At 36.5% G+C, this 144,179-nt stretch overlaps 1 long non-coding RNA gene across 2 annotated transcripts; it reads left to right on the top strand.

Moving 5' to 3' along the window:
- Window positions 1-42,806: 42,806 nt before the first annotated feature.
- Window positions 42,807-103,834, top strand: LOC116958906. 2 transcript variants are annotated; one of them, XR_004405541.1, is made up of 3 exons: window positions 42,807-42,919; window positions 62,065-62,245; window positions 103,711-103,834. It is a non-coding gene; the product is annotated as an uncharacterized LOC116958906 (long non-coding RNA). The 2 variants fall into 2 exon arrangements; XR_004405540.1 differs by lacking the exon at window positions 103,711-103,834 and adding an exon at window positions 71,070-71,188.
- The last annotated feature ends 40,345 nt before the right edge of the window (window positions 103,835-144,179 follow it).

Here is a 144,179-nt window from a genome sequence, read left to right as displayed (position 1 = left end):
AAACCAACCCAGAATACTGTAAGCCCATGGTGCTACAGGTGACCACTTGAAATTTTATAATGATTATTTAGTATTGATCAGTGAGTGTTGTGATAGCGGCTTTCACTGTTATTTCTAAAGACTCTTAATAGAGTGATGAGTAATAATTTTCTAGGTCACACTTACTGTGCAGTAACCTACCAATACTGTATGCTCTTTCACTGGGAAAGTATTACAGATCCACGACCTTAAACAATTGAAAATTAACATTATATGATCAGTACAGTTAAAAAAACCTGTTTTTCACAAGAATGTGAAGGGTTTACTCTTTGACTCACTGGTTGCTGAGTTAGGAAAGCTGTTGGAAAGCCATAAGATCCAACAATTCCGTGTTATCTGATTTATACTTTCTAAATGTAAAAATTCTTCCAGAAATGAATTAAGGCTTTTTTTTTTAGATGTTATTTAATTTTATCTCAAAACATTCCAAGTCATGTTGACTTTTCATGGTTAGCTGTTTCTCTGTTCAATTCCCCTCACAGATAGAAAATTATGCGTTATTTTAAAACTGGATGTATCTAACTTCACTACCCAGACATTGATTCTTATTTCACCATAGGCAGCAAGGTTAAAATAGCTTCCCAGCATCAATTATCGTTTACTTTTCTGAGTTCCTACACACAGTGATCAAGACACTTGGTCCATATTCTGTGACCTGAATAAATTGAGATGTTCTAAGCTTCACATCATAGCATTTGTCTTCCTTTAGTCCTTCTTCAAATTTCCTAACATATTCCCTATATTTTTGGCATTGTGAATAGTATAACAGGATGAAGAAATGGAACCAGATTTAGAACTTGGACCCAAAAATGCAGCTGCAGTCATATTGTTAACCCTATGTGTTAGCAACAAGTTACTCTTCTGAACAGTGAAGTCATGATATCTGCCAAAGAAAGCTGAAAGAGTGGTACCGCTGAATTTGCTGGTGAACTAAGGAACATGTTTACACTTCTTCAAGTACTCTTGTTAGTGGACCAATATCCAGATGTTAAAAAGCAGGGCTAGTATTTCACATGCCCAAAGCTTCAAAGTCTTCCCTTGCCAGCGAACCCAGAAATGCTTTTATAAATTGAGTGAAATGTTGAATGCTGTGGCTATTAAAGGTTAATCAAATTGATGTGTAATTAGTACCTTGGCATATCTTTGTACTTAACATATTACAAAATATGTTAAGTATACAAAGTAGGTAATGTATATAGAAATAACACCTCTTGATGTCCTTGACTGGTTACTCAATGTTGGTAATTGTTTTGCACCATGGTCACCATTGTATTATTTCATATTATAAAAATATAGCATCATCTAAACTGATGCTTTTATGCTGGGCTATGGAAATAGTAAAGCAGAAGTTGCTTACAACCTGAATACTAAACAAATTTGAGCAGATTTTATATCTGTAAATTCATAAGAATTTTAAAATGAGAATTCTAGATATAAATGATTTTTAACCCCATTATTTGTGTGCTGAGAACAGCCATGGTAAAAAAAAAAAAGAAAAAATCAAAAACTATCACCAGTGGCTTATTGTATGGCATTTCTTTTCCCCCCTTGGCAATTAAAAATAAAGAATACAAATGGACTTACATACAGACATGTTTTATGCTACTTTATATGTAAACTCTTTAATGTGTAGGAGGGAAATCAAAAAGATTAAGCAGTATTAAAGGTCAGTATTATTTAACCCACTTAAAATTAGTTTGATCCTGTGGAGAAATGTTGATGACAAGCGTCAAATCAACTTAGGCATTTCTTTTGATGTTGAAGCCCCCTTATGGGGTTTTAGGATAAAGGCAAATTCACTGGTTTCCTACTTTAGTGTAATCCTGAGCTAGTCGTACTTGGATTTGTGTGTTACAAGAAAATATAATCATGAATTTAAAGCAAAAGCCTTATTCTGAAATTAGCAGCTACTGAAGTAAACTACACTGAATGGATATTTCATTGTCATGAGGCAAGTCACATTCCACTCAGACTATAAATTTGTTCCTGAGAATTGGGTATATAGGATGAGCTGTAAGGAAATTAGGATTTACTGAAATGCATAGAGCAGTCTGACTGTATAGTCTCTATATGAAACAAGGTTCAAGATTATTTTAGGCCACAGGAACTGGTTTACCCTTAAGGAATTGTAACTGATAGAATAGAGAGGATTAACACTATACAACTGTTGTGTGTTTTTTTTTTTTTTCTCAGTATATTACTATCGATAGAAGCTCCAGAGTGGAAATAGTTGTTGAGGCATGAAAGTGCCGTTGCTGGTTTAGTTTTTTCTAGTTCTCCAAACTGTCATAGGGTCTCTACTCTTTATCTACATTATGGCTGGTTTAGTAACAAAGTACACCTGGGTATGCCTCTTCTGTAAAGTAAACATTAGTAACATTCTCTGTTGCACGTTTTGTCTTTAGCACTGTTTCTTGATAGATTTTTCCTTTTCTTATATCTGTCTTTTTAAACTATTTCAGTAAGATGATAAAGATGAGGTGTAGGGAAAGGGAGGAATGGTCATAAAAGGTAGATTTTGAACGTATGTTTAGACCCAGCCTGGATGTTCAGCTACATACTTGTGTTAGCTCAAACATAATAGACTGAGAGTAATGAGACATATTGTACAATCACAGCTGTTTCAGCCAGCCCTAGAATAGGAGCTACATGTAGCCAGATATAACAGACTTTTGGGAGAGGGAGACTAAACATGAAAAGTAACTGGTTGAGAAAATATATCTGTAGTGCAGCAGTATCTTTCTCTTCCATTCCTGTGCTGCTACCCCTCAGGGATGATGTTTTTCTGTTGCCTCAGTGCCCTATCCCATCCCTGTCTTTGCATTCCTAAACTTTGGGCACTGTATTTGGGAGGTCACTGGAATTACATGACTGTATAATGATTAAGATCACTTGATAATATACATGATGCCAAACAATAACATAAATTGAAATGTCTTTATTAATACTAGGCCTGTTATTTTAGTAAACAGATGTTGTATTATTAGTATTAATGTGCTGTTTCAAAATGAATGTGACAGTAAACCAAGTTATTAGTCTACTGAAATGAAAGAAATTGCTTGCAGTTCTTGTCAGAATCTATTTATTTCCCTATAAGGATGTTTATGAGTCAGGACCCCAGTATGCACAGCTTCTTACTGTCCTGTCCCCTTACATATGGAGCTGCCAGTATTTATCCATGTATTGTGTACCTTGCTGTATCTTTTAAGAATAAAGTACATAAAACTGTACTTTTTAAAACTTCAGCCCTTACGGTGCACTCTAAGAATGATGAGGAGATTTTTTAGTATTAAAAAAAAAAACAACCAACCAACCAAACAAACAAAAATCAACATGAAAATAAAACATCTTCATTACTTAAAGAAAAGTCATAAAGTTAGGCCAAAGTGCTGTCTTGTATGACCATGTATCAAAATTAGACTTTCTCTCCCTCTCTTTCTCACTAAGTATTCTTTCACGAATTCTCAGTTTTGTAATTTACTGTAAGTATGAAGAGAGGAAATGAAAATTAGGAAATACTAGTAAGACCAAATGAATAATTCTCCCTCTAATTTCCTTCAAATTTAAGGCCACTGTAATTTATTCTTACCCAACACTTAGCAAAAAGCAGCTCCTATTTAATCTTTGTAATCCTGGCTTTGAAGCTGCTGCTGCTTTGTAATTTTCTGTACAAGTAGCAATCACAGCAGTGTTTTTGATTAAATGATTACCCATAGGCCTGCTCTTGAATGAAATGACAGATGTACTGTGCTAAGATGCAAGTAAATGCTGTGAACTCGGTAACTTTCTCCAGAGTAAGTTGGTTCCAAATATTGTTATGTACTATTACTATGAATTACTTGTGACACAAAACATAATATATTACTTTCTTTAACTAGCTTTCTTTGAATGGTGGAGAGGGAAAAAAAAAAAAAAAACAGCCTGACAAAGGTCATACCCCTCTACAGTGTTTGTTGCAAGTATGTGTGAATAGATGGAAAGTGAGTGCTTGTGTCAGCAAGTGCTACTTCAGAAAGAGGTTGAGGAGTCTGAAGATCTTTCTGACTTTCTCTGTTGTGCTTTAAAGTGTTCATTTCCTCTTTGACAGGTTTTCCAAAACTGTGTGAATCATGTCAAATCTTCTTGTAATAAGAGGCTGACAGCCTGCTTTCTGAAAGGAAATTCTACCAGATATCAGCATAGAGATATTTAACATGATGTTTGCTCTTAGGTTTTCTCCATTTGTTTGCAAGCACTTTAGTGGGCTGAGGTATTATGTTCAGTGGCACCCACAAAAATAGCAGCATAAAGTGAAATATTTGCAGCTCCAGGAAAATTAGTGTGAAAATTTAACAGACTCACTGACTTTATGTCCTATGTCATTTTTTTGCAACTTTTTGTGAAATTACTCTCTATTTTTCTTGAATTCCCAAAGCAACTTTTTTTTTTCCCCCAGATGTTAAAAAAGAAAATCCATACTTGAATGTGATAGCTGTTGTTTATGAGTTACTCTTTGTGGAAAGGAACAAAGGTAAATGGTTTCCCACAGCAGTATCTAATACCCAGTGGTACTGACATAACTCTTCCTGGTATTGTGCTATATGGGAACTTTTCAGTTTCATTAAAATTTGCAGTTGACCAGACAGCCCAGAGCTTGCATTTGGATTTATGGATATATTATTTGTCTAGGGAGAAAAAAAAAAAAACCCTAACTTCCCAAATACTATTTAACAGCCTATCTTCATTTCTCCAAAGAAAGCAATAGTAATTTTTCATCTGTGGCATGGAAAATTTATTTCCTCATCTTGTAATACCACATAAGGACAGAACTGTGCATTCTGCATGCTTCCTTGTGGCCTTTGCTACTTTGCTTTTGCTTGCTGGCTCCTTGCTGTTGTGTAGAAATCAACTGGCCTTTAGTAAGAGTGTGACTTCTTACTAAATGGAATGGGAGAAAGCAAAAGATCAGAGAGAGTTTGAGAGAAAGGAGTTGTTAAAGGGAATGGTCAAAGGAGGGAAAGGTAAGAAGTTGAGAGACAACTTCCTCCCCTAAAAAAAAACCAAAAAAAACCAAAACCCAAACCCAAGCAAAACCCCAAACAAATAAGAAAGGTATATCAATAAAATATTAGATAAAAAAAGAGGATACTAAAAAAGAGCTCATATTTTATCATTGTCAACATTATTAACAATAGGGTAATGTTTACATCATGGTAAAACTCATAGGTCCCAGTTGTGCTGTGCACTTTCCATAGAGATGCTACATTATTGTCTCTGCATCTCCCACTTGCCCCTGTGCCTCCTCAGACCTTCCAGTTGTCCTTTCCTCTTTCCATCCCTTTCTTCTTTCATGAAACTTCAGAAGGAATTCCTCATTTCACCCATGGCTTACAATAACAAAGCTGTATTGTCTTTGAAACGCTGGCAGGTGTGTTTTTTTGTGAACAGGAGAAGAAGTGATGAAAAGGAGAAAACAGGATATAAGCCTATGTAATGAAGAAGAAGATGCAGACTGAAAGGTTGAGGTTACTCCCTATGAACCTCCTTACTGGACCTGCTGGCATAACTTTCTGTGAAGTCACTCCTTCTCTTTATTGTATCAGTATGGTCTAAGTTAGTTTAAACACTTAAAATAATTGTATTTTTTAAATCTGGGTTATTTTGACAGAGGCTGTCTAGAAAGACTTTTTTATATGTAATTATTCAATAGATCTAAGGAAACAGCATCCTTCACATGTGGTTATAGGCAGTGACCACTAATCAAGCTTCTCAGCAATGAAATCAACATTTTTTTACATAGATTAGCTTTTAACATTTTTAGTATTTTACTGGAAAGCTGCAAGCCTAGTGTAGAATAATTGCAAAAGGTACTCCTACATACTTTTGAAAATAGCTGAAAGCTAGTGTTTTAGACAAACATAGTACATACAGCATAGTGTGGTGTTACTTAAAATACACGTATCAATCTCAAGGTCCTTGTTGATTTATGACTTTAGAAAGTGATAGAAAGATGACATTTTTTAGTGGACATTTGTCAAGCTCACTTGACATACTGCTGTACTGGATAATCTTCTAAATGTTAGAAGAATGGGAGCTCATCTCATACTGTAAATAATAAAAGCTTTCTGATGTTTATGAAGATTGACCTGATCTCAGTGGATTGGGACACTGGGACACTTTTTATCTTGGTTAGCACCTTCTTGATAGTTAGGTCTTTTCACAAAATCTGTGCATTACTCCTGTTTCCTTATCTACTAAGTTAAACTTATCAGTTAAATACCTCTTGTAGTCTCTCCTTACTACAGAAACGTATCATGGGGAGCTGCTCCTTAAGAAATTTCTTACTTAGATGGTAACACTGTTAAAAGACCATGCTGTACTTACATGAGAGGGAAAGAAACAAGAAATACATGAACCTTTCTCAACATTTTATGCACATGAAACCAGAATCTATGTGATTTGAGCCTCATGTATAGCTTGGCTATAGGCATGTATAGATTACTTGCAGAACTATCTGTTTGTCTTGGTAGGTTGGTTCTAGTGTAGCAAAAAAGGACCAAAATGTGCGAGGGTGTACAATATGGCTGACTTAATTAAAAAATATGCTGTCAATTGAATGTGTTCATAGCAGAACTTTTGAAACCTCATTTTAGATATGAGGAGTTCTAGGTTTTATTTTTCTTGTTCAATCACTACTCTTCATCTGCACTGCTGACTGAAGATATTTGCAACCTATATAATCTGTTTAAAACATTAATATTTTGAATACTGTCTAACAACTTGACAACATTAAATTGTTTTGGATTGGGTTGATGGATTCAAATGTGTTTATATGTGACCAGAAACATTTCTTCTATATTATTTAATATGTCATTGTACTGCAAATATTTGTGTAAAGTATAGATTCCATATTATGATATTTCTCACATTCTTGGAACTGTTTTGCAAAGCCATAAATTTGCTCTATAAAAATAAAAGTAAACATGCTGATTTGTGGCAAGTCCATGTGGTGATAGAAGGCAGGCAGCATGATTAAGTTTGTTTTCCTTTTTAAATATACAAACAGTGATTTAAACCACTAGAAACATCTCTAGGCAGCTATGTTTTTGGACTGATCTCTCTATCCCACAGTTTCCACTCCTTATCCAATAAGCCAAGTCATAAGACTGGCAAATGTCTCGATGCATGTATTTAAGGGTAGACACATAACCACAGCCTTGTGTGAATCACATCTGACAAACATCATTGCATGGAAATAGCTCAAATAATTCAAGACCTGCACTGAAATGCCAAAAATACCGAAGCAGATTCTGTATGGTCATTATCGCCCATGTGGTTTTCAGCATTCTCCTCATATTATGTTCAGATTCAGCAGCCACAGCTTCAGCTCCAGCCTGTTGAAGGCCATATTACCTTGGTACCTAGTGGTTCTTGGTGGAAATCAGGGATATAGTTCATACCTTTTTTTTTTTTTTTTTTTTGTGGTTGTGATTGAGAATACTCAGAAAATAAATGGTAAGTTACTGCTTTATTTTTGCTGTTTTCCCAATAGGTGATCGAGGAAAAGTTAAATATTAAAACAAAAAATTAAACACAACTTTTCATTATATCCTAAAATAAAGTATTCTTGTAGTTATTAAGAAATCTTGTTACTGACAGATCTCATTTATGAAAGTCATTAATGTAAATCCTTTGTAAAATAAAAAAATAAAAGCATTTGAACAAATAGGGCTGTGTTTCTGGAATTGCAGGTTATGTAAACTGCTATTACTCTTGATGGAAACTCTGACATCTGTATTTTTATTTATATTCCTTGATCAAGACACAGAACTACAGAAAAATCTATTGAATCATTAGGCCCTGCTTGAATAACCTGTGCCAATTTGTGATTTTCAGGCACACTAGCAGGAAGAAAGAAACCAATCCTCACTGACAGTAAGTAGGCAACCTAGGAAGACTTGGTGGGGTAAAAAGCTACTTTGTTTTTTCACATTTGTCTGGAACTGGGATACTGAGTGATCTACCTGTAGTGAATTAATAATAAACGCAAAAATAACTCATGACACAACTACCCACATACCGCTGCCCAGTCTTTCATTTCATCTCATTTCAGTGAAAAGGTGCTTTGTTATGAGTGAGATCAACCTACCCAATATCAAATTATGATCTGCAAATGAAGGAAATTACCTTGTAAGAACGAGATGCACTTTTTGACAAAACAGCACCCCTTTATTAATGTTTCTCTTTGAGAGGTTAATTTCAAACATAAGGCATTAAAAACCCCACAGCTTGGGGGTGTTCAGTTTTGTCTGACTGATTTAAAGGCAGTTGCAGAATTACATTGTTATAACTTTCCCTGTAGACAAGCAGGTTCTTTATGCCACTGTTTCAGTCCAAGAAGCCAAATAATACCTTTTTTATTGCAGTATTTTTAGACATTGGATACATCTGGAAAAATATTCAAGCAGATAATTAGATTGCATTAGCAATGTGTCTGTTGTGGTTTCCCTGATCCCAAAGAAGGCAGCCCTTTATGAAGCACTTGGCCACAGTCTCCGCAAAATCTACTGTGTAAATTGGCCCACACTAAAGCATGTGGAAAACATTTTTTGGCTGAAACTTGAAACCATTCATGTGGCTTTGAGACAGGGAAGCTCAGCCTGCCAACATCAATAGAACTTTGTACTACAAACCAAAATGGTCATTTAGACATGTGTACTTTCATGCTCACAAATGCACTGAGGTCAAATATTTTTTAATCTTGGGAATTTTTCCTCCTTATACAGCCTCATATTTCACGCAGGAAATGAGGCTGAGTACAACAAACACAAATCATTGAGACTGACAGGCCATATTGGGTTCAAAACTAAAGCTTTGACTCTAATTGCTCTCCAAAGGCCTCTGGCTCAAGGTAACTGTTGATTTAGTTCAGCTGTTTCAAATCAGCACTGTAAGGTTTTGCTAAGACAAACTGGTTAGGCCACATTACATTTGTACCATTGGATCCCTCGGGTACAAGTATAACACAGTTAGCATTTTAAAAGATTGCATTTGTCTGTACACTGCAGGCGGTAATTATGAGCAGGCAAATCTTTTGTGAAAGATGGTGTGACCTTCCTTTTGGTGAAAGAGTGATGATGGCTTCTTGTGGAGGAAAAAATAATGTTTCTATTCAAGGTTCAGGAGGGACCCCACCTTTTTTCGTATGAAAGCCATCCTTTTCAGAAGTGTGTTGCCATTGTTTTTGTTTTGCTTTGATATTGCTTACTTAGCTAGATAATGTGTATCTCTGAAATGTAGAATTTCTGTTACTTCCCTGCTGCAAAAATATTATACCACCTTCTCAGAGAGTAAGTGTTACTGAAGAAAAGCTACCTTCCCCCCTATGTGAATTAAACAGCTGACACTCACTCAATTCCATGTATTAGTTTTCTGTATTATTGACTGCTTCTGACATAAACTGGGTCTGACTTTTCAGCAAGGGCATGTCTGGAGGATTACCCAACAGAATATAATTCTGCTCGGTGTATTATATTCTCCTACTGTTCTTAGCAATGTAAGTGCTGAAGTGTGATTTATACCAATATATCCATTTGCCTGTCTACAGTCAGAATTTGCATAGTAAAGATCTAATCCTCTAGAAGGAAAGTACAATGAACTTATGCCAGATTTATTTCACAAAGTGCTATTTTACAGGTTAACTCTTCATGGCCCATAGGTCATTCCAGAGTGTCACGCCAGGGCTTAAAAATCACAGATCAAATCAACTGGCCAGATCAAACTGCTTTTAACATGGTACTGGACTGTAGAAGCAGTAGGGATCCTAGCTACTTCCCACCCTGTTAAATGGTAAGCCCCCACTGCAAGTCCCACTGGTGGACCTGTTGATCAAGGACTGCCGTTCACAAGACATGGAAGGTCTGCCTATTCTGCTCTGTCTGCAGCACGTCCTCTGTGCTTGCTAGGTGAGTTGGAAATGGGTGACATAGGGCTGACTGTACTGGCTTCCTGCCATCTGGGCAACACAGATAAATGGGTGATCTGGGACCAGGTCTGATTAATTTAGATGGTAGTAAGTATCATGTGTACATTTGTGAGTAGGTGACAGCATTCACATTTACTATTATTAAAGCATATGTTTTATGTTTCATATGATTTTTGTTTCTAATCATTCCTGAGGGTCCTCTTGTCCCTTTTTTTCAAGCACATCACATATATATCTCCAAATATAGTGTTTATTGGCAAGTAGTCTGACTAATACCACCTTTACAGTATCTAGTTTCCTTCCCAAGAGCTGAGAGGTTCAGCAAGGTGATGGCAGGGATAGATGATCTCTCTGTTATTATCTATAATCCCATCCCGCACTTTGGCATGATGACCAGGCAGAATGACATCTGAGGAAATGGGGATGGTTTAATTTGTTGAAGGACGTGTAGCTCCCTTACTTTAATACTAACAATGTGATAGTCATTGTGAGCCAGACCAGATTAAGAAGTTACCAGACTGTTGCTTTCAGCTCCTTTATTGCCTTTTTCAAATAAGACAGTCAGATCATTGCCAATCCACCATCTCAGTTGACTGTGTCGTGCCGAAGAAGCATAAGCAGTTCTCCAGCATGAGAAGTACCTTTTCTGAATCTTGGGTTACACTCAGATGGTCATTCTCAAGCAGACATGAGCTCATTTAGCCTGTGTTCCAAGCCAGCTAGAAAACATATTAGTACAGACCCAGGCAGAACCTAGTAAGCACTCTGGTGAAGCTGATATTTTAGGTTGGATTCTGTGGTAATGTGTCTTGTGGCTTTGAGCTGACTGGGTGTTGTGGGTTAAACCTGGCCTGCAGCCAAGCACCAGGCAGCCACTTGCTCACCCTCTCCCTGACCAGTGGATGGGGGAGGGAATTAGAGGAGTAAAAGGAAACCCATAGTTTGAGATAAAAACAGTTTAATAATAGTAATAAAATAGGGGGGGGGGAATTTAGAAAGCACAAATGGGCAATGCACAATGCAATGCACAGTGCACTGATACCCAGTCTGTTCCTGGATAGTGAACCCGAAATACCAAGAGCCTACAATTGCTATCCTGGAAGCAAGAAAGAACCCCTCCTTCCCAGCTTCCCTTCCTTTATATACTGACCATGATGCTACATGATATGGAATAGTTCACCGGCCAGTCCGGGCCTGGTGCTTTGGCCCTTCTCCCTCCCAGGTTTTTGCACACCTGCACATGGGCAGGACATGGGGAGTTGAGTTCTTGATCTCTTAGCAACAACTGAAAACATCAGTGTATCATCAGCATTCTTCTCATAACAAAACCCATGATGGATCCAAAACACACTATTCTAGCTACTAAGAAGAAAAATCAAACCTGTCCTAGCTTCAACCAGGACACTGGGATATAGAGAGAGCAAGTTCATGTCTGCCTGTAAATTGCTGCATAGATGTGTCCCTAATGGAGATATATAGTCTGGGTGAGAAACTTGCACTGTCAATTGTTTGTTGACTTGGTCCACTGGAAAAGTAGAATGTTTTCTTCCTTTTGTTCTATGAAGCAGTTTTTTTCTCCCTTAATGTTAAATTTAATCTAATTATATCAAATGTTCTTTATACCCACTTGCTATGTTCGCAGGAAGCTTATAACTCTACTTTCCAAAAGAACCAAAGCTTCTGGAATTGGATTTACCTCTTCCTAGGTTAATAACTTTTTTATTAGAGAAGAGGGCTAGAAATGAAATGTAACCAAGTACAGATCTGTATGACAGTGTAGTTACAACTGATTAAAATCCTTCAAAGCTACTCTTTGTGTGTGTGATGCCCATTTTTAAGGTCTTTAAAGCATTCTCTAAACATTAAAGAATGTCTGTCCCTTTCCCCCATGAGGTATTTGGGAGTGGTTATCAATACAAACTCATTATTTTATAGCTAAGTAGTAGCTATTTGAAATTTTGTTGCCTTTTCCTGAAGGGTGGAAGTTGTCATGTCTGCTGGCAAAAACTGACTTTTAATACTAGTGAGTAGGAATATTTTTAGCACAGGTTAGCAAACAAATCAACCCAAAACCAGAGATCACAGGTCACTGCAGGTCTTTTGAGAGATTAGAGAATGAAGCTAACACCAATGACATGTCCAGCAAAAGGATTATGATAATGAGGACAGATTCTGGACTGGGGGGAAACCTTGCAGTAAATATATACAGTATTGTATACAAAACCATTTTGACAACCTGCTAAGAAGTATTTTCATGCCCCTCTCTATTCTCCAATTTAGGGAAGAATAGATTTGTATTCCATTTATAGAATGGCATTACACTGATTCTGATTTGCAAAACAAAACTTGTATTAAAGGAATACGTTACCATGCTATTAAATATTGAGCATTTCCCAGTTGTGTTGAGGAATAAGTGCCTCGGTAATATTCTGCAAATGTTGACATATATTTTTTTGCTCAGTGCTTGCCCTTGAAACTAATCTGTTCATCCTTAGTTAAATGTATAAGATCATCAGTATTAGTCATATTCCTAACATGGTCCATAAATCCACTAATTTAAAAATGAAAATAGTGAACCTGACAAACTCTTAGCCTTTCTGTAAGAAAACCAGGACATTTAAGAATACAGCAGGCTAGTACAAATAAGCATTTTCATAAGTCAAATTTCATTTTTCCCCAGCAGAATTAAATAGCCGTAGTTTGTGTTCAGATATAGATGCTAAATATTCTGCTAAAGTCAGTGTAGAACAATGGGAAAAATGTGTTTGTCACAATCAAGTTTTCTGTGCAACCCAAATAAGGTGTTGATCTTGTTTTAAGTGTCTGGTATTTAGCAGTCAAGTCTGGTATGATAAACACTGCTCTTATTCTTTTATCCTCTGCAATTATGGCAACAAAAGCATAAAGAAATACTTAAAGAAATAGATTTTCCAAACACAGTCACAGAGATGATACTTAGCCAAAATGGCATTTCCAAACACCTCAGAAGTGACAGTTCATAGAATCATAGAATCATATAATGGTTTGGGTTGGAATGGACCTTAAAGATCACCTAGTTCCAACCCCCCTGCCATGGGCAGGGACACCTTCCCCCAGCCCAGGGTGCTCCCAGCCCCGTCCAACCTGGCCTTGAACCCTTCCAGGGAGGGAGCAGCCACAGCTGCTTTGGGCAACCTGTGCCAGGGTCTCACCGCCCTCACAGGAAAGAATTTCTTCCTTATATCTAATCTAAATCTACCTTCTTTCAGATTAAAACCATTACCCCCTGTCCTGTCACTGTACTTCCTGATAAAGAATCCCTCCCCATCTTTCCTTTAGGCCTCCTTTCAGTACTGGAAGGCTGCTATAAGGTCTCTCCAGAACTTTCTTTTCTCTTGGCTGAACAACCCAAGCTCTCTCAGTCTGTCCTCATAAGGGAGGCTCTCCAGCCCCCTGATCATCTCTATGGCCCTTCTCTGGACCCACTTGAGCAGGTCCATGTCCTTCTTATGTTGGGGACTGCACAGCTGGATACAGCAGTGCAGGTGAGGTCTCACAAGAGCAGAGTAGAAGGGGAGAATCATGTCTGTCCCTTGACCTGCTGGCCGCATTTCTCTGGATGCAGCCCATGACACGGTTGGCTTTCTGGGCTGTGAGTGCACATTGTTGGCTCACAGTCAGTTTTCCATCCACTAATACCCCCAAGTCCTTCCCCATGGGGCTGCTCTCAACCCACTCATCCCTCAGCCCATGTCTGTGCCTGGGATTGCATTGACGCACAGGCAGGACCTTGGACTTGGCCTTGTTGAACTTCATGAGGTTTGAATAAGCCCACTCTCAAGCCTGTCAAGATCCCTGTGAATGGGTTCAGGCCTGAGTTGTTCAGCCTAGGCCATTTGGTGGTAAATATTGCATGTGCAGTTTGTTTTCATCAGTGCCTTTGAGAAAGTCTGCAACAGTTGCAACTACTGATAGAAACAAACTGATGCACCATAGTGCCCCTGCAAACAGCCATTTATAAAGCTGGAGGGGTTGCTCTTGAACATTATAACTTCTGATGAAAGTAATTTTCTTTCTTGTTTTTACACTTGTTAGATTATTTTCTGCCTTTGCCTGTCTGTGTCAGCAGTCTGTCTCCAGCTGCAAAGAATTACAGGTGAAATGATAAAACTCATGCACTCCGCTCTTTTGAGAGGTTATTTATCCTTCCTTTTTAAGATACAGATTTTTGCTAGCTTCTTTATCTTTCAGTGGTTTCTCCTTCCCTGTGTTTGTTCAGTTTCTTTTCACAACACTTATAGGCCTTCCTTGAGCCTCTACATAGACAGGCTTTGTGTGAAGCAGTATGCTCTGATTTAGCTGATAATGATGAAATGATGAGAGATGTCAAAAGGGAGGGAAACATCTGAAAGCTTGAGGAGGGGAAGGAAAGGACTATCCCTCCAAAGGGAAAATGAGAGAATGTCTGTAGTAAGTCCAGACTAAGCTAGTCTACAAACCTGGAGAAATCCTGTCTTTTCCATAGTAAAGACTTTTTTGCATGACAGTCGAGCTGATTGCCACCTTACCACAAATTTTACTTTTTTGAAAACTGCTTTAATTCTGAGATTCTTGCTCAAACTGGGCCAATCTAATTTTCATACGTTGCCATGGGGAATAATGCTTTTCTTCTTTTCTCAGAAAGAAAATGAATGAATGAAATAATGGAAGAATGACTGAGCTACTGGGCTGCCTTCTAATTATTTAAAGGACCTCACACATCCATATTTTGGCCACACTGTGAGCCTCTTCTCTATGAGAAAACACATCTACTTTATTAATAAAAAAGTCTGACCTACAGCTAATAATAAATCTCACTAAACTGTGCATTTCAAATTGATAACTGTCTGCAGAATGTAGTGCTACAGGCACTGAAGTAAAGGCTTTATACATTCATACCTGTGCTTAGCTAGGCATTTTCTCAGTAACATGGGTTGTGATTAGTGCTCTTTGGAAGAGGAGTTCTGAATTGTAAAGGCTACTTTTTTTATCATAAGGGAGGCATTTTACTTGTATCTGGCTTCTGATGACTAAAAATCAGATCTCCAAGGGACACCACTGAAAGAGAAAATAATCTAATGTTTAAAAGAGTTTAAATATCTACTGACAATCAAAGTTTTCTTCTTCCCTCCTTCCTTACTTTTCTGTTGTGTATTTTAGGGTTACCTGAGAACCACAGTTGTGATTGTTATGATCTTTTTAGTCATCGCTTTGCTCTATGTAGGTTTTATGTTACAGTTTATAAGATGCTGAACATTTGCTGAGAGATCAAAGTACTTATCATAATGAGAAAAACGTACATAACAACAGTTGTATAGCAAGGGTAAGGACTGCCTGAAGCAGAACAAATTTCTACAGATTGTCTGACAATGTAAGAATAATATAGCAGTACAATCGTGAGAATAATATTACTTAATAAATCACCGCTTTTATATGTCTTACAGTGAAACTTACCATTTTATAAACTACTAAACACATTTTCTGCTTGATTAGCTATTCTATGTCCAGAAAACATACAATAAAATCCTCCCTCTTGAAACTCATTTGAAAGAAACATCTTAATTTTATTTTAATATTGAAGATCAATATAGCAGTGGTGGCAAACTAGTAACATGATTTTTACTTTGTTTAGCAATAATGTGTAGTCTTAAGCTCATACTTCTGACCCATGGGCACAGAGAAGCTTGGTTGTGCCTTGAGCAGTGCGCACTGAGGACTCATGCCTTACTATGCTATTGAACAAGGACCTGTGAGACTCCAGTTTCATCACTGTAGTGGATAAGAAATGATTTCATAAGAAACCTACTGACCCCTTGAGTTTCTTGAAAGTCTCCCAGGAGTTGCACCCATGTCCTCATTGCCGTGTGGGTTTTGTGTAGTGAGGGCCTATGGAGGAAGGATAAGAATAATTCTTCTCTAAATCCTAATTCTTTCCTTGTCCCACTCAGTTTTGTTCCACACCTCCCCATGGCATGCAGAAAATGAAATAAAGCCTGTTTGCCTTCGCTTTTCAAGAGGAAAACAAAGTAAGACTAAAATTGCCAAATCCTGTAGTCTTTAGTTAGATGTTGCTCACTTCAGCTTTGGTTTTGTTTTGTCTGGGTGAGAACTACAAAATTTGACTCACAGTTAGTATGGATTTGTTGGTATAATATGTGTTAGCATTTACAGAATCCGAAATCCAAGTTCATGCTTCATACACCATTGCACAATAGATGGCAGGTTAAGCTTATGTCACAACCAGAAATTGTTTGCATTTGAAAGAAGTAATGTGGAGTTTTCATAGCCTAGAAAAACAAAACAACTTTCTTTCCCAGCTTTATGACTTCAACATTTTAACAAGGCTAAGAAGGGAAGTGGGGGTTCCTTGTGCCTGAGTTGTATTTGTTCATTGTAATCTGGCTTGCCTCCTCATCATAGATTACTTTGAGTATATTTTCCTATGACAGATGTTTATTAGACTGAATTAGGAGTGTAAAGGTTCTACCCATTCAGTCATTCAAAAAGAGGCCCTGGATACCTCTCTGCATATAGTTGTTATCCATAGCTGTTCCTTGTTCTGTGCTGGCAAGGTGATCAAGCAGATAAGTTAACAGAGTCCTTAACACCTTGCAGTTTGATTATATGCCATCAGCTTGGAAGAAGCATCCAGTTCCAGAGTCCTATAGTGTTTTCTGGCACATGATTTTCTTATTTCTTCTTTTTTTTTTTTTTTTTTTTTTTCTTCTTCAACTTTAGATATTTGTTTAATTTCTGAATTATCTTATAGAAGGCTGAGTACAAGGGCTTGTGAGCCATGAACTCTGCAGCTGGATTTTTAAAAATTAGTTTTTCCACTGATTTCAGCAGCAGTCATAGAGTTAAACCCATGAATGACAAGTGGTTACATTCTTAAACTAGCTCTGGCAGCAGATTTTTCTGCAGGCTTCATCAGGTTTCTTAAATTTTCTATTTACATACCTCTGCTTATAAATTAGGGATTAATGATATTTATGCAGTTCACTGTAATAAGGTGGTTTTGTGGAATACTTTATGGACTACAATGTACAAGGATTGTTATTACAGTTTAGATTATTATTGTAAATATAAATTCAGCAACATCATGTCACAGGTGCTACATTCTTAGAAATGCAACAAAACTTGCTGTAATGAATCAGCAGCGTATTATCAATGTCCTTTTTATTGTAATATGTTTATTTGTTTACTGTAGGATTTCACCAGCACTTTACAAAGTTGTCTTAGCTGTTGTCTGTAATTTCATTGTTTCTTTGCCTTATCATGTGAGGTTATGAGTGAGGTTCTTGGCTGAAATTTTGCCATTAGAAAGGTTGTTCAGTACCTAATAAAGTCTATATGTTTACACAGATGTAGTCTGAATACATTTGACTCAGAGAATATGCTTGTATTTGCATCCATGGAGTAGAAAAGCCATTTCCTGAAGTTTTGCAGTTCAGAGGCAGAGCAGTGCACATGACACTGGATAATAGAGCATTTTAAGAAATCTGATCACACTAAGTGGTTGTTTTCTTGCTTCCTGCATACTATGCTGTTAAAAACATTGCCCTGTTATGTCTAATTATTTCCTGGTCAAATCCTATCTACAAGTTGGGCTCATGATAGCTTTTGCTTAAGTTATGTGGATTTGTAATGTCTATTGGCTTCTCGTCCCTTCTGTGCACAGGGGCTTTCTGAGCTGAAGAGTGCCCTGCTATGTGGACTTTCAATAAGATATTGTTTGAAATGGCCTTGTGGCCCATTTATGTAATAGCAAGGGAGACATGTCCTGACCTATCAATCTCATTTTAAAAGAGCTGTTCAAAGCAATGTGTAATGTGCATATAGAAAGCAGCAGACAAGAATGTTTATTATTGAAACATCTTTGAGCCCAATAAAAAATCCCTGAGGAGTTCAACTTGGAGTTGAAATCAAGCTCTTTGCTTAAAATGCCCTTTAGCACCCCTATATCTGACAGTCCATATAACATCTAATTTTTCAATTGCAGAACATTTTTTGTTTGAAGGTAAATACGTTGCTGTTTTGTTTTTGCTTTTGTGGTTTTGTTTGTTTGTTTGTTTGTTTGTTTTTGTTTGTTTGTTTTTGTTTTGCTTTGTTTTGTTGTTGTTTTTTTTTCCCCTCCTTTCTTCCTTGGTAGCCTATTTGAATCTGGCCAGGTATTCATAACTGAGTATATTACATGCAGCTTTTCTCTGAAATATGTATTAAAACAATTTAATATATATTATTTTATCTTCACTTTTGTTTTATCTTCATTTTTTTACAGCATAAAAGTCTGTTTATCAACATTAGGTCAAGATAAACATGCAGTAAATAAAACTAATGTATATTGTCCTGCTTGTACACACACTAAAAAAGTAGAGTTCAGGTCTCCAATATCACTGGGATTATACTAGACACATTTTGATGGCAGATTAGATTAATCATCTGAGAGTTTCCTCTTGATTTAGTTTTGATGTCCTGCTGGAAACAGGTTAATCATCAGCTTCGTATTGTTTGGGAGTCAAGTTGACAGTCTCAGCAGAGCAAATTGCTGCTAATTTGGACCTGAAACTAAGGTCTATGTCTATATCATAAACTCTGTCAATATAACTGTGTTGATGAGGGGTGCAGTAAGGTGCAATTTATGACTACAGCTGCTGTACCAACAAAAGTCCAGAAGATGCAATTTTATTAGCAGTATCAGTTACCAGTGTTGGCTTTTTGGCCTATTGGAGAGGAGGATTTACAGCTGGAATAGATTACACCAACAAAGCATATAGTGTTGCTCATCTTTGTTTTATCCATCTGAGAACTTGCTAGTGTCACTGTAATTAAGCAACCAAAGATTACTCCTAATAGTGTTCAGGTTTTCAGGGACTGTTTCTCTGGTTTATGGTTGTAGTTAAGGAGTATGGGATGACTGATGGAGATTTGTGTCTGTTGTGCATCTGTATATCTGTATTGTAACAGAACACAAAAGTTTTCAGAAAAGCAGACCAGAAAACCTACTGGATTTTGGGGAAAATCTAAGATCTGAAGAAAAAGCCACAGCATCTAATCTTTATCTTAAAAATACCTCTTTCACCTAGTGGAACTGATGGAGTCCACTCATTATATTAGGGTTGATGATGTCTCTATCATTTCAAAGAAAACACCCGAAGAATACTTTTTCTCCATTTTTGCCTCTACATTACAGGGAGGTATCATTATTACCTGATTGTAACAATATACGTGGGCTGATGCTAGTGGCATAGTTAAAATGGTCAAGAGAGAAGTACTGTGGTGTCTTAATTTAAAAAAAAAAAAAAAAAAAAAAGCCTGCGATAGTTATTGTTTTACATTTATACCGTAAATGTACCAACTTCATTCTACTCAGCAGGGGCTGAACTATTAAAAACAGTACAGATTTCAGGATAACCGCTAGAAATGACTGAACAGAATTTGATGAGTGTATGATAGATGTTTGTGCTGTAAAACAAGGACACAGTGCAACTAGACTAGAAATCATGAGTACAACAGACATAAAACAATGTTCTTTCTCTGCGTTCTCCCCCATGTCCCTTACCGGTTAATATTTTACCTCTTAGTTAAAATACACTTTTGGCATGGGATTAGTTGGCAAAACTGCCTGTGAGAAACAGCCAATTTTATAACACGCTTGAGTAGGCCTGAACAGCAGGTGCTGCCATGCTCCCATGGTCTCTAGAGACAAGCCATGCTCCACTGTGTGTCTGAGATTGGAGGGGATGTTTAGAGCTTTTATTTCTGAGTGCTGTAAGGTCCTGTGAGAGCATGGATGACATTTTAAGCTGTCACTGGTATTAAATCTTAAAATCTAGCTTTATTATGCAGGATGTCTGCTGGTATTGATTGTGCATGTATGGGTGTAAGAGACAGCTCTCTTCAAATTCTGATGAGAGGGGAAATCACTACTCCATGAGCTATGTTCTGGTGGGCTTATCAAGTTGATGAGTGCATGATTCTGCACACTTACTGTCAAGGGAGCAATCTGGGATGGCTGTGACCTGGTGTGGGATGAGCTGCTCAGAGCTGCAGGTATGGGAGGACACATGAGGCACAGAGAGATGAGAAGAAGGTTGCATAGTCACTCAGAGCTAAGACTAGGATGCAGTACTCTGACCACATATTCTTAGTGACCTTCAACTAGTTTGTACTTTCTTATTTAAAAAATTCATGAATTGAAATAAATTAGTGTTGTTACTATATTAGTTATTATTGAGTTTTACAAAACATTCACTATATTTGTGATGTCCCTACATTTTCAGCTTTTCATCTGGCAATGAATGTCTCAAATGGCAATGTGCAAATATATTTTAGATTTGTCACTGGGAAGCCATGGACTTGGTTAGGACTTTGAGTCTGAGCAATGGAAAAGAGAGAGGAAGTGAATCCAGGAGCACAATCTCTGGAGTAGCAAATACCTTTTGGGTCTCACACCTCAGACATTTCACGTCACTTATAACCATGTCCCAGGCTGCCTGCAGACTGGAGAAGACACCCCATGCAGTTTAAGTTTGACATGTAATTTCCAGAGTTTTTCTTTGCTAAGCACACTTAAACAACACTGATACCACTGAAGTCAATTTGACTTTACCATCAAATACCACACAGACAGAAACTTGTGCCTATTTTAAATCAAATTAATTGAAAGGAGTGAGAGTTCTGCAGATAGCCTGCCATAATTTAAGTGCTTGAGTTGATTTATTAAGTTTCACAGGAAATTTTCTGTTATTTTTCTACTGATTCTGATGTTGTATGGATTTTTTCTTACCAAAAGGAAAGATTGGCAGTACTGAGAGTATTTTCACTCTGTGGGTATGATTTTTTTTTTTTTTTATTTTAAAATTTCAGCAAAAACGTTGCCACTGTCATCAGTGATAGTTAGACTTGATTGAATGTGGATTTTATTTTTACTTTAATATGATTTCTGAGAAGGAAGTGTTTAATTTGTTCCAGAGGAACCCACTGTAATATCTTGGCAGGACAGAAGGTTTAAAGACAGAATTAACTGGGACAAAGGAAAAAAGGCATTAATGTTGCCAGGTGAGGATACCTGATATACTTAAAAGGATGCTTTTGTATGCTGGGAGCCTGCAAAATGCAGTAAGCTGAAAGGAATTTAACTAATTTTATAATTAAGAACTGACTTTTGTCTTCTAGCTTTATTTTAGAATAACACATGTATTGAAAGAGGCATTCCAAATAGGATTCCAGAAAAAAACCCACAAGTTTGTAGCAGCAAAAAGAAAAGGTTAGAATCCCCAACATACACTGAAATTACTGCTGTTCATATCTAATTAGAAGAGAAAAATATTTAATCTAACGAAAGTTACTAGAAAGCTCTTCTGACAAATGTGTATGTTAATTTTATTCTTCTTTCTGTATCTGTGGTTTAGCCCCCTTTTTTACTCCCCTGTTTCTCCAAATATACAATTTTGGTATTTGCAGTATTGAGAAAAAGCTGTCTTGAAACAGAGAATATCAGCTTTTTCTTTTGCTGCCTTATGTGCATATAATAATGTCATTTTGATAATCATCCAATATTAAAACAATATTATTGATCATATCTTAGAATGAAAGAAGGTTGTTTTCAAAGATGCTAACCCTCAATACATCATTAATTAATAGAATAAGCTTTTATAAACTTTCTATTTTATAGGATAAAGATTGATTGCTATTATTACTAAGAATTTTGAAAAAAATAAGGCACATTTTTGTCTCTCTAATTTTGATAAGGACGAAAAATAGATTAATTGACATCAGTAGAGCAGTTATGTAAATGAAATGCTAATTTGGAGTTTTAAAAATATACTTTGTCTTTAATTAGATCTGCTTTACCAACTACAAAATTTACACTTAAAATCAAGAATAATTGTAAGTAGAATGAAGGCTGTGTCTTGCTTTTGGAGTAGCAGGCTAGCTTTTTAGTCAGGTATGCACCTACTAAATTGTCATAAGGAAGAGTTGTAATAAAAAAAAAATTGGAACGTAGATGTCATGTTTCACTTAAATTTATGAACTGTCTTGGCACTAGGCAGCAATAGGCTCACAACAAATCCCTGTATGTTGCAATTTCCTCCAGAGAGCCTCTCCTACAAACACCAAAAAGTGCTTTAGGGTTGGGTGGACAGGAATACCATGCTAATGCTTTAATTCTATTATGCAGTAAATCACCGTTAGACCAGACACAGTCTAGCAGGTTGTCACCACCCAGCAGCTGAACCAGCAAAGATGGGAATGATACAGGTCAGAGGTTTTGCCACCTGAAAGGTCATAAAGGGTATTGGAGGTGGGAACTTTACACCCTAGTTCATGTGGACACAGAGTAAAAACTAGGTCTGTGGTCTTGTTCCTGACATCAAGTGAAACCATGTTTGTACTGAAAGGTATCCCAGTGCACCCGGTACAATTAAACCTGCTAGAAAGGTCATGGTTTACTACCCTACCTGTTGGATTCAACTACTGTGTTGATGGTGATGACATTCGCAGTTTAAACCTGGCAGGCTGCAAAGGGATTAGAAAACACACACACATGCACACACACACTCACAGCCCACACCCTGCGCCCCCACTCCCCCTCCTTCTGCACTGCATTTAATATGTTTTCCAGCATGCACAGGAAGATAATACAAATGGACTGGTAAAGGACTTGATCTACAGAGCTAACGGCACGCAAGACCAGTAACTGAGTTTTGCCACTGCTGACTGATTCCATATAATTAGAGTAGATCACAATATAGCAGGGTAATTAAGTATGCTGTTGTGGTTTTCTTCACAAAAATACAGAAAAAGTAAAGAAGGAAAATGAGACCCTTACATTTTCTCTACTGGAAATATTCTGGTCTTTTTAAATACACTGCCTCTAACTAAAACTTGATTACTAGGACCATTTCCTCATAACTGTATACAAGTCTTGCCATATACTCCCTATAGACTTGATTTCATGTGCCAATAATGAGAATCAGTGCTTTATGTGCCCAATTGCAAGTGATGTCTTTTTAAAAAAGGAGTGAAAAAATCAAGTACTAATAAAGCAGTGAGAGAAATCCCCAGTTTTGATAGGCATGCAAGCTGAAATTCACAAAGGAGATGGTTCTTAAGTTGCCTTTTTACTTTGGCCTTGCTGGTGCAACTGATTATGGGCTAATCTCTTACCATAGGTAAGAACAGGTGTTGAGATGATATGAAATAGCTTCTGTCAAGGAGTTATCTGAGTGTCACTGAGGCACAACAAAACCCTACTAATTTTATTTTTTTTCTATAGAGTCCTCCCAGGGTCTCAGATTTTTTAGTTTGGGTTTTTTGGTGTTTTTGTTTCGGTTTGGTTTGGTTTTTTATTTATTTATTTGTTTGTTTGGTTGATTGGTTGGCTTTGGTTTTGTTTTGGTTTTTGTTGTTTTTTTTTTTTGTTTTGTTTTGTGGTTTTGTTTTGGTTTTTTTTTTTTTTTTTTGGTGATTTATTTCCTTTCTGTTGTTCCTGGAAAAGTGGCATGTCTGGGGCAAGTAGCTTGCTCAGAAACCTGTTCTGGAGAATCCCTTTAAATCTAACTGTAAAGAAGTATTGAACTCCCACAAGGTGTTGACTTCTTCTTACCTACAGTTTGAAAGAGGAGAGTATAATATAATAAAAATGAGAGATCTTTTCATGCTTTTAAGATATGCTTTTAACTCCAGTGCTTTTCAGTAGTAGTCCTTCCCTTCTGTAAGCATGGGTCACAAACCTGCAGAAATACTGCTACAAAAATATGTGTGGAGAAGAGACACGCTGGAGAAATTATGCAACATTTCCACTTCCATATTGCATTTCACAAAATTCTCAAGTGCCTTGGGTAATTCATTGATAGCTCTATTGGGAAAAAACATAACTGTGCACCGACTCCTGTATGCTCTCCACATATGTCTGCAGTTATGTTGTATCACCAATATGAAGTGTAGGCAGTGAATTTTCCCAAATGAATTTGTGAGAGGATATTTTGAACTTGCGGACGGAGGTAAAGAAAATGAAAAACCTGATCCTGTTTCAACACAGTTACAAGTCTGATCAAAGTTTCAGATAAATTGTAACCTTTTTTGTCATAAAGGATGTTATTGTACTGAGCATAGAATGTCCAGGATCAGCTTTCATCTTATTTTGTTTTGGGTTTTTTCAGTCCAATTTGCTGATGAAGAGAATGTTGAGGCTGATGGCTGGAGTAATAAAATAGAAGATCAGGATCACTGCTCTCTCTCTCATATTGTTGTCTTTCTTGCAGAAATTATCAGTTTATTCCACTGTTGGCAGATCTCAAATATACTGTAGAACAAATGCATATGCACATAGGAGTGATAGCTAATGGGAGTGACCTGTACAGATCTAATTATGACAGATAGCATTCTATGGCCTTTATGCTTATTTTAAAGTCCCCTTGACACAGACTGATTAAAGGCAACGACCCATATGAACTTATGAAAAATTTATGGATTTTTGAAAGAGCTTTAACATGTACCACTTAAGAACTAATCATTTCTTGACTGTCACTATTTTATTTCCCTTTCTCTCCATCACAAAATCTCTCTCCATTGGTAATATATGCTTAATAATCAAAAACTGATGTTGTGGATTAAAGAATAAAGATGTCACTGGATAAAATAAAACAACAACAACAGAAAAAAAAATAGATTTGTATGATTTTAACTATTCTTTAATCTGCTTCTGGGCAACAAAAGTGATTTGTGTCAGCTGTTATTGCATTAAAGTTTAATTTTCTTCCACAAGAACAGGATTATATAAAGAAGTATTGGATTGCACTCAGCATGGATTAGCTGAGCGGTGTCTTTGCTGCCAAGGACCAAATGGATTTCCTTCCTTTTGTGATTTATAATTTTATTGCTGTTTTTTTCCCTTCCTTCTTATTCCCATTATCCGTCTGTTTGCCAGAACTGAGATACCCTCAAGAGCAGCAGAAAGACAGGCAGAATTATTGGTTTATTGCATATATTTATGCTCCAAGGATCTTCACTAACCAACGTCAAAGGAGTAAGCTAGCCCTTAGCCATAGAAGCTGATTGCTAATTTAAAACTGAAAAATTGAAAGCTTATTCATTGTAAAAGGGGCATAGTCTTCTTGAATTAAATATATATATGCATAATCAGCTTAACTTTTCACTTAAAAGTTGATGTAAATTTCCAGAGTTTTGCCTAATGGTAGATCAGCAAAGGTTTGTTGGACATATGAAATGATAAATGGTCAAAACAGAGGTGCTGGCAGTGTGAATAGAAGAGGAAAAAGATTCACTCAGTATAGAGGCATGGAACATCCAAACTTCACAGGGATGAAAAGACAGAAAATAAAATATGAACCCTCTACTAACAGACTGAGTGTCATGAATTGCAGTTTGTATTTTGCAGCCCATTTTAGAAATGACTAATGAATTTTCCTGTCTTGACATTTTAACCAGTAAGGAGTCGTTTTGTGGTAGATGAGACAAGTATTTAAGGATAAATATTTAGGCTATTAAGTTACAAAGGATGGCTTGGGTTTGTAGGCAGTGAAGTACAGGAGCCCGAATGCCTATCAGTGGTCTCTGTTGGGCAGATTCAGCAACACAAAGGGAATTTCAAGCTCAATAAAAAAAATTAAGAAAACATAGAAAAACATAGAAAATGTATTGTTAAAAAATTATAAATGAAAAGTCTGCTTCTCCACTACAGGGATGAAGTAAGAGCAGAAGAAGGCCCTGCTGTCATTACATCACTAAAGTAATTCTTATTAATAATAAGTTCCAGAGAACATTTTCCATGGGTCAGTCATAAAAATATTTTGTGGGTGACAAACAGTCCAGAAGCTTAAAACTGAGATGCATAACTGCTGAAACTTGAGCTACCCTTGGTCCTGTGCTTAAATACTTTTCTTGATATTGCACATCCGTTGCATGGTCCAGAACTCAATCCACAGTCAAACCTGACTCAAAAATTTAGTTTTGTGTTGTGAGGTAAACCTGACCTTTCTATAAATTAACATGCAAAAGAAGCACATTAAAAATTTCACTTGATTCCGCACTTGGTAATGCTGCCTATCGAATCTGAGCAAAGGATGCTTCCACATCATTTCATGTCAGAGTTGGAGGCTCTCCTTTTTCTTCAGATTACAAAGAAAGAGTCTTAGTTCATGGCATTGAATTTGTTGGTACACAAAAAAAATGTGGGTTATGGTTATATTTTCAAAATTAATCTTCATGACTGTTGCTGTGTTATTTTCTGAAATTGTGAAATTAGATTAGGACTATTGCCTCACTCTTGCTTTTTTTTTTGGTAACTGTTAGATTTCTCAGAAGTAGTTTTCAGTTCATTGGTAAATAGAACCTTTAAGTTGTCATGCATTTTCCAAACAGACATTTAGTGCCTTCAGACTACTGACAGAGACAATAGCCTGTCAAAAACTAAATCAGAGAGGATATTTCCTGCTGCTTCTATCACATCAGAAAGATACACAGATAGACTCCCTGCAGTGGCTTTAAGACTTAGTGTTTACCTGCCATTTGTCTCTTACATAAAGTAACTATTTGTGGTAGAATAAATATTGCACTATACAATAATGTAATTGAAGTCTATTCCTTTTTAGTGGAAAAAAAAAACTCAAACAAACCACAAAATATTCCATACACACCCCCCAACCCCACTCCCCCAACATATGTACACAAACCCACAGTCTCTGCCACGATTCCCCTAACAGGGAGAAAGATAAGGTTGTTTTAGCACACTTGTCAAAGTCTAAAGCAGTGGCTCTGCTTTCAGAGATCTCTCTGTGAAATGGAGCACAAAAAATCACAGTTATCTAGCTACTAGCCTGCATGCATCTCAGGCAGAAAAACTGGTTCTCTTAAAACTCAGAAAGTGGCCATCCAATAGATGCTGTACTTGAATTTCTCCCTCTTACCTGACTAAATAAAGGTAAAAATCATTTAAATAGGGAGTAAAAGGAGTTCCTAGAATATTAATCTCCTGCTGTTGTGAGCAGTCACTTCATGTGATGCCTTTTATATGCTCATCATATTACATCTGGAATGTAGTTATATTTTTCTTATGACTTTTTTGTCCCCACTACTCTTCCTGGAATGTATTTCTTGTGATGCTATGAGAGCTTTTGAATTCCTCTGCAGTCTTTGCAGCTTCCCTGGATGCATCTTTGATATTATTCATAGACAGAAATTTAGGTGTGATAGTAGAAAATGGTCCTTTAGGAAGGGATGTTTATGATCTTCTTTGCATCCTGATTGTGAAATTAGTGCTGTTTTGTCTAAAAGACAAGGTCACCTCAGCATACTGAGATGCACGGGCACTAAACCCATCAAGGTGGGCTTGCTCTGTAGATGCAGAACATAAATTGCTTGTGCAAAAAGCTCAGGTTAGGTAGACATGCTAGTAGGACTCTAAGTGGCTTGCATCATGAACCTGGGCTGTATGTCATCTGTGTAGCAAAATTGCACTTGTGCAAGCCACAGAGAATCATCTGCATGTGTGTGTGGATGAAATATACCATTTTGACTCGGATTTTATTTGGAAAACTACTTGTGTCAGCGTCTACTAGTAGTGAGAGGAACTCAGATCTTCACACAGTGAATCTCAAACCATGTTTTGAAAGATACTGTTGAGTTGTTAGTTTCTTTCAGCTTTGCCTGCTTTTTTTCCTACTTGTCTCTAGAGACATGGAAATCTACAATTAAAGTGTTCCTCAGGATTTCCAACTTAAATATGCAAATCAAAAGGATTTGAGCAGAAATTTTGATTTTAATGAAAATTAGCCTGCTGTTGGCTGTCCTCATAATATTTCAGTAGTAGTTTATTTGGGAAATCATAATGCAAACTAAACAAAAAGACTCTTTTGCATTTGAGGAATATTTAACTTTGCTTTGATTTGACTGAAGTATGGGGGAAAGGCTCTAGTTGTTTCATGTCAATTCATCTGCCTAACTCAAATCAAGCATGTCAGTGGCTGAGTAAATCACAGGCATGTCTAGCTATATACATACCTATTACAAACATGCCTTTATTTTCATGCTATCTATGTGCTCTCTAAGTCTGACTCCTGAAGATTTAGGCTATAATTATGCTGCTGTTTTTGACAGTGGCTGTCAATCAAAGCAAGTCACTGCTGAAAATGTTTATATAGTGGTTAGGTTTGCATTGCTTTAGGTCTTCAAATTCACTAAATACTTAATTTCTGGGACACGTTTTCACACCTGGAAATGTACTCTGATTAACTTGTTTTCAGCAGTGGAAAACTCTTTTCAGTGACATTTTAAGATCTAAAGCTGTTGTAACACGGCTCTTTTTTTTTTAAAAAAAGTAAATACTTCTAGTAATTACTCCACAGAAACATTAAACAAAATGTGAATGATGCATTCTTGGTACACCTTGATACCAAGCACCCGGTAACGGCTCCCTTTCATCAGCAGTATATTGGTTACACTCCTACTATATGCATATAATAAAGTAAAATCTACAGTAAAACGAGGAAGCACATCACTACGTTATCATCAGCCTATTTGCTATAAGAATATACAACTACTGTGATACACTGTGGTGGCTGGTACTGTGTTTTTCAGAGCCTAAAGAAACTGGAATTCGATTATTTTTTTGTAATCCATTTTATCATACTCAGAAAAGGATATGGAAACTCTGGAGATGATTCAGCACAGAGTCACAAGAGGGATGCAAGGAACAGAAAAAATAATTTACAATAATACATATGAAAGAGTTCTATGTTTTAATTCATCACAGTGACAGCTGAGAGGTAATTTAATACTAGATTCTAATTATTTACATGGGAAAATGTGCAAGGCAATGTAATCCCTTTCCCTTCTTTCAGAAAGTGGCCATAATGAGTCTAATAAACCAAAGATAAAACTAAACAGAACCATGCCGGATCTGAGGTATGAATTGTCACTAAGTGCAGCAATCTTTGGAATAGCAGAACAGAATTCTTCCAGTGGATTCTTTCTGGTCTGAGATTAAGAGAAAATAACTTTCTGAAAGAAATACTACAATTCAATCACAAATTATTTACCTTGAAGGAGGGCTTACTGGTTACACATGCACTATAAAATGGTCTCATATGGCTTGAAGGTTATTTTTATATATATATTTATGTCAATTATACTTAATTAAGTTAGTTCAACTATTTAATCTTTTGAAATTTCTATTATCTTTATTCGTTAACCTATGTTTTTTCCCTGTTCTATCCTATCACATACAGAAATCTGAATTGATCAACTGGAATTTTGTCATCAAGTTTGTTGCTGACAACTGAAGCAAATATAAATTAAAAATTATTTAAACATGTTTTTACTGTGATGCCGTTGCCAATTTTTGTTTGAATTTTAGCCCCCTGGAAGACCTGCAGCCTGGTATAAATGTTTTAGCTGTCCTTTAACTACACAAACTTTAGCACCAAGAATTGAGCTAAACAGGTCAGCAAAATGATCAGGGGAATAGAAATTCACTTTTTTCCAGATCATTTTTCAGGACTCATGATTTCTCTCTGTACAGGTTTTGCTCACATTGGAGGATTAGTCTCCACACTTTTTCTTGAACCAGAACTTTATTATTTGCCATAAAAGATGTACACTTGATTGTAGAATGGACAGGAGAGCAGCCTACTGAATTTGTAGTTTCCATAGGATTGTAGTTTTGGGTATTCAAAACTATGCACTTCGCATAAATCAAGGCTTGCAATTATTTAAATCAGTTCTCCATCTGACCTGTGTGCTGCTATTCTCACTTCATATAAAAATACAATCAAGATTTTACTGCCCACTCTTTATGACAAGTATGAAAATATTAGATGTCATTGTGACAGCAACCAGGTAATTCCCTACTACAAATCAAGATTTAACTTTTATTTGCTCTCATAGTTTTTCCAGTCTCCAGTATTTCCCTTTATGAAATAGTAATAGAGTTTTTGGTACATTTCTGTGATTTTATGGTGTAGTAGTATATAGGAGCACAAGCCACCAAGAATAAAGCATTTCCAGTTTTCCTTTAAAATGGGATGAAACTGAACTAAAAGGTTTGGTTGCATTTCTGATGCTGAGCACAGAGTTTCATTTGGTAAATCTAAGGTAGTTTTGAAACTGAGCATTCCAGAATATGACATAAAACTCAGTTCCTGAAAGGATTTAAGGAAAAAGGCTAGAATAAGAAAGAATTTACCATCTACTGCTCACTTAATGTTATTGTTTTGGTAGGAGGGTGACAGAGAAAATCTCTAAAAATCTACTAAAAAAATGCCTACATGCATATGTCCTATATAGAATAACTGTATTTTAAATTGTTGTGTTTATTTTTTTCTTTAGGATGTAAAAGAATTTATAGTCCATCTTGGTTTTTCATCTGTCTCTCATTAATGTGCTCTAGAAAAAAACAGAATCAGTTAGTCTGTGGCCCAATTTAACTCAGTATCCCCTTGTGAAAGAGCCATTTGTTTACACTGAGAATGAAGAATAAGGTATATGAAGACATACTGCTATTCTGCCATATGCTGCAACATATGGGTAATTTACGTTATATTACATCCATGTAAAGGAGAGGACCCTGATGGACAAATGTATTCCATTATCCTACCCTGAACCCTTAGTAAGACTACCTAGCACTTCCATACCATTTCAAAAGAATTAACTAATCCTCAGCAAACCAGAGGTTTTAGAAATACTAATAAAGAAACTATAGCTTACAACTAGGGACAATGAGGCACAGAGTGAGCATAGAGCTATGTTAGTCTTGGTAATTAAGACATGGAAACCCCTGCTCTTTTCTCTGTTTTGCAACATGTGCCACTACTTTTCAATTTGCTATATATGCAGTAGGATTTGAAATGTGTACTCATATCTTTGTACATTATGCACAAAATGATCTTTGTTGGACATTTGTAGTGACAAAGAAATAGAACTGTCAGCAGTTTCTCAAATACATAGAAATAGAGAGAAATATATATTTTATATTATGAGATACAACACACAGTGGTATAAATTCAATAGCAAGAAAGCATATGTTATAACTGCGTAAATAAGTATGTATTGCTGCAAGTTAGATGTTGAAGGACAGTTTTTGTTCTTATTTCTACAGGTTCCTACATGAGATATCATTGGTAAAATCACATTTGTATTGATATAACTGCACTGGTTCTGTATTTGAGGAGCTGAAGGAACATGGCAGGAAAAATAATCAGCAAGAGGGGCATAAAGAAACAGTCAGGTCTCTCTCCTCTTATCACTCTCCATCCCACACCTTTGTCTTCGATGTTGTGATTGTACACATGCCTCAACCCAGTTCTCTAATCTTGAAAGTTACATAATTTTAAATCCACTCTGAGCAACACCTACTTATGGAGATATAATCTCTTCAAAATGGCCAGCCTACTATGGTTTCAGTATGACTTCATATGGTACTAATAGTCATGGTTATATAAATAAAACCCAGCCTTCTGGAACCATTTTCCACTGAATTCTTGGCTGCTGTGTTTACCTTTCTTTTACCCCAAACATTGAACACATCAAATTGAGAAAGTTTTTTAAAAGTTGTCTATACTAAGCTTTTTGTTTGATTTTATTTTGTTTTGTTAGAAAGCAAGAAATTTGACTTCTAAGAGTTCCCAAAATCCTGACAAAAACTGAGCTACATGAGCTGTTTCAAAAATTTCCTTTTAGAGTATTTCCATAAAATATATATAAAATGTCATTTCTTTTCATTTCCATATAGGTTGAAATATATTCCCACTTTATACTGTACACATTTGCAGCATGATTTTGTAGAGTGATTAATGATCTAAAGTAACCCAGAAAATCTGTGCAGGACTGAGAACTTAGGCCCTAGTCCCACAAAGATCTTTTTTATAAACTTAACATTGAGAACATCTGCAGTTTCAGTGAAGTCTTTATTTTAAGCACTTGTAAAGTCATTGAATAGTCAAAGATTGTAAATTCTTTTGGGAAGGAACAGAATTTGCCTACTATTTATAACATAAAGAAAGAAATGTATCACCAGACTACAAGGAGTCTTTGGGTACAAATGATAAACAATAATAATTTAGGCCCTTTATCCTGTCCAAAGGTCATACAAAGAGATATGGGGCGTGTTACCTGGTGTAGTTTATACCATCAGATGCTATAACATTGTTAAAGTAATTTGTAACAGAAAACAGCCAGAGTTAAAATTTAAAATATGATACTTAGGTATGTTATTAGGTTTTATGAAGAATAATAGCATTGGATCACTCTCCTGTTTTATTTTATTTAAATATGGCTGTTCTTTGGATAAAGTTTAGTTTGAGATTTATTGTGGTGTGTTTAAATTGGAGAGCCTGATGTTGACATAAATTCATTGCGGTGCAAGCATTGAATGTTATTGTACATATGTTATAACATATGGCAGAATTTCATCCCTCATCTCATGCTCTGTCCTCAGAGTCACTAAAAGACTGTCCCATGAGAAGTCTCTTTGTTAAATTAGGTCAGCAACTGGAGGACGCCATGTGTCAACTCCATTGCTGAATAATATGGTAGGGTTAACACATGAAAATGATCTTTTCTTCAACCTTTTATGGGAAGAAAGGTGAAATGTGACAAGAGATCTTAGTCTGACCATAGAAGACTGAGATACTTCTCATCAGATATTTATATTTTAAAATTTATTTTCTACGACTATGTTAACTACATTGTTATTTTCAGACATTTAAATCATACCAGACAGTTGTCTGTGGGCAGAATTAACTTCATCTCTGTGAAGCTCCTATAGTGGTGTGTCAGTATGATGAGGCAGAAGGGACTGACCTTGCAGCTTATGTCATGGATGCTTATGGTATTGGTAGTAAAAGAATGCTTTTGCATAAATTTGTCTCCACAGACTCTGGATTGCTCTGCTGTATCCTATTTCACTTTACACATAGCCACACATACAGGAGAAGGGGAGAAATGCTAGCACAGCATGGAGTGGTGTATGTATGGTATATCCTCTGCAATATGTGATCTTGATCCAGCCTTCCAGATAGAGGGAAATTTTACCCCTGTAGCTTTACAAGTGGTTCCATTTCCACTGTCTTTCTGCCACCCTTAATTTTATAAAATTTTACCACAGCCACTCTCATTTTCATCTTTTTCAGGCTGGCAAGTATAAGCCTACTTAATTGTTCTTCAGTGCTGCAGGCTTTGATTAGCTTTGTTGCTGTCTTTGAACCTTTTCCAGTTCTTTTATTCACTATGTGAGATGGAAAGTTTAGCACCCATGGTATTCAAGAGGCAGACATGCAATGGATTTATACAGTAGCTCAATTATGTTCTTTGGTTTTTATTTTATTTTGTTATTTCTTTACTACTTTTTAAATAATTCCTAGCATTTTATTTACTTTTTTCCTGCTGAGGACTGAACTAAAATTTTCATGGAGGTATTGATTTTTCTCCTAGATCATATTTCCTGAATAGTAGCAGTGAGCTCAAATCAAACTTAGACTTTAGGGCTTTCTGGGTTTAAGTTACAAAATTTAATTTATTCTTTGACACACAGTTAAAACTTGAGTCTATGAATCAGCAATGAACAGAAGTTTCCAGGCTGTTCTGACTGACTTTCTTTTTTTTTCTCTTAATATCCCAGTGAAGAATTTCTGGCCGTATTGTCTGGAATACAGGAGTGACAGTTTTAGGTGCTTCTCTTCCAGAAAGATGACTTGTACAGAAATGGGTATGTAGAAAGATTTATAGAACAAATATAGTGCTTCTTAGAGAGGAAACTGGCATACTCTAACTTGTTTAGCAGAGGCATTATTGTTATTCATAAAACCATTTTGAAGGCAAACAGCTAGAAGTGAACTCCCACCATGCTAAAGGTCAGCTAAAGGTCAACATTGGCATAAAACCCAATTAGTGTAAGCAGTCTATGAATAAATTTTATGCTAGGAATTAGGTGGCTGCTAACTTTAATATTATTGGGTTACCAGTGGCAATAGCGAGGACAAAAAAAATTATTTGCTTTCACTATGTACTTTAGAAGTTGAAAAAAATTATTGTTCTGATGTTTCCTGTAGAAGCAGGAAACTAGACCTTACCTAGGATCCCTCTTCCCTTGTCTTCTGTGCATATAAGTGGAAAAAAATACATTTCTCATCATTTGAACAGCAAAAGGAAGAGAAAAGGAAAAAACAAAACAAAACAAAACAAAACAAAACAAAACAAAAAGGCCACTTTGCCCCAAACTTCCAAGAGACTTTGGACCTGATATTGGAACATACATGGCTGAACATAATATTTTCAGTAAATTTATACATCTAAAAAATACAGGTTATGAGTGAATCTTTGTTAATGTGTTTCTCTTTCCTGCTGTATTGTTTAAGTTTGAAAACAAATACTATGCATTCTGAAGATGCAATATTTGTCAAATGGGTTTTCTAATTAGTAATATTCTTTGAATGAGTGGAGTGGATATTAAAAATATGATTTCTATTTGCTCTTTCTGACATTTTCACTGCCTCTTGAGTTTGAATGTTCCTTCTTTTTATATTTTCAAACTGATTGTGGGCCTGACCACATCTGAAGTGAAAATACAACTCAAGAGAGACAAAGAGAATAAGAGGGGAAAGTAGAATTTGTGCATTTTTAGTGTTGTTTAAATTGATGAAATGTACCCGAGTGACTGAATTGCTGAGTACAGTATGTTTCCTGAACCAAACTCTTGCAGAATACTGCTTATCTTCATTCTTGTCATTCATTTCTCCCATCCCACCTCCTCCTCTTACCATGTTCTTTAGTGACAGTTGCATTCTTTTCAAGCACATTTTCTTACCCACATTATATGTTTTTCTAGCTCTTTTATTTAGGATTTTTCACACATCCTTCACATCTCCTTTACAGTCTCCAGTCAATAAGCACTAAGACCTAAATACTCCTCTGCACTTCATGGCTATTCCCTTATCACATGCATTTTCTGTTGCCTGAAGGCAGATCTGTAGAATTTTTGTTATTGAAATCTGGTTTTTTATTTTTTTTTTTCTTCTCAAGCAGATGGAGGATGTGTAAATGTGTCTAAAGACTGAGAATACCATTAACTTGGTTTTTACAGAGCCCTGGGAGACACAGTGTCTCTCTGGCTCCTTTTAAACCAGGCTGAAAAAAAATAGTAATAACTCCACAATACAAGCAAAGCAACTTTAGCACATTATTGTGTCTCTCTTATAGCTCTGACTGCGAGGAAAAAAAGATGCACTTCTGCTGCTGTGCATCAATCTTTTGCTCTTCGCAAGTGAACACAATCCCCAAGTCATACACAAGCTGGATTTACATTATTCCATTAAGTATTGATTGTAATGCTTGAAGCCTTTATTGTTGCAATTTATCAGAGCTTTTTGCACTGTGATGGGTAGAAAATAATACTGCCCAGCTACTGCTGGTTGTGCACTCCACAGCTGATAGGGCAAAAGTGGTCAAGAAGTGTTGTTGCTATTTTTTTTTTTTTGATGTCAGTAGATTCAGAAGGGAAAGCTTTGTTAACCCAATTTGCTCAATACCTGGTGTAAAATAAAAACCATCCAATCTCTAATTGGGCATAAAGATCTGAATCAGAATTATTTTACAAAAGGTGGATGGCCTTCTCATACTTCAGCTCTGCAAGACTAAATTCATTAAATGCAAAAGATTAGAAACTCCTTTTTTTGGCAGAGAGGGATGTTCAATCTTATTATTTTTATCAGAGCTCATCTAGGTTCTCTGTTTAACTTCAGACTGGAGTTATTGCTTCAATAATACATAAGATTAAATTTTTAAAAAAGAAATTGAATATAATCAGCAATATTTTAAACAAATGATCATACGACTGAATGAAAAAGTACATATGCATAAAGAAGCCAAGGCTGCTTTCTGAGACATTTCACACAAGTTTTCTGTTCTCTAAATATGCTTTTCATAAATGATGACTTGGAAGATTACAATTCTGGTAAACATCTAAGTCAACTCTTTGTCAAAATATTGCTTCTATACACATATATTTATACATCTAAAAACAAGTCTGAAGGGTGTGATGGAGAAATCTAAACCACCAGTGTAAGATTATCTGGGCCAGATCCTGGTTGAAGTAAATTAACATAACTACATAAAAACTACATCATATCTATTAAAATGTTGGATTAACTTTATGCAATAATTTTTAAAACATTAAGACTCTTGTCTACCCCAATGTCTTACAAGATTATTACACATCTGAACTATGACTTTAGAATTCATATTTTGTAATTCATACAGATAATAATTTAATCTCTAAACTGCAGGAGGGTAACTTGAGCATTGAGTCCACCATTCAGGAATGACAGAGATCCTTAGCTGTCTCATCTTCAGCTATTTGGACACTAAAGAACCTGAAAACTGTCAAAGCTGTGTAAAACCTCACTTGGTTTCATTGCTGGTGATCTTCAAGCTTGTCCTCATTTCAAGGGGATTTTCAGGTACAGGCCTGCAAGGCCTCATTCAAGGGCTTATTACAGAGCATGTCCTACTGTGCAAAAGATACATGTTTATCTGGTAAGTGTGCGATGGTTCATATCCTCGAATCAGCAGGTGAGGAATTTGAACTTGGGTGGTTTTTTTTTTTTTTTAATCATTCAGTAAAGTCCTTTAGAGGATGCAGAAGCACTGCTGCCATCCCCACCTTTTTTTTTTTCCAAAGATGGGAATCACTGGGAAGATTCACCCCCTATGGGTGGAAGGGGAGACAGCTACTGCCCTCCAGCAGAGAACAAATGGAGATGGTACCTAGTTCTGCTGTAAGAAGTAAGGGCTCTGGCACTGCCATACAGCTGGTTAGCTTAGGTGGATCCATGCCAGCTTAGTGGCTGTTGTGAATGCTGTTGGCAGGCATCAATAAATTGCTGTGTCCTTCAGGAAGAACCTGAAAATGTATTTCAAGATTCTGTTAGGTGACAGGAAACACTATGAGCTGGTATAATGCTCGCTGTTGAAGTGTCAAAGTTCTGTTGCGGAGTTAGCTCTTGAGCAATAGCGGAATCACCCAAGGATTCCCTAAGGATTCTCATAAACACTGCTTTATGAAAAATGGAAATGTTTCCAGAGTCTAATCCTGGGATGCACATGTTGGACAATCCTATATATGCAATACTTGTGGGCATGAACCTCGAAGTTTCTCTGTCAGTCAATATCCCTGAAAAATACTGTTGTTCTTTTCCATCTCTGTTTTGTATTTATTTAAAGTTTAATGCATATTTTTACGTGTACTAATGATAATTTAAATTATTTTGTTAAAACTGGATGGACAATTCAGCTAAACCACATAGTTTTCTTGTATCCAACTGGAGTAGAATCAAGCCTGAGCTCTGAGACAGAAATTTCTAATTTTGTGAAGATGCATGAGAATAGAAAAGAAATCCTACCTTGATTTCCTCATTGGAGGCCTGGCAACAGTCCACCTGAGTATGCTGAGAGTGCTCTTGGCTAGTACAGCTGACAATATCAGCCTGTGAAAAGCTTCTGCAGAGGGACTGATGAAATAAAATCCAAGCCCTTTGCTTCACAGCTCTGCATTGCCCAAAACATCTGGCTTCTTGGAAAAGTACGTTCTCTACCATGTCAGAGTGACAAGGCTGGTAGGCAGGCTGGCAGAAATGTTTCTGGGAAAGTGTGCTGGCGTCCCTTCAAGAGTTTCTGCTCTTGCATAGCCCAGTGTTTGTAATGTAGAACATGGCTAAAATTTAGAAGAGGGTTCTCCACATTGTACCGTCTGTGATATGTATAGAAAGAAAAATACAGTTAGAATCATCTTTGAACTTTTAAGACAATGTGAAGAGGAGTGAAAACATATTCTTCTTTACACCTTCTAGGAAGCATCGCATTAGGTTTATCCACTCAGACATTCTGTGTAAACATTAGTAATGTAATAAGTCTCTCAGTACTCCTTGTGCCAAAGCTGATCTCTTCAGGATCCCATGTCTTTGCATAAATCTCAAATTAGAAAGATGGAATTGAGTTCAGACTGCCAAGAGAAGAACATCAAGGGCAATTAAACTGCTCTGATTTTTTTTCCAGAAATGAACACTGCATGATTAGAAATTGTGTTGAAAGGTGGAACCTCAGTTCAGTAAAATGTTTTGTACATAATTCTAGTGAACAACTGTTCTGGAAAAGGGGGTAGAAAAGGAGCTGGCTGTATGTACTCTTCTTCCATGTTACTAGATTGTAGCTTGTTACCCAGGTGTATTTCACTGGTGAGAGTCATCGCTTACAGCTGGGAAGACTTTTTTTTTACACATCTATAATAAAATGGTTTTTAATTGTACCTCTACTTCAAAAACAGGCCAATAATCATGAAAAAAAAAAATCAGAAAGTCACTTAATACTCATGCTGAATATTTTTACATTTTGTTTAACTGCTTGTGTTCCAGCATATCTCTGTGGTAGAATGTGGGACAATGTCTAACTCAAAACTCATCTGGACGTGTATAATATTCAGTATGTGGCACATAATTTGCATTAGATTCAGTTGCAGACTTATGTTTGTGGGATGCCTTTGAGGTATTTGCTTATGGAAAGATGATGGGATAGTCTGCAAGAATAGGAAATGGAGCTTGAATAAAAGTGGAAGGCCTTCTATAGCAGAACAAAACTGGCATTCAGCCTAGGTTTATATTGAAATTATCTGAAATAATTTATGAGATGCTGTCCAGTAAACAGAGTTTATCATCTAAAGAGCCACAAAGAAAAAAAAATCATTTAAGAAAACCATTGTAAGGATAAAGTGGAAAAGAGGCTATAAATCTTGACTTGATGGAGCTGTTTTTCTAAAATTTGTCTTCCCAGGCTTAATGAATGATGATGGTTTGGGTTATTGCATGGACCTTTATCTGCAACATAAATTCTGAAATTGTATCTTTACCAAGCAGAGACAGAGCCAGGTCTTCACACTTTTTTTTTAAAGGAAGCCCATAATTTCTGCTACTCCGTATGAAATTGTCTCTTCATTAAGAAAAAACACCAGCTCTCTTCCTCTCAATAATTGTCTTTAATGTTTGACATGCCTTGTTGACCTGGTGGATGAACATGCTATTTCCTGTTACAATAATTCTTATCTTAAATGGCTATCCTGTGATATCCCAAATATTTCTCTTTACAAACACTATTGTACAGTAAATACAATGGGTGTTATTAGGTTTTCCAGTCACCCTTAAGGTTCTCTTTAGGTGTACCCTTCAGACAGCTCCACTGTCATAAACTGACTGCAGAACGACCAAATCCTGGTTTAGAGACCAAGGCAAAGGAAAGAAAAATGATCTCCAGGCAGCTAGTTCTCCCTGATGGTCCCATCATTTTGTTCAACCAGTTTTGATGCAATGTGAGAAAACAGAGAGTTATTCCAGGAGGCTGTGAGTAGTAATGTTCCAATACCTGAATACAAATATAGAGCACAAGAAACAGTCTAGAATGAGAAGAAAAAGGATATATCAGCACTGAAATAAGATAAGAAAGAGGAAAAAGCTAGAGTATGGGAAAACAAAATGTGTTTGTATGTGCAAGCAAATGGAGAAAACAAGAAAAATTTAAATAATCCAGGGTGAAGATCTGTTCATAACTCTGTAGATATGTTAACACTAATAAATACATTTTGCTTATATTATTCTGTTTTTCTTGGCAGCCCCTCTACCCCCAAACCAAGCATGATATAATGGCAATATGTAAAATACAATGATTCCTGAAGTAGAGTTTCTTTTAGGTATGATAAATATAGTGTCTGTTACACATACATGCTTTTGATATAATGATGATAATTTTATTCTGAGGGAAGAAAAAGATGCAGTAGTGCAAGTAACATCAAAGACAAGAGAATTCAATGTGCGCAGAACTTTCTGTAGTATTTTAGAGATTCAGTTTAGTAAATAGAGCTGGAACATCAAGAACTTGGATTGAGTTTGTGGAGATAAGCCTAAAGGTCTCTGGGAAGTCTACCCAAGTTTAGAAATTAATCCATTAAGTTTATGGTCATATGGTAAGGAGCACACCTATACATGGACACTTCACAAATTTAATTAAATGCTCTGGTAGAAATATCTTGATTGCTTCATAACAAGTTGATGAAGTAAGATGACACTGTTTATAGTAAATTGATATGGTAGTAAAAATTTGTTTTGTGTATCCAGACCTTTTCAAAGAATCTTTTCCAATAATCTGATCCGGTATACCAGAAGTTTTCAAAATGTCTTCACGCTGCTATTTCAGGTTGAGCTGTCACTGCTTTTCATCTTTCACACACAAAAGTCACAAAAATAGAAAAATGAAGCAAATTTGATGGGTTGTTAGAATGATGTTTGTGTTCACTCTATATTATGAATTAGATATGAATATATGTTGGAATACATCTTGAATATAAGTTGGAAATATTCCAGCTGTAGAAAAATTTCATTCCATGACAGGAAGCACCAGTGAAATTAGTCTGTATGTCAGGCTTCTGGGTTGTCATCATGATCTGAATCAAAGTCAGTAACAAAACTGGCCTCAATTGGTGTTGATATAACTCTGGTTTTAACGTCTGGAGACCCACCTTCTAAATGTTTTACATCTAAATCTAGAAAGATTGGAACATGTATGCATTTGGTTCTGTAATCTATGACCAGGAGAGCTTTGAAGCCTGAATTTTGAAGGAAAAGAGGATATGAAACCACATTTTTTTTTTTAAATGTTTTTAAAAGCCTACAATATCTCCTGAAAACACTGTGCTTTTTTTTCTTAAAAATCTAGATAATTTAAAGCACCATGGGGTGCATTCTTGAATAGTACATACGTAGAACAGTACTGTTTTTTCAGGTCTGTTAATAAAACTTGCTTCATATTAGTACCTTGTAGAGGACTGAAAGTAGGAGAGAGGGCAATTATGAAAAAGAAAGTACATAACACCATTAAGTACCTTTCCCCTTCTTCCCACAGCTTTTGTTTTAATTCCTTTCTTTCTGATATTTCCTTAATTTGCTACTTTATTTTCTGGCAGCTGTACTAAATGTTAGAGAGACAATACTTGTCCTAATTTCTGTGAGTCGTGTTCAGGTACTTCTTTCAGGCTACAAACATTTTGATGTGGATTTGTACAGTTAATTGCAGGGTTGAGTAACTAACCTACCACCACTACTGGAAGGCAGCTGGAAGTATGCGTTTCAAATTTGATCTCACTCTGATTTATAACCATACTTGGCTATATATATACACACTATTATTTTTGTTTTTTTGGTAATTATATGTATTTACATTTTAATAATATATGTGAGAAAAAAACTCCTCAGCTGTTTTTCATTCTAACATTTATTTATCTATAAATTTGCTTTATACTTCCTGGTATATTACTGTTGGGATTCTTTGCACATGAGGTAGAGAGGATAGGGCCAGGAAGACTGAAAGAGAACTTAAATGAGTGCAGTTCTCTTAGGTGTTTTAAATTAAATTCTCAAGTGAAGTTGGTGCATGCCTCAAATTCTCCCTCTTCTTCCTCTTCCAAAAAGAACACAAATGGTAAAAATCAACAACTACAATTACTATACTGCGATTTTTGAAAGACCAGAAATATTAAAGTGGTATGCAATAAACCAAAATATGAAAATCAGTTCCTATTCATTGCTCTTTGATATTAGCATTTTCAAAATACTTGTTTGGGTTTTTTAAAATTATTTTCAAACAATGTATTTTTGTACTCAGCATCATGTGATACTTGACAATATCAAAGTGACAGATAGATTAAATAGGAGGGGAAGAGCATGGGATGATCTGGGAAGTAAATGAGGAACATGTGAAAGTAGCATATATGGGACCAAGAATCTTTTCAGGTAGTTGTCAGCTGATATCACTAATATGAGATTTGCATGATACAGGAAGATCAGCAGAGTCTTAGCTTCTAAGCTGTTTGTAAACAGGTATATGTGTGCATGTCTGTGTTTAAAGCTATTAACAGAGCGGGGTTTTATGTAGTTTTTTTTTTGTATTTTTTTCCTGTTTTCCCTTTTCTTCTTGTTGCTGTTTAATATATTACAGCAAGAAAATTTCAAGACAGGGAAATGATCAACAGAGTTGATTGCTTAGAATCAGAAAAGGAAGCTAAAATGAGGTTTATAAGGCAGATTTAAAATAAAATAAATCAGTAAAGGAAACCAGCAAAGAGAAACTGGAGGTTAGTTCTGTGTCAGATTTACTCTACTATTAATAAACATTCTGGTTCCTTAAGACTTAACCAAATCTTGCCATCTGTTCTTCATCAGTCATGGAAGCCTTTAAAAGCAGAAAAATATAGGAATTTACACTTAACTTGATAGACAATGGAGAAATCCCTTAACATTTTTCATTTTCATGTAGAAAAATGGAATTGGAAAGTTGCTAATTCTGCAACAGACTAGGCTGGGGACTTGAACAGACAGTAAGAAAAAAAGGATGAGTATGAGGAAACTATGGCTAGTTGTGTTGATTACACAGATACTCTGCAGCTCTGTTGAGGGAAGGTTGAGAAAAAAGCCCAGATAAACCAAACCCTCTTACTTTTAGTTTGTTTTGTTTTGTTTGTTTGTTTATTTGTTTTTCCAAAAACGAAAAAAGAGAATTTTTATCTCATGTTTCATTTCAGATAATAGAGATCCAGTAGGAAGAAGGAAATAGTTAAAACTGTTAAGGAATGAATAAAGTGTCAGCAGAGGCAGGATCAAGGCAAGGATGAATTCTGGCAATGCTCCAGAGGAAGAAAGAAACAGTCATACACGGAGAGAGACATAAACATTGGGATATGAGGGAAAATAGCTCCAGTTCAGGAAAAAAAATAAGTGCTTAAACATGTTGGATTCTTTTTGTTCTGAGATCACAGAGTTGCTCCTTCAAACTGACTGATCTGCGGTAAGATAAAAGCCAACTCTTTCCTTACTTTTAAATAATGTAAGTTAAAAATCAAAAGATCTGTGCTCTGTTGTTTCTTCCTTACCCAACTCTTACCTCCACCTTCTCCCTTGAATTCTACAATTATAACTCTACTGTGAAATTTTGGTATTGAGAGAAACAGATATGAAATAAAATGTTAATGTCCTTTTGTTTGGATATTTAGTCCATTTAGTCCCTAATCCTGAATCAGAGGATTTTTTTTTTTTTTCATATGACAAAAGTAGGTAGTACAGTAGGAAATAGTATAATATTTTGTAAAATTTTCATGATTAGAAAGTAATTAGAATTAGAACTGTTGCTGAATCTTCACTTTGGTGTGCTGTGAACACACCAAGGAAATCATATGCAGAGTGAAATTGTGACATGGTGGTCTTGCTCCAAATGCTATGTTATCTTATTTCAGTAATGGAGAGATTCAATATGTTAGTTCCCGTGCTGATAATAGATGGAGTAGCAGAGGCTACCATGTTTCAGCAGCAGAATTATGTCTTGGTTTTCATCTGGAGACCAAAAGAGGAATGGTAGTGAACTTTAAAAGCTTTCTGAACATGGCAAGTTTTTCTAGTGGAAACTACCAGAATAAAAGCACTTAGCAGCCAAAGTTCTGAAAAATGTACTGGAAAATGGAAAAAACAAACCACTTCTGGTTTTAAAAAAAGTTGATTAGTCAAACCCCAAATCCTGCATTCTGTGCAGCTCAATTCTACACTATTGCCATCTGTTACAATAAAAAATTATATAGGTGCTTTGCTTAATAACTTATTATATTGTGGGGAAATATATTCAATTTACCTAAAACCACAAAGAAACAATTACATTTTACTTGTAGAAGTGAGAAACTTCTTTTTGGTAGGTTTCATTATCATGCAGTCAAGAGATTATCATGTTTGGGAAAGTCTTTCAAAATGCCTCCAGATTTTGCAACATTGTGAGGGTGGTAAGTAATTTGTTTCAATTTTTATATTTCTTCTGCCATCAGGCAAGGCTGGCTTGATGGATCACATGTCATATAGCATTACCTCTTATAGTCTTATAGGTTGAAATTGTTCTATATCACGTGGCTAGGAGAGTTTCAGTGAGCTCTTTGACTCATCTTTTAAAGAGACTGATGGAAATTTCTCTCCTTTCTCTTAACCAATTGCAAAATTTTGTTCTTCATCTTGTTGTGTCCCAGTTTACTTATGATTACATTAATAGTAACTATTTGCTGAACATTCTTTCTGAGATTCTTATTAAGGATTATGTTTCAGAAGCAGCATATTATTCCATCTTAATTCAAGATCAAGATATGCATTAGTGGCTCATAAGTATTGGCAAAGATCTCTGGGTCACTTGAAAAGGAAAAAAACAACTGTTTTTGTATAATCTGTAGCTGTAAATATACTTATAGTTTTTATCATTGTATAAGTGCTCAAAACAAGTTGAAACTACCTTGCTGCATCAACTCTGAAGACTGCTTCAGATCAGAAAGCCTGAAATGAGCGACATTGTTAATTCCCAGACTCTTTAATTTGACCCTGTCATGCCTCAGAAATCTTCATCTCTGGTCTTTCTCAAACAATATGATGTTCTCTTTACTTACATTAATGTCAAACACACCATTCTTCTTACATTAATATCCTACAAACAAATTGTGATATAAACTCTCACATTTCTGTGCATCATGGAACTGGAATTCCAAATATTATATGATACAAACAATATGGTAATTTATATGAAGAGACGACATTTTATGTTTAGGATTTGCAAAAAATGTACTGATCATCTGTACGGTTTTAATCTGCAATGACATTGTTATGGGACAGTAAATATGGATATAGTTTGATTCTGGGTTTTGAATACTTTAATTTTTTCATAAACCAAAAAATAATTACTGCAGGAGCAGCACATGATAATATTGCATCATGCTATGTATTTCTTCTGTGATAGCAGAAAGTGGGGCTGTTGATTCAGTCTACGAATAAAATGTCATGCAGTTCTAGGACAAGGAAGCTTATTGAGGAGAAAGCTTATCTACTCTAATGCAAGGTCGGACATGCTGTCATTACTTCTGCTGTTTTCTGACCTTGTGCTCAAAGCCTTGGAGCTACACAGTTCAAACCCAAGCTGCAGTTGAAGGCCTGTTCATACCCTCAACTGCTTAAGAACACATCTATCCATTACATGAAACTGCAATAGAGAAAAATAATATTTATTTCCATTTAATTATTTATCACTGATAAAGTTGTATATAAATACATTATTTCTGCATAGGGCTGTGATATAGCTTCCATTATCTCCAGAAAAGGTTTTATTAGTCTGTTTGATTATTCTTAGGCACAGAATTTCACTTTTGTAAAAGGAGACTATCTCTGATACTAGGTGAGGAATCTGTATAATTCTTTATTCTAGACACAAGATATTTTGAGAGTGGAATAGGAATAAAATATTAGCTATTTAGTGACTTCTTAATGACATTTTTCAGGCAATAACATTGTTTCAGCTGTTCAGAATATAGAATAAATGTATAAAACAAGAATGCTCCATAGGTAGAAGATAAATATATATATATGTATATATACACACACATACAAGTGTGTATAAATATGCAGAGTATTACATATATATATATATAAATAAATATATAAATAGAGCTAGTTAGAAGATAAATCCACAACTTTCTAATGTATCGGTAAGTCACAGAATGAGGGAGAGGGTTCAAAAAGGGACTAGTCTCAAAAGTAGTCTCAGGTCTATTAATAAAAGAAAGACTTCCTAATCCAGAGTATGTTGTACATATGACTTCAATAACATCTTAAATACACAAGTTTTTATCTGGAAATATCTGATCTGAAATTTTTGTAAGATTCACATAGAATTTTCCTAGTAACGAACTATAGGTTACCACACTGCAATTTGATTTTCCTTCTACTTTATGGAACTGATTTTCTTCCTATTCTTATATTAAGTAGCAACCTGATTTACAGCTGACCCTGTACCATGCTGTTGTTTTGGCATGTGGTATTCTCAGCTTGAGTGAATCAGTATATATTTACATTGGCATTATTACCATTATTCTTCTTGACTCTTACTGAGGCCATTGATCTAGGTAAATTGATGTTTAGTAACCAATGAAGGCTGGCACAATAGTTTTGCAGAAGTGTACAGTAAACTGGAAAGGTGCAGTTTCCCATAAGGCTTAGATTACTGGTAGTAAAATGCTGACCACATCCCCTTTTCTGGTCCTGTAGAGAAGTCTGTGGTTTTGCCTTTCCAGAAATGGTCAACTTTAGACTGAAGCAGGAGCAGCTGAGTCTATCTGAACAAAGTGTGAGTTAAAAGGGAAGGATTTAACTAGCAAGCATGTTTCATGCTCCGGAGTCCTCCCTCCTGGCAGACATCTATCATTCTCTTGGCTAGGTTATTTCTGTGACTTGAGTTTTCCCTTGATTTTTCTCAACCACTATGAATTATATCCCCACATTAACAGTCTTATGCTGTAGGGCTTTGGATGAAACATCTTTTTTTTTGAGAAACATGTTTTTGATAATTGCTTCAAACTGAGCAACTATTTTTTGGGTTTAACAATCTGTAAACTGCATTTTCTCTGGCTTTTTTGTGTGTTTTGGAAAAGGCAAGGAAGGCACTCTCCTGCTGTCTGACCACATAAGAACAAACCTGAAGTGTAACTAAGTATTGAAACACAGTCCAGAGGTCCCTCTGCAGAGGTAACAGATTCTAAAGGAAGAGTCACTTCTCATGTGATCCAGGGAAAAATACGTTGCACACTTTTAAAGAACAGCAAGACTTCTCACTTTTCACAATTACTAGGCTCATCTTGACACTTTCAGCCTCTTTGAGAGTTTTCTATGCCACTGTCCAGCCCTACATGCAGCCTGGAACAAGATGTACCTTGCACAGAATATCAACATCTTCTCCATCATTTCTCCCCATCTTCTGCAAATACTTTTATGTCAACTCCTGACTGTCAGAAGCACCTGGAATTACCACTGGAAATAACACTTCTAGGTGATAGTTATTACTTGATTGACTGATATAACTGCATATAGAAGTAATTGGGTGAAGTAGGAAACAGTTTTCCTTTTATCTTCTCAATAAATTAAAAGGTCAGCTTTGAAAGTTCAGACTTGTAATCAGTGAGGACATTCTTGTCTGGTGTTTATCACAGTAAAAATATTATAATGTGATAAAAGACTGTTTTCTCGATGGGCAAGATCCTGGTTCGTGCTAAAAAGCTGTAGATTGCTAAGAAGATGGTATTTTGTGTATGCCTGCAATAGCTACATTTTCAAAAATAGCTACAATCTGCAATTACAACATCAAAATTATATAAATTGGAGAAAGATTTTTATTTGTGCTGCAGAGCTTCCTAGATATAATTTTCAGAAGTACGAGCTAAAAGCTTCTGGGATTTCTTTGTGACTGAAGTCATTTAGGTTCTTGGAAATTTCACTTGCTATCTATTTTTTCGATGTGGCAATAAAGGACAATGTGATACATACAGGGACAAGGTGGAGCTGGGAGGATGAAGTATGGACCAATTAGAAGTTCATTAAATGAGCTGTTAGGTATCTCAGACAAACCAAGTAACCCCTTCTCATTGTAAAATGAAAATGTAAATAAATATCACAGCTTTGTAAATAGTAATAAAAATACATTATGTAAATATTTCCTCTGTCATAACTCTCTGCCCTTTAATTAATTGTGCAGAGAGGTTTTTTCTAAGCTTCATTCACATGTGAAATGCCACAGGGTTCCTCAGATAAAATACTGGTTGTGCAGGTCATATATGAACTAGTCAGGCCTGTATCTGTACACAAGAACCTTACATATTGAAAACATCAGATCATCAGTACATCTTTAGGTACTTGCCAAACTACTACTGACAGATACGTTTAACTAATGATGGATCCTCAGATGGAGAAAGCTCCAGAATTTATCAGGATGTTATTCCTTATGTCCTTCTGAGGATCTCACATGCTTTATATATGTTAGTTAATCAACTTATATCCCCTGCGAGAAGTAATGACAGTTAAAATTATCAAGACAGGAGCAAAGCATACAGCCGAACTGCAACACATGAACAACTCTTGAGGTTTCGTTCCAACCTTGAAAGCATACAAAGAGATGTACCCTAAGGGGTCTCAGCAAGGACACAAGTCCCAGTGAGTACTCAGTGTGTCTAGTAGGCACCTTTTTCTTCAGAAGTTTAGAGCCTGCATTGACTAAAACAGTGGTTGTATTTATGAAATTGATCTTTGCTTATGCCCTGAGCAGTAACAGTCTTGTCTGCACAATGGGGAAGGGATTTTTTTTAGCTCAGAGATGAAATTAATTCACAGACGTTAATGAGGTGCTCAGATTCTGACAGTGCTGATGAGAATGGAGGCAGGTTGCAAAGCAGAGAGGGTTGTCAGTGGAGCACACCTGCAGGGGCCTCGCACCATACATCGTCAATAATTAGCAACAATGTCTGAAAGGGCTTTTTCAGTGCTGCCATGAGTGTTCCTTCATCCTTAAATCTGAGGGCTCATGGATTACCTGGAGCTGTCCTCCTTGAGCACAACCCCTGAAGATGGTGGCTGAGGAAGCTGGCCTGCACTGTCCTTGCAGTTCAGTGACTTTTCCTGGGGAGGAAGGAGTTGGCTTTGCTACAAATATTAGGAGTTAAAGAGGTCTGGGTTTTTAATTCCCTTGTTAGGAGGGATTTTAACTTGAGGAGAATGCACTTAAAAATATAAACCAAAACCAACGTGTGCTCACCATTGTTTTTTTTCTGTCAAAAAAATTGGCAATAATTCCAATGTGGTATTTAAAGACTTACTATATTTCTACAAAACAAAACAAAACAAAAAACCCCACAACTCTACTACACTCAAATTGTGAAGCTTGTGGCTTTCTATAATATTAAAAGTACAAAGTAGTTTGGGTGTGATTGAGATTAAATTCCCTCTCTCTTTCAAATGACCAGTTCTCTCTTAGCATGGGAAGGAGGGACTGGACCAGAATTTGTAAACAAGGGAAAATACTGAACAAAGATCTCAGTGGTTTTGTTGTGTACCATTCTAGCTTTACTGCTTTACTTGTTGCATCAGTCCATACTCTGCCTTGTGTCCCAAAATGAACAGATGTAGCATGAACTCCATATTTTTAATTGGCACATGGTGTCACTCCTGTGAAGATGCTGCCTCTGGTTATGATAATTCTAATCTGACTGTTGATTTAAAAGATTGTGTGAATAACAAGTCACTTTTGTGGTATAAGAACAATATACACATATACATCATATGAAAAAAAAAATTTAATTAAATGAGTATAATAATATTTATAAACTCTAAATGTTTATAAATTAATTGGGTAAAGAGTTGAAATGGGATGGAAGATCCTGAAAATGTAAAACATCCATCTACTAACTATTATCAGCAATTCAGAGAATTTATTCAGCTTTCAAATTCCCTTGTTCCTTGTATTTATACCAAAAGTGTCCATAAGAAGGGTCAGCTTGGACTACTCTTGAGGTAAAGACTAGTAACAAGAATTAGAAACTGCACAGTAAGCTGTACATTTGATTGTTGTTTTTGAAATCCCATTCACACATGAGTATATTTATGATCTTTCAGATGCAGACATATGTTTAATGATCAACATGAGTGTATAGTTCTAATGTTTATCATAAATTCCTTCCAAGTTTGTGTTAGAAAACATTAAAGCAAGAAAAACATCTAAAGAAAGTCTGTTTGGCCTCTGCATCAGACAATGAAGCTCAGCATTTCAGTAAGTTAAATTTTCCAGCTTTGGAAAGGTGATGTCTAGACTGAGAAAATGCATGTTAGAAAGGAGATGCCATTGTGTCCCATTTTCTGATCTAAAGATTATATAGAAACTGTTCACACAGAAGGCTTGCTAACCCTGAAGAAAGTGTCACCTGGGGCCTGTTTAGAACTGAAAAACATCCCTCCCTGTAATGTCTGTGCTGAACTTGGGATTTCCTGCAGTCAGAATGTGACCAATAGTTTTTCTACATAGGTAGTGACTAGGACTACAGGACTAGGTATTTAGAAAATGTAAAGCTATTCTTATCAGATCAGAGCTACATGAAGGAGAATTTAATATTTGTAATGTTTATATAGAGATTTATCTCAGAGCCACTTCTCTCATATATATTATTTCCCAGTCTAATCTAATATTTGCTTGGAATCTTCCTTGTGTTCAATACTTTTTAGAACCATAATAAATAATCCAATTCAATTTAGAGAATAATAATGTTTTCCTCCAAATTTTAATAATCCTGTGATACAATCTGTCCCAGTTATAGTAACATGTAGTAATTTCCTTTCCTTTTCAATTTCTTTTCCCAGTTCTTTTTTCTTTTCAATTATTCTTTTTTTTTTTTTTTTTTTTTTTCATAAGAGGTTCTTTTGTTCAAAGGGTTTGGAATGGGTTGGCAGGGCTTTTTTGAATTCATGGTTTCATCATATCTTTTTCAATTTCTTCCTTTAATGTACTAGATATTACTCCTGAAAAATTATGCATAATCACTAATGGATATTAAGTGCTGCTCAGCACAAACTTTTCATTCATACATTTAAAAATATATGTAATAGATGTCCTGGTTGTTTCTTTTGTTTGATTATCCTGTGCACTGCATACAAAAGAGGGCTGTGTGGATTCTTCCACCCTTTCAGGTACTTAGGGTAAGAGTTGAACACTTTTTATTAACATATGGACCATAGCAGGCCCCTGATAAAACGGACCCATTTAATCCTTTCACTTTTATTTGCAAGACTGATGCTAATATGAGATATTTGTCTGTATAATCCTGAGTTGTTCTTAATGCTGTACATGATACTTTCTGTCCTAAGTACTTTTGAAACCCCTGGAACTCAAGTTTAAAGAAGTTGGCCCAGCCACCCTCTGGTTGTTTTTAAGGTTGCATTTACTTTTCATACAAGATAGACCCCCTTATTTTTCAAAATAAATTACCAGATTTGTAATGAGTGAATATTGATTTCTAGAAATAGCTTGGTATTTTTACAAGCTGTTGTTTAATGACTTCAAGGTTGAGAGAAATGAAGGAAAATAAGTTGTGGTAGTTAACATGAATATTCGTAAAGTGTGCTGTACTAGCCATGTTTTTGTCTGGGACAATGGTTAACCTCCCAAGCCACTCAGACATGGACTGAGCGAAAACCGTCTTCTTGGACCTGAACATTGAGAAGAGAGATTTGTCCTTGGAACAGTGTCAGCATAGTTGGTAGTGGCTAGAGCTTTCTCAGGATTAGATCTTATTATGTTCCATCATCAGAGAAGGTATTAAATTACTTAACCCTATGGGGAATGCTCCTTAGATATTTTTCCAAGCAAGGCAGGCTGTATTCTAGCGGTGATAGCCCATGCAAGCAGCTCTTTTATAGACATCTGTTAGGGTGATTTTAGCTATAAACAAACCTCCCTCTCTATGTGTGTGACTTTCCAAAATTCTGTTGTAACACTACATAGAATGCATGATTGCTTCTCAGTTGGATCTGGACCTTGGCTGACTTTCTGCTGTTGCATATCAAGAATGCCAAGCCACATGCTCCCAAGTTAACAGGTCTTCCAGAGGTGTTCTCCATTTGTACCTCATCCACCCTGTCTTTCTTTCTCTGCTGTGGGCATAAGAATCAAACTAGCTTTGTCACCACATCAACAATTTAGGGATTTGTTTTAGGGGTGTGTGGTGCTTGGAAATTTTAACCCAGTTTCTCCAAATTAAATCTTCTTCCTCTGTTGAATGAATTGTCACTTCTGTAACACATATTCCTTTCTTAGCACAGTGTGAGCGTCAGGTAAGAATTGACACAGTTTTAATTAGAGTACCTTAAGGGAACTTTTTTTCTAGAGTAATTATTTTAAGAGTACTACTGATTCTTGTAATTTTAAAGAGAAAACCACCCAAATTACATCATAAATTGTAAAACAATATCATAATTACAGGTGTGTGTGGACCTGTACATTATGTGTACAGATGATATCCAATCTCTTCTGAGATCTTTTATGACCAGTTAACATGTTTAGAGGCCAAATGATTTTATAGAATAAAACTGGCTTTGCTATGGGATAGATGTTACAAAGAGAAAGCTCAACAAAACTGTTTCCCAGGTTAGTCACTCACAGCTTAACTCCCTGGCACAACCTTGTTTTACAAAGTCAAACAATATTTTTCCTTTCTAAAACAAAGTAAATATGAAGTAATATTTAATTTTTCTGTTGAGAGGTAATTAGGAGATCAGCGAACCGTTCTGTGGAGAAGTTCTTACTCTATTTTGCTGGAATTTTATGTCCTTCTGCTAGTAGACTCTGTATTGAACTGTAAAATGGCTATTATGTTAAGGATATTATTGTTAATGAATCATCAGGTTATTATTGCATCATTATTAAACATGGTTTACCATAACAAGTAGCAAGATGAGAAAGACACATCTGTTATAATGTCATAGGAGTGTATCCATTTAGGCCATATACCTAGGCATTAAGCCAGAGAGTGGTTGATTGTTATCCTCAAATATTAAGTATGTTTATGTCACTCATCATAGAACAAAGAGAACATTCAGAATGTGGTCATGACACCTGGATAGTTAGTGCAATAATGAGACTAGAGTTCTGATTCATTTTGTACAATATGGAAATATATATATATGTAGGGAATGGTTATCTCAAAACTGCCCAAAGTTTCAAATTTACTCCCAAATCTCTCCTCTTCCTTTATAATAATGGCTAACATTAACATATTCTTTGCTTATTCTTCATGGTCCATTAGTGATGCATTCACGTATGCATCAAACTGAACTGACAAAAAAGAAGATAATAGACTAAATTTTCAAAGCGTCTAAAAGCCTCAGGCTTGTGGACTTTGAATGTAACTTCATACTCAGAGTGCTTGTTGCTGCTTTTGATGATGACTCTAAGTGCATGATTGCAGCACTCAAACAACAACAAAGCAGAAATCCCTGAGCTAGCAAAACTCTAAATGAAGGAGTGAGGGATCCATGTAGATGAGGAATGCACACTTGCTTAGGTTTGGAACAATGTAAGTGTATTTATACTGCCTTATGCCTAAGAGAAAATAAACCCCCCAAGCCCCCAGAAGAACCACAAAATCCACCCAAAAAGAAACCATGCCAGAAGTCTCTAGCTTGTACATACTTAACCCCTATTTAATTGTCTATGAGTTAGTCATTAAACATATGTTAAGCATTTCCAGAATTGAGTTTGTGCTTTCAGGATAGCATTTACAGAACTAATCTAAAAAATATAAATGCATTTTTAACACAGGTATGAAGAATTTTTCTAAAGATTAATTAATTGATCAGCCTTGTATTTGATAGCTCTAGTTACAAGATATGAAAGCATGGACCACAAAACAGCTGTCAAGAATTTAACATCCTTTTCCCTGAAACATTCAAAAGATGATCTATATTCCTGTGGGGCAAAATTAAAAGGCCCACTCCTTTAAAGACTCCTCAGTCTTTCTGCTCTGCAATAATGAGCTACAGTCTATGGGGGTTATTTGGGTCCACCCATGTGAATATTGTCTTTAGAGGAACTTTACTATCACAACACAGAAACATCAATGTTGTTGCTTTCCTTTTCCTTCCTTCCACCTTCATTTCCAAAAAACAACTCTAAATTCTGATGGAATTATACCCTACTGTAGATGGACATTGTTAATATTCTATGCTAGATGTGCATACACAGCAAAATTTAGTCTCTTTATATATACCTTCACTGGTGTATTTTGAGAAGATTGGAAGTGAACATAGAGTGGCCACTACAACACGATGTGATGAGAGAAGAAATGTAGCTAGATGTGAGGACAAGATGCCAGTGATTATCTGCTTAAAGTTAGCTGCTCTAGTTCTCAGAACAGTAAAATTTATGGTCCAAAGACCTTCTTAATGTACTGTTGTCCTGAAAAGTTGTATTTTTTTTTTTTTTTCTGTAGCTCTTGCAGACCACCCCAGGTGGTAGAAATCTCAGTGAGGAATATGGAGACCTGCACATGGCATAGATCTGTCATGTCACCCTACAATGTGCATGATGATATGAAGGCTGAACAGGAAATCATGTCTGCAGATCCATATGGCCACAATCTGCCAACTGTAAGGGTTGATGAAGCTAACTAGAGGTTGTTAAAAAGGTGAATGCCTCAAGAGCCTGTTGTTGTCCAGTCCTTCTGTGCAGTTTGAAGTGTAAAAAACGTGCACATGTACACCCATGTCATTAAAACTAACATCCTTTATGGAAGGAGTGGGAATAGGCTATGCTTAAAGTTTTCTTCTTACATAGAAATCTCTCTTGGTATACATTTGATGTATTCATGAATATAATATGAATTAAAATCAGTCATTTTACACAGAACTTAACAGTAATTCATAATGATTGATGGGATATTAAGAGTGGTAACCTTTTCCTAAGGTGTCCACTTCATCAGCAACAGTCCCTGTACTGTATTTATGTAGATGAATAAAATTCAGTTGGATATTTCATGCTGAATTTTTATACAAAATATTAGATTTAACTGGGTGCTACAGTATAAAAAACACAACACTACTTTAATTCAGGATTTTGCAGTACTCAATTTCAACATTGGAAAGATGCAATATATTCCAGATATCCAGACTGAAATGCTAACTAACCATGATAAAAAATATACCATCGATGAACGCAAAAATTTTTAAATAACTGACTATATATTTTTTGTTGTCAGAAAAGAATACTGAATGTTGTTCTTGTGACTCAGTTTTGGACTTTGATAAAAATATTCAGATAGAACTGTAGTTACAAACATGAAGAAAAACCCCTAACTCTTAACCTGCTACAAATAGTTATTTGGAATAAGAGTATCTTTTTCAAAGAACTGACAAAAGTAAGCTATTTGACTAGAAATTATGAAGAAAGAAAGAAGGGACCTTCCACTCTGATAGCTGGTTATTTACCATGCAGAGTGTTTGACTTCTCTCTTTTGCCCCTCTTCGTTCTGAGCTGTGTTTAGAAACCACTATTCTCAGTGGAATTCTGCCAAACACTCTTCATATAAGCCTATACTGAGTGATAAAAAGTTTTGGATACATTCACCACACATCAAATTCGACTGGTTCTTTCCACTCCTTTTAAAAATGCTTCTGGTTTCTGACTCCATTACAGAAGTCTTTTATACTATGTACAGATAGTCAAGTTTTGCTGGGAGTTTTCCTTTGGGCTAACACATAATACAGAGAGCATGCTAATGATGAGCTGTGGAATTATATAGCTATCTTAAACAGTGGGGCATGGGACCCATGACTTCCAGTTTTAAGTTCATAAACATATTAACTAGGGAAAGAGGCTGGAGAAATAAAAGATGTGTGTTATTATCTAGGTACAAACATAATTTACATTAGGTGAGATACCACTTAACTGGAGATGATTTTGGAGATTTACACCAGAAGTATAGGAATTAAAACAAACTTCTTTGGTCTGCAAACAGAGGTGAAAACTGGACACAGCTGGCATATGTATAAACATTGCTTTCACTTCATGAGTTGAACTGACCTCAATAACTTGAGAATTCTTGGTTTTCTGATATTTTATTTTAGAGTCTTCCTGAAAGCAGGAAAGCAGTATAAGCTTTTTCATCTTGTAAGGAGTTAAATGAGAAAATGGAAGCAGAGTCCTTCTGCTCTGGTATATTTGCAGTCCACTGATGCCAATGAGTCAAGTGGGGAAAACCATGTTACAAAGCCAAGTTGAGTGTGTATGAGCTGTGCTGTCAGTTCAATGTGCTGCCCGTAGAATATAGCTGGGTCTGAGTTAGCAGGTTGACAAAAAGATATTTTTTTTCTTTCCAGTGGTATTTTGAGCTGTCTTTTTGGCTGAGACCTGTTTGTTTTATTGGGTCACAAGAAAGATGACGAACTCACGACAGAAGTTACTGCAATACCTGAAGGAGGGGAAAATCTCGGATCTTGCAGCCATTACCAGCCCCAAGAACTACCCCAAACACTTTATTGGATTCTGCCTTGTTAGTATGACAGCTGAGCAGATAGAAACTTGATAATACTGTATAGGTGCATAAGTTTATATATAATTTGTTGTTCCTTAAATAATTATTACAAAAACAGAGTTTCACAGTAGGATATGATTGCTATCAACATCAGAATGCATTTTTTGTTGTTCTTTATGGAAAACAAATTATTTAAGATTCAGTTTTCTAGGGAAGAAGGTCTAATGTGAGTAATTACTGTCTGGAAAGATAAAATACTAAGAAATAACTGAAACAGCTATGTTCCATGATACACTCATGTGTTTGGAGATTTCTTAAGGATTTATAGCTTGCAGTCCTTTATTGCCATTTCCCAGTTTCACTGAGCAACTGCTGTTTACTCTCTTCACCAGTCAAGATTCATCTTTGCAAACCCAACTGGAAATCCCTATTAATTAGGAAACAAAGTAAGCAAATGCTTAAATAATCAGCTGTTAACAATCAGTACCAGATTACATTAACATGCTTTGAAAACCAAATTGGGGGAGGGGAAGGGAAAATCCTTAACAATTCATGAAGTAGGTAGTAAATCTAGCTGACAGAAGATAAACTTCTCCAGCACTGAGGCAATGAAACTGGTGTTGATCTATATAGCTGCAGATGTGGCTCCAGGGTGCAATCTGTCCAGATGCTCAATATCAGTGCTGCCACATGGGCACTGTAACAGGGAAGATAAATAATAAACCTCTTAGTCAAAGAGATAAATACAATCGGCAACTGTTAATTTTCACACCAAAAGCCTGCTGGTTCCCATTGTCAGGGAAAGAGAGAACTTCTGTAAGGTATCTGATGAACACAGAGGAAGAATGAAGACTTCCCTCATTAACTCTCTTAAGTTAGGTGAGAAAGGATCTTGGGATTTCATCTTCTATCTTGCAACTGGTTATGCCAAAGAATACCCTAAAATTTAAGGCTCTGCAGGGAATTTAGATAGAAGTCCAATGTTTAAGTCCACTGAACCCAAACAATGAAAGCAGTTCATCCCGACAGTGAGGTTTCTTCTTTACAAGCCTGGCCCAGCCTTATATGTTCGTTCACCAAACACAGGATGTCAAAGGAGATGAGCCATTTGTCTTTCCTGCATGGTTAACCTACAGGAAGTCAGTGCAATAATTTCACTTACAAACCTGAAGCATGTGGGAGAAGAATCAGGTGCAAGTAGTTAATTTGGTAGTTGTGCGCTTACTAAAGAACAGATGAGTAATTATGTAAGGCATCACAGGGTAACCATGGGGTGTCTTAAAAATATATATGACTAAAAGGTTTTCAAGATATTACGTGTATTTCTGGAGACTATAGCTCCACGTAGCTTCTCTGTAGAAGCATAAAAATCTTAAAGACAGTCATTTAATCCTGGATTCATTAATTTTCTACCCCCAGAATCAAATTACTAAAATATTTTGCCATTTTTCCCTTTATAGCTCTTAATATATTAAAAAAATGCTTTCATATTTTGAAATATATTATTGTGTTTGAAAAATCTTTGCTTCCTGTGATCCATAGCACATCACTGACAATCTTGCTTTGTGGTTAATATTAAATCACATTTGATGGATTACTGAGGTTCAGCTAAATAATTTTACAATGTTTCCCCCTTAATTATTTTCTTGGAGCAAGAGATTGAAAAGCTACTGGTGTAAACTTACCAAGAAGTCTGAGTGTGGGCTTTAAAAATTGAATAATAAAATGAAATCCTCTGGCAGGCAGGTGGAAGGATACTGCCTGCAGGACTGTGTTTTCTGATGCCATCCAGTGAGATAATGAATCCATGTCTATGGAAATTGATTCATTAATATTTCATTGAGTCGGCTTCAGTACAATTCATGAACTGCCCCTAGAAATTCAATAAGTGAATTCAATGAGTTGCAGAGCTTAACAAATCTGGAGCAAAAAGTAAAAATACTACGAGTTCGTAATTACCAGTGGAATTTGTTGTGTGAAGTGAACCTTGGCAACAGTATTTTGGGGGTGTATTTTATCTTCAGAAAAGCCTAAACAGAACAGCTGTAAACCTGCCTACACATGTGGACCCAGAGAGTGATGCTAAAGTAAAGAAACTTTGAACTGTATAGAGTCCTGAAACAAAAACTTACCTCTTAATGCTTTGGATTGTTTGAAATTAGAGCCTGATCTGGATTTGTATTTTTCAATGGCAGTTATCTTTGTAATGGGTTATTACTACATAATATCTAAGCCTTAGCAGGTGCAATTGCAGAACCGAGAGCACACGTTGTGACACAATCTTCACTATTCTATCTCCACTGGAGTCTGTGGGAAAGAAAAGTTTTACCCAGCAGCACACAATGAAGCTTGTTATTTTGCTACATTTTGTGCAATCAAAGGATGTGGGACAGATGTGAACATTTAAGCCATCTTGGAAGAAAGCATAACTGTTGAACATGGCTCAGAGCTGAAGTTTTGGGTCAGAAATATATGCATGCCAATAGTTCAATTCACCATGTAGAATTGGCATCAAAGGGACTGATTAGGGAAAGAAATTCAAATTATCTTGTCGATTAAGTAATTGGTCTTTGAGTGTCCCTAAAAAGGACCTGATAAATAATTTTATTTTCATTTTGTATCAGTGTCTCCAAGATCATGTCTAACTAACCTGTATTGATGTATTTTAATTAAACTATGCTTGATATGCTTACTCTGCAGTAGTACATACTGAGTGTGCATGCTAGACATTCCAGATAAAGTAATTATGCTATTTGTCACTGTCATGATTAATGTGTGACAGCTGTTATGACAGCTGTGCCACTGTTTTGTCACAACACTATGTTCATCCATAACAAAATTAGGTGTCTCACTCAAAGGTACACAGTTGCTGATATTTCCCTAAGAAGTCAACAATGAAGAAAACTGAGAAGGAATATTACATGAACTCTGTGACAAATAACAGAAATGACATCTTTATTTTTTCTTTAAATGATGATACGGCTTTCCTGCATTGGAAATGCAGATAGCTCACCTTTAGCAAACAAGCTGTCACACAGAGCCAATCCACCACTAATCTAACTAACAAGGTCTTTCTATGTGAAGGGATTGCTTCATAATTTGAATTTACCTTGTCAGGCAAGGCTTTAGATGTTATCTAAATTAGCATTGGCTGTAACTTCCCTGTCTGTCAGGGGGCTGGGGAGAAGGGAAGTCAGGAGAAAAAGCAAAGGCTATATATAACAGAGCTGGGATGGCACGTTTTCCTCTCCCTTAGTAGTCAGTCAGGCAAAGCAAAATAAATAACCTTCTCTGCATTTTCTCCCACCTTTCTCTCTGACACATTCATACCTCCACTTGATTTAAGCTAATTGAAATCTAGCTCCAAACTGAATCTTAAATCATCTAACTAAATACTCTTATTAATGTTACCTAATATTATTTCTTATGAAGACTTGAAAATGGATTGTAGCAATAATTACAGAAATTGATGTGAAGAAACAGATGCCTAAAAGAAATCATTGTTTCATTATCCTGTAAATTTTGTTGACATGCCTATTGTGTGTGTTGTTTAAGTGCAGAAGAATGTACTTTGGCTTCTGTTCACTATCAAAGATAAGCCGTGAAACATGAGCCTTAGAGTAGGAAAGCATGTATCCTGCCAAACACACAGATTTATACTAAAAAGAGCTCATATATTTAAAAGTACAAAAAGCCATTTTTTTTTCTCATAAACTCATTTGGAAATTATAACTACCTGTTTTATTTGTATCCCATTTTCTCCATAATTCAGTTTGGATGAGAGACACGTGGTGCATTTTACTGCCATAACCTAGTATCAGATGCAGAGAAAGAGTATACATGGTGTTAATTGTATTTTATCGCACATCTAGGATAAAAGAAACTAACTCCATTACTGTTGCTGCTAGACATTTCATGTCAAATATCATAAGCACTGTGTGCTGCTTTTTGAATTCAGCATTTATATCTGACCCAAAGTGGACAGTTTAGGGTTATCTGTAAAAATGCATCTCTATTCCTAATTGGTGAAAGAAGATGCACCAGGGAATTTCTAATTCAGTTCAAGAAAATATTTGGTACAGAGTCGCTTATTTTCTTTCTAGTGATAATTTTAAGACTATGCAAAGAATCAGGTTTTCTGTCTGTTGGAAATAAAGCACATCATCAGTGAATGTATGTACCATAGATATATATATTAATGCATTGAATGGATGGACTGGTATAACTGCATAAATATAAATTAGATGAGAAAATCATCAAGTTAAATTCTCTGAATCTTTTAATACTTTTCTCCTTCTTTTTGGAAATGTATGTCAGATGATTGTAATGGGTTTACATCACTGGTCATATATACAGTAGAATATGATGGATACTTAGCATAAGTAAAGAAATTTATTTTAAAAATTAAATGGAATACAAACTGGTGGATAATCCTAGATTCATATACATTGTATACTAGTCTTTTTCAAAGGCTATATCTAAATTTACATAATGAAGAAAGTCCTAATTTTAATAGAGTCATTAAAGCATTAGCATAAAATGTATCTAATGAACAAGTATGTGCAATTTTTGCATGAAGACAGGACTCTAGATATTGCAGAGATAGGACCTGTCTTATAGTTTTTTCTCATATCAGAACAGCTCTAAGGGAAAATACACAAATTCCTCTGTTGATCTTCTCAGCAGTAATTGTGGTTATGGTAAGGCAGAAACTGTTCTGATGAGTATCAGTCTGAACAACACAATATTTTAGATTAACATAATTTAGAACAAAATGCACCTTCCTCCCCTTTTGTCTATAAATGCTGGACACATACAGTGAGAAAAAGTACTTCCTAAGGTGTTCAACGATAGCTAAAAATGTAGTAGAATTCTCCTTGACAGAAAACACTTTTCATAATGAAAAAGTCCAACTTTAAATACCAAACATAGCCTGAAGTAAAGCCAGGCCAAACACCATTTTAACTGAGGGCGTCAATTACTTTTGATTTTCACTTACTTAGTGAACAGAGTATTTTGGATTTTTCTTCCTTTAATTCTCTAAAGGAAACACTTTTTCCTTCATTTTTCCCTTCAACTCTTTTCCTTTTATTTCCCTCTAAATCTTGTTTGGAAACTCATTATTACATGAGAATTACTAACTCTATTTTGATGACAGAGTGTTTTTGCACTGTTTGAAAAAAGGAATTCAAGATGTTTTCTGAATGACTCTGTATTGAAATCTCAGTGCTCTTGCATGACTCTGTCCTGGTCTAGTTCAAAAGTGATATGGTAAACTGTCCTTTTTTTCTGAAACTTTCTGTATACTTCTAACTTTTTCAGAGTTTATGTGAAGTCTGTGTGTGAAAAACCTAGTCTATATGTAAGAGAGAATATTTTTATATGAATACCACTGAGTGCCATACTACTCTGATTCAGTAATGGTTTTTAGTATGTACTTCAGTGGCAGTGAGATTTGCACAAGGTATGTCTTTGTGAGTATTTCCCCATCTATTGTCTGCCTGTACTTCATGAAGCACATCTGCAGCATGCATACAGCCTGTCTAGAGAGATATACTGGAAAGATCATCTTGATTAACCTCTTCCACAAATACATTCAAATGCTTTTTTTTTTCCTTATCATGAAGGTTACATGTAGGAATATCTATAAAGATGTGCACAGGTACATATATGGGAACAAAGAATATGAGTCTTAATTGCTGACTGTTACAGAGTTCTCTACTTATGTGAAGGGACTTTGAAAGCTTCACTGTTAATTGCTGATTACATTCAATTTACTGGTGTGGTCCTGTCACAAAGGCAGAAAGATAAACATGGTCATACTGTTTCAAGCAGGTAATGTATTTGCATAAGATGAATCAACTGTTGAAGTACAGGGCCCACTTCTAGTGACATTTTAAAGTAACCATTCTCTTTTATGTTTAATTGCTATTGTCACCAATACACGATACAAAAGGTTTGCAGATCCAGGCTTCTGCTGACATTTGTGACTGATCCATTTCAAATGTTTGATAGTCTTCTGAATCATACAGTTACTACTATGTATGTAGAATTAATGTAGTGTCCTGTCTATCCTTAGGGTGAAATGGAGCAGAAGGTACAGCATTAGCAGACAGAGCTCTCTGAACACCCAGCCTGGCAGCATCAGTGTTGCTGTTTGGGTCTGACAAAGCGGCAGCAGATTTTACGTGCTACAAGACCAACGTATTGATTCCTATGAGCATTGGTAAGACTCCTCCTGTATGGCTGTTGAGGATGAGGTAAGGGATGTAGTGTGACTACTTTCTAACTTACAGTGTTGTCTGCTTTTCCTGTGTACTGTGTACCCTGAAAAGGAAAAGAAATGGTACCCTTTTCCTCAGAGGAGCCCAACTCTGTCACTCTTCACCCCACTGTTTGTCATCTTCAGACAGCACAGAACAGGGGCACCTGAACAAATTTGAGTTGATTTCCTGAAGGATGTCATACAACAAATGGACTCACCCTTTTGGGAGAGAAAAACAGTCAGAAAAAAAAATATGCATGTGGTTTGTTTGGGAACACAGTATCAATTGTCAAAAAGTATTTCAACAACATCTGAGGTTACACAACAAGGCACAACTGACTCAGATGATCTGCTTGTATATTAAACCTCTAGTGTTGTGCTTGAAATCTATAGTAGCAGTTTCCATCTAATCCACGGAAGTGACTAGAGAAATTCCAAAAAATTATAAGCATGTGATAAAAATTAAGAGCTTGTCTTTATACAGTGAGTACTGAATGAAGCATAGTATCAATCCTGAAAGTAAAAGGCTTTACTGGTACAGAACATCCACCAGGAACACTGTGACGTTAGAGACAACAGACTGAAAATATGAGGGACATTAAAAAATACTTGCAGTTGACTTTACAAATATTAAAAAAACAAAGATGCATCCCATCTGGGGTCAGCTTTCCAGGAGCAAGAGGGAAGAATTTGAATGCATTTAACAGGAGAATGATATGAATAGACTATATTTAACTAGTGACATGCTAAGTCTAGAGAGGAAGTTCAAGGGAATGTGAAATTTAGACAGTGATTGGAAACAACTTCTAAACATCTCTGTGTTTAGCAATTTAGAGTGTAATAAAGGAAAGAAACAAAAAATCAGGAAACAATGACCACAAATATTTTGATGATTTAATAAACAATGAGTGGAGAAACACCAAATCGAAAGAATGAATTTTCTCCTATTTCTCCTTGCTTCAGTTTGCAGATAGTCCTAGACAGCAGGTAGATCAATAATATGCAGTGCATATCTGTTGTTCAGACAAACTTAGAAAAACATCCATTCTGCTTCTTCAGTGACCGAGTAGCTTCTATGAATTCATTGTCTCCGTGCTGAAAATGGATTTTAACATGCAAACACCATCTCTGATTGTTGTATTAAGATCACTAGCCTTTCTCAAATAACAACAGTTACTCTGGTCTCTGCGAATAGATTTTAACTGGTAAATCCATTTTACCATCTGGCTAAACATAAATAAAATAATAAGATCTAGCTATTTACTGTGTAGGGCAGGCAACTAGATTTAGCACAAAAAATATAACCCCAAACAACAAAAGACCTTGTATTTTTGCAGGCTATAACAAAGTTACTGATAAAAAACACATTTTATTTTACTAGGTGAGTCTATAGCTTAAGTATCACTTTTATGAGTTCAGACAGGATAGGCTTATAACTCAGACTGAGTGCCCCTCCTGTTGCAGAGCACTAGTATTTTAGGTGGGCTGATAGGGGAAATGAGACTGTAAGTGGCTGGCACTTACTCTATGCAACAAGCACAAGCTCAAAACAGACCTAAGAGCTGGAGTAGAGGTAGGTATCACTTGTTGTTTTCCTGGAGGTCATGGAAAATAGCGGCAGTGGAGAGAGACCATTAGCAATCATGTCACAGCACACTGATCACGCAGAGGAGGAAACGCATCCTCATGGCTTGGACTTTTAATGAGGAAATTACTGTTTCCTGACCTTGCACGTGCTTGAAGCTTTGCTGTATGGAATTCCTGAAGATTCAAAATATTTCTTGCTAAGATCAAAGAAAGGGGGTGTGAGTGTGTGGTTTTGCTTTTAATGGAGATATTTTTCCTTTAAACTTCACCCAGACTTGGTTTTCTAGAGATTAGTTTTCTAGACTATGATAAAGTCTGAGGATTCAAATACAGTGACCTTCTTCTTGATTGTATTGACTGACTGTTACTGATCTGGTGATTAAACATGGAAATTTCCTGCCAAAGTTGTCCTTCCCCCAGTATTACTACAGACAGAAATGATAAATATTCTCAGCTAGTTCACATGTGAAAAGGAAGACTTACACTGTTACCTTGAGATTTTAACTCTATGGAGCAAGGTCACAGATGATGACATGGAGTATGCCTAGTCTGTTCCCAAGTTCAATGAACATGTAATAGAAGAAAATCTAAATATTTTCCAGTTCTATGTATTGTACTAGACATGTCTCCTCCTTGAAGACTATGGATCTTCTGTTTTACTCTGTTGATGCTTTTTGTTTCTCCTTCATTTTTTAAAGAAATATAATAGCTCAAGTCATGTTAACTTTGTATAGTATGATCATGTTTTCTCACTTTCATCAGGGTGTTATATAAGTTAAGCTCTGATCTTGTGATTATGAATATGATAATCTTTATATTATATTTAATTCTGAAAAGCAAGGCATATTTGACCCAGACAAAATGCTTGCTTAATGCACCATCTTTCTAGTACCTCATCTAGATCTACTTCCATTACATATTATTATGCTATGTAAATGTACCCCAAGTGACTAGAAAAGAAAATGAGAAGAAGGGAATGAGCCAAAAAAGCTAAGGAATTTAATTTTTTAAGTTAATTATTTGCTTATTTTTCAAAAACTTCTCAACATTTGAATAGGTCAGGATTCTTCTTTGATCTTTTATTGCATACATCCTGAGCTCCTAATTTGACTTAGGTACAGATGGAAATTATGTGCATGAAAATATACTAATCATCTTTATTTTATTACATCAGTAGAAAATGTGGCATGACCAATGTCTTTATCTTTTCTCACATTCTGTACCATATTGAACAGACATTTGGTAAGCACTGGCTGTGAGATGACATGACATATCTTAGCTGAAAAGAACACAAATAACTTTCTGCAAGGACAGAACACATGATACCCTTGCTGGCCTTTCCCTAGTAATCAGGTTTTGAAAGACAAAGCTAAGTGAAACTCAGAGCATGCACAGTAATATCTAGGATTTGTTATTCATGTAAAACCATGAAAGTTCCTTTGAAGGGTAGCTCTCTGTGTGAAGAAATAGTGTGTATATATGTCTATACGTACATATATGTCTGTATTTGTGTGTATGTGTATATATATGCACTATTGGATGTATGTGTACATATGTGTCTGTGTCTGTATCTGCTTCTATCTATCCATCTTATGCACATAAGGATAATATATATAGAGAGGATAATTTTAAATAACCTGTCTGCTAAATGAATAAAGACTACAAAAAGACTGTGATCTGGTAAGCAATATAAAGATTTCTTTATTTCTTAATGCAAATAGTATTTGCCTGTTCTGTACTCATGTAATATTCCTTGTGCAAAGCCAAAGGAGAACTCAAGGCAGCTATTAAATTGTGTCTGGAGTTCCACAAACCACAGATCTTATCTTAGGGCAGGAGGTGATAAAAGTGATTATAGGCTGTAAAAACTCCTAATCTGCTTTATATATATTAAAGGCTACAGAAAGTGCAAGATCAAGCCTACAGACTCTGAATAGTTCAGAACAACAACACTTATACCAGAATTTAAGCCCATCTGAGTTTACATGTGATTCTCACAATAATAAGCGAAGCCTAAGTACCACTGCTATTAATTTTGTTCCAAATTCAAAAGCAGCTCTATTACTGATATTAATAAATAATCATTCTTTACGAGATTCCTGATTGTGATATGTTGTGATATCCCAAAGACTGGCAGTGAAGAGCAAGTGTAACACTCTTACATGATTGTTGCTTTCATATTGAGTTTACAGTACCCAAATATTTTCAGGCCTATTAATCAAGCAGTTTTTTTCCTAAACATCATGGTGTGATATATCCAGCTGTAAACATTACCAATTTTTGTAAATGTGAACAAAATGTTGTTGTTATATTTTTTAATCTTTTTTCCCTCTCCACCAAGACCATGAAGAATATTACTTCCTTTGGAATAACCTTTGTGCAACAAGAGTGGTGTCTGTCACAGTGGGTTTTTTTGTACTTTCTTCCAATGGTCAGGCTATGTGGCATCATCCCAGGCTGCTGGGGTGCTTTGTCAAAGGCTGCCAGTCAGAAACTGTTTTCAGTCAAATCTAAGTCAATGTCAAGACTGTTACGCAACAGTTGCTTCCAAGTTTTGCTTTAATACCTGGGGTTTGTGTTACTGATATTAAATAAAATTTTTTTGCAATGAATTTTAAATGAAGGAAAAGCTCTCACCAGAGATTTGTTAAAAGCAGGCTAACAGTTGTTCTCTTTTTTTTCCCCCTCCTTTTTAGTAGAAGAGCTTTAAATTATATATTAACCAAAAAGGTAAACAGAATAAAATGGGCAATTAAATATTAATGGAAGATGTAGTGGAATTGTCCTGTGCAGCACTTAAAATGGCCTGAATGATTGAGCTGTGAATTGCTCTCCCTTAGGTATTGAAAAATTCATCAGCACTATTTAATAAATGTTCGTATTCGTAGCCACTCATGTTTACACTACAGCACTTCCAGGAGAGTGCTTACTAAAGAAAACATTTTAATGGAAGGTGAACTTTCCTGTACAGTGAGTCACCTTAAATTATACAGACTATGTGGCAGAGGAGATGGAGAAATCTCTGAACTGACAAATAATAAGTCTGCATAACTTAAGAGCATCTTTTCTTAAAGAGCACTGCCCATGGATTGTAAAGGGCTTTCTGAATCCAAAGCTTTTTTGAAGCTTTTAAAAATTAATTTTGTTTGCATTTTAAAAATGTTTAACCTTCACTGCCCGTGTGAAATTGTCCTCCATGATGGCTTGGTCTAAGGATGTGAGTATTACTGGAAAGCTACCTGCCTGATCTACAGGAAGGATAAGAGTGGCAAAACAAAACTTGCATCACAAATTAACCAAACATTGAAGTACTTCTCCAGGTGACATTCTGCAGACTCAATTTGCATATGCAGCATATTAACACTATTAAAATATTCATTAGCAAATTTACTAGGTTAATTAATGAATTCACACCAAAAACCTTAGAAAATAAACAAAAAAGATCCTGAGTGTTCAGTGTATTAATATGGAAACTAGTGAGGTTATAAGAATGTCTGTGCTTCCATGTGGAAGTTTTTGCCTAGATGTGATTCAGTGGTTACCCCAGGCTGGAGGTGGCACACTGCTGTTAGCCTCCCCCCCGTCAAATTCTCCTGTTGCTGGAAGAAAGCAACATGCTTTCTGTTTTCTGGGGAGTCGTGGGGGACATGCTTTTAGCAATCCAGTGACTGGCTGCTTTTGTGTCTTTGTTCTACTCCAGGGGGTAGGTGTTTGAACTTTTGTGGTACATGTTATTTCTCTCATTACTATGTTCAAAGCCTTTTTAGGTAAACTGCCTTTCTAGGGGAATGGTGGGACTGCTCATAGCTAGTGTTCAGATGCAGCATTAGCTGCAGAGCAGTGTGGTCTTTGTCTGTCTTGTTAAGTTATTAATCCAGAAGTCCCTTCTGACCTTCATGACTCTCCAATTCTGTTAATTAATTCTCCTCACAAAAAGTGTGATATCCCATGACAATTCAGTTTGGTGCACTCTGTCTGCTCTTGACACGCGGTAGGAAAGTTTTGACCGAAATATTTGGCTCCAAGTGAGGTTGTGCTATGCAGCACCACATAGTAGCTAAGGAGTTGTGTTGTCTTGACAGATGGATGGAGTTTAGAATAAAGTAGTGGTTTCTCTTAGGAGAATTTAGATTGCTTCTACAGAAGTGACATGGTGGCAAGTTGACTGTGCTTCTAACAAAAGATGTATCAGACAGCATGAGTTTGCCGAATATTTTCTGAATAGAGCTGCTTCACTGAAGGCTAGCATAGGTGGAGGCAAGATTTGACTCCATCTGTAGGGGAACTAAAGTAGACTTCAGAAAATAATTTTTTCCCACTTTCTCTAGCATGTGTTTTTCTATGGAAGTCATATTCAGCCTTTTCAAAAATCAGACTTGTCCACAGAGGGTTTCTCAGAGGCTAGGAGGCTATTTGCAAAGCTGCAGTAGCAACACTTGCCACAAATCAAGGATACGCCGATTATGGTGTTATGCTGAAAGGATAAACTTCTCAGCTCAATGAGCTACCCAGTGGAGTTGCATCAGACAAACTGGGTCCAAGAAATCCCATCTCTTTGTCACTGCCACAGGGAGTGATGCATACCCAAGCAAAGAAGCAGATGATGGTTTCAGTCATCCCACAAAATGACAGTAGAAGTTGAAGATGTTTACAAACATGAGAAAAATCTTATTTATTATTTGTTCTTCTCACAACTAACTTCCAAAAATGGAGTGTTAAAAAACTGTATGCATAGAAACTAAAATAATTTAGATTATTGTACAAATTCTTTAAAAAATCTCTTCTACAAAACATCTTGTCAGAAAGGAGTAAGCTAAGTACATTAATATACATTAATATTATGGTCTGGAAAGAAACCAAAGCTAGTTAGGATTTATTCCTCAGTGGTAGCTCAGAACCCCACCTGGGAACAGATTACAATAAAATATTTCTCAGGAGATTGAAACTAATATTTTTACATTTCCTTTGGTGGGTTTTTGGAGATGTTAAGAGAACTGTAGATCCTGTTAATTCACGGCAGCATGTAACTGTGATGTGGGAGACAGGCATGTTGAATAACAACACAGAAGCTCCCAGTAACTGTGGTTGCATTACTGCTGACTGCCTTCACTGAAAGTAAAAGAAAAAAAAAAAATGACCCTAAATTGGATCAGGTTAGTAGAGTGAAGAAAAAAAACAAACTCATCTTAGTAGCCCAGGCTAAAATTAATTATTAGTTTCCCTGTGGTAAGGGAGTAAACTGAATTATGCTGTCTGCACTGCTGGCTGACATGGTTTAGTTTATTTCAGTAATTTCATTTAGACAGCCCTGGTTAGGAGCATACCTTGTCTTGTGTTGAAGACATATGCTCACTCAGAGAAAATTTAGGTGAAAAAGACTTTCTGCTCAAGGTTCAACAAAAACTACACCACAGGCGATAAAAAGCTCTACTTCCAGGGTGAAACGTTAAAAATTTCAGATAAAAAGAAAAATAAGACTATCTGCACTACTGCCATCTGGTCTTCCCAATCAGTGCCTACAGATTTTAGATCCTATGAGCTGTAGTTAAGACATTTCTCTGATTTCTTTAACGACAAGACAAGGAATTGTAGACCTCCAGGCAGGCTTAGTGAGTTTTGCTTCTAGTTCTGTTAATAGAGAGGACAGGACTTCGCACAGCTTTTTAGTTGGTAGAAGGTCATTTCACTTACATATATAAGTTATGGAAGACAGGTTGCCCAGCACCTAGATAAATACCAAGTGAGCTGAGAGTAGACAACAGTAAGAAAAATGGCGTGTGTGATCTGGGCTGTTCCCTATCCCAGAAGGAAGAAGTAATGAAGAATAAATATAATGGTGATTCCAACTCTTAGAGCGAAGCTATAGATGAAGGATTTCAGGGCCCTTATCATCTCATGTATTTCCTAAAAATTAGTCACATGACTTTAATATAGTTCAGAGCATAGCTTCTTCAGAGAAGAAGAGTGTTCTTGACTCCCATTAGCTAATTTGTGCTATAGGAACGCTAGGGGTTTTCTGCATTCCTATTTTCTTCAATAATTATTTCCTAACTAGTCATCATGTGTGTCTGTATAGATGTTCTCAGACTGGTTTAAGCTGGATTTAGTTTAGGCAATGTCAATTCAATCCTTAACCGAAGTAAACTTGATTAAAAGTAAAATAAGAGTTTCTAAGTGTACAAAGTTAAATGATTTGTATTTTCTTTAATGTAATTAATCTGAGACAACATATTTATATGAAATTGAATCTATCTAACCCATATTGTTATAGAGAAACATTAGAACTGCAATTGGTTAAAAACTTCAGAATCACACCTTCTTTTCTCATATAATAAAATTCCTGCAGAATGACCATTCACAAGGCACTTACGCAGGAAACACAACATTCAAAATTTTTTAAGTACTAGCAAGTGCTTCCTTACCATTCCCACCACCTCACAAAACTATTTAAAATGTTTGCTTTTTATGCAATGCGGTTAAGTAAGTTGAAGTATCTGAGATAAAGATTATTACCCAAGATGGCACATCAAGGGACTAAGGAATTTCACGTCACATGTCATGAGTTCACATGTGACACAGTTTGATCAATACCTTGGGGAATAAGGGAGAGGGGGAAAAGGCCTTACTATGAACCAAAAGTTTCTACACAAAGAATCTTTGTTAAAGACATTTAGTATTTTTAGTTTTCCTCATGTGTGCATGGGATAAAAGGGACATCTTATTCAGGAAGTATGGCAAATCATGCCGTTACTGCATACTTTTTTTTTTGTAGCTAAGAAAGAGGATACAGATTTTCACTGGCTTTCATTTGCTGAGACTATCAGGGATTCTTGTTTTTGTTTCATTTTTATATGTCCTATATTATGGAGCTAATTTAAACCAAATGTTTGGTAAGCATCCTGCTTTTTAACCCACTTGCTATACTAGGAAAAAAAATACTGCTATCTCTAGTAGGCTGAAAAGTGGAAAGACTGTCTCTTTTTTTTAAAAAGAGGGTTTAGGAGGAAATAATACCAGCCCTTGACCAGACAGTAAGAACTCCTAAATTTTTAGTGGAAAGCGATTTTAAGGAAAATTATCATTATGGGAGAAACAGCCTGCTTGATTTTCTGTCTGGCCACCTGGAAAACTCTAAACAGTAGGTAGATGTATATTGGTAGGAATTTTCCAGTCTTGTTGATGGCAAAATACTGAATCAGTTCATTCAACCTTTTTGCCTTTCATCTTTTCAGGAGCAGGCAACTTGGTTCAGGCCCAGCAATTTTTGTGGGAGGCTCTCATAAACCTCACTTTCATTTCCAGAACAATGGTTGCAACATTTTCCTCATGGAAACTCTCTTCATCTTCCTCCCAGAAAAGTAAGTTTTTCCACAGAAAATGTTGGTTTTGATCAAACTTTCTGGAAAGTGCTTAAGCAGTTCTGCTTTATGGTCCCTGTGTTATAGAAAATAGTCTGTACCCACTTTGTATTTCATTAGCCCCTCTTTATGAAACAGAATCTGAGCAGAATCATACACAGCTTTCGAATACTTGAATTACTACTGGAAACATTGACTTTTAAATCAAGCCGCTTCAATTCCTATTGAGGAAACAACATATTACTTTTGCTGTCAGTTGAAGTGCGTGTGGTATCTAAGAGAAGTATTGACTTAAAAAATAGGAAGCACTCATAGTGCATAGTGATCTCTGGCTGCCTGTCTTATCCTAAGTACTATGAAACCATAACCCCTTCTTGAGACTGCTAGTCACTATTCATTTATTTCAAGCTCTAGTAAAGAAAAGCCCATTTGGTTTTGTTTAGGATCTTCTTCTGTAACTTTATCCTGATCCATTTTATGAACCTCTTCCCACTTTTCAGTCCTTCATTTGTTGAGCATCAGAATTTATCTTGCTTCCCTTTATATATCTCTTTTGGAATATGAGTCTTTTTCTCTGGAGAACAGATAATAAGGAAAAATGTATTTGTATCTCTCAATCTGGTTGTGGTTCTCTGCTGAAAACTTCTCTTTTTCCTGTATCTCTTCATTCCTCTTCTCCTTTCCTGTGCATTATTAACATTGCCCCTAAATTATTTACTGTAGCTCTGTAAAATGTCATTAGTGAGAGTCGTTTCAGTGGTGAAGAGAGCTAAAAACTATCTTGCAGAGGATTGAAGAAGAGTGAGAGAAGGAGAAACAGAGAGGCTAAAGAAATATCACTGTTTTGAAGAGGGGTATAGGGTAGAAGCTTGAGACAGAGGAGAGATCATTGGGAGAAAGGACTGGAATGTAGACAGTAGTGCTAAAGGGAGGCTGAGGATGGACGAGAGAATGGGTATTGACATTAGGGAGGAAAAATAAAGGGATTATATTAATTTGAAAGGAGGAACATTTTCATAAAAATAAAGGGATTATATTAATTTGAAAGGAGGAACATTTTCATAAAAGGCCATTACAATGCATCCAGTGAGTAGATAGCATTGGATGAGGCAGGAGATGGGTTTGTTCAAAAAATCAGAAAAATCATGAAGGTAACCTGGGAGAGAGCCAATGCAGATGAATAGCATTGGTTTAACTGTAATATGCAAAGAACTAGATCTTGGGTAGAGGAATGATGACATAGTTTAAAAATACTCACAGGTGTCCCATGGAGGAAGGAGAAATTAAGATTTTTGACAGGACAAACTTTTGGAAAAGAATAATGAAAAAGAAGTTCATTAAAAGAAAGATGAACAACTGATTGTGGAAACTTTTTCAGTGAAACTCTAAAACACAGTCCTGACACAGCAGACAGAAGCTATAGGAAAGGAAAAATGCAGACTCATGGAGGAGAGAAATAGGAAATGATACTGAGACAAAGGAACACATAATAGGCTTAATATTAAAAATACAAGAAATGAAAGAAATGGAAAAGGGGGAAATAAGTGATGAAAAAAAAAGTCTTTAAAGAATACAGAAATGTCTGAAAAATGGGGAAACTTAATTTTTTTTTTTCTTTTAGTAACCTGTATTCTATTAGGATTATAAGGCACTCTTAGTTTCATCTTCCTTTAACATTATTTTGTGCCTCAGTAGTATCTTCTACATGGTCTTTAGCTAAAAAAGATGTGACGTATTCTCAGGTTTGGGATTTTGTACCATATATATAGCTTTCTTGCATATAGCGGACTGTATTGTACAAGCAATAGGGATATTTAGCATCTTTTCCAGGTACTAGTAGACAGTAGCTCTAAAGCAGCTATTGGATCTTCAGGCCAAGACATGAAAAACGTACATTTTCCAAGCTGTATGCAAGTATAAAATGTGCAAAGCCATTTATTCACTAATGGGGTGGGTTTATCTTTAGCTCCCTGTGAACAGCTTTGTAAATTTACTTACAAATGACCATACTGTAAAATTAAGGCTACTCCTGTAGAATAACTATTTTTTTTTCTCAGTAGGTAATTAATTCTTAGATAAGTAATACATTTAGATTGCAAGTAACTATTCACGTCAAAACCTGTCATGCTTTAAAGTGACACATTCACTCAATCTTTGTTTAACCGCATCAATCTAATCCTTTTTGCCCTCCTCTGGTGGGTTTACCATGGAATTTAATAGCGCACTTGTATGGGATTATGCCTCAGAATTGCAGAGTGAGATGCACATGGATGCTACATAGGGAATGGAGGATTCAGGACTGTGTATCTAAGCATGTAGCATGGTTTCTTATGATTAAAAGAGACTGAGTTTAATAGTTTATTTCTGATCTGTATTTTTTTAAAAACAAAGAACCATAAATAGTCTTATCAAAATTACTTTGAACATAGCCATAAAAAACAGAGATAGCATGTATTTGCTGTAACACCTAATTTGGCCTCCAGGGTGGAATCTTTCATGGGGATATCTGCATGCGTGTCAGAAAAGATTTAGTGGGAAATACTGAATTGTTTGAAATTGTTTGAAAATGCTATAGTCCAGACCTTCCTACAAATAGTTAGTATACCGTGTTTCCCTCCCCTTGAATGTTACACATAAGCAAAACCTGCAAATTTTTAGACAAATATGTGTTTGAAAATCTGTCTGTAAAATAGTGTGGGTCACATTTTTCTGGGATTAAGAATTGAAGAAGTGACATGAGAAGTATTTTCTGCATCTTTATTTCGTGGCCAAACTTGGCTGACAAGATTCTTCCAGCATCACAGGCATTCTGCTAAGACCTCCAGCTTCCAGCACATAAAAATGAAGTACCAATTGGCTTCACATTACACTGACCAGAAAAGCATCCAGAAAACATTCACCTGGGATACTTATCATTAGGAATCTGATTTGTCATATGGGGGAGCAGTGAATGCTTTGAGGCATTGGAAGAAGACCCTTGTAGGCAAGATTTTGAATACAAAAGGCTCACCATTTTAGCAATATTTTGCAATCTCATCAGGTGGGCAGACAAGACAACCAAAGACTGAGCCATTTGCCAGAGGGGAATGACAGTTTGTTTGCTATGACAGATGACATTTTAGTTTCATGACAGGCTTATTTCATGAAAGGAACAAGGGCTTACAAATGTTTCAAGATAACTATTTTATATTTTGTATATGGTTTTGTGGCAAGCCAAACAAAACTGTGGAAGCACAGTGTCCCAGGTTTGAGTGAGTGGTGGGGTTTTTGGGTAGCAGGTGAGTTCCTTTCAAGACCCCCACCGAAGATGGAAGAAGCACCATCATTGTGTGCACCCCCCATTCCTTGTTCCTGCACCGCTGAGGGGAGGAGGTAGAGATATCTGGAGCAAAGCTGATCCCAGGAAGAAGGGAGGGATAGGGGGAAGGGGTTCTTAAGATATGTTAATGCTTCTCACTGTCCTACTCTGACTGTTAAGTGCTGTTGCTGTTGGTAGTGTCTATGATAAATCTATGTTCCTTTTTTAATTCCCCTAATGAATCTGCCTTTTGCCCATGACCATAATGGGACCGTAATCCCTCCCTATCCTATCTTGATCCCAAGCCTGCCTTATTTTCTCCTTCCCAGTGCTGGGGAAAAGGGGGAAGTTACAGGATGTGTGGTGCGCAGTTGCCCTCTAAGCTCAAACCACGACACAGAGTTACTACAAACCCCAGAAATATGGATGACATGTACACACAGGGACTTCTGGATAGAATAGTGAATTGAAAAGTAAGCAGAGGTCTCTCATAAGAAGACACCAGCAATACAACGATCTCAATAGTCTTAGGAACAAAATATGTTTATGATCAGTGTTGAAAACCTTTGGGAGATGTGTCATCCTGCAATTCTAGAAAGAACTAACTCATTTCTAACTCTGAATTAGTGTGACAAAGAGCATACATTATAGCTAGGAGCTCTGAGATCAAAACTAGCAGGAGAGGGAGGTCCATGCTTTACTTGAAAAGTAATCTCTTTTGTCCAAATAATAATAATGTCACTTTCCAAATATTTTTTTCCTGATAAAGGACAATCCACACCCAGAAAGAGTTATCATTTCCTCTGCTTTCCCTATCTTGTCCTGTGAGATTTTTCATTAAAATGAAGACTTACCATAATGGAGGAAGTATAATTTTGATGATTAACATTACTGCTTTGTGTGTTCTTTTGAGGATAAGGGAAAATGTGACTGGGCTTCTTATCCTTCACTGAAGGTAGACATCATGATATTTTAATTGAAAATAGAATCATCCAGATGTTCCTGAGAGGTTAAAACTTTTAAGATCATATTATACATATATTTATAATATTTGTGTGTGTGTTAATTCAGTCTTTACATTAAAAAATTGAATGCAATCAAATATGATACAGGTGGAATAACTCGATAAGATAAACAATGTTAGCTGGTGGTAAAACAGGTAAAAGGAAACTGCTTGAACAGAGAAATCTCCAAGACTTTCAACAGCTCTCCTCTACACAAAATGCAAGTGTCATCAGAGCTTATGACAGCCACAGTGTGGAATTACCCTTACATAATGCTCAACTTTATTTTAAAGTTGTTTGTTATAATCACCATGACAGTTCTGTACAGATAAATGAGTGCAAGTGTCTTTCTGAAGGTTTGACTCTGAAATAAATGGGAAGGACTTGGCAAATGCTGCTGTGAACTGCAAAACATGAAAAGTAAGAAAATCTGTTGGACTCCAGTTGCAATGGATCAACAGTACTACATTTATCTAGATGGGAGGAGAATGTTAAGAACAGCAGGCTGTGCTGGATGCTGAACACCATAAAGCAGCTGGATAGATATCCTGGAGTCCCACAGTGGTGGGATTTTTCTAGGAGAAAACAGAATGACACTTCTATCACAGCCCCACTCAGATAAGAACAGTTCAGTGCTCTCTTTAAATACTCTCTTCTCTAGTCCACAAAGTGTGTTTTTAATGCAAGATTGAAAGAGGAGAGCCTGTCCCATTGAAACAGACCTCTTGTCATCTCTGCATAAGCTCTTGCATTTTTCTGCAATTTTTTACTGTTGTTTGAAACTTCCAGTCTGAGGGAGGAGGAGGTATTCTACCGGTGAGAACTGAGTGAATTCACGGAGCTCAATGCCTGCTTGCTGCATTAATAAAAATCAAATGAAAAAAGAAATCTGATTAAATTATGTGTGCCTCTTCCTATGCCAGTGGAGCTTAACTAAGCAAACAGAAGCAGTGAAGTAAATCAGTGTTGGTTTATTAAAGATCAGAATTCAATATCTCAATAGTTGAAGGGCTTATGCACCAGTGTTCTCACTGTTTAGGTTTTCTATGCAAAGAAAGTAAACACAATGGCACTGTGGGGACTCTTGTTAGGAAAGTGACACTTAGAGAAGCCTATTTTTCTTGCAAGAAAGATGCTCCTCTATCTCTTACTTGTCTCTTGCCAAAAGATTATAATGAAAATAAAAATCTTAATATTATTTGTTGATGGTGATGTCATCGTCTGTAACAGAGGCATCCTCCATGAAATATTCTTAGGGCTTGCAGATAGAAATGTCCCTTACCTCAGCTACTTTTCTTTTAATACTCTTATCTGCACAAATACAGATTCCCCCTTACAATGATCTTGGTGCACCATCAAGATAGCAGCTTTTTGGGGAGGAAAAAGTTAAGGATGTTTAATCTAATATTTAGGACTCTCAAAGTTTATACATTGCAAGATTCACTCTGAGTATTAGGGGGCTCATAGGACTTCTCCATAAGAATTTACTCTTGTATGCAAGGTGGAAAAGCTGTCAGTTAACTCCATCTTAGTGATGTAAGTAAGACTTGGCTTCTGCAAATTTAGAAAAGCAAAATACCTGCTCCTCATAACTGGAGTTAGTTGATGGCTTTGTTATGATCAGAGCAAATACAGACTGAGAATTTCAAATGTTCCTTTTATACCTGTCTCATTCTAATGACAACCAATCTCCATACCAAACAGAGGTCATTACAACAGAGGTTGTGCAGAACTGTGCTTGCTGCTACTCTTGTAGGACCTGGTCACCTCTCCCTCAGAAAGCAGTTTTATAGGTAGGGAGTTGTCCAAGTATCATTAGGAACTAAGTATTATACTGTGTCTGTAGATACAAACTCACATACTGGAATATAAAAGTAGAGTTCTGTAAAAGAGTTACACATTTAATGCTTAAAACAGGTATATAGCAATCAGTTAAAAGTCTGTGCTTTAGTGCTAGTATTCAATATTGTATTAATATGCAATGAACAGCTTTGACCTCTCTCCTCTTTTTGCTGGCAGTCACAAACTAAGCAAAGCCTTGGTGATTGTACTTAGCTGCCACTTTTATCTGTTGTCTCAAAAAGACGGGAGATAAGAGGCACTCAGTCGGAGAGATAAGCAATCAAGAACACATATGCAATGGCCTTTAGCAGCACAGATCCTTTTGTTTGCCTACTGGGAACCCGTTGGCACACATTATGCTTTGTGTAAAGAGCCCCATGCACTGTTTTTGACTGCTGCCCTGATGTAGACTCATTCCAAAGAGTACAAACTTTCCAGTTGTAACTAGAAAAAAATCACTTTATTTGCTGCTTGGATGCTTTGTGCTTCAAAACTTGAAGAGATAAGTGAAGACTATGTAGGTGGAGACAGGCAGCCATGAAGTTACTTTCTTGACTAAGAGCTAAGCCCAAGCCATAAGTGAGTTTAGCAGGAACTATCTCTTTTCTTAATTAAGTGATTTCCTGAAAGCTAGGATAAATGCCACATTGTGTAATATGTATGATAAAAGTAAAGGTCATCATCCGTGCTGCTTGGAAATTTTTGAATAAAGCAGAATTTTTGGTTTGCTGAAACAGGAACACCTGCAGCTTCTGGCTGAGCATGTCATATACCAGACCTACCCACAAAGCTTTTTCCTCAGCTGTTGCTGAGGAAAAATTACATTCTTCTATTAGCAATGACAAAATGATAAGACATGTCATTGTCACTGAACAGATACAAGGAAATAAACAAATATAAAATTATTCCTCTTTCCTGGCTGGCAAAAAAAATTGAAAGTTTTGGTTTCAGCCCAGTTAATAGCAAAGAAACATGTGTGTCCTTTGAAAAACTGCATGAATAGATTGAGAAACATTAATGTAGGATGATGGCTTTCTGAACAGATGAATTCAAAGAATGAATTCTCCTCATCTATGCCTTTGACATGAGGGGAGAAATGACACACCTGAAGTTGCTTCTTGCAGACTATGAAGAATTTGGAAATGGCCTTGAAAGATGAGATTACTATTAATTTTGCAAGTGCAGGATGGCAAGGGAATCTGACAAAGTCTGTCTAAATGTGCAGAGTCCAGAAAGGGACAAAGGCAAGGAAAAAGCAAGAGTGATGAAGTGGGAGACAGACCAGTTTGCATCTCAGTCCAAAATGGGACGGGCATTTCTTTACTGTCTTTGTGCACAATGTTAGTGAGACCTTCTGTCTAGGGAAATTAATTAATGGGAAAGTCTTGGTATTGTTTGTTTTTCTTGCTGGTGGCCAAATTTACAGAGAGCATGGTATAAGTATTTCTAATGGAATATAAAAAAATGCATTAATATCTACTTACGTATTTCCTCCTAAAAGCTAAAGTGTCTCTCCTTTCTATTCAATGTCAGTTTTCAGCCTTAAAGATGATCTTAGACCTCACCTTGCTCATTCAAACTGTTTCTAGGCATTTATAAAGTCAGCAATCAAGTCTCAGTAGTTCTTTCATGAGGGTGTGTAAAGAAAGCTAAGTAAAAATCTCATTTCAACACTAAGAAGCAATAAACATAGCAGAGAAAAATTAAATTGGCAGTTATTTTCTGAATAACCTTAAAAAGAAAATAAGGTTTTTTTCCTTGAATGCTAGACGATATCTGAGCTACTTAACATGCTTTAGCTTTTGATCAGGATTAGAATTTCTTGTCATCTGTAAAAAGGGGAGGGAGAAGAGAAGTTAACATTACTAACTGAGTCTATGTACAGTGTTAATGACAAAGTGTCAATATATAAATTGTACTAGTTCAATGTTGGAACATTAACACTACTCAGAATAAAGAAACAAAACAAAAAAAAAACAACAAGAGCTCGCTTGGTCAGATGAGGACATGGACATGCTTTAACTATTTTAAGCTGTCTCCTAAATACTACGACAGTTCCTTTGATAGCACCTGCTCTCATTCAGAAGACTGTATATTCAATTCCCTTAGCAGAAGCTGGGCTCGAACCCAGTGCTGACTATACAATCCATTACTAAATAAAAGCTGGCTGGTTGGTAGTCATATTGACCTTTAGCTGAGATACTGAAATCCTCTTGCCAACATTCCCACCTCCTGCTTAATTGGCACTGTATAAAATCTGTTTCCAAGGGAGTGTACAACAGCAGTCATGGTCGCCTGCAATATTAGCACAGCAAAAGAAGCATGTAATTTATTCCTCTGAAAAATGGATGCATAATAAAATCCAGCATAATAAATCTCTTTTTGCAAGGATTATGATGGCTGCAAGTAGGCAGACCATGGTCTATTTGCAATGTATTTGTTTCATCCAAAACCCTATTTTGGTTTTGTAACAAAGCCTTAGTAGTGCACTTAGGTGGCACCACAGCCCACCTTTTATTTGCACTCAAGTTTACTTATCTTTTTTTGCTGAAACAAATAAGTCCTGTTACTAAAGTTCATTTTAAATAAGAAGTTGTTAAATATACCATAAAGATATATTCCATCACAATATATGACAGATAGAGGTTGATTGTTGATGTTACCATTTTCATCCAATAACACTTTAATAATTTGATGAAACTATGGGAAATATTTGAACTTTTAAAATAAATAAGAAACGATGACATGAAAGAAGAGACAAATCACTTCAGTGGATGATTCTGGAAAGGACTATGTTAGGACTATGCATTGGCAGAACACTAATAGTTGAATAAATTAGTTCCGTGAATTTCAGTGTATTTTTTAGGGTTATTGTTTAGGATGAAACTCTGCATGTACTCCTCTTACCAAACATCATAGGAAAAATTAGTATTTTGTATTAGAACAACAGTTTCTACAGAAATAATCCTTAATATTCTGAAACAACCTAACAGGTTTTATTTGAAAGATTCTTTCGTTATGGATCCAGCTGTCTTTACTTGGAAAATAAGAAAGGCCATTTCCTCTCCCTCTGACTATAAAATAACCTGGCAACAAATATGGTCATTGATTATATGCAAAAGTTACCTTTGAAACTTACCTTGTGTATTTATAGGCATCTTTCAGTGTAGCAGGTGGAAACAGAAGCATTGCACGAATATTCAGCTCCCTGGAGGCCCCTAGGAAATGCTTCAAAGGCCTCCCTAGGGGGGAAAAATAGCATTTTACAGTAGAAGTCACAAATTTGCAAGTCTTCTGGGCAAATTATAAAATTCAATGATTCAGCCCCCCTAGAAAACTCACCGTGTTTACCAAGATGTGTCACCATTATAAAATGTCACTTTTGCTGCCTGTGAAGCTTTAAAAATGGAATATTCAGTGTGTTTCTGAAGAGCTACAAAAAAGCTCAAAAGATATTTCATGTGATTTTTTTTTTCTCCTCCTATGCATGCCCTCTTTTCTCAATACTCATGTAAATATCTTTTCATAACACTATGGATCTGATATGATAAACATAATTTCATGTACATTGGAAAATAGTGAAGAGATTCAGTCAAAGTACTTACCCACTCTAGCACATCCATCAGGCCGATGATTGTTTCCTGCTCACAACTAAGCAGCTATTTATGTACCTCATTTAGTGGATCAGAATAATCTCCTTAAAGACAGAAATGCTTACCTTTTGCTATTTCACCCTGTAAGTAGAAATGAATACCCTTGGATCTTTAACCTCCACCTGAACATAAACCAAAGAGAACAGAGGGCCTTGCTTTACCACACAGACCACTGGGTGAAACCCTGAGCAGCTATACTGCAGCCAGCTCCATATCCTGCTACACTGTCAACCTCCCATTGCATTCATTGTGGAAAGAATTACCCAGCATACAGAAACTGACCTTAATGCCTTTAGCTTCAGCATGAGGATGTTTTCTCCTGAAACTGTGAGGGATCTGGGTTACTCCTTTATTGATCAATTGTTGAGTTAGCAGTCAACGGGTAATTGACTGTTAACCTCTGTGAGATGACTCATGTGTTTAAGTCAGAAGCACAGTTAAATATCTTGCTGAACAAGTGCCTACGTACTGTCTGTGGCTTCTGTACACAAATTTGTCAGCTTTACATTATTCAAAGCCACGTAAAAAAAAAATCTTCCGTAAATGAGCCACACAGAAAAGAATAAACCTGTTAAAGGAGTAGATTTACAGTGCACTACCATTCCATATTTAAGAGTCCCCCTCTCACTCTGTTATTACTGTGGCAATCAAAGGTGTCTTGAAAGATTGATAAAAATGATTAAGGGTGCTTTATTTTAGATTGATAACTGCAGTAGCAAGTGTGAGAAGGAGAACACGCAATTGAAGTGGATGGGATCATTGTATGCCTGCCTAACATCACTGGCTTAACATTTGTATTTTAGACTGTCTCTTGCCTAATAACAGCATGTAGTGAAATAAAGGGTTCGTTCTGGAGGTAATTGTTATGTGGTAGAATATAAACAAGACCCATTCTGCAGTATATTTACCACAGTGCATATTTATGAGTTGGGTTTAATTAAAAGTCAGGAACACTACAGCTATTTTTTAACTAGATGCCTATTATCTAGTGTCAAATGCTTGGTTTTAATCACGCATTTTATACCATCGTGACCTAGATCACTGCCTGTGACATACGAGATAGTGTGTTGTCTTTCCTGAGAAGATGTAGCCAAGCTTGATGGATGTTTTCTCATTCCTAACCTCATTACTACTGGCTTCCCATCCATCTAATAAAATGCTATGATAGAGAGTGGGAAGGTGCTATAAATCATAATATTCCAGCCGCTCCAAGCAGATTCATTAGAAATGCTGACTATATATCTCACACAGAGAAAGTCAACACACAAAGTAGGTTGCTGCTTCTGCCTGCGCTGGAGACATCCCCTCACTCCCTCCAGTCAAGTTAGGATTTGTTTTTAATGGCAAAGATGACATTTAATAAAGTTCTGGGTGGCAGACTGCTTTGACCTGATTAACCCAATAAATATTCCAGCTGTTATTAGTTTTAAACTGTGCTGTAGCCTGTTAGCTCACTTGCATTTTTACTCCACCACTGAGAATACGTAATTGTTAACTAATGAACTATTTTTTTAGTGAGCTAAGAAACTGAGACATCCTACTTCACTGCTGTTTTACAGTGTTTTCCTTCAGGAAGGATAGTCTGTTTCTCGCTTAGTCTGAGCTAGGTCACAGAAGGGACTGTACAGGGGGAAGGGGGAAAATCTGTCTTGTGTGTCTGTCTTTCAGTCTATGAAAGAAAATGTGGCTATGAAAATAAAAATTTCCCAAACATGTGCCTGAAGAAGGAGAACTGAACTGGCTGCATCCTCTGAAGTCCAGGCTATGTATTCTCACTTCAGAGTCATATGGTATTTTATTTAAGTTGTGCTTTTTAGTGGAATCAACACACTTGAAGATGTTACGACAACTGTGATCTCTGCAAAAGGGGCAGGATCATTAAGGGAAGGAAAAAAAACAATGAAAGAAATGAAACAACGAGCAATTTTAACACAATTTGGCTATAAAAAATGCAGTGTGAGTGTGATTGTTGCTGTTCCAGGTGTTTGGATTTTCATAATTCTCCTGTGGCAGATGCTCAGAGCTGCTTACATTCCCCTGTGTAATTTTCTTTGGTGACAAATTTCATACAGCCTTTATGAGCCTGTCATTCAAAGGATTTTGGTGGGACATCACCCAAAGTTTTCTACTTGTAACCTGGTACATCTTGGTACCTAAAACCTCACAGAGACCTCTCCCTGTGGACTGAGTTTGTTGGCAGAGCCATAGTATCCAACTTTCTTTTCTTTCAGATATATAGCAATTAATAATATAAAAACATCTGTGACATTTCTTTTTGGAATAGAAAAAAGGTATGTATTGGTCCTTAGAATTACTTTATTTCACTGTGTGTGACATGGGATGTCAGGCAAACATATGGACATAAGCGGACTAATGGAAGGCAGTGGTGCATATAGCTTGCAGGAATTCATCAGGGGACACCATTGGGCTCTTCTGTCTGTGCTCAAAGGCTGCTTTGCTCCATTTTGGGGAAATGAGATAGTGTGTAAGCTGGTACTATTCTTTATTAAATCCTTGAGGGGGAAATGCAATTGTGTTTGCATGCTATCTGCAAGCAGCGTTTTCATTATAACTCACTGTGATCTCTAGTACTTAGTGTCAAACTGTTTCAGGGAAAATGATTGATAGCTGTTATTAGTAATCCATGGCTTTATGAATGTACAAATTAAAAGTAATCAGAGAGAGAGGGGAATTGTACTTCAGTTAATATAATCCATTTATTTTGAAACATGCACTAAAGAGTGACATTCATCTTTATTGCAATGGTAAGTCTCATCTTTGTGATGATATTCTTACACAGATGATGGTAAAACATATAAAAGATTCACTTTAGCAACATAGTGGCCATTTTCAGATTCCTCAAGCATTCCCAAAGTCACACCTAGGAAACATCAATACCTCCCTGAATTAAAATGAATCATTTAAAAGTGTCTGTAGAATGCAACTTCCCCTCCGGAGACCTGAAGACCTGTGGAACCTATAAGACACCTCACCTGACACTGCACTGGAGTGCAGATATGAAAGGGCTACTGCTTCCCTCAACCCCTTTCTACCCCTATAAATCTAAATCCAAATTGACTTCTGATTAGATGTGTCTGGAATAATTATGTAAAGATTTTTTGGGGTTTATGCTTTTGTGAGTATTTATTTATTTATTTCAATATACTAAAGAAATGTAAGAGTTCCATGCCAATATTCAAAACTCATGTCAAATCTGCAAAATTAATATTGTATCAGAGGTACCTGTTAGCAGTGTATTATCAACTATCAGGCATAAAAGTAAAATAAGATGGGATAGAATGACTGCAATTGAATTGTCTGGAAATTATTCTAAATACCTTTGGAATTAAACATGAAACACCTGTTAAAAAAAACATTTTTATTCTTGGTTTTTGTTTCTGTGGGCTTTTTTAAAGCTGTTGCATTTACCTATCACTGTCAGTGGTGACAACAAAAGGACTGTTAATATAAAATCTTCTATAAAGTTAATTATTTTTGTTTAAGGCCTACAGAATTAATCCAGCAAGATAAACATACAGAGCACAAGCTATTTAATAGTATGCTTTGCAAGCCATGTTTAAAATATATTCGTTTAGTCTTTAGAGTTTCCTCTTGAAGAAACCCATAGCTGGGAAACAATTTGTGCCCTGTAGAAATGCAGAGTCCTTGAGGAAGACACCCAGAATTATCACGATTCAAGAGAAAAGATATGATGCCAGAACCATCCCTGCTTCCTGGTATTGTTCACAGGTTGCTGCTACAGTTAGTGAAAATGAACAAAGACACACCCCACAATGTGTTACTGTGTGCCCTAAAAAATGAAAAAAATTGTCACTGACAGGAATCTATTGGAATTTGGCTGTTATTTGAAGGATTTTCTCTTATGCACAGTGCTCTATTGTATTCAGGTTTTGTTGGTTATGGAACAAAAGAATCATAGAGTAATAGAATTATAGGATCATAGAACGATTTGGTTTGGAAGGGTCCTTAAAGGCCATCTACTTCCAACCCTCCTGCCGTGGGCAGGGACACCTTCCACTAGACCAGGTTGCTCAAAATACTGTCCAACCTGGCCTTGAACCCTTCCAGGGAGGGAGCAGCCACAGCTTATCTGGGCAACCTGTGCCAGTGTCTCATCACCCTCACAGGAAAGAATTCCTTCCCAATATGTAATCTTCCCTACCTTCCCAATACCTAATCTTCCCTATTTCAGTTTAAAACCATTACCCTTCACCCTATCACTACATTCCCTGATAAAGCATCCCTCCCCATCTTTCTTGTAGGTTCCCTTTAAGTACTGGGAGGTTGCTATGAAGTCTTCCTGGAGTCTTCTCTTCTCCAGGCTGAACAATCCCAACTCTTTCAGACTGTCCTCATAAGGGAGGTGCTCCAGCCCCCTGATCATCATTATGGCCTCCTCTGGACCCGGTTGAGCAGGTCCATGTCCTTCTTGTGTTGGGGGTCCCAAAGCTGGACACAGTACTCCAGGTGGGGTTTTGACATGAGCATAGTGGATGGGGAGCATTGTCTCCTTTGACCTGCTGGCCATACTTCTGATGCAACCCAAGATACGGCTGGCTTTCTGGGCTATGAGCGCACATTGCTGGCTTGTAGTCAGTTTTTCACCCACTAATACCCCCAAGTCCTTCTCCATAGGGCTGCTCTCAATCCACTCACTGCCCAGCCTGTATTTGTGCTTGGAATTGCCCTAATCCATGTGCTGGAACTTGCACTTTCCCTTATTGAACTTCATGAGGTTTGCACCGCTCCATCTCTCAAGCCTGTCCAGGTCCCTCTGGATGGCATCCATTCCCTCCAGTGTGTTGACTGCACCACACAGCTTGGTGTCATTGGCAAACTTGCTGAGGGTGCACTCAATCCCACTGTTCATGTTGCTGACAAAGATGTTAAACCCAGTATTGATCTCTGAGGAATGCTACTCGTCACTGCTTTCCACTCAGACACTGAGCCACTGGGTCTTAATTTCTTCCCTTTTTAAAAGTGGGGGTCATGCTTCCCCTTTTCCAGACAGCAGGAACTTCACTAGACTGCCACGACTTCTCAAATATGATGGATAGTGGCTTAGCCAATTCATCCTCTGGTTTCCTCAGCACCCATGGATGCATCTCATCACATCCCATGTACTTGTGCACCTTCAGGTTTCTTAGATGGCCTGGAACATGATCTTCACCTACAGTGGGTGGTTCTTCATTCTCCCAGTCCTCACCTTTGCCTTCTGTGACTCAGGGGGTTTGGCTGTAACACTTGAAGGTGAAGACTGAGGTAAAAAAACTAAAACAAAACACAGTTTCTGTACTCCAAATCTTAATAGAATAGTAGAAACCTAAATCTGTGTTTACCTCAGGGTGTCCTTGGAAATGGAAAGCTATCATACTTTGGTTACTCTGTCACTTTGTCTGAAAGTGGATCATATAAAGTTTTCATGATTTTCATATCAAATAATAGCAACATAGAGATGGCAAAACCCAAACCACTAATGTTCTTTCTGGGGAAAAGAGAAATGTAGTAAACTTTTAGTAATATGGGCAATGATTATGGGTAATAGGGGAATGTAAATTCAGAATCTCCTGGGATTTTAGGATTAAACATTAATTCCAATGTTTATTTTAATATGGTAACTCTTTTTAGCATAAATGACTTACACTCAAGTTATTTTTATACATCTTGGGATATAGGTAACATGGCATGTGGTTATTTGATGTTATAATGGACTGTATCAGTGCAGCATGCCATCACACAAGAAGCCTCAGAACTTTAATATTAGATTTAGAGGGTGAGTAGTTGCTATAATTCCAAAGAAATAACAAACAAACAAACAAACATCCTTTTGCAGATACAAACAGTAATTTAAGCAAAGAACAAAGAAATAAGGGAAAGTCCATGTAAACACAGAAGGATATTAAATAGACACTTTTCTAGAACAACATAGAGATTCAGTCTTACTGTCTTTGTAAAACCTTCATGTCCTGGCTTCAAAACTGATATGTAAAAACTACTCAATATTATAAAACTGTGTAATTAATGTTTGTACACAAATGTTTGTGTAATACATTTGACAGTGTGTCAAGTTTATTCATAGTAAGATAAATCTAAGGGATGGTTTCTTTACCTCATTTTGCCTGTTGCATCAGAAACATAGAGCTCTTTCACCATATTATACAGCTGTACCTGCCCAGCCTCCCATTGAACTGTATTGGTTTATCTAGTTACTGATCTTGGGTTTTAGTAACACATAGCAGGATATTGTAATAAACAATTTCATTGAAATTGAAGTAAATAAGGACCTTTTTAGGTGCAACTCTTTCCTGAGTTAGTGATTCCAGGGGTAATATTTAGTCAATCCCATCTGAGAGAGAGAAGAGGAAATTTCACTACCTAAAATGAAGGGGAAATCATAGTTTGATTTCTGTGGTAGAGGTGGAAATCATTGGAAAATAAATACTTCCTCAGTTCTGAGCTCCTGAGCAATTCAAGAGAGACATTATATACTACTTCCTTTTCTAGCAAGTTGTTTTAATTTTCTCCCATCTTCCATTTCCTTTTCTGTGCTGTTTTCTGTGCCCTCACAATCCATTGCACTTTCTCATCTTTAGCTCATTCTCTCCAGCTATGCTCCTTCATCTGAGAGATGGATTGGTCTGACTGTCTCACTGACCTGACAAGGGGTTCTTTCATACTTCTTGTATCTGCTTTTTCCCAACAGTGATAAATAAATCAGTGTCTCTCCCCTTTTTCCCTTCACGCCCCTTTTTCATAGTAATGTGAACCAGCACTGTCCCGAGTCAGGAGCAAACATGACACACCTTCCTGGTCAGAGTTTAGGTTAAGGCTCTCTACATGTGGATCCATATGTATGAGTGGTACAGAGGTGCAGATGGTGCATAACATTAAACTGACTTTAACATTTAATTATTTACCTTTTGTTAGCAAAGTTCTATAACATACAAAGTAGATATCTTATTTTAACCACACTCTTATTTCCAGCTCTTCCCCTTCATGAGTTTCACAGACTGTTCACTGTATCCTTATATTGGCATATAATTAGAAGTACCAATTTAAGTGGTTTTAGTCATCGCCTTATTACTAAATATCTGTATCTTCAGCTAAATTTCTGGGCCTCCTCTACAGGTGCTTAAACCTGGAAACAAGCAAAATCTGAAATACTTACTTGTAATATTCTCTTTCTCTTCACTGCAACCCACACACCTGCTCTGTAGATATAAAATACATAATCAAAAGAGTGCAGGTGCTCAGTATGATTGTATTGAACCCTTCCATTTAGTCTATTGCTTTTCTAATTCAGGAGTGATGCTCAGTGGGTGTGATTGAAGAGATCTCTCTCTAATTATGGAGATTTTTCTGTGCAGTGTTGGAAGATTTTTTTTTATTATTATTTACACTGTTCCTACTGGAAGTAATATTTCTGTCTGCCAATGTCAATTACATTGCTCTTGACTGGTGCATATCAGCAGTCTGTGATATCTCTGAAAAGCTAGTGTGTATCATGTGTCACTAGGAGCCATATTAATGTTTGAGTTGAGGAGTGCAAGTGATGTAACAAGATTACATAGCACTGATACAGAGGACTAATTCTAAGCCCATGAATAACCAAGAAACTGCTAGATGACAACTGTCAATTATTTACTACCCCTATCCAATATAATATTAAAAGCTGGGAGCCTTCATTTTTCCTTTCTTTCTCTTTCTTTTACTAGCCTCTATTCCTCAATTTTACAGAAGTAACATTCTTTTAAAGGCATTTAAGTGATTAGCAAAAAAACTGAAGCAGCCATTCTGAACTATACCCTCTGACATGCCAGAGGTCCTCATTAACTGGAAAGGATTAATTAGTTTCAAAGTTATTTTCCCTTATCTTAGTTGTTAACACATCACATTCACTTTAGATTTTTTTGTTTCTTTTCTAATACTTAACAATGCAGTAGAAATCAATTCTCTCATGGAAAGGAAACTAAGTGTTGGTGTTTTTTTCCGTTATCTGTGAGTATAACAACTTCACACTTTTAAATAACTCAGCTAAAACTGAAAGAAAATATAATATGTCTGAAAATGTAGTTGCATGAAGCTATCATGGCCCAGGTATCTGATATGAACGTAACTCCTCCACTAATAATATGCAAAAGAAAAGCCCTGTTTTCTGTATGCTTTTTTTAATAACTGCTTTTCGCATTCTAATTTTACTTCATTTTTTCAGGCAAGTTTTTATTGCCTTCTGCCCTGTGGGTTCAATTACTTCTTACAGGTATTCTAACTAGAATAAATGATACTTTAAGTAAAGTGGTCTGGGTAGACAAGGGAGAGAGAAGCTAGAGAAGACACTAACTGATATTATGCAACATTCACCTTAACAGGAGAAACATAATGAACATGTTATGTATCTCAGACTATGCTTAGTTCAAGCTTCAGCTCATGCAACTAAGTTTAGCCTAACCAAAATGTCCCCTGCAGATTCAAATGGTTAAGACATTTATTCTAAACAGATTGTGCATTGACTGGCTTAAAGGTCTGTTGAAAGAAAGCACTTTAATTTGCAAGCATGAAGTACAAAATTATGTTCTTGAAGCAGGCTTATCACTGACCTCTTCCAGTGTGTAATACTAGATAATATGATGAACTGAACATTACAAATACTGGATTATGATTGCAGTACCTTTTTAAACTTCCACAGCTGTTCCACTGTCAGATTAAGTGTCACCAAGCAGACATGAAATTCAAAAACACAGCAGTAAACTTTTAGGTTTAAATGTAGCAGTCCAGTTACTATTTTTAATAACAACTTTGACGAATCAGGATTAACCATATGTATTCATAATCAACTTTAACTGCCTTCCAGACTTTTAATAGAGCCCACATATTATGCATGTTTCCTGTTGGGAATGATAATTTTATGCACTAGGTGATACCGATAACTGTAGCATAAAGGTAGCAAAGTAGCCCTCTGCTTCTGCATACCTCACAATCATCTGACATGCCTATTAGTACATTTCTGTCAATAAATATTTGTATATCCATTTTTACGGCATTATTTCTGAACATATACTAACACTTGTCAGCAGGTATGCTAAGTCTGTTGATTGCATACTCATTAATACAAGTTTTTGTACATTTTCATAGCTTAAACTGTTTTTTTTCAATGATTGAGATATTTTGCAGGTCTGAAAAATGATTTAGTACTTGAATTCTAAAAGATATAAGAAGATACAGAGGATACTCAAAGGACTTCAGGTGGATATACCTTATATTATCATCTAGCCTTGTTTCATGTCAGACCAAAGCACATTTGCTTCTGTTTGTGAGGTACAGATAAGAAAGAACAGAGATCTTCTGGCACATATCAATAAAGCAGAAAAAAAGTTGCATAACAGCAACAGCAGTCTGCTGGGATAACAGCCTGGTGCCCACTAGTAAGGGGATAAATCTCATAATTCACAAGCAATGAAGCCACAAGTGAATTATAAAGGTCTTGTCCTCCTCCAATGGAGATAAATGAGCCCATCTAACACAACCAATCATATGATCTGTTTGGATAGGTTTTCTTTGTCCATAATACTTTTTCATATAAAATTTTTGGGTGAGTATCACAATAAATAGAGAATAAAAGACATTCCTCTTATTTCTTCACTCTGTTTCTGAAGATCCCTTACTCTGGTACTGAAGTATTGAAGATGTCATCTGGTTTTCTTTATTATTTTCATCTAAAGCTACATTAAACTCTGTTTAATAACAGGCATATGTGGCAGGACTGTCTTTGGTTGCCTTTTTTCTTTAACTGATCTATAAATTCCCTTTTTTTGCTGTTCTTACTATTACTTATTTACTAGCACTACATTTGCACCCTCCCACCCCATGCCCCCCAAGTATGATTTCTTCTCTAGTTGTCACATAAATTTTTCCATGCTCCCTGAAGAGTGTAAGAAGCCTGTCTCTAAAGCAGTAGACTGCTGTTGTCTTACCACTGGTGGTGTTGGTCATGGAGGCCTGGAGTCTCCTTACTGAGAAAGCCTGGAGTCCTGCTACTGACACTTTGATTATGTCAGGGACTGAATCTCTGATGAGACAAAGATATTTAAATGTGACCGGTCTTTTAAAAGTCATGATAACTATGTGTCTTTACATAAAATAATTTATTAGTAAGGCTAAACGTGTTTTGTGAGACAGTCCAGTATTTACATAAGATAAAGAAAAACAACACACCCCAAAATTTTATAGTAATTTTATTTGGTTTTCAATGATTTTTTTGGTCATTCATTTGTACTCCTTCTAACAAATAGGTCATATAAATTGAGGCATTGAAGTTAAATGGTGGGAGGGTAAACTCAGAGAGAGAGTGAGACCAAAATGTTGATTTTAAGAAGTAATTAAGTTTACATGCAATGCAAGCAGAGATGGCAGTAACTGAGATTCCACATTGTTTTTTCATTGTAAGATTTTCTTTCATTGTCTCTTGATTTGACAGTCTTGTTAGATGAGACTGAAATTTTTGATTCTAAATGTTCTTCTAAATCAGATTTAAACAAAAAATTAATTTTTTTGAGGCTCCTTCAGCTAAAACTTAACACATTTCTGAGAATCAGCTAAAGTTAAATTACAGTATATTATGTTTCAGTATTTTTTGCAACCACTTTGGTGAGAGCACTCTGTCTACACTTGTAATAGTCTACACATGTAGTACATGAATTTTTGTGGAAGTATTTTTTTTCAGGTATGTTCTTTTGCTGTTCTTATGGAAGGTTGCCTATGTTTAGATGAGACACACAGTTCAGTTTTTGTGTGCTTGATAAAGTTGTGTTAAAATTTTCCATCTAAATTCTCTAGAGACACTGGCTACAAAGTGAGCATGCTCATGCTCCTCAGAAGTCTTCCATGATTGCTGGTGGCACATGTACCAGTGATGATGTCTGCTTGGGACCTGAAGACAATGAGATTTTATCCACAGTTACTGCTCCCGGGTGTTCTGTTGGTAGGCACAAAAACTGATTAGAGGGGCTATTTTCCTTGTACTTCATTTCTCTCATACTAGTCTTCAGGTAGTGTGAAAGAGAGAGAGGAATGTCTCTTCCATGACTTGAAAAGTGTTGAGAACAGAGAGATAGTTGAAGAGAAAGAAATTACGAATAGGCAGAGAGAGAGAAAGAGGGGAAAACAAACACAAATGAACAAGAATAATAGAATAGGGCAGTAATGGAGGAGGCAGGTCCTGGAACTATATGAGATGGGAAAGAGACATGAAAAACCGGCAAGAAGGAGGTTTAAGATTATGCAGGGAGAGGGAAAGGGCAGGAGAATGTGTACACTATGGGATCTGCTTCAGTAAATTAAAGCATTTATTTCCTGAAGCTTAATGTCAAGCTGAGAGATTCCATCTCTGTTGCAAGCCTGTACTAAAATCAGGAGAAATTGAGTTCTTTGTTAAAAAGCTGTTTCCTCAACCATTTATCATTAATCAAATAGTGACCATGGATAATGTCACTGACTAGGAACCAGTTGTCTCTGGCACTAGCCTTTTAGGAAGAAAAAACTAAATGACACAAAGACCAATAATTTGAATTAAACCACTTTAGCTGTAGACTCAGTTTTCTTTACAAAAGGATTGCTTTTCCCATGAAGGGTTATTTACTTATTCTCATTATATAAGACCTTTATAGAAATGAGTTAATAGAAATCATTAAGAAGTTATATGTGGTCTTAAATATCTTGTTTGCATACTAAAATGACCTAGCTTCCTGTGACTAGCAATATCTACTGTCATTTTGCTTATTTGTTTATCATGGGGCTGAGGACTTATTTATATTATATTACACTAGACTAACACTTTCCTTAACATTGCTTTTAAAAATTGAACTAAACGTTGCTATGTGTATAAAATATGTATTTAAAAATGAGAATTACTGCTCAGAATGAGTGTAAATATTTATTGAATCAGATACCATTTAAATATCTTTCATTTTACTTGGGATGATTTCTGAAAGCCTCAAAAGCAACAGAAATCTTATGTTGTAAATGTATCTCTCAAATTAACTCCCTTGGGCTTTTTTGTAGTTTTCAGAGAGAACTCAGAACATAGTACTAGGAAATGGCAACACATAACTAAAAAGTTGTTGGTATTTCACCTGAAAGCATATTGGGTTTTCTACTGGTAACTGAAGTTAACAGAATTTGTCTTTTATATTCATGGGAGACAGGCTCTGGCATTTCTACGGATACTTAAATTTCAAATATTGATAGCCTGCAACTCCCTTCTTTTTCTCCCTCTTCCCATAGACCAAGTATATACATTGGAAATTTATGAATAAGCTCACTGACATTCTGGACTAACACTAAGAAAAAGCATTTTATTTTTGAGATGTTCTCGATGTCACGTGAAAGCATTCTGGAATCTGTATGCCCTTACAAAGCTGCTGTGGACCAATTAAAAATACGATCAGCTAGAAGAAGTTGCTACCCTGTCTGTGGTCCAGTGGGAGGACCTCAGGAGAACCATGCTGCTACAGGGTCTGATAGTTTAGGTCTTTCCAGGTAGCTGCAGTGAGTTTTATCGATTCTCTTCTGAGCTTGTTTTGCATGATGGATTTTGGCCTAAAGGGAATATTTCTACACAGATTCCAAATCCCTGTCTCAAAGTCACAGCTGAGAAATTGCAAGATAATTAAGAAGCAACCCCTCTAAAATAAAAAATTACAACAATAGTGATAGTGGTCCAGACACTAACTAACACCTCTCTGATTTTCCAGTAGCTTGTAGGTCAACACAAAATGTGTGGAGCTAAACAGTACTTGACATCTGGTTGATTCAGACTGGATGCCCTCCTGAAACCTAGGAAAGGATTCTGCTGTCTTTGGATTTACTTTTTCCTGATTAAGTTGGGGGATCAAGGAAAGGTACTGGTGTCTTCTAAATATCACTGTCATTACACTGAAAAGAGACAACCATAACAGCCAGTTGTGCAACTTTATGATGCCTGCTTTTATTCCTGACAGTAGCAAAAGAATGGTTAATGGTATGATTTTTTCCATGAAAATAACACTGTATATTCCTGCAGGTATAGTTATAGATTTGCAAATGACCATCAGCTGAGCATCAATAGTAACCCTTGCTCAAGTAAAGAGATCAAATTAGCAGTAGCACTCTTCCTTTCTATGACATTGGTAATTTAGGAACCAATAATCCCCTCACATAAGGGAATTAGTCATGAAAAGGTCATGTCCCTCCCTCTTACTGATCAGGACTTCAGTGTGGAGAGACATGTGAGAACTGCTTCATTCCATCTACAGTTATTTTCGTTTCAAGTAACCCACACAGAATATTTTTTCCAAAATTGAAGCAGTAAAATAACTATTTTTTAATAGGAAACCTGAAACTTCCAAGAATAATCCTGTAATTCCATAATGATATTGTTGTCATGAAAATATGCAATATTCACTAGTTTTGAGCACCATTGTCTGCTTTCTTAAGTTCTATCTCCAGCACTGCACTTGGCTTATAAATGAGATAAAAAGGTATGTATAAGATGGAGCAATCAAAGGAAAGAGATAGTTAAAAAAAGTGTATTTTCTCTGTCTCTCTGCCCATCTCTCACTCTCCCCTCCACTCACTGGTGGAAAAATAATTTTTTCCTGTCATTATTATTTTTCCTCCATATTTTCATGGGGAGAAAATTTATGAGCCTAGAGGTCATTTTAATTTTGGACCATTGTTACTTCTTTCTCTCCTGCTCCCGTGTTCTATTTCTAACAATGAGTTTTAATAATTGCTTCTTGAACATACTGATTTTGTCATCAACTTTGAAATTTGTCTTGTTTTGTATAAAACAATTTTCAGTTATTGTGGTACTTCTCCTTTTAATCTCTAATAAGGAGATTTGCAATACCAGGGTCAGTGTCAAGTGATTAGTACACACACAGAAACAACTTACAGGCACATCCAAGTACATAATCTGCCAGTGGCAATTGGGAAAAAAAAAAATCAACAAAAAAAATAAGCCCCAAGAGAAAAATATTTACACTGTTTGGAGAACATGTAGCTTCTAAATAAATATTAATCTAATCTCTTTAGATGTTAATAGCTTTCATAGACAATGCTGTTTTCTAAATGTCAGAGTAGGATTTTTGAAAGACCTAATACTGGGAAAGAAACATATTAAAAGCACATTAAAAATGACTCTGAGGTTGAAAACAGATGAGAACTGACAGGAAACTTAAGGTCATGAAACTTGTTTAGCTGAATGACACAGCAGAGTGTCTAACAATGTTAGTGTGCACAAGAGAGAAGCTGAAATTATGGAATGTACTTAGAGAATACAAAACCACTTTTTTTTTTTTTTTTTTTTGCTATTAGCAGGAATTTACTCCAAAATAAAAATCCAGATTGTTAGTATACTTTGGATATTGTTGCACGGAAAAAATATTTTTCCAGTTTTATTTCATTGCTTCTTATTTTTGTTACTGTTAATTCTCTAAGCACTACATTTATAGAGTAAAGCAGTATACACAGAACTATGAGGTATATATAAGGCTGTATGGCTTAAAAGAGAAATATAATTGAATTAAATGCAAGGTATGTGGGAACAAAAGTTATTCATTCCTGTCATTCTGCTGAAAATAGTTATGATTTAAATAATTTAGGGATCTATTTTCTCATCTTGCCATCCTGGGACTTAATCTAACCACAACATTACCATTTTGTCAGTTCAACATGGATGCTCTGAAGGCTTGTATGTTAAAAACAACAGTGTAAGTGTAAATGGCAGCCTTACTAAATGAGAGTCCTTGACTCTTGAAAATCCAGTATCTATCTATTGGCCAGGCAGATCAAGACAGATAATTATTTCAAAAGGTTGGTCTGAATAAAATAATTGTCAGAGAGTTACTTGTAGCTTTGTCATGTAACAACCCAAGAAGTTACTGGCTTATTTCCTTGATTTCTCCCGAAGCTGTGTGTTTATTTGAGCTTTAGAATTTGACACTTGGAACAGACACTGTAGGAAATCCAGAAGGCACTGCAGTCACTTCCATGGACAGCAGTGGGGAAAGGAGCACAACCTTTATATTTAGTAGCTCATTTGAGTGGATGGCAAGTTAGACTGCTCTATTAGTTCCTTTGGATATAAAATTAGTACTTCTCTTGGAAATGAATTAATTCAAAGTTTAAGAAATTGTGGGCTAAGTATTTATACATAGCAAAAATGAACCAAGTGTTCAAGAGCAATTGCCATAACATAAACACTTCAAAAATAATTAATTTCAAGGCAGTCTTAACAAGGATAGTAAATCTTTGTCACTTTTATCGAGAACTAAAGATCATGTCCTAGCTGTCTTCTTGTGAAGAGATACGTTCTTGCCACAGACTGTATTAAATTGCTTGGTTTTATCTGCCAGAAGACTTTTTTTTCAGAAAGAAAAGGTTCTTCAGATGTTTGATCTGACTTCAGTCTTTATCCCATGAGCTGACTACCTCCTGATATAGAGGCTCAGAAGCCTCCCCGCATAAGAGGAACCCCAGATCTATATTTATTCCAAGAATCCAGGCTTTAAAATACCTTTTACTGGTAACTGCTTAGTTGTAACCATAAACAGAGAAATTAAGTTCTACAGATTTTTGACCACACCTTATTTGTATGGCTTTTTCAGTTGGTGTATAAACTAGAGAACCTTTTTTACAAAATTCTGTTCACAAGTTATGAATATCATTTCCTATATTCTGCCCAATGACATTGCAAGGAATGATTATATGGAATAGCCAGCTTGACAAGAAATAATATTTCAAACTGTCATTTTATAAAGCAGAAAATCTAGAAAGGATTAATGTGTCTCAGTATTATTGCTTCCCTTTTTTAATTTTGGGATAGTACTTTTAAAATTTTTATTCTAGGAAATCTTGACCTACAATGGTAAAAGTCTTTTTCTGACTTTGCCTCACAAGCTGGATTTCCTTAGAGACAAAACATTTCTCTCATGTTGATAATTCCATAAATCCTTGATTGGCTAATTTCATACAGAAGTACACTACTTGTAAATTCACCTTTTAGTTGTTGCTTGCACACCATATAAGTCTGTTCAACACCACTGTCGGAAGAGAATTACTTTTGAATTGCATCAAAACTAGAGCAAAGCAAAATCTAAAATATGTGAAGGATCATCATGTATCCCCAATTTAATTTGATCTTTAAGTGGCTTGATAAACGTGTAACAAAGAAGTACTATTCCACTGATGAAATTCAACCCTTTTCCCTGTAATCCAAGAATTACTTGAGGAATGGCTAGGTATATACTGGGTTATTCCTCCCTCATATTTATCATTTTGCTTTGGTAAACAAGATCACTCATTGTTGTGCCTTTTTCTCTCTACTGTTTACAAAATCACTTTAATTAGATGGTGAAAATTAGGAAATTCAGGGTATAAAAGTCCTCTGAATGTCAATGACTCAAGTAAATACCCAGAGTGCTCTTTTCTTTTTTTTTTTGGATAGATATTTTAATGTGGTCCTTATAGCTATGTGACCAATCATGAAAGAGGAGTCAAATAGAAATAAAATGCCCAGCTCTTCCTGTCCTTGTGAAAGCTTGGTGATGGACTGCTATTTGTTTACCTTAAGAAGTCTCCTAGATAATCTTCACTTATTCTAGGGATATTTTTATTTTAACATTTATTTTTGCCACAAATTAATACATGAGAAATGGTGGCAAATGGAAGTTCCAAAACTTTTTGACCTTCACTATGATTTTTGTTAAATTTTCATTGAAGGTTTGGGTCACTTGTTACTTTATTTCAGTGCTCCCTTTCACTTATGTTAAACATTTTATGCTATTGTGGTCTTGTGGGTTGCTCAAATAAAATTGCTGAAAGTTCATTTCTAAATGCCAGTTAGCAACATAATTCCCAGAAGAAAATTTAAGACTATTAGTTTTGAGGCTGCCCTCTCCCAAGAGTTTATAAAAAGACTCAGAAATGGCTGAAATGCTTAAAGGAAATTATCATGTAACTGAGCTGTGCATGTTACTGCATATCATGCTTCTCCTCAGATACCAGAGTGACAGGTGCTCTAAAATTGAAATAGATAGATGTCATTCAAGCATGACAGACTATGTGTGTAGTAAATTATCATGGCTTGGCCAGCAGCACCAGTGAAGAATTATTACTGTTCAAGGGAATGGTACTATTAAACATGTGGTGGGTGTGGCCTGTAACAGAAGGAATTTGTGTACTAAAACTGATGTTTTTTAAGATCTTCTAACACTTGATGTGAAGTTTGCTGTACTTGACATTTCCAGGTTTAGAGATCACACAAAATCATTTTACTCTGACAACAGAAAACTGCCTCCTAGAGTTTCTTGATATTTCACTGTATGGTTATATTTATCAGGCTATATTTTGTAACTTATGTACTCATAAAATACATAAAAATATATTTATTAAGTTGTACTTCCATAATAGCAGCTTTCATTCTATGCATTATTTATCTCAAATTAACTTGAGATATACACTCTAGTGCTTGCCTATCTTTTGTGAATTTTCTGCAAGGAGCCATTTTTATATTTGCAATTTGTGTTGTTATACAAGGAAAATATTCTTGGTTGTGGAAATGGTGTGTGGCTTTCTTGTCTTTCTTTCCATCTCTACTACTTCTGGAGTTCAAGATCAGGTGAAAACGGGATTTGAAAGTATTCTAGGGTAAGAGAATATCTGAAAGTGTAAAACATCACAGATTTTCAAATTTTGTTTGTAGGGTTTTTTTGTCTGGATGAAGAGATGTTGATACAGTACTGTACACCTGGTCTGCCTCTGACTTTCTCTATCGCTCTTTTAATTTTTTGTTAATTACACACTATTTTTATTGACTTTTTAAATACAAGGATATAAAATCCAAAGTAGTAAAGGAAAAAGACAAGCATGCTCATAATGAAATAGATATGGACCAACCAAACAAATTTACAGCAGTAGAAATAAACTTACTGAGCTTCTGTTTCTGAGACTAGATATATAACACAGTAAAAAACATACTTGAATAAGTGGGTATAAATTATATTGAGGTAAACACATAAGAGATGGAACAAGTGATACATCAGCCAATGAATGTTAGGATACAGAAAGTATCTCAGGTTCTGTTCTTGCTATGGTCCACTAAGCTTTGCAGTTCTGTGTATAAACTAGGAACATTTAAACTCCTTTTCAAATACTAATTTACATTACCTTACAGATGATCTATAAGTGTGGCCATGTTTCTCTGAAGCTCTCATGTGTTCACTTAAATAGCAAAGTTGTAGCCACATTTTGAGCATGAAGGTGCAATAAATGTGTACTTCTGCATATGTGCAAGCACAGGCAGGAATATATTTTCATGTAAGTGTGCACATCTGTGTGCATGTATTTTTTCTCTTTTTATCTCCATCTCTTCATTAAATAGTCATTCCACCAATAAAAGAGGAGAGGCTTGGTTTATCCTAATAAGTATAAATAAGTGAGAAATACATATATAATAACTGAGAAAATAGAATAGTTATTCTTTTTCTGGAGCACCTCCCTTATGAGGATAGTCTGAAAGAGTTGGGATTGTTCAGCCTGGAGAAGAGAAGGTTCCAGGGAGACCCTGTAGCAGCCTTCCAGTACTGAAAGGAGGCTACAGGAAAGACAGGGAGGGACTCTTTATTGGGGAATGTAGTGATAGGACAAAGGGTAATGGTTTTAAACTGAAATAGGGAAGATTAAGATTAGATATTGGGAAGGAATTCTTTCCTGTGAGGGTGATGAGACACTGGAACAGGTAGCCCAGAGAAGCTGTGACTGCCCCCTCCCTGGAAGTGTTCAAGACCATTTTGAACGGGGCTTTAAGCAACCTGGTCTAGTGGGAGGTGTCCCTGCCCATGGCAGCAGGGTTGGAAGAAGATGATCTTTAAGGTCCCTTCCAGCCCAAACTATTCTATGAGTCTATGATTCTATCGTGTTTTTGTGGCTTTAAGTGGACAAATAATATCTTATTTGTGCTAATTGTATTGAATGTAAAAACTTCCAGAGCCAATTGCCTCTAAAAGTTTAGATTTCCAGTGAGTTGTGATGCACAGGCCTCACCTGAATAACAAAATAATGTAAATGCCCTAATGAGGACACCATATATTTAATATTAGTAAAGTAAAATGATTTTTGTTCCTGCTTTTAATTTGAGAATTTTTATTGCCTTGGTAAACTACTAGGTAATGTTTCCAACTCTTGTATTTCCAGTGCAAAAATCAATTTGGTCTACCAATATAAATAAAATCAAAATATTTACATGTACCTTTATCACACTCCTATTTCCTAGTTCTGTGTGTATATGTATAATACAGACCCCCATCTAATATTTTTGTCTTACAGATGATTAAAGAGGGGCTGGGCAATATTGACAGTTTCAGAGGAGTCTGACACTACTGAATTATAAATGGATTTAATTATTCTATCACAAAAAGCTTGGAGAGCAAAATAAATACACTTACTGCAGACAGAATCTCTGCAACTCTAATTGCCAGAGCACTGTAAGAGCTTTCAAATAATAAGTCCTTAAATAATAAATTGATATGGGAGAGAATAATGACACCCAGGTGTGAAACCTTAACCTGAGAGTAGTGCTGCATACTCAATGACATAATTGCCTCTATTACCATATTCTAGTCTAGCATGGGGTTTTGAGTCTTAGAAACTGGTTTGAAATGTAAGACAAAACATGTTCAAATCACAGGTGAGATTTGAAGCAGAAACATATAATAAAGTCCAGGTAACTAAATTGATACTTGGGTTTGAAAATAGGCTTAGATATTATGTGAAAAATTATATTTAAATACTATTCACAGTCTGACTTACTCCCACAAAAACAAGGGTTAAGAAAATTCACACTGGGAATGAAAAGAGCCTCTGCTAAAAGGCTCTCAAAAATACAGTAGATTTTTCTTATTTCCCGGTGAAAATCCTTCTTATTCCAAAGTATTTTTTTCCATACAATAGATGAGACTGTGGAAGGTTCCTTTAGTAAAGGAGTTTCTTTCCTGACATCTTTACTGTTCAGAGTCTAATTCTGTTCATCAGTCTAACAAATATGAGCCAATGTAAAACATGAGTACTGCATTTTTGTGTATATTTCATATTTATTTTTGTGTTGTGTTCAGTGTAACAGAACAAAGTAAGGAATACATTCAGTTGAACTCATCACATCTCAACACTGTTGCAGATGTTACCTTGCCAGTTGCCATTCCAAAATATATTTTGCCACTGCAGACCAGAACAAGACTACTGACATGAGGGATACCAGTGCTTTTTAATGTCATCTTCAGGAAAGACTGTCCAGTAGAAGCAGGAACAGGAAAAGATATAATGAGTTATATAACCCCATACCTGCACTGTTTTGGAGGCAATTTCTACCCAAATAAAGTACACTAGTAGTAAGTGGAGCTGATTCTGACTTTTCTGTGGATATTGATCAGCACCAGGTGTTTGTTATAAGTTCCCCAAGTCAGGCCTCTAAAAGAAGTACATGCAAATTTTGGTGAATAAGAAATTGACATTAGCATTGCAGCAGCATTTTGATCTAAGAGCTATGACAGTTTTCACATTCTGCTGGAGGGTCAAAACTACAGAAATAATGCAAATTCCCCCACTCCCCAGAAGACACCTCTTTAGGCTGCTAAAAATATCTGTTGCTGACTACTGAAAACCTGACAGCTACTGTCAGCATTGTATCTGTATTGCAGAAACTTGTATTGATATTAGATACAGTTTGTAGAACAAACAGATGACCCTTTTTCTTCAGAACTGTTAACATAATTATAAATTAAGAGGCAAGGGAGATAATTCTTGGTCAGTTCTACCTAATGCAGCAGACAACTATCAAAATTGATGTGATACTGTACATTTCTCCCCTGTCCCCATAAAGGATTCTCAAAGAGGTTCAGTAATTAGGATCTGGATTCCTGGAGCAAAATTTGTTGTATACCTATCCCCTCACTTGAAGTAAGAGGTCTAAGATGATTCTTTTTGCCCTTATCACTGCTGGATAACTTCTGGTTGCAAATTCTGCTATTGTTACTGTTTGGGAAGAGTCATGTGTTTTAAGATACAGTTATTCTAGAGGAGGAGACAGAGGGTTTAAGAACATCTATGCACATCACTGACTGAACTCTGTGACTTGGAGCTTCTCTCAAAAGGAAGCCATTACTGAGGACACTGAATTAATCTAGTTTTTCACTGGACTCTGAAGGAAATGTCAGCTATATCCTACAGGTGTCCTGCTTTGGTAATCTCTCTGATGTCTCATCTTGCTTGGTAGTGTGTCTCTGAATACCCACTGGTTCCCTATGCTATCTTAATATATTGCTGTCATGCCAAGAGTTCCTGCAGATGAAGGTACTGGTAAAGAAATGATGTTAATCTTGTAAGGATCAGAGATCATGAAGAAATATCCCCACCCAAATATCACTTCTCTATACATGGTATGCCTGGATCATCCAATCAGACCTTTCTATGTGTTAGGTAAGGACTGCTCCTAGAAGGCAGGTAGAGCAGATACAAAGGTGCCATTAAGTCCCTTTTCTGAACTGTTCACCTGGTCTTTGTTCCCTTCTCACTTCATATGAAGTCATGAGCATGGATAACAACTTAAATGCCCAGCATTATAGCCGTTTGAGATTCACATTTAAAAACGAAGTGGGAAGTGATTCTTTATAGTTAAACCTAAGTAAAATGCACTTCCATTAATAGGTACTCTATACAAGTGCCAATTGATATTTATAATGGGTTCATATAAACAGTAGTTTAAGAGGACAGTGCAGTTCTTTATTACAGAAATACTAAGATTTAAGAAACATTTCTTAAAAACCAAGCAGCAATTCTCTTTATATATTGCTGATCATTTAAATTGCACAAACAAAATCTATGCTGGGTACATTTACATAAATAATGATAATAGATAATATACTTGAACACACAGTATTTTAATTATTTAAAGGGATGACAATTTGAAGCTACTTCTTTACAGAAGAGCTGAGCAGCTGAACATTAGCACTGTCTCTGAAACTCCTTAACAACTGCTATGAGGTAACAGCTTAGAATTTTCTATCTTAAAAAGTCCTTTCGTCTCCCCTGTGGCCAGACAGATTTCTCCTGTGGAGAAACTCACTATTCTGATGTAGTTTAATGCTTGTGCTCAAAGGACTAGGCTCTTATTGTAGTTCCTTCTTTAAGAGTTCTCAGAAAAACTGAAGAGAAAGGTAAGCAAGCTAAATTCTACTTGGCTTCAGACTGGTGCTTAGCGTGTGATATAACCTCTCTGTGTCTTGGGTCTTTTTTCTGTAGAGTGATAGCAATAATATCCATTTATGTAAAGAATTTTGAGGCCTGCAGCTGAAAAGCATTTCATAAGTGTCTTCTATATTAATACCATTATCACATATAGTTAAGCCCCACTGAGTTTAGCCATCTTTTATCTTCCATGATTTGAATTTCTTAATCTGTTCAGCTGAGACCTGAATATAAAATTCCAGTCCTGCTCTGAAGATTTTTCTTCTGGTTTCCTGTCATTTATGTGTCTGTCTTCTTTTCTGCTCCCTACTAGACCATCAAAGGTTATTTTCTCTATTATATGAGTATCACTCCACTTCGCCCCTTAATTGGTCCATTGCTTTTTCTCATTTTCATCTTTACCTTCTATTTTCCTTTTTCAGATTCTTGTTATCCTCCTCCTTTGGTTCCCATGGATGAATATGAAGGACAGACCAAGAAAGGACCCTTGGAGTATGAGTACAAGAGTGTTTTATTGTTCATTGTATTGTGGTGCTGAGTTCTCAGCATTAGTTAAGTATGTCTTGGCATTTCAATTTGTAAACTCCACTTCAAGGATTTGATAAATAGCTTGTCTATTTCAATGCAGGCTGAATATGTGATTCAGTTAAAGGATTTCATTATTTAAAGATGAACTTCTGGGTTTGTGCTAGATTTTCAATATAAGAAAAAATTAATTATAAAAGGTGGGTGCTGTGAGAACATATGGAAGCACATTCTGCTCTTGGTTACCCTTTTAATGGGACAGTGGGAGTTCTGTGTATTCAAGAGAGGAATGTAGCCTTCAGGGTCTGATTTTTCCAAATATTAGCAGCTCAGGGCCATGTGCAAAAATGCATGCATAATTACACACTTAATCTGAATGTACATTTACTGTGATTGCAAATGCAAATCAGGTTCTGTGCATGAAAATGGTCATTTGAGTTTCAATACCTGAGCGTCACATGAAGTCACAGTAATTGTACATGCAGCTTAAGCGTGTAATTGGGCATATATTTTTGCAAGTGGCCTTGTGCTTCAGTGCTTTGAAAATGAGAACCTTTGAGCTCATTGTTAATGGGTGTCTCTTGTTATTTTCTTTTTAAAGTGACATTGCCAAAATTAATGTATAATACAATGAGTTGATCTTGCACTCATTATTCTATAATTTGGACTTCATCAGAGATGCTTCCCAATGTCTTTGTTGGGAGGAATAGACTTTTATATCTGGGGCACATCTCTAAACAGAGTAACTGGGAGAAAAACAAAAGGACTACTGTGGTCTTTCTCATTAATGTCAGAATTTTTAGTTTACTGTTCTTCTATAGACTTATAGCTTTATATTACTGAAGGTTTAAAATTAACTGTGTATATATCAGACCCAAAAATAGTTCTTTTATGTACAATATAATAGAGAATGTTCCTTATTTCATGTAACAGTAACCTGATCTGGAGCAAAGGGCTGGAAGTCCATGAAACTAAACCAGATGAGGTTTATTGCTAAGGAAACAAAATAATAGCCAAACAGAATGAAAAAATTATAAACGATGCTCTGATTTCCATTTTCAGGTGTTTTTTTTTTAAATGAACAAGGAAGCAACAGTATAATTTCTACGCACAAGTCTCTGCTTCTTCTCTCTGTTCTGATTATTAATCAATCTTAATCCTACCGAAATAATTGAATTCAAGGTGAATTGGCTGATTCTTACCCATCTTAAAAAGAACTAGAGTAAAACTTGATTATAAAGTAAAATTTATATAAAGTTTTCCTTTTCCTTTTCCTTTTCCTTTTCCTTTTCCTTTTCCTTTTCCTTTTCCTTTTCCTTTTCCTTTTCCTTTTCCTTTTCCTTTTCCTTTTCCTTTTCCTTTTCCTTTTCCTTTTCCTTTTCCTTTTCCTTTTCCTTTTCCTTTTCCTTTTCCTTTTCCTTTTCCTTTTCCTTTTCCTTTTCCTTTTCCTTTTCCTTTTCCTTCCCTTCTCTTTTTTAAGAGTATGATTTTCAAAGAAGACTCAAGAAAGAAAGGATGTTCTTAAAATGAAGATCTAGGCAAGAATCAGATCAGTGTAACTTGGAACCAATAATAAAACTGTTCATAAGCACCTGAAAAATAACCTGGAGATGACTAACAGACCCAGACATTTGATACACTAATCAGGAAAAAACTGAGTTAAATCATTCCTGTAAGATGGTAACAGGACTTATAAATGGGAGAGGTAGTAATAATTTGATACTAAAGTATCCAGTAATAAAGCTAACATTAATTGGATATGGACTCATGTGACCAACTGATAAGCTAATTTTGGAAGTGCGGTTCTGATAATACAGTAAAATGGTGCAAAGATGGAAAATAACTGTTACTAAGAGAGAATTTACCATTGTTCACAGTCAAGATGAAGGATTTTTCTGAGTGTGGCATTGTAGAAAGTGACATTGATGTAGCTGAACATGTTTAAGGAACTAGATCTTTCCAGTCCTGTCTTTTATCCCCAAAATAATAAAGTCAAACCAAAACATTTTACTTCATCAAAATCAAATACAAAACTTGAAATTATTCATTTTGACATATCCCCATATAAAACTTAATTGAAATTGGCACTTTTCACTGGAAAAAAAAAATTAATTTGATGAAACTTCATCTTCTGATGTAAAACTGTTCCATCAAAGGTGTTTTGACTGGTTCTTACTTTCATCAGATAAATCATAAAGCCATGATCACTTGAAATGCTTATAAAATCTTGCTGATAGCCTCTGAAGACAGGCTGAAAAAAATAGCTGTAGAGGTTAATTAGTCTCTCAGGCTAGTGACTACCCCTGCAGCTTGGTCTTCAAGCATGTGAACATGAATTCTGGACTGTGGAATAAAAGTCAAGATGTGGCCCATTATGTGCCCAGACAGAGGTCTTTCATCTTTCAGAGGCTGCTAATCTGTCATCTTTTGCTAGTATCAACTACCTGTGTAATGTACAAAAGGGAAAAAATTATATAGCTTAGGGAAAGAATGAGTTGGAGAAACTGAACTTTGGATCTTCCAGTTAGAACAGGAGGGCTTCTGAAGATAATTGACTTTTGCGGAACTATGTGGAAAAGATGCACAACGGTGTTTTGCCCTGCAGTGGTGCTATCTAAAGACTTTTGATCAGAGTAATCATTGTAGAATGTTCGTACTCTGCTTTGTTGTCTGTCAGTCTGTGCTTGTTGAATGAACATACACTTTGGAGAGGTCTGAAAATATTGTCCTAATAGTTTATAAATGATACTAATCAGAGTACTCATTTACTGTTCAAGGGAAGTTATTTTCTATTATTACTTCTGAGGAGTGTTTATCTTTTAATAGGAGGCCTTTGCTGTATCCTCTGCACTGGGTGCCAAGAAAACCCCCTCTGTTAAGGGATTTAGGTCTTCAGCAAATGTTTGATCTCAGATGTAGGACAAAATGAAGCAGGCTCTGTTCTCTCCTCAACAGTGCATAGGAGGGCTCTTCGTGACTTCAGAGATTCTGCATCTCCCCTTGATTGGCATATATAGATACATCTATGAGTCTATATGTACATATGTGTATATACATATATACACACATGCATGTATACACACACACATAAATCCACTGTGACCTGTGGCAAGAGTACCAGGTATTCCACTGTGTGTTTTGAATTATGAGGTGTAAGCAATAAAGTATCAGGTAATATTGATAAATGATTTTAGGTTTCTTTGTGTAAGAAGGTTGTGTGTAGCTATTGAAACCCTATTAAAGAATACCAAGACCTGGGGTGAGGAGATGAATTTTTAGTGCTGAGGAGGAAGACAAAGGCCAATTAAAATATCTTATTATGGTGGGAAGTAAAGGGAAGGTGGCAGAAGCTATATTTACAGTTGTTAATGTATCAGTTACTAGTTGGAAATAGTTAACTTGGATTAGAAAGAGTTATATCTCCTCACTAGAAGTCTGATCTTGTCTTAAATTATTAAAAGTAATTTGAACGCACTTCATTCCAAAGAGTGATATATGGAACCTGCAAAACTACTGAGCTTCTCTTTACACATAATGAGAAAATAATTAAATAAAACAGCTACTGAGAGCTCTGTGGCAAGGTACTGACCAGGCTGACCTGTGTTATAATGTTGTGAAGATTTGTGGTATGATAAGGTCATACTTTTCTCAACAATTACTAATTTCTTTTGATTTCCAGTGAGATCAATTTCTATATGACTTTATTTTACCTTAGAAGCCCTTTTCAGGAAAAAACCTTTAGTAGATTATGTTCCTTTTTCTCATCTGAACAGGCTGACTTTTGAAAGTCCTGTTTGCCTAATCACTTTGGCATTACATTATTGTGTAAAATACAAGTATTTTCATTGGACTGGTGATTATTGGGGAGGAAGGGAGGTAGTTGGACAAGTTAATATTCATAAAAACTTTCTAAGGCTCTGTCAATGTTCTTGATCCTATGAGATATATACTACAATCTTCATATACCTTAAAGTTGAAAGATGTAGATCAAAGGAAAAGGGAGCTTCAAGAAGAGGTAAGAGGAGTATGAGGACATAAAATTTCTCCAAATGTCCTGTTGGAAGGAGCTGGAATCTTCATGTTCCTGGGCAATCCTTTCACAGCATCCTCAGCATGTCTGATTCACTTCCTCCCACAGTCAGGATTTGATTTCTCATCGATCCCTAAGCCTGTAATATGATATAGCTCCCACCTGAAGACTGTGCTTGAACTACCGGACAGCCACATCTTCTATCCTAATAATATCTTTGACTAGGTCCTAGGAGACAACTTAATCTCAGAGGTGATTTCTTTGACTCCTCTCTTCTGTGCTTTCTTTTGCTTGCATGTATTTTCTCTATTTTTTTCGGTTGTTAATTTTGTTTTCACTATTGAGTGTTCCAGATATATCAGGAAGAAAATTAACATGCACTTAAATACCTTCTAGTAACCTAAAGTGGGCATAAAATGTAAAGACTTTTGGTCAATATCCAGTTGCCATTTTGACTTTTTCATGGTTCTAGGAGGCCACAATAGACTAGGGGAGGGCTATTCCAGATCGGTGTCCTCATATTTTTCCTCCATTCTTAATTTCATATTCTGTCAGGGTCTGGAAAACTATGGTCAAAACCATTGTTTTTTTGATGAAAAATGAAAAATCTAAAGATATAAGTTTTGGCTGTAATTCAAGTATTTTTAGACAGTGTTGTGGTTTAAACCCAACTGGCAACTAAGCACCACAGCCACTTGCTCATGTCTCCCCAATGGGATGGGGAAGAAGATTGGAATGGTAAAAGTGAGAAAACCTGTGGGTTGGGATGACAATTTACTAGGTAAAGCAAAAGCTATGCACGCAAACAAAGAAAAATAAGGAATTTATTCACTACTTCCCATCTGCAGGCAGGTATTCAGCCATCTCCAGGAAAGCTGGGCTTCATCATGTGTAATGTTTACTTGGGAGGACAAAGGCCATAACTCCAAGAATCTTCCCTTAGTTTTTTTCCCCCAGGTTTTATTGCTAAGTGTAATGTCATATGGTAGAGGATATCCCTTTGGTCAGTTGAGGTCAGATGTCCTAGCTGTGTCCTCTCCCAACTTCTTGTGCACCCACAGCCTGCTCACTGTCAGATCAGTTGGAGAAGCAGAAAAAGATTTGATGCAGTGCAAGCACTGCTCAGGAAAAAACAAAAACACTTTCCATGAAAATACTTTTTGGGTGGAAATTAAATGTTCCCCAAATCAAGATTCTCTATGGAAAAAAATTCCATTGTAACAATAGCAAAAGCTTTTCATGTGGAAACTCAAGGTGAAATTCTTTTGTGCCCAAAATGTACAACATGTATTATGGTCTGTCAAGTCAACAGGGAAGTAGAAGCCACAAGAAACTGGAAATAAAACTCCCATGATGCCCCAAAACATCTTGGAAACATGTTAAAGTAATTACAGTAAGATGTTTTGAGTTTGGAATGTCAGAATATTCTGTTTTGATCTTGAACACTGAAATGAAATGTTAGATAGTTTGAATGTTCATTATGATTCAGGACAAAGTCAAAAGTTTGTCTTGAGACCAACAGAAATTATATGACACTAGGGAAGGGCTGATGGATAGAAAAGAAACACTATGAAGGAAGTAGGAGACACAGTTGGTATTAATTTTTATTGCTGGCCGCATTAAAAGACCTATAATACCAGCTTGGGAAGACTGAAGAAATGTTCTAAAAACTGGTGGTGGTAATCTAATCATTTGGTGGTATTTTTGAGGCATTTGATTCCCTGGGGGGAAATCCACAGAACAGAAAAAAAATTTTAAATCTGCATAAATAGCAGGACAGTTAAAGAGAGTTTATAAAATACTTTTACAAGGGCAAGCCTTTGAACAATGTCAGATGAATGTTGCCTGTAAACATTAGAAAGTGAGTCTGTGTCTCCATCGCCAGCATCCTCTTTTTGCCTCTGGCTGAAGAACTGATACACCATATGTGAACAATCTGACTCCACCTCCCTCATTACACCTGCAAATAGGGAAACATTTTAAACTTGCAGTTAATTACCCCTTCAAATAGTATGTGTAAAAGGTGCAGGAAACCCCCATGGAATCCATGAATTATCAATCACAATATGAAAAGGATTAATCCCCAAGGATAAACGACTTGACAGGGTAGGGCTAGTAATTTATTAAAGGCCTTATTTCCCCCCAGTAAGAAAGGGACTATTAACTTCAAACACATGGAACCACATGAATTAAATTAGGTCACTCCTCATGTTACAGTTTCAGATTTCATAAAGTACAGCTTGTGGTTATATGTCATGTGTTTCACATCTAAAGCACTGGTTAATGACTTCCCAAACTCTTCAATGGTGTATTACCCATGATATTTACCATAGCTTGACCACAACACTTTCAAAGCAATACAAAAATGTATGTTAATAATACATACCCTAGCTTTATAGGTCTGACCATCTTTTTCCTTCTCAATAAAGAAATATTTGTGGTGTGATTGTGGGTGGCTTAACTGTCTAAGTGCCTTGCTGTGAGCAGCTCCTCGGGAAGAAAAAAACAACAATATGGTTCTGGCTTAATTATAGGTAGTGATAATGGCACATTGAAAGCATCATTTTAAAAGGGATGTAACTGCAAAAGCTTACTTAAACATGAAGAAGGAACAACTGCTAGAGAACAAAACACAAATAATGTAGCTGGTTTGAATCTTCCTCCCTCCTCTAATAAATTTAATTTCATTTTCTTCACTAGGCCATTGGATGCAGAGGGTGGATACAGCACATAAAGTTTGTTAATCAGAGTAGAGCTAAGGAGCTTGAGCATCATTTGTTAGGCAACCCCTTGGATCACAAATCATACTTTAACAAATAAATAGCTAAACATAACAGGAAACTTTTGTTATTTGTCTTAGTATGTTACTATTCCCAGAATGAGAGTCCGCTGAAAACAGAGACATCAGCATGTCCATTCAGGCTGCCTTGTTTCACTTAATTCATTTTGTTTACAGGCATAACTGATACAGGGCCTAGATAGGAACAGGGGATGTAAGGGTTAATATGGGAATAGCAAGAAGAGGATGACAAGGGAAATAGTTGAGATAACAGTTTTGCCTAATGAGTAGATAGTTTGTAAAACATGATGAGCTGAGGCATGGAGTCTTTAGGCTTTATCAGTACAATGAGTAGATAGTTTGTAAAACATGATGAGCTGAGGCATGGAGTCTTTAGGCTTTACCAGTACAAAGCCGGTTGGGACTAGACCTACGGTTTGGACAACAGCCAGTAAGAGACTGAGTCTGCGTGAAACCTGGGGTCACAGAGCGGACAGGAGGAAGAGGAGCTTGACTTCATCCCCAAAGACCCCAACGACCACCACCAGAAGACACTGCGCAGACTCAATTGGGAGGAGATTATGGAAATGCTAATTATAATATGAAGCGGGGACAGGTAATGCATATGTATAGGCATGTTGCGAAATATTATGAATATGTAATCATTTGCTCTATAAATGTAAGATAATGGTGCCATATCGGCACGCACAATAGGAGGAGCTATCCCCTGTGTGCCCAGCGCTGAATAAACATACCTACTTTACAATCTATCAGATTGTGGAGTCTGTTTTCCGCACGTCATAACAAGCATGTTATTTAGTTAGTTTATTCAATTGTAAGTAAATACCAAAGATAGGATGCATTTGTTTTAATCCTTTAATTTAACAATACTTCAGGAAGACAAAGGCATTTCACGAAGATTGGAGCAAAGAGTTATGTTTCCTCTTAGGCTGAAACATATATGAATATATAATTTGTAATATTTCATTATACATGGGTTTGGGTCTTTCTCTTATTTGAGTTTACATTGATGTAACATCCTCTGAAAGTGTTATTTTGATATCTACTACATGCATCTTTCCAAAGCATCTTTGAAAAAACAAAATCAGAAAAACTTTTATCATCAAATAGTAAAAATGAGAAACCAGCTAATCTGCTGCCTGTAAAGTACCTGGGCTGAGTCCTAGTTCTCACCTTGCCCCTGCAATACTGCTAGCATCTGCTTTGTGTCTGGGGCCTGTACACCCACTGCTTACAGAGCTCTTTCTATCAAGATGGAAACTAAATAACTTGGTTTTCAGCATGTCCTTTCAAAACTTTAAATTTTCTTTGCCTTTTCATGGCATCTTTAAAAAGTTAATTAGCATCTGGATTTCCAGGATGTTTTTTCCAAGTCAAGCATTCAGTGGGGTTGAAGTCTTGGGAATAAAAGATCATTTACTTAATGGTAAATTTCAGCAGATACACACTGACTTTGAAAGGTAGATTTATGGTAAGTAGAACACTTCATTGTACTCCACTAGCACCTCTCATTTGCATCGATCCATGAGCATAATTTTTTCAGCGCTAAAATAGACATTTTCCGTATCACCATGTGTTGCTGTTTGCAGCTCTCTCTTCAGGTTTTTTGATCATCTTAAGCACTCTCTTGTCAGCTTAGCTGGCCCTGTGTGTCTGTGGCTTTATGAAAAAATGCTGTCAAAATGCTCTTGTCTATCTCTAGCCATGCTATTTTCCCATTATCTCCTTTAGTGTGCCTCTTTCCCTTCTGGTTCGTGTCCCTCTATGGGTTCTACTGTTGCAGAGAGCAGTTGACAGATCTTCATCTTCACAGTACATGTGAAGAGGTTCACCACAGTGGACGAACCTTCAGCCTTTGAAAGGTGGCCAGGTGTTGTCATGGTTACATAGCATTATGAAGGTCAAGGCACAGAAGGGAAAGGTCTAAATGAGGCCTTGGAAATTTTAATGCATTGTGCCTTGACAATGGCATGTCTTGAGAAGCTTATATACTTTCATGTATGTAAAGAAGTCAGAGCTGTTTGTCAGGGGATTCAGCAATATATATTCTGTCTTAAGTTTTGTTTATGATCTGAAAAAATATTTTTAAGTAATTTATTTTTAGTATCTGACTTTGGGCAAGCTCATAAAAAATTATCTAGATGTGTAAATCAGAATGCCAGATTAATCCAAATTCTGTAACTCAAGCTCAAAACTGTCATTCTGTGCTGCCTTAACTTTGGAACAGGCTAAATGCAACACTACCTCTTTGCCTGATCTTTCTGTGTCTGAAGTCCTGCTTCTGCAACTATTTTGTCTCATGCTCCAACATGAGTCCTGGCTCTTCTATACTTTCACTATGTGTAGTTGTAGCTACTATAAAATGAATCTGTTGATATGAATCTCAGCTAAAGCTTCTGCCCACCTCTGATTTTCCAGGTGTTCAAATCAGCATTTACATAACCTAGAAGAGTAGTCAAACCAGTAGGCTATGGCTCATGTTGGAACTGGAGGTATATTCTAACCTCCAAGTCCTCCTTTTCTAGAGAAATAATATACCAAAGAAGTGGGTTATTGTAAAAACCAAAATAATGCCTCATTTTGAGATTTTCTGCATAAGGTACTGATGCTATAGAACAATAACAATATAAACGTTTTAAAAATTAATATTCAAGATGATAAAAGTAAGCCATATAAATAATTACCTAGTGGACTGAGTTTCTATTGTGAAGCAGGAAGAACTAATGAAAAATCATGCTCCTAAGAACAGAATAAGAATAATTATGATATATAAGACAAAACAAAAAATAAGCTAAAAAGGTAAAGTAATAGAAAGGAAGTAAGTTTCAACGCAGACATTAACGTACACGAGAAGTATGTTTTTAATGTATAAAAGATTTCTAGAGAAATCCAGACTAAACTAGGAAATTTATCATTATTACATAAAAAAAAAAAAAAGTGTAATATGCAAATGGGATTCCTTGCAATCCATGTCTATTCTAAAAAAATCATATAGATATAATTAGTGGTAAAGTCCTTTCTACCTAAGCTAGACTTCTAAAGGGAAGATATTCCTTTTTAAATTGTACAGATTGTTGAAGCTTTATAGAAATGTTATCATTCTCTAATACTGAATTTTTAGTCCACTTGACTCTATAACTATTACAGTCTATAGTCTTTTAAACCAGAAAGAAACATAGGAAATTATGAGATGAAGAACATAATTTTCCTTTAGAATTACAAACCTTTTGTAATTGCAGAAATGTCATGTAAAGGGAAATAATGGACCTCTAATATATCTACAGAAAGAAAATACATCAGATGGAATCCTGACTAAGGGATTGCAAAAATGTTCAGGTAATTTGATCAAAGAAATAATATGTTTGTAAAATATGACTTTTTTTCACATAAAAAGAAGGGAAATTCTTTATTAAGCATTCTGCAGTTTCAATCCACAAAAGAGGGAAAGCACAAGTGTGAACATAAGATTTCAGTTATGATATCACATGACCCTGTGAGTAAGAGAAAAGGGGGTTGTACAGGGAACATAAGGTTACTTTACAGCTACTGTGAAATAAAAGCATTTCACAGTAATAATGTTGCAACTACATGGTTGTTCTATTGGATATAATAAATGTGTTGCAAATTGCATTATTATACCATCACTTTTTTCATGAAGTATTTTTTCACAAATGTTACTTAGAAACTGGACTACAGGGAAAACTATCTCAGTACAAATGGGGCCTATTCCGTCTCCCACTGAACTCACTGTAAAAAGTCCCATCAGTTTCAATGAGCCTCATAGAAAACAAATGAACTATGTTTTCATTTACAGTTGGGACTCATATAGTTCAGAGACACAAGTTAAAACCTCTAAGTGTCAATAAAGAAGTTCAGTGACAGGCCTACAAACTAGACTAGGAAAAAAAAAAAAGGAAAAAAAAATGTAAGGAGAAAACTCCATATTTTGCTGATAAGCATAGCAGCTATATCAGAAGGAGAAAAAAAAAAAAAGTGTCAGCATCTAAGATCTCTTTTTCTTGGGGTATATGTGAAGCACAAAGCCATGCTAGCCCTCCACCTATAACTGCTACTCAGTGGTGTTTTATCCCTGTATACCTTTTCTCATATGAGAATATGAATAGACTGACACCACAGTAACATTAATAAATCTATTTTAATATAATTCATACATGCACATATGTGTGTGTATATGTGTATATATATATATATTTATATATACTTCTGTGATGATGCTAGTCCAAAAACTACTTACACCAGGCTCTGGAGTGAAAGACTGAAAGTAGATATAGCTTGTCATGTTGATGGGGAAATTCCAGTGGCTTACAGTGACAATAAATTTGTGGTATTATCAACATCAAATATTTTGAGAGAACACTTCTCCAATTTAACCCACTAACAGGGCAAGATTCTGCTGGAACCTCAGTTGATATCCTGCCAACTGACAGAATTTCTCCTCCTGGTATCACAAAATCATAGAGCCATACAATACCCTGAGCTGGAAAAGACCCAGATGGATCATTGGGTTCAACTCCTGACACCACACAGGACATCCTAGAAGTTAAACCGTGTGTCTAGGAACGGTGTTCAATCATTTCTTGAATACCCACAGGCTTGAGGCCATGACCACATTCCTGAGGATCTTGTTCCAGGGCTTGACCACCCTCTTAGTAAAAGACCTTTTCCTAATATCCAATCTGAACTTTCCCTGATGCAGATTTAAGCCATTCCCTCATGTCCTGTCCCTGGACAACAGGGAGGAGATCAGCACCTCCCACTCCACTCCCCCTTATAAGGAAGTTGTAGACAGCAATGATGTCTCCTCTCATTCTCCTTTTAGCTGAACAACTGTAGTATCCTCAGCCACTCCTCCTAAGTCATGCCCTCTAGTCCTGTCATAATCTTTGTTGACCTCCTTTGGACACACTCTAATACTTTTCTGTTATTCTTATACTTTGGAATCCAAAACCGTACACAATACTCAAGGTAAGGTGGCACCAATGCCAAATATAAGTGACACAATCACTTCTTTTGACTAGTTAGTTGTACTGTGCTTAATGCACCCTAGAGTATGGTTGGCCCTTTTGGCCTTCACAGTACACTGTTGACTCTTATTGAGCTTACCATCAACCAAAGCCCTCAGATCCTTTTCTGCAGGGCTAAACTCCAGCCTCTTGTCTCCAGTCTATACATACATCCAGGATTACAAGGTACCAGGTACAGAATTTAACATTTGTCCACGTTAAATTTCATATGGTTGGTGATTGCCCAGTGCTCTAATCTATCAAGATCTCTCTGTTAGGCCTCTCTAGAGTAAACAACTCAGTAAACTTATTCTGTGTGTACTCAATTCCTGTATCCAGGTCATTGATAAAAACATTGAAGAGAACTGGCCCTAAAATTGAGCCCTGGGGAACACCACTGGTGTGTTACCAGGTGTTACTCTATTTACTACAACTCTTTGAGCCTGACCTTTCAGCCAGTTGTTCACTCATCTTATTTTATCACAGGCCTAAAACAATGGTCTCAAGCTGTTCTGGGCCAAGGACACAAAGGTGCCCTGGAAGCCCTGAGCCTTGCGGGACAGTCAAGGTAGTGTGTAGATTACCTCCTCTGTAGCTAAAGAGAGAAAACCTTAAGAGAAGGCAAGAGAAATGTTTCCACCTTCACCTCTCTGGAGACAGAAAGAAAGTTGACAGGAAATACTACAAAAGAAACTGAACTGATCATTGTGAAAATAGCTGAAATAACAGACAGTACTGGAAAGTAACATCTTTTTTTTTAAATTACATTGGTGTAGGGCCTACAGATATAGTCTCATGAGGATGTCAAGCATGGGCAACAGCTGATAGGATGACAGCAAAAGATTTTATGTTTTAATGCAGATTTGTCTTTCCTCTACCTGCATGCAGGAAATAGCCACCAAATATGCATCTCTCTTTTCTGATAACTGGAAAGGATCATGAGACAACTTGGACAGGATGTTATTTGTTTACTTCAAATGGAAGCTTCTGGAAGTGACTGGCTGATTTACTTGTACCATTTTCAGGACTCCAGTTGGTGGCTATGAGACTTATCTGCTTCTGTTTATTCTGTTTTGCCTGAGAAAGCAAATATATAAGCACTTGAAATTATTTGTTCTGTTTTGATTCTGTAAATGCATTACAATTCAGAAAAGAAAAAGGTGAAAACAGGAAGGACAGTTATTTTGCTGTAATTGTTATTTTCTTATGAACATATATCTCAGAGAGTTACAGTTACTTTTAGAAATGTTAGATATAGTCTGGCTTCAGAGAGCAGGGAGAAGAACAGAGAGCAGAGAGAACAGTCTGAAGAGGGAAATGGCTGAAACTCAGGGCTCCCCTCTTCAGCCTGTGTGCCACATCCTCTAGGTGCTAGAATCAGCTGACTTCTTAGGTGATAACAGCCTCAGTGTCTCTGGAGTTTGCATACAATGGGATAACTTCAACTGGCAGGATGAGCACCACAGTTGAGACAGTCTGCATTTTTTTAGATGGTAAAAGGTAAAGATATGACCCCTGAGACTCAAAGGAGAGAACTGCCTGCCTCTGGGGTAACTGGTCTAATCATGAGACCTGGTCCAGCCTGATCAAAGAAAAGGTGCCATTAACCCTTCTTGTATTTTAGGAGGAAATGCTCTCTGATGTTGTGGGGTTTTTTACCAAGCATGAGGTAGACCTTGCCCTGAATATTGTCTTGAAACTTTAGTCTTAGGTGTAAAATGAGGATGACACTATTCCTTTCTCTCATCCCTAGTCTCTTTATATATAATATGATCTGTACTTTAATATATGTACAAAAGATTGAACACAGTAGTGCTGATCACAGTTGTTTCTGTTGGTACTGTAATATCCCTTCTTCTACATGCACTGTAAAATTAATACTTAATTTTTATTTAACATTTTGTTATCTTTAGATCTCAGAGTGTTTTACCCGCAGAAGTATCATGACCTCCATTTCACAGATGATGAAACCAAGAGGCAAGTAAAAAATAAGTAAAGGCAAGTAAACCAAGGAAATCAAGTGGGGGAAGATACAGAGTCTATTGGTTTGTCTGGTAGATCAAATTAAATAAAATAACCTATAAAAATAAGGTATTTTTGGCTTCTACTTCCCAGAGGGGAGGGAAGTCAGTTGAACAGAAAAGCTAGAAGATGCCTCTAAGTGACATATTTACAATGTATTTAGTAAGTATAAGAATGTTTTTGAGAGATGTTATATGTGTAGCTATCTGCTAATGTTCCATAGATCCATTTGAATAATTAACATAAATTTAATTAATGTTCAATATATAGTTTAATTGATTTAATTTAATTATATTTAAGACAAGCTAACATTTTATTATTTGGATTTCTTTGGGAGCAAATTTTACTTAAAGTATTTTAATTATTTTACTGTTGTTCTAGGATAACACATTAATTAGACAATGGGTTAAAAACTATCATGGTGTTTCTGTGTTTTTGTTATTTTTCAGATGTGAATATGTAGTGTGAATGAATACTGAATGATAACAGTGTTACTAGGACCAAGGGAGAGCAAAGGCTTAGGAATTGGATGTCTCACAGAGTCAAATTGACTTTGCCAGCATGAGTATAACAACCACACCAGCCAAACCAAGCAAAATCAAACCATTATCATTGAGGGAGACCTTTGAGCAAATAGAAAAATAACACCACATTCATTCCACATCTCAAAAAATTATCACAGCAGTTGCTGTAACTGCAGTGTGGTTTTGTGGTTATACTTGTGCTGCAGTCTGGTGCACAATGGGGAGTTCAAACAACTTATGGCCACTACAGCTTTATATACCATCTACTACTGCCTCTCTGACACCTGCACAATGTTTCGCTGAGTTTAATGAAGGAGCTTTTATGAATTAATGTTCACGGTCACACAGGCAACAGGTATGTAGATGAATGAGAAAAAGCCTGAATGCACTGTGTCTCCTGGTCCATTGTCACTTGGTCTCTTTCCAAAATTCTTTGGTCTCAGCCACTAGCAGTGATTTTTTAATACAAGCTGTAGTTTTCCATCTCTGACTTGCTCGAAGATCACACAGTGGCCAAAACATTATCAAGCCATTAGTAAAAAATCAATATGCAGTTTATCTCCTCAAATTCTGTTCTGTAGTCTTAATTACAGTGACAATCAAGCCAGTGTTTCAAGAGCCATCTGAGAAGGCCTGTTCACAGGATCTGTATGTTTGCACTCATTATAAACCTGCTGGGATGAAATTTTCTTTCAAAAGCATTAAATGTCTTCTTGTGCAGCCTTTGGGTAGTTGTACACATTTTAAACATTCTGTGTAAACACTCCATCTGAGATCTGTTGGAACAGGGAAATAAATACATACCTACATGTAGCCTTTACCAAGTGCCAACTTGAACTTCCTGTTTTCACTCTTGAAAATCTGATATAAGTGTGAAAATCCTGTGCAAGCACAGACCAAGTATTCCAGGCTGGGTGAAAAGAAAAAAAAAATGAAGAAAAACCACTGCACAAGCTGTGAGCAACAGAAATATTTAGTATACTTTTGCTAGACTGCACGGGCTTAAGAAGACAGTATCTCATCAGTGAAAATCAGTTCTCTTCTGACACTGAAATAATACTTCACAAGCACTCTGAAAACCATGAGATTACACATTTATTTCTGGGGGTATGGGAAGAGAGGCTAGTGGAGTATGTGAAAAGAATACAGAACCAATCCTGTATAAGAATACACTGATTGTTGTAGTTCTCTTGCAGTGGGGATGATGCCTATCAGGGCTGGTGTCTGTGAAGAAAATCCCATTTTTCTCATTCCAGTGCACTGTATGCATCCAATCAGCTTCAGGTTGTACAGTCTTTTCTGGTTTTTGAAGAATAACTCCATAGGGCAACGTGTCCTGCAAAATACTGTTAGTGTGCAAATCTGAGATCTTGGGAAAGTGCAGTCCGACTTTACTGCCATGAAATCAGTGGGCACACTGACAAGATACAGCTCTTAGATTTGTAATCAAGAGATTAGGTAGAACCAACAGTTCTAGTTCCATCTCATTTCAGCTGAGCTACTGTTTTTCATTAGTGTTCACTTCAGTCTTGAACAACATAATTGTGTCATTCGTTTCATCACTAAAGTCTAGTGGAATAAGTACTGGACTAGTAGGGCTAGATCCTCTCCCAGTGAGGTGGTCTCATTAAATGTCAGACAAGGCTCTAGCCACCTATAAAATCTCCCACACATACTAATAACAGGAAGTTTTCACCATGCTTTGACTAATTTTACAAGTAGTTCTGTTGCCCTCCTAGTGTGTTGTGCAGAATTAATTTTCAGTGCAGCTGCGACCTTTCTAAGTGACTGAGAAACAAGTGTGAATCCTGAGAATATATTGTGACACTTTATCCATGAGAAAGTGCAACTGCCACAGATGGTATTGCAACTTCAAACCCTGCTGGTGCTGAACAGCCCTGTAATGTTAATTTAAAACAAGAATGTAGAAGTCAAATCAGGATGAGGCTGAATGGCATCAGAAAACATTGACTATCCTGAATGAAAGGGCTTAGCTAAATTGATATGCAAATTTTGGTTTTACTGGCAAGCTGTTTTTGATAAAAAGATTTGGTGATTTCTCTTCTTCTAGTTCTGTTAATTTATTTTTTCAGAATGTAATAACTAGAATAAAAAAAGTCTTGAGGACAGTATGTATCTAAATATGTTTGATTTCAGTAGTAAGCTGTTAACTGTTAACCAACTAATAATTTGGACATTACAGACATTTCTGTAAGATAACTGTATCTCTTACTTTGGTTTTTGTAAATTCTCTGTATATATTTTACTAAATTGGTAGCATTTGACATACAAAAACCATCCATTTAAAACCAGATTTGAACTATATTTTAAACATTAAAGAGATGTAAAGAAGAAGTTACACAGTTTGCCATTTCACAACAAGCAGGACACTTCAATTAAGTTTTACCTTATAGAAAAGGATAGACACCTGTGATGTCTTTTTAAATGTTTTTAAAAACCTGTTGCAAGACATTATTGTGCCTTAACAGATGGTGTGAAGTGATGCCTTCTTACTAAGAAAAAGGTTCCTTTTCATGTGTTGAGTTCAGTGATTTTGGTTCTTATTGTTGCCGTCATCTGTTAGGGACTTAAAAAATTGAAAACATGTGATTTGCCATAAGGCAAGAACATCAGCATAGAAACATACTTAATTTACTGTGCAGTGATATGTAGCAGAATGAACTGAATGACTCTCATACTGATCTCTGAACAAGGTGTCTCCATTCTGTGCTGAAGTGGTTGTCTTTCTTCAGCTTTCTCTTTGAAAAACATCCAGCTGGAGTTCATCAAGAGAAGCTACAGGAAGAGCTCAAACAGTGGGAAAAGATACAGTTTAAGAGGTTGTTCCAAAGCTATCTTAAGGATTGAAAGGTTTCAGTCATATTTGCTTCATGAAGAAGGTGCATTTGTCTCTGATGGGTGCTTGTATCATTTCTTAATTTTTCTTGTTCATCTGAAGTTTGATGAGAAACCTTCCTTTTTTTTTGCCTCTAAGACCCTGTTCAAACTCTTATCAGCTGATTTAGAGTGCCAGACAGCCTTTATTTGAGGAAATGGTTAACCACATACTTGTGATCTATATAATTTTCAGCTAAAGGATACAGCAGTACATAATCAAAAACAGTTGTTGGAAAACATACTTTTGCTGATTGGAACTGTTCTTAATATAGAATTTTTATTTTGTCTCTAAGATGATAATACCCTATTAGCCACATCCAAAACCATAACTGCAAAATGACTGATTAAAATTATATTTTTTATGTTCAGAAAAAACAGATATGATTATGTCCAATCATACATCTTTGCAGAAAGGTATCACTGTTTTGGGGCAGGATTGTGTTATATCAGTATTTGTAATGTTACCTTGATCATTAATACAAAATACTACTTACAGAAACTGTAAGAAAGCTTGGATTGTTCACCATGTGGAGATGGTAATTTATTTCCTGAAAGAACCCAAATCATTTTAAAGTGGATTTTTCATAAAACCAACAAAACATATTTTTACTGATTTTATCAACAAGGCATCTGCCTCTTTAATTTAAATTTTAATAGGCATATCTGGGAAACGAATGCCAAAGAGATTCTATTATAGCAGTTTTTTCCTAGGGAAGAGCAGTAAGTAGTTAAATAAGTTCATCATATATCCGGGTTTTGTAATTGTGACTCCACCCAGTCAATGTCCATTCATACTGGATTACTGAATTCAGCCTAAATGCTTGCATAAGTATTTTAACTTAATGAGATAATTGAAATCTAGCAGTGAAGTGAAAATAAGTTTCAAGTGTTCCCAAAATTTTACTTCCTAGTTCAGATTTCTTATTAAATATATTTTGCATTTGAGGAAGAAAGAAAATGAAGATGTGTATAATTATTCTGACAATATCCCAAAAAAAGAGTATGTATGCAAGTTGTGCATAGCATGCAAATCGGAGTAAAATATAAAAAAGTGTTGTCATGATTTAAAAAAAAAAAAATAGTATCATCTTAGATGCTTTATAGTGTTATTTTAGGCCTCAGTATTTTATGAAATCTGCTTAGAATACAGTATTATTATGTCTGGGCAAGAATAACCTATAAGACAATGGAGAAAAATCTCTTTTCAGGGTTAAGAATGTTTCTAAGCAGAGTCCTTTCAGGCTTTAAAGCAGAAATGCTGAAAATCCAGGCTGTGGGTTTAGGGTTGGGAAGGAGGGAGGGAACGGGTGGGACAGAAGGGAAGAGAAAGCTTAATACCTAGTTAGAGAATTGGCAGCTTTCCCTTTCTTCACCACTACACAGACATGCACAAAAGAAGTGTGTTACAGAGTGACCTTATGAGTCTAGTTAAGCAGCAGGCAGTAGCACAAAATGGAACCTTTACATTTTCCTTTTGTTAGACATGTCAAAAGTTTAAAAAGCTGTTATTTTAAGAGTCCTTTTTTTTTTTTCTCACCCTAAAAAGATTCCAGTTGCAGGGGGGAAAAAAGTTTCTTACCACCAGGAATACTATGCTTATTCTTCCTCCTTATTAAACTTGAAAAATGTTGCTCATAAAAAGTGAGCACCAATTTCTACTGTCTGTATTTTAAGTATGTACCCAGCACTGCTTCAGTAGGGTCACTTTTCAGTCATATGGACATCTCTCTGGAGAGGTCCAGGCAACAAAACTCAGTATATATGTATTATTTTTAGAGGAGAGCACATAACATTTTAGAGGCACCGGAGGAGCTGCATCCATTTGACTTACAGCTTTCCAAGAAATGTAGAATACTATCATGGTATAAGCCTATAAGGGGAACATCCTCAGCTGATCTGATGATATTTTTAACCTAAAGAGTAGTAAGAAGGTCTAGATACGTAGGGCAGGATTTGTTTTAACTTTCTTGTCTGAAAATGCTGAGAATAACACTGTCTGGCATCCTATACTGCCCTGACACTCATCTTCTGAAACCCTCATAAGCATCTGCCCTTCCGTTTTAACAAAATGTTTGCAGTAACAACTGTACCGATAATTTCAAAGAACAGTCCCTTTAGAGATAAGCTAACCTGTACATTTACACCTGTTAATTACTATGCTTTAAATCACTTGTTAAAGCCACATTTGTCTCTTTCTTCACTGTGCTTTTTGTAAGATATCCATTAGGTTATTCTCAAGGGGTATACTTTTAAATGCATAAAGTAGGTGTTACTACACCAAAAGAGACAATTGAAGCTCCTCAAATACAAGCTCACAGCAAGCAGCACTGTAGCAACAGAAGAGTAGGCAGAAATAGAGGAAGGTTTCTTCATTGGCTAGGAAGCTAATAAGCCTTAAGACATGAAGTTGGAACAGGGAGGAATATGGTAGAGTTTTTCATTTTATGTTATTCTCCTGGGGCAGATCTCCCATCTAAATTCAAGCCTGGCTTCAGCAAGATAATCAGAGCCAGATTCAGCACTTGAGCAGTCCTGCTGGTTTCTTTGGAACTGTATCTGCACTTGAAGTTCTGTCTTTTCATCTTGCTAAAGGATAGTTTCAAAACTTTACGCCTTCCGTTCTCACTCTGGCCCCAAAACATTTGGAAATAGAGATTTCTTCTGTGATTTGGTTTAGCATTTCTTTCATGAAGCCAAGTACTCCAGAGTGATTTAATAATATTTCTATGGTGGAAGTACTTTGCTATATATGAAGGAATTCAGCCTGTTCCATTAATCAATGTAGAAAAAACCATAAAGAAACAGATTTGTGAACAGTGTGTGAAGCATATAATCAAAAATGTTGTAAACTTTGGTAATCAAAAATGAAAATATTTTTTGAGTATCTGGTGGTGTAGGACCTCTAAATTAGTCTCATAAAGGAATATCTATCCACAGTTTGAGGAGACTGAGCATTATTTTGGGAGTAATTTTATGTTATTGATGAAGCAGTTGATATTAAAAAGAAAGCAAGCTTTACATGGAAATGGAAAACTTCTGTAATTTATTTCTGCTTTACTTAATTAACAAATTTTAATCTGACAGTCTAGAAAACAAGGTTTAAACTCTTTCTCTGAACAGAAGTAGGACAGGTTTAGGCATTGCGTAGTGATATCAGTTTCAAAGGAAAAGGACTGAGTGTATATTTGGCAAAAATGCATCGTATTATTTTATGAAATTTATCTTATTTCAGAGAGTTTCAGCTTGAGCTTATTTGCTGTTATGAACTTCAACAGCAAAAGAGGAAAGGCAAACATGACAACAATACCTGTTAAATTGAAATAGTCCTTTCAGAAATTCCAATAACCTGATATGTGTATGATTTTAATGTCTAAGTTACATATTCACGGAAATATTGCAGCCTGATCCCACTAACTCCTCATGATTTTTCTTCCATTTAGAATAGTGTAGGCCTGGTTCTTAAAAGTAAGTAGAACTAGGTCTTATCTTCAGTAGCACAGAGTTAAAATATTTTGGCAGTTTCTGAATCATTCTGAATAGGAGGGCTGTTTCTGTAGTCTCATGGGTACACTAGAGCTAAATTCTCAGCTGACACGAATTGATGCAGTTACATGGAAGCCAGTGTAATTCCCTCAATTTATAGCAACTGAAGCTTTGGCCTGCTTTTTCAAAACTATGCAAGAACAAATTTATACAGTTATAAGATAGGTACTTCCTGACACTGTTACATCACTCCCTAAAGTATCACTTTCTGCACGGTTATTTATTAATTTGTTTAGTCCCACTGACTAACATAGCACTGTATATATGTTCAGCTTTCCTCAAAGCCTGCATTGTACCAGCATCTGTTGAAAATATACTCTCTCACCAAGCTTTGTCTTATATGAAGGGCCATAGAATTGAATGTCAGTATTAAAAGCTATTTCTCTATTGAATATACTGCTTTTTCTAACCTGAATGCAAATATGACATTACTAACAAGCTTTTTCTCATGTCCTGTGATACGATGAAGTTATTTATAATATGGTATTTCCTCATTTATTGTCCAGCATCTTTTGAAGTTATAGACAACTTTCAGCTAATGTAAATATCAAGAAAAAAGATAGTAAATTCTGATCAAACTCTGCTCTTGGTTATACAGTTATTACAACGGCATCTTTGTTTTCTTTATTTTCTTCTGTTTCTTTTCTTTGTTTTCACAAATCATATTTAAACAGAACAAAACAATGTATTGCACAAACATGACCACACTCATCAGGGAATGCTGATCTTGATTTAGAGGGGTTGACTGTAAGTATGAAAGGTTTTGGAAACAGGTGAGAAGGGGGAAAGTGTCCAAGTGACCTTTAAAATCAGAATATGACACAGTCTGTAATGAATGAATTCATGACCATACTATGAAGTAATAAATGTAACATGTTTGTCAAACTAACTTCTTACAGGACATACCTTTAAATATATACAAATATGCCTGTCCTTTAAATATGTGCAAAAATTCACCTCCAGTGAGAGAAGATCTAAACATGGGGACATATTATGTCAAAAGTGGGTTCTTGAGGGTAAGTTTGTAAATCTAGTTTGAGGCAACAAAATAGGAATTGTCAGTTTTACATTTAAAATTGTCTCTTATGGGATCAAAAGCTTAAATTTTATTGCCAATTTTAAAATTATAGTAGCCTCAGATATTATAAATAACAGTGGTTATTTGAATAATCTAGTGTGTGGTCTACTATATCCTGTTTACATGTCTTTCCGTAGCCAATATTTTCACTCGGTCTTTAACTTGAAGTTTGGATTTGACTTGCAAAGTGTTTGGTAAACCATAATCACTCTCCCAGATTCTGCATTTAATATTTCATTTTATTCTCTAAACTCATGACTCTTATTCTCAGCTTCAATTTATATTTTGTGTGCCTTAGTTTCTTAACCTCCAGTGCTTTTTTCATGTCCTGATCAATTTTTTTCTCTTTTGAGTTGTCAGTCTACACCACCTCTTTTCTTATGTATTTCTCAACTATACCTTTTTGCTTAGGTTATTCACTGTTCCTTTACACGTTTTAACTCACTCATCTGTTTCCCCTTTCTTCAAGGCTGCTTTTTGTGCATCCATAGTCTGACACACCCAGAAGTTCATTTTTGGTTCAAGGAGATGGAAGTAGTGTAGAATTAGGTCATATGGGACCAGCAGTTATCTTCTGGTGTTGCTACAATTGTAGGCTAATCACTTGCTTCACAACATAGTTGGCAGAGTGTATCTGACTCAAAGCAGTGAAGAAAAATAGATGCATGATTCATTGAGAATCTGCATGTATCTAAGAACAGGCTGACAATTTCAGTGTGTCTTGTCTTTATAAAACCAGAGTGCAACCAAGGCTTCTTTATATAGGTATATAGCTAGGTCTGGTGGTATTAGCATTGGTCTCTTTTAATTTTAAGTGATTTCTTGATTACATGGCATATCTTACTTTGTTGTTTGGGGTTTTTTTAGCTAAAAAAATTCCTGTATTTTTGTATATATTTCTCTAAAACTTAAAGTAAGTTTCAGTCAATTTTGAAAAAAAGTCAATTCTCTTTTAATAAAAATAATACTCATGTTAGTACTATTCTATTTCAGAAAGCACAAGGAAAGATAGAGCTCAACAGTAATATTTCTCCACCAAATTTACCAAACAGCTAGGTGTAGCATAAGCTCCCTTATATGAACAGGTTGAAAAACAATTATCAGTCAAACGCTGCCTTTTCAATGAGGTTAAAGATTCAGAAATGTTTTCAATATATTCTGGCTTCCAAACCAATATTGTGATTATTTTAATGCCATTTTCTTTTTATTTATCTTGACATCATCTAGCTATTATTTCCATTGCAATTCAGGACTTCAGTGAACTCCAGGTCTAGATGAAAACAGTTGTAATTTTTCTTTGACTTTAAGAAATCTAGATTTCTCAGGTCTCCAAGAACACACATCACACGCCACATGGTGTCTTTGAGGTATCAAGAAAAAAAAAAAAAAAACAAGAAAAATATGATTATTTGTATTCTTTTCTCTAGCTATAATTTTCAAAACACAATTGAATTTTCAAATGGCAGTTTTAGTTTGATATCTGACAAGCTGTTTGGATTCCAAGGAGATCAGCCAATGTGCCTCACCTTATGTTGAAATAAAAAGTTACATTGAATAGAGCTCTTGAATTATGCTCAGCCATTAAAAAGGCATTCTTAACATGAATCTTCTTAACATCTACTTCCTTAATAGTAAAGGCAATACATCTTTAAATAATTTGTAAGTGTGTTGTACCTGCCACCATAGTTATTGAGAGCTTTCTTTCAGCAGATAGCTGGCTGCAAGCTCCAGATTTCAGCCAGCTGTCATCCATTAAATATTTTAATATTGAGGGAAATTAACTTTTAAATCAATAGCAAAGATGGGGAAAAAAAAAAAAAAAAAAGCCCTTCTCTTTAGCTAGTGCAGGAGACGCAGAAGACGTCAGTGTATAATTTGTCATTTTCTTATTCAACTCGCTCCATTTGGGTTTGATTTAGCACTAGACCTTGGAAACCAGAGCAGGCATCCACATACAAAAGCTGTTTCAAATTATGTGCAGCAAGTTTTTAAACACATTAGCAACAAGAACAAGCTGTCCTCATGCTAACTGGTCCTGCTTTGTTCTTGATTGTGGAAAATCTCACTTTAACTGCCCTCTAATTTCTTGCAGATAGCTACTGCACCAGCAGCTGCCTTGGCATCGGATTAAACACATATGAAGAAGTTATTTTTCCACACAAATTATTAGCAGTGCCCAAAGCCATAAAATCCCTTTTGGAAAACCTCTTTTTTATTTTCCTATTTTTTTCTGTTTTCATATTTTTATTATTACAGCTCTGCCCCCCACGTTCTTCTCCAAAGTCTTTCTCCCTCCAACACTTTAAAAAGTACTTGAAAGGAATTAAAAATTACAAAATATCATGTTGTTCTAGTGCAAAGATGAAGGTTTGATATTTTACTGTACAATGGTTGAAAAGGTTGCACATTGTCTTGCATAAGCTGAGAATCTGTCTATCACAATGTCAAATTCTTGAAACTTAAAGCAATTCCTCTGTAGCTATAAGTACCTGAGATAAAGATAAGACACAGGGGAGCCTACCAGGGTCACATACATGCTCTTTCAAATATTTTGAATTGCTTTAAATGAGAATATATATGAGCAGTCCAGAACAATATTACAAAATGGGAGGGAAGAAATCCTTTAAATTGCTGTCATCTATCAATAAATGTATTTGATGCTGTATCTGTGATGTCATGAACATTCCTCAGCACAGCTGTTTCTGCAGTATTATCTGGGGATTTGTAATCATCTGGCATTTTTGTGAATGGTGACCAGGGAGCACCTAGGCATTTTTTTTTTGTGATGGTTGAAAGGATCCTTTGTGACTAACTCAATATGCAAAGAAATATGAATCTACTCTTTGTTTCACCCTTGGGGATTGCCAGAGGATTTGGTAGTGGTGGTGGCCCTGTATGTGCAAACTTTACCTTTAATCGATTTATTTGAACAAGTCTGCCACCTGCTTATCAACCATGCTGCCATATCCTTTGAAAAAAAAATGATTTTTCACCAAGTTGATTAAAAAAGCAGTTGTTTGACAAAGGAGGAAAAATAGTGTCATGACTAGTAGCAGGACTGGTTATTTCCTCCCTGAACCTATTCATTAATTTCTGTCCATTTCAGTCAAAATGATTGGTGTTGCATTTGTTTTTTCTTTTTTTCATATGGAGATCTAGGAGTGTCTCTTACAACTTGTTGGAAATATATGGCAGATTTAGTTGAACACATGTCCAGCTTTGGTTGAATCTAACTAAGCAATGTATATCCTCCCGAGTTCAGCTTCAAAGCAAAATTTTTTATATAATATATATATGAACATGATTTTCTCTACAAGGTTTCATAACTTCTGTGTATTATTTATTCTAGAGATGGGGGTTAGCAGGATTATGATGACACCAACCTGAGTGGTGCTGCTGACATGCCTGAGGAACAGAATGCCATCCAGACTCACCTGGACAAGCTCAAGCAGTGGGTCCATGTGAACATCATGAGGTTCAACAAGGCCAAGTGAAAAGTCCTGCACATGGGTCAAGGCAATCCCCAGTATCAGTACAGGCTGGGGGATGAAGGAATTGAGAGCAGCACTGCAAAGAAGGACTTGGAGGGGTACTGGTTGATGAAAATCTGGACATAAGCCAGCAAATGACCTCAAGGGAAGTGATTCTGCCCCCCTACAATGCTCTGGTTAGACCTTACATGGAGTACTGCATCCAGATCTGGGCTCTCCAACATAAGAAGGATGTGGGCCTGTCAGACTGAGTCCAGAGAAAGGCCATGAAGATGATCAGGGTACTGGAGCACCTCCTCTAAGAGGACAGGCTGAGAGCATTGGGGTTGTTCAGCCAAGGGAAGAGAAGTCTCCAAGGAGACTTTAGAGTGGCCTTCCAGGACTTAAAGAGGACCTACAGGAAAGATGGGGAGGGACTCTTTATCAGAGAGTGTAGTGATGGGATGAAGGGTAAGGGTTTTAAACTGAAAGAAAGTCTATTTAGATTAGATATAAGGAGGAAATTATTTTCTGTGAGGGTGGTAAGACAATGGAACAGGTTTCCCAGAGAAGCTGTAGATGTCCCATCCCTGGAAGTGTTCAAGGCCAGGTTGGACGGGGCTTTGAGCAACCTGGTCTAGTGGAAGGTGTCCCTGCCCATGGCAGAGGGTTTGGAACTTGATGGTCTTTAAGGTCCCTTCCAACCTAAACATTCTATGATTCTACGAATGTGCACTCAGCCCAGAGGGCCAACTGTATCCTGGGCTGCATCAAAAGTGTGGCTAACAGGGCAAAGCAAGTGATTCTCCCCATCTACTCTGCTCTGGTGAGACCCTGCCTGGAGTACTGTGTTCAGCTCTGAAGTCCTCATAACAGGAAAGACATGGACCTGTTGGAGTGGGTCCAGAAGAAGGCCACAAAAATGATCAGAGGGATTGTCGTGGTTTGGGCCTGGTTGGCAGCCAACCACGATGCAGCAGCTCTCTCTCCCTTCTCCTCCAGCAATGAGAAGGGTCAGAGAGCCAGGTTTGGGGTTTAAGATAGGACTGGGATGGGGAAAAATCCCCCTTTATGATCACGAGCAAAAGGCAGACTTGTTAGGGGAAGAAAAAAAGAACATACATTTATTACAGACACTAACAACACAACACAGAGTAGGACAGTGAGAAGCATTGCCACATCTTGAGAACACCTTCCCCCCACCCCTCCCTTCTTCCCGGGCTCAGCTCTGCTCCCGATATCTCTACCTCCTCCCCCAGTGGCGTAGGGGCAGGGAATGGGGGATGCAGTCAGCGCTGCCACTTCCCTTATCTTCGGTGAGGGGAGTTTCCAGAGATTGTTCCTCCTGCTCCATCATGGTCCCCCTCTCACAGGAGACAGTCCTCCACAAACTTTCTCCGACATGAGTTCCTCCCATGGGCAGCAGTGTTCCCCACACTGCTCCATCATGGGTCACCAACTTTCTCCAACTGGAGTCCCTCCCACGGCTGCAGCCCTTCCCGAGCTGCTCCGGTGTGGGACTCCCCTGCATGCTGCAATCCTCCCAGTGCTGAATTACAACAGCGGGGCTACCTTTTCCCACAAGACCTCGGCCTTCTTTGGGCACAGAACCTTGATCATGCAAGCAGAAGCCACAGGCCATAAATTAATGTCTGCCTCACCATAGATCTCCATGGGTGATGGGGGGGGGCCGCCCTGCCGTCTCACCACAGGATACAGGGGGGTCTCTGCTCCGGCACACCTCCCCCCTCCTTTCTTCCTCTGTTCCTCCACTGACCTTGGTGTTCATGCAGCTGCAGAAACTCCTCCTCACAAGTCCCCCTGCCCGTCACCAAGTCCCTTCTTAAATACGTTATTGCAGAGGCGCAGCTGATTGGCTCAATTTCCCAAGCAGAAGTGGAGCTGACTTGGAGCTGGGGGAGCTTCAAGAAGCTTCTCACAAGGGGCCGCCCCTATAGCCCCCTCCCCTGCCACCAAAAAACTCCACCACTCACTCAACCCAGGACAGGGATGGAGCACTTTTCCTGTGACAAAGGGCTAAAAGAGTTGGGGTTATTCAGCCTGGAGAAGAGAAGGCTCCAGGGACGCCTTGTCATGACTTTTCAGTACTTAAAGGGGGCCTATAAGAAAGATGAGGGCATACTTTTTAGTAGTGCCTGTTGTGATAGGTCAAAAGGTAATAGTTTTAAAATAAAAAAGGGAAGATTCACACTAGGTATATGGAAGAATTTTTTTTTTTTTTTGGTGAGGGTGGTGAAACATTGGAACAGGTTGCCCAGAGAGGTGATAGATACCCCTTCTCTGGAAACATTCAAGATCAGGTTGGATGGGGCTCTGAGTAAACAGATTTAGTTGGAGATGTCCCTGCTTATTGCAGGGGGATTGGACTGGATGACCATTAAAGGCCCTTTCCAACCCAAATTACTTTATGATTCTATGATATAAGTAATGTCTCTTGATTCTGTAAGGTGAAATTCCCCTTGTTTCTCCATACCGGGGGAAACATAGTAACAAAGCATGAGAAAAAGGCCGAGGTACTTAATGCCTTATTTGCCTCATTCTTTAATAGTAAGACCAGTTGTTCTTCAGGTACACAGCAACCTGAGTTGGAAGACAGGGGTGGAGAGTGGAATGAAAACCCCATAATCCAAATGGAAATGATTAGCAACCTGCTCCACCGCTTAGACACACACAGGTCTATAGGGCCTGATAGGATCCATCCAATTGTACTGAGGGAGTTGGTGGAAGTGCTCACCAAGACACTTTCAGTCATTTATCAGCAGTCCTGGCTAAGTGAGGAGGTCCCAGTTGTCTGGAGGCTAGAAAATGTGACGCCCATGTACAGGAAGGGTGAGAAGGAGGATCCAGGGAACTACAGGCCTGTCAGTCTGATCTCAGTGCTGGGGAAGGTTATGGAGCAGATCATCCTGAGTGCCATCACATGGCATGTACAGGAACATCAGGTGTTCAGGCCCAGTCAGCATGGGTTTATGAAAGGCAGGTCCTGCTTGACTAACCTGATCTCCTTCTATGACAAGGTGACTCACTTAGTGGATGAGGGAAAGGCTGAGGATGTTGTCTGCCTAGAGTTTACTAAAGCCTTTGACACCATTTCCCACAGCATTCTCCTGCAGAAACTGGCAGCTCATGGCTTGTATGGGTGTACTCTTTGCTGGGTAAAATTCTGCCTGGATGGTCGGGCCCAGAGAGTTGTGGTGACTGGAGTAAAATCCAGTTGGCAGCTGGTCACAAGTGGTGTTCCCCAGGGCTCAGTACTGGGGCCAGTTCTGTTTAATATTTAATTAATGATGTTGACAAGGGGATGAAATGCACCCTCATTAAATTTGCAGACAACACCAAGTTGGGTGGGAGAGTTGATCTTCCTGAGGGTAGGAAGGGTCTACAGAGGGATCTGGACAGGCTGGATTGATGGATCAAGTCCACTATATGAGGTTCAGCTCAATGCCAGGCCCTGTATTTGTGTCACAACACCACACAACACTACAGGCTTGGGGAAGGGTGGCTGAAAAGCTGTCTAGTGGAAAAGGACCTGAGGGTGTTGGTCGACAGCCAGCTGAATATGAGCCAGCAGTGTGCCCAGGTGGACAAGAAGTCCAAGAGCACCCTGGCTTGTATGAGAAATAATGTGGCCAGCAGGACTAGGGAAGTGATTATCTCCCTGTACATGGCACTAGTGAGTCTACAGCTCGAATACTGTGTTCAGTTTTGGGGCCCTCACTACAAGAAAGACACTGAGATGCTTGAGCATGTACAGAGAAGGACAATGAAGCTGGTGAAGGGACAGGAGAAGAAGTCCTTTGAGGAGTGTCTGGGGAAACTGGAGTTGTTTAACCTGAAGAAAAGGAGGCTGAGGGGAGACCTTGTCACTCTCTACAACTACCTGAAAGGACGTTGTAATGAGGTGGGTGTCCATCTCTTCTCCCATGTAACAAGTAATAGGGCAAGAAGAAACAGCCTCAAGTTGTGCCAACGGAAGCTTAGATTCAATATTATAAAAAACTTCTTCACTGATAGGGTTGTCAAGCATTGGAACAGCTGTCCAGGGAAGTCGTTAAGTTGCCATCCCTGGAGGTATTTAAAAAACATGTAGATGTGGCACTTAGGGACAAGGTTTTGTGGTGTTCTTGGCAATACTAGTGCTTTTCCGTCCTAAACAATTCTATGATTCTGAGTCTGATTCTGTGTTTGCTCTGGTGGGTAGTTGCACCACCACTTCCTGTTTCTTATTCTTCCCATTTCAAAACAAAGATCATCCTTCCACTGGTTAGGGCTTGGACTAATTTTATCTCTTTGGTTATGACAGTATTTCAAATTATTCCAGATTAATGATATTTCAAATAATTATCATACTGTAATTCTGATAAACTTTCAATATTTTGTTATTGTCAGTGTTTAGTACCTGCCTCTGTGCTGGGTTTGTATGTATGGTGGGTTTTTTTGTAGAGGTGGAGGGGACTACAGTGGTCTTGAAGCTCCCCCAGCTCCAAGTCAGAACTACCCCTGCACCAAGACTGAACCAATCAACTGCACCTCTGCAATAATGTATTTAAGAAGGGGACCTGGGAGGAGTTGGAGTAATGAGGAGGAGTTGTGACATGTATGTGAACGCCCCAGTCAGTGGAAGAAAGGAGAAGAAAAGAGGAGAAGGTGGGCAGGTGAAGAGCCCCCTGTGTCCTGTGGTGAGACAGCAGGGGCTGCTTCTCCCTGTCACCCATGGACATCACTGGTGCAGCAGATGCTGACCTGGTGCCTGTCGAGGACCCCACACGAGCACGTGACTGTGCCCAAAGGAGACTGAGCCTCTGTGGAGAGAAGAAGCCCTCGCTGTTGTAGTTCGTCACTGCAAGGACTGCAACATGTGGGGATGACCTACACTGGGACAGCTCAGGAAATGCTGCAACCTCTGGGAGGGACACATGTTGGAGAAAGTTTGTGGAGGACTGTCTCCTGTGAGAGGGGAGCCATGAGGGAGCAGGGGAAGAATGTGAGGAGTTCCTCCCACCCTGAAGAGGATGTGTCACAACTGACTGCATCCCCCATACCCTGCTCCCTGTGCTGCTGCGAGGGAGGAAGTAGAGATTTCAGGAACAAAGCTGAGCCTGGGAAGAAGGGATGGATGATGGAAAAGTGTTTCTAAGATGTGATAATGCTTCTCACTGTCTTATTCTGACAAGTGTTATTGTTGTTATCATCTCAATTAAATTCATGTTATTTACTTTCTGCCCCCAATGAGTCTGTCTTTTGCCCATAGCTATAATGGATGAGTCATCCCTCTCTGTTCTTATGTTGATTCCTGAGCCTTTTGCTTTATTTTCTCCCTCCCAGTTATGGGGAGAAAGGGGGGAGTGAGCAGCTGTGTGGTGCTCCGTTGCCCTCTGAGCTCAAACCACGACACACCCTCAGGTCTGTTTCCCCAAGAGTTTGTCTTCCATCATTTTTTCCTTTTAGGCTAATCTGTTCCATTTACCTCTATGTTGCTACATAAGGTCTGAAGAATGTGCTTCTGTCTAATATGGATGATATTTTTGTAACATATTTGTGAATAGCATAATCTCCAGTTTTACAAGTGGATAATATAATAGCTAAGATCCCATCTTCTTTAGTGACTTCTATTTCAACAAGCTCAAAACACTTTTTTTCCTTCCTATATAGTATCCCTCAAAAGACAAGATTAAAGTGCAGTTGACCTGAATATCTTTGCCCCAGTCTTACTGTTATTACCAAGTAGTTCATTTTTCTGGGTCTGGTGAATAATGTACTGCTTGCAAGAGTCTTAGCTATGTGACCAGATTAACTATGAGTATTAAGTAGGATAACTGTATGTAGTAGAAGGTTCATTGTGCTGAAAAAACATTAGGAAATTTTTAGGAATTTGAACTTGCCGCCATGTTGACCAGAAAATTATTTCTCTGGTTGTTAATGATTTGGCCATGATTTAGCTGTGTTCAAGAATAGCTGCCAGCAGACATTGATTTAACACATACACAAGTGGTGGCAGCTATCTGCTCTTAGCATTTCCAGAGAAGATGGGGGCAGTCATAATGAATGAAAAAATGTCCAAACTGCCTTTTGATTGTGTATGATTAAGAAAGCCTGAGAGGATTGGTAGATTTGAATTTGAATAATCTACAAAGTGTTTAGGGTAGAAAGGAATTCCTAAACCTAGATTGTCCTTCATGAATGCACACTAAAGGTATTGGGGTGTGCTTGAGAGCTGGATCATCAGCTATATACCTGTAGGGTGTCAGCTAGTTACTTTAGGGTTAACAAAGCCCTTGTCTTTATTTCATTTAACAGATATATACAAGTTTTCCTTTTATTTCTGACCACCTGCTCCTTAAACTTTGTAATTTACATTTCAAGCTGATTAATGTGTTGTTTTTCTCACTCTTTTTTTTTTTTTTAAAAAAAAAAAAAAACTTGCAGAATTTGGCCTATATTGTCATTTCAGAGCGATTAGAAAACCATCAGTCATTTGGCAGGTGATTCTTAAAAATCCATACAGAAAAAATACCATTCCCACTGACCAGCATCCCAATCCAGATTATTCAAGGACTCACAGGGAACACCAATGATTTAGTTCCAGGATTTAATGGTAGAACTGGTAATGCAGGGTACTGTGTGGAATAGGTGTTTTCTGGTGACCAACATTAATTGGCAAAGCTCCTTCTCATGCAGCATACACTCAAACTCTCCTAATCTCAAGGAAATCATTAATCTCTCTCAGGCAGTTTATCTGTACTTTATTTTAGGAATGTTTAATTTTTAATTTCAGTTTGTTAGCAGAAATCACTCTTGGAAATTCATAGAATTTTCTGGTTTGTAGTTACAACAATGAGATTTTCACAATTTGTACATTGATGCTGCTCTGTAGGATCAGGAACTCGATCAGATTATCAGATCACTTTTTTCCCTCTTATTCTCTGTTTCATATATTAAAACTATCCACTAATAACTATTGTCAGCTGCTTAACTATTATGTGAAACCCATCCTATTCACCTTATTTATATGTAAAATTAATAATTTTATGTCTGTCATATGCTTCACTATAGCCATAATAAGTAACAGTTAGTACTTTACTTCCTTCAAACTTTGTTTTTATGTCCATTCAAGCTAGAAAGTACCATTCAAATTAGGCTAATGGGACTGTACTTGCCTGGATCACTGTTTCTTCCTTTTGAAAGTACAACCATATTTTGCCATGATATATATTGCCTGGACTGAGTAGGTTTATGTTAAACATGCAATACTGGTTACTACACCTTCATTTACCTGTTCTTCCAGTATTTTGGCATGGAGAAAAGCAACTCATCCATCTTGAATCTATTGTATTTTTAAAATTTTACTTCCAGCTCCACTTGAGTAAATTCTCTTTTCATACCGTGTCCTAACCTTTGTTTCCTTCAGTGTTGTAATTCTTATAGAAAAGTCAGTTGAAATACTAATTTTATTTTGGACTATATAAAAAGTCAGGGAAACAAAAACAAAGGGATATATTTCTGCATATTCAATTTGATATACTTTTCAGAGTAATTCCACTTGACCTTTACAAGTTTCTCATTTAATGTCTGTTTCTCAAACTCTTAAAAAATAGCTTCATTTGTCAATCAAGTTCCTTTTTCTGTCTGCTAAAAGATCCGTACCTTTTCCTGATATGTTTCTTGAGGGAAATTCATCTGGACCACTTCCTATAAGTTTTTTTTTCTTTCCTTCTTTGTAATATTTAACAGCTTTAACTTAAAGAAATAGTTTTAAAGGTTCAATATTTTTATTTTCTTAGTGTTGAAAAAGGCATTATTATCCCAGCTCCGTTACCTTCTGGCTGCCTTTTCCAGCTTGGCTTCAGCCTACAGTCCTGCTTCCTGTCGTGAACACTAGGCCATACAGTGGTGGCTGGACTTCAGTAGTGTGGATCTGTTTAACGTCATAAAACACTTTGCTCTGCAGGTTTTCATTCCAATGTTAAATACCCTGGCCAAGACCTGAGTTTGGCACTCTGAACAAGGAGCTTGGCTGCAGCTCTGTGGTCTGGACCAGACTTCTTGCCAGTTGAGATTTATTCATATCTCAAGAGTGGAGGTCTTCCTGGAAAGAAGACAAAGATCTGTTCTTCCCTGAGGTGAGATAATGGTAAAATGGTGACTGTATCAGAATTAACAGTGATAGTTTTATCACTTAGTGGTCTCCATGGCTGCCTTCCACTCAAAAAAACTGAGCTAGAAAGGGATAAAACATCCCTCCTTTTTCTCCTCATACCTGGCATCAATCTTGCTTAAGAACTTCAGAAAATTACTTGTAAAACAGGCATAAGACTTTTCAACTTTGAGAACTTGTCTTTCATCTTTTATACTTCTCTTTGAGGACCCTGTGTGAGCTATCCTGTTACTTGGTGGAGGTCACGAGCTTCTCTGATGTCTCTGCAGGAAAAAGGTAGTCAGATTAGAAAGGTTAGGAAATATTAGGAGAGATTATATCTTCTAGATCTTCTATCTTGAGAACTGTTAAAGCTGTTAATTCCTGTAACAGAAAACATGCAGAACCAGCCCCAGAATTTAATTCTAAAACAACAAATTCTGATTCTTAAACTGGAAGAAAAATCCCACCTTCCTTTCGAATGTTATCCATAAGATTTTTGAGGAACAACCCTGAAGAAGATGCACAGGGACTTAAGAGAAGAAAGATTCTTCATTCTTCAGGGAATGGGATGAAACACGGACAAGATTTTCACTCTAGAAATTGACTTTTTGGTATGAATTATTAGTCATTGTTTAATTATATTTTCAGAAAAGGCAGGAGTATATTTTTTCATTTAGTGATGACCTACATCCCTGGACCTTTAATAGTGTCACAGAGTTGCCATGAAAACCAAACCCCAGGCTTCTGATATACTCACACTAAAATTTTACTGAATTGTTGAAAGAATTGCCTTGTGATGATTTCATATATTTTTACATATGTACACTTGTACACATGTACACTTTTCCCTTTTAAAAATCTTATTTGACTGCTGAGTAAGCCTGATTTGATCTCTGATGCTCTGGCTTTGCAGTGTCATATAACTTACAGATGAACTGTAAAGGAGAAATAGTATTCCTCCTGTGAAACCTGGGAATGATCTCTGAGGCTAAGGCACATCTCCAATTGATTGTTCAGGTGGTTTGATGCTAGCTTTTCTGTACTTTTTGACACCACTCAGAAAAGTTTTTCTTACTTGTAGAAAAAATTAGAAATGTAGTTTCACTGACTAATAAGAAACATAAAGGATCAAATTCTGTTCTTAATTATACCATTACATATCCAGAATAAATCAACTGAAGCTGGTTCAGTTAATTTGAATTTCTCCCAGATGTAAGAAAGAACACAGTCCTCATTACATTCTCTAGAAATTCTTCTGCCTTAGCAGGCACCCACTATGATAAAAGAAATACTTATACATCTTTAAATGAGCACATAAAAATCAACAGTCTTTCTGGTTTGTGTGTTCCTGGTGTAAATCAGTTCCCACTTTGTTTTTAAAGAATACTTTTCCAACATTGCAGTTTACCAGAGAGACCAAGGGAATTACTTTTGCCAAAAGAATGAAGTATATTCTCCTTTCCCTCATTCTGTTCCATCTTTTTCTGCTGACTCTTGACATTAATCCAATACCTCCTACAGTGCTACTCAACCAAAATTTAGAAAGCAAAAAAACCGCCAAATTCAGCACAGTTTTTCTTTTTTTTTTCAACTTATTTTGGTAAATTTACATTTTATCTACCATTACAAACATTCTGCTGCAAGAAAATGAAAAAATTGGACAGTTGTTTTAAGGATACCATATCTGAATATACTGTCATTTTTCTTCAAAATGTAAAACTAAGCTTTCAGAATTCAGCATCTATAACTCAAATGCTACCAGTGTTATAGCAAAAATATTTTGTACATTTTAACTGGATGTCAATATGAATAGAATTGTAACATCATAGAATAATTTGGATTGGAAGGCACTTCTGGTAATCATCTAGTCTTATGACCTTTTCAAAACAGTTACTGTAAAGTTAGGATTAATTAACTCAAGACCTTGTCCAGGAGAGTTTTGAATATGTACAAAGATGGAGATTTCACAGGTTCTCTTGGCAGCCTGCCCCAGTGTTTTACCACCCTCATTGTGAAGATCTTTTCCATATGTTTGGCTGGAACTTCTCTTGCTGCAGGTTGTGACCATTGCCTTTTGCCCTTCTGCTGGAGACCTCTTAGAAAAGTCTAATTCCATCTTCATCGTAACCTCTTATTTAAGTTGATGATAGCAACTTGATCCACTTGACTTTCTCTTCTTGGATCTACATGTATAAAAATCCCTTAGCCTCTTCTTGTATGTGATATGCTTCTGCTTCCTAACCATCTTGGTTGCCCTTCCTTGGAGTGTCTCCAGATTTTCAACATTTTTTTTTATATTTAAATGCAGTACTCCTGATGGAGTCTAACAAGAGCTGAACAGAAGGGAATAATCATTTCCCTCTGATATTTGATTTGTATGGATGACTTTCTTACATGTTGTTGCTAACTCCTGGAATGCTGGGATGTAGCTCAGAAGTTCAGGACAGATTCCTGGTCATTTTAAACTGTCATTTATCCACTGATTCCAAAATAACTAAGACAATTTACATGAGATGAAGAATTTCCTCTTGAAGTGATAAAGCCAAAATGTACTTCGGTATGTCAGTAAGTGCTGAACTTTGAGACTATGACAGGTTCCATCAAATCAGTGTCAGAAAGTTTTTGATGTTCTGTATATGTTGAATGTTTCCTAGTAAGTGGTCTACACTTTCCTTCCAAGTTTCAAATATATTTCTCTGTAGTTAAAAAGATTAAGACAGTCACTGAAGCATTGTGCGCTGTCATAGACATAACTATATTTTTATGTACTGCCATACAAATATAGTGAAGACTTCCATAAAGGTCTTTCTTCTGCACAAGTGTACCCATGATATAAGATCTGCAAAATAAAAATGAAAATTTCTTTCCCCACTGATTTCACAAGTAGGAAAAGTAGAAAGGTTACAGTTTTTCACATCCCTTTAACCAGACCTCGTTAACTTGCTATTGCATTCTGAGGTAGCAGGAGTCAGGGACCAGAATCCTCTTTACTTCCAAAAGCTAATTCTTTTCAATAAGATACTCACAATGCTACATTATTAATATATAATTTTAGCAGTCATATAGTCAGACATTCATCTTTGTCAGCAGTGTTACCTAACTAAAAGTAGAACTTCTATAATTTTCATACTTAAATCTTCATAACTAAGGCTTCTGGAGGATACACAGTAGCACTCACTTCTTTAATCAATAGAAACTTAAGATAAAAGAGATCATCTGAATTACCATTTAATAAAATTATGTACAGTGCGCTAATGCAATGAAATGCAAAGTTTTTCTGGAAGCTTGACAATATACAATAGCCTGGTTTAGCTTTGTTTCTGGTGAAAAACGTATTTTAATTTCAAACTGATTAAATTTTGAATCTAGAACCAGCATTTCAATTACTAAATAATTTGAAATTGTTTATTAATAGTGGCATACTGTTAATCCTTCAGAAACAAAGAGTTTCTCTACTGTAATGCCATATATACATTCATTGCAGTTCTGGCTTCCAGGAGCTAATTCTGCCATTTCTGACAGCAGTACTCCCAACCACATTCTAAGACCCACACCCCAAAGGGGATATGAATAGGTATTTTAAATGTTAATATGTTGTTCCTTATCCTTATTCACTCTCCATGTTTTATTCTGAAATCACTATCGTGTCGTCATAATTAGAGTAATTTCAAAGTGATCTGATCTGATTTCCTGGAAAATTCTGATGTATTTCCAGTGTATTTTTGATGCTCCTCTAATGAAATCCTTTATAGTTACTTCAATTATTTTCTTCCTGTTAATTTGAACGTATTAAATTATTTGAAAGAAACACAAAAGTGATCAGGTGATATTAATATTCAAACCTGAAAATATCCTCTCTGTTAAGAAAACATTCAGGCAGTAAAATGTTGTTTCAATATCTCTTGCTTTATCACCTATAGTGCTTCATTAATTATTAAATTGTACTCAGTCTCTAAATTAGAAACAAGCTAAAATATTTAAAACATTGGAGTATTATTAAAATAATTAGCAGGCAAAGCGGCAAGTGTGTTGCTCATTAGAGCAGACACTGAACAACTTTATTTGTTCTCAGTGTGTAATTAAAATGCAGAATAATATGTGGCTTTCTTTCAGAATTTTTTGCAAAACCATGGACAGACACCATGTCCAGTACACACCACATTTCAAAAGCTCCAGTTAGTTAGCTAGTTCAGAGGTGGAAGTTTTCTGTTTCCTTCCACCTTTCTTTTTTTTTTTTTTTTTTTTTTTTGTATATTTCTAAGTCAGACAGTAAGATAGAGGTCTAGTTCTGTATTTGTGTTTGTTTATAAAAGTCATGTCTTGAGTCTAAGAATTAAGGCAATTGTGATCTGGCTCCAACTGAGAACTCTACGTGGAGAATAGTGACTCTTTTAATCTATAGTAAACCAGCTAGATACTGAGACGTACGAGGAATAAATAAAGGATGGAGACTCTAATTTGACTCATGGACACTCTTGAGAACCAGGCTTCCATCAGATTTTGTTTGTCTGAGGAAAAAAAAGACAACTTGGGAGGTAAAGCACAAAGCAAGTGTTTTCATCTTGTGTTTCTGACTCACTGATGGTAAATTTATACACCTAAACGGATTAAAGTGTACTTACTAACATAAATCTGCATTTTTATTTCTGGTCTTTTTCAAATCTTCTTTTGATTTCATTTGAAATTTGATGTGTACGGGTTAGAAATGTTGCTATTTGTTGCAAAGAGATATGGAGTTTTTAGAGGCTGCCATGTTCACAGAGTACCTTTTCCACCAAGGCCAAGGAGAATGGAAAAATTATTCCTGAATTTTTAATGCTACTGAATTTTGCAGCAACTTGAAAACTATTCCTAGAACAATATAATATCACATTTCCCCTATGTTTACCAAACCTCAATTTGAGAAAGAAAGGTGTGTTACAACAACACAGAGAAACACTGGGAATAGATTTGTGACTTTTAGCTGTAAGCATCAGTATCTCATGCAGCAGCATCAGAAGGACATGCTGAGAATCTTGTCACAGAGTAACTTAAATCTCAACAATTACAGTACCGACCTGGAAGCTGTATCACTTCAGTTCCAGACCCTCAGCTGATTAACCTTGAAGTGCTTTTTTTTTTCCCTCAAACTGGAACACCTGCAATTAAAATGTTGCAATAAACCTATATCAAATGTCAAATACCCAGCTATGTAATAGCCTCCTGAGATGTTAAAGACTTTGGTTCAAAGCCATTCCCTAGTGCAGGCTGATGTAGGTTTTGAATCTTCTCTGATTTCCAGAAAACTGTCCTTGCCTCTCACTTAACAAGACATTAGAGGAATACCTCATCCAGTGACCAAGGTGGAACTTGTGCCTACTCTTCTCCCAAGCCCAACAACCAAGAAAGTAAAATCTTTTTACCTGCAGATACAAAATTAACTATTTCAACATTTTTTATTCAGAATTATTCACCAGATTTCTGAATAATTAAGGTCCAACCTGATTTTTGGTGAATAAATTGTTCACCAAATAAAATTCACCTACGTACATTAGAAAGCACAGCTCAGAATTGCTGTAATTCAGAGCTATTATACAGACATCAGCAGACTCACATTCATTTTCTCTAATGTAAATTTGATGCTGTAACTTCATGTTATGATATTACCCTAGATGTGAAGGGCTTGATAATTTTGTATCTTCCATGGATTCATGTCAGTTCTTTATCTCCTTTTTACTGAAACAATTAAATGATGCTTCATAAATCATAAATCACTGTTCATAAACAAAAATGAAACAGTGGATTTCTGCACAACATATGGAGTTATCTCACATGTAATAAACCTGATAAGAACAACATTAAAAAAAAAAACCAAGCCCACACCTCATCAAATCCCAACAGTACATTTAATAAGAAGTCACATGTGTATATAGTGAAAGAATTTCAACATAGGTGTATAAAAAATGTTGAACTCTTCTTGTTTCTTATATATACACAGAAAATAATGTGTAGCAGACCAGCATGCCTAAAATTTTCAACATTTTTTGAAAAGACATGGAAAAATTTGCAACAAAGAAAATACTTTCAATTGCTCCAATGTTTGTCTTCACATGCAAGAGTTTATATTTGGCTGTAATTTCCTTGAAATATATAATAAAATAGTTCACTGTAGAGAGTGGGGGGAAAATAGCTACATTCTTATTATCTTGTGAGAATAAAAATTTAAAACATTTTAAAAGTTAAATATTATAACAAGAACTTTGTCTGAATTAAGGAATTGGACAGGGTCATCTCATTTACCTCCGTGTTCATTTTTCTAGAAATAATGGTACAGTGGGAAACATTTAGAATTTGTAGGTAGGGAAGACTGATGGAACAAATGGTATACTGGATTACTGAAAAGGTTAGGTAGATGGAGATGGTTTACCAACTAAGAACTTGTCTTTCTTGGTAACTTGCAGTACTAAGAATTATTTAGTATTCTATAAAACCTATGCAACAAAAATCAAAAGATACATTTCTCAAAAATGTAGAAAATGCCCTTCTCCTTTTTCTTTATATGTGTGTTTCACCAGCTTAATAATTCAAGATTTTATTAGTTTATCACTGATATTGATTCAGAGAAAACATGTGGGAATATTGATACGAAGAGTAAAGAATAAGACCTTTTGCATAATTAATGAGAAAGGCTGTAGTGTGTCAGAAAAAGGCTTGTCAGCCATTTATTTTGTTTCAGTGGTCACTGGATCAAAAACAAATAGAGCAACCAGCAAAAATCTGACAGCCAAGTAATTATAAAAAGCCACAAGCAGACACCTAGGTAAGAATGAGAAACGTGTT

Source organism: Tyto alba, unplaced genomic scaffold (assembly GCF_018691265.1).
Source record: "Tyto alba isolate M040663 unplaced genomic scaffold, T.alba_DEE_v4.0 Super-Scaffold_13, whole genome shotgun sequence".
Lineage (NCBI taxonomy): Eukaryota > Metazoa > Chordata > Aves > Strigiformes > Tytonidae > Tyto > Tyto alba.
Note: the sequence above shows the minus strand (reverse complement) of the source record. Positions and strands in the feature narration are given on the sequence as shown.